Source organism: Cyphomyrmex costatus, unplaced genomic scaffold (assembly GCF_001594065.2).
Source record: "Cyphomyrmex costatus isolate MS0001 unplaced genomic scaffold, Ccosl1.0 scaffold666, whole genome shotgun sequence".
Taxonomy (NCBI): Eukaryota; Metazoa; Arthropoda; class Insecta; order Hymenoptera; family Formicidae; genus Cyphomyrmex; species Cyphomyrmex costatus.
The window spans coordinates 1-119,062 of NW_017280229.1; the positions used below are offsets into that span (position 1 = coordinate 1).

The 119,062-nt window shown below is 29.0% G+C and overlaps 6 protein-coding genes across 7 annotated transcripts in view; 3 read left to right on the plus strand and 3 right to left on the minus strand.

Moving 5' to 3' along the window:
- Positions 1-4,375: 4,375 nt before the first annotated feature.
- On the minus strand, positions 4,376-14,040 carry Reg-5 (Rhythmically expressed gene 5). Its single transcript, XM_018547596.1, has 4 exons — positions 13,918-14,040; positions 8,388-8,559; positions 8,125-8,214; positions 4,376-4,964 (listed from the first exon to the last, which is right to left on the minus strand). The coding sequence occupies exons 1-4, from the start codon at positions 14,038-14,040 to the stop codon at positions 4,552-4,554; spliced, it is 798 nt and encodes a 265-aa protein (XP_018403098.1). The 3' UTR covers positions 4,376-4,551.
- Positions 14,041-28,078: 14,038 nt separating this feature from the next.
- On the minus strand, positions 28,079-31,386 carry LOC108780067 (eukaryotic translation initiation factor 4E type 3). Its single transcript, XM_018547654.1, has 6 exons — positions 31,196-31,386; positions 29,613-29,733; positions 28,958-29,065; positions 28,704-28,826; positions 28,520-28,619; positions 28,079-28,459 (listed from the first exon to the last, which is right to left on the minus strand). Exons 1-6 carry the CDS (start codon positions 31,342-31,344, stop codon positions 28,425-28,427), a joined length of 636 nt encoding a protein of 211 aa, XP_018403156.1. The 5' UTR covers positions 31,345-31,386; the 3' UTR covers positions 28,079-28,424.
- A 2,868-nt stretch (positions 31,387-34,254) lies between these two features.
- On the plus strand, positions 34,255-40,611 carry LOC108780069 (uncharacterized). Its single transcript, XM_018547656.1, has 6 exons — positions 34,255-34,281; positions 35,470-35,821; positions 38,635-38,828; positions 39,346-39,540; positions 39,694-39,936; positions 40,462-40,611. Exons 2-6 carry the CDS (start codon positions 35,617-35,619, stop codon positions 40,606-40,608), a joined length of 984 nt encoding a protein of 327 aa, XP_018403158.1. The 5' UTR covers positions 34,255-34,281; positions 35,470-35,616; the 3' UTR covers positions 40,609-40,611.
- A 3,876-nt stretch (positions 40,612-44,487) lies between these two features.
- ETHR (ecdysis triggering hormone receptor) lies at positions 44,488-82,593 on the minus strand. The gene is made up of 6 exons (XM_018547638.1): positions 82,503-82,593; positions 82,265-82,380; positions 81,270-81,432; positions 56,692-56,800; positions 56,431-56,502; positions 44,488-45,217 (listed from the first exon to the last, which is right to left on the minus strand). Exons 1-6 carry the CDS (start codon positions 82,591-82,593, stop codon positions 44,488-44,490), a joined length of 1,281 nt encoding a protein of 426 aa, XP_018403140.1.
- Positions 82,594-95,829: 13,236 nt separating this feature from the next.
- LOC108780063 (uncharacterized) lies at positions 95,830-103,236 on the plus strand. The gene is made up of 8 exons (XM_018547650.1): positions 95,830-96,049; positions 96,207-96,314; positions 96,504-96,649; positions 97,461-97,623; positions 98,108-98,264; positions 101,180-101,332; positions 102,118-102,547; positions 102,935-103,236. Exons 1-8 carry the CDS (start codon positions 95,830-95,832, stop codon positions 103,181-103,183), a joined length of 1,626 nt encoding a protein of 541 aa, XP_018403152.1. The 3' UTR covers positions 103,184-103,236.
- An 11,799-nt stretch (positions 103,237-115,035) lies between these two features.
- LOC108780040 (tyrocidine synthase 1) overlaps positions 115,036-119,062 on the plus strand; it is a 12,682-nt gene continuing 8,655 nt past the window's right edge. For both annotated transcript variants that reach the window (XM_018547615.1, XM_018547616.1), the window contains exon 1: positions 115,036-115,467. The gene's annotated coding sequence lies outside the window, so the exon portion shown is untranslated. The remainder of the gene's footprint in view (positions 115,468-119,062) is intronic.

Below are 119,062 nucleotides of genomic sequence, written 5' to 3' on the forward strand. Positions count from 1 at the left end.
GTTATAAAATTTGAAATATGATATAGGTATATAGTATACCACACGCTACCAAGTGGTAGCACAAGCCGAAATCTAGCAGCTCTGAATGGAATAACTGTTCGGTTTATCGGTTGGCCAGGTGAGTCGGGTGAGCGGGCGAACTGCGACCCGCGTCCGCCCTCCCACATCAAAACGACCCCCAAGGTTGCTTACACTAACCGTCTAATATTAATACGTTAAAATATTAATTAATGTACGCGATTACAAAATAATAAAAATAATTTATTCGTTACATTTTTAATGTTGTCCGATAAATACAATTTATTACACACAGCTCATGTATACCTTAGATATATATTTCAATTACGTTACAATAAGTGATTATTAGTTTGCAATAACTTTTTATTACACGAAAAAAAACGTTACTATTTTTAATAAAGAATTATAATAAATAACTTCTGACTTATTTCTTAATTAATATTTTAAATAATTTTCCAGCACTTTATTCACGTATTTCTTTTAGTTTTTAGTTTTAGTCAGAAATCGGGGTCGTATATATTTAAACCTATTTTATTTAAAATATGTATTTTAAATGAGAAAATAGATCAGTGTGTTTAGCATTTATGATCCCAAAAAACTTTTTCCGATGTATTTCTTATTTAATATTTAAGTAAGTTTTATTTATAAGTAATATTTAAGTAAGACTTTTGTAAATCTAAAGTACGGGCGAGTTTTTTAATACGTCGATTGTTCAATCGTATTATGCGCAAATGCAACTTTTAAGGTACAAAATGACATCTGCGTATAATGCAATTGATCAATCGATGAATTAAATAACTCGTACTATATATACGACGTTTCGTATTATCTAATATATTTATCGCAAAATACGTTTTAAATCGAAATATGAAGGAGAGCGGCACGAGGAGATACTTGCCTGTACGAGCCTCGGCAGTTGAATGACTGCGAGAAGACAGGGTCACTGCGAGTAAACATGACACGCCGCCCGCGCTGCCCGTCGCGTTGAAAACAAACCCCAAGGCCACTTTCCACTCGTCTAACTGTCGAAATATTAACGCATATTACGAAGTACATAAAATGATATTTAATTGTCATTTTTAATTCTTTCCGATGAATAGGCTTTATTCCACGGTTTTTGTTTTATTTCTTAGATTCGTTACGTGCATTCTTAACTCATGAAAACTAAACTGCTAAGTTCTGAGAAAAAATCCATATAATTTTATTCTTCGTCGAAATATTAGATCGTATTCTTTTAACGTCATATAAATTGTTAAGTTATTAATGTAATAATATACAAAACCAAGTCATATTTTTTAAAAATAAAGTTATTTAAAATATATATTTTTAATATAGAAAATAAAAAAGAGTTATCATTTAGATAAAATATAAAGGACATACGTATTATTCAAAATAAGTCATATTAGTTAGGAGTCGGTCATATTTAAAATAACTTTATTTTAAATATGTATTTTAAGTAAAAAAATGAAACAGTTATTTAATATTTATTATTATAAAAAATTTCCAAACTTACTTCTTATATAATAATTTAAATAAGATTTTAGAATTTAAAGTACAACCTTTCGCGTTATTTAACATTTGTTGTAAATATGTTTTAAAAAAAAATATGATGCAGCGAGCATTTCTGACCTATCTGTACGAGCTTCGGTAAGAGAATGACATCGCGACATTTCGCATCGTCCTCCCTTTAATTTAGTATTATTCACTAATTCAGTTTATTTTTCGTTTCTTTGCGAGTTCAAGCTTGGACATCACGGACCGGATCCGACCCGCGGGCCGCCAGTTACGAATCCCTGCTTTATATGAATAGACAATAAAATTATAATATTGCACTGTACGGTGCAAACATGTAGAAAGATTACATGCTAATCGAAATATATTTAATTCTTTATAATACATACAATTTTGCTTGTCATAAAATAAAAAAAAATTACGTAAACGTAAGTATATAAAATTAGTAATATTTGTAATTTTGTAAAATTAGTAATTTTGTAGTCTTGTGTGCTTTTAGTTATTTTTATGTACTCTTTTTTCTTAAATCAATTTCTTTTAATTGTATACTTTTAATCAATAAATAATTTTATATAAAAAATTAAGATTATTTTTAAAAATATTTGTCGAAAATGTATATGAATTTTCATAGGCCTTTGTAGATTTTAGTACATTATGTACATTGAACTAATCTCCACTACAAATTGGTTGTATAAATCTGTTTATTTTTCAAAGTTATTAGCGTGTTCTAAACGAGGCACTACAAGAAAGTCGGTATACACATAATCTTTATAATGTACTTTATTTAATACATCTTTTATATTATATTATTACTTTTTTGTGTTTCATACAAGAACATTGAACGAATAGATAAATTATAAAACTGTTTTAATGTGTAAATTAATCGTAATATGTATATCTACTAATATTATAATATATTGGTTTCATAATATACGTTTTTATACAATTTTCAAAGTAAAAAGACAATAAAATGAAATGAAACTTCTCTCTATAATCATCTTTCTAGTCATTTCATTTATTCTAATGAATATTTGAGATAACTATCTTTTTTCATGTAATATTTATTACTATATAAAATATATCACCACAAGATCTAAAATAATATTATGTTAAATCTATATCCGCAGTGTTTTCGTATACATATATAGTCTTAATAATTTATTCATTCATACACACATATGCATTCATATGACATGCACACCATACACACATTTGCCATAATATATGTATGTGTAGAATTTGTAGTCTAAATTAATAAAAGGAATTGTGAAAAGTTATGATAATAGATATTTAACCATTTGACTTATTAATTTAAAATATTGTTCTGAAAATATAAAAAATAAAAGCAAGGTTGACCATTTCAATTTTTAGATAAAATGCTGATTTAAATAGACAAACTATTATAATGTTTTAAAATAATGTACACCAAAATGATAATTATAAAATAATAAAATGTTTAAGTTTATAGCAGCAGCATATCAAAAAATAATTGTAGCAACATTTTATCATCTTTGAACAGTTAAGTACAAAGAATTTTTCTATTATATTAAATTTCTTGCAATAAGTGTGTTTCACGTGTGTGGTGTGTATATGCATATGTGAATATTTATACATATATTATGTGCATCGCGTTATTTTTACTTTATCACATTATAGTCTCATTAATCTCGCCTTTCGAATATATGTATATTACATGTCTAGATTTTATCACACTTTAGTTCTATATCTTATTGACATGTACTTAATAGTTAATAGTGGCAAATGTCTCAAATATTTACAAAACGAAAATGAGTACGTATAGATATAATAATCAATAGTAATCGTCACGTAAAAATACATAATGTAGATTTATTTTAAATATGCTATTATTTGCTTACGCAAACGATTTGCGTGAAAATTCAACAGATGTAATTCATTGAGTATTACAGTCTAAATACAAATATATATATTTGTGCAGTTGGTTATAGAAATTTTCGAAAGCAATAAATTTTAGCAAACTGGTTATTATACGTTAAAACGAATGATTTATGTGATATTCAACGATTATTGACGATATTGAGATAATATATACAAAATATAGTATTTTTCAGCGAGGTACATTAGTTCCTTTTTGCGACGTAACAGCGCATATATGTTAAAGACAAATAATACATAATGTATTCAATTTATAAAATATAGGAAAATTATATGATAAATTGCTGTTTTGTGTGTTAAAAGAGAGAAGAATAGCAAAACAAATTTAAATAATACACTTGTGATGTTTTAAATACATTAACAGAAGATTTAAGGTTTTAGTTGCTCCATATTCACAACCTGAGATAATTAACATACTTTTATCAATATTTTTTCCCGACATTGTCCATGTGAGCCATGACAATCACATTGAGTATTAAATAAATACTACATATAATAAATGAATGAAATTAAATAAATGGAACTCAAATGATATTCATGGTCGGATTATATGAGTGTTATTGAGACTGCGTACGAATATATACATGTATTCCTGTCGGCACTTGTATGTTAGGAATCTAATTACCGACCAATCGTCAAGTTTCCAATTTATGCTATTCGAGATAATTGATGAACCATGAATTCTTCCAATTTACGCGGTTTAAATCGTGAACTCTTATCTCATACAAAGTTCCTCAGTCATATTTCGCGCTCAGTCCAACAAAAATATTCAACAGTGCAGAAATTCCGAAAAACAGCGTACGACGATCTCTTTTTCGTACATATCGCACAACGGCAATATCAAATTATTAAATTAGAATGCACAATGAATTAGTAATTATAGCTGATTATCATTACGTTGTCCATAACGCGACCGCAAGTGGTACCGCTTATATTTTTAACTTTCCTCGAGTATTTTTTATGTCTGTGATAGTAGACGTGGCTATTGTCACCTGTCTTTCCGCAGGATCTTGATGGCGATTTATTTTTCGAAAACTCTCATTATCACGAAGCGGTGCATTCGCTCCGCGAGAAGTATCTCGTATTGCATAGAAGAGAGGCATCTTCTCAGTAGTAATGCATTCTGCGTTCGTTCAATGCATCCCTAAACATTGTTCTTTCATAGGGCAGCGGATGGTGAAGACGAGTTGCTTGCGATCGCCGATAGTTCTTATCATCGGCGATGAAGGACATCCTTCTCTTTAGCATCGACGGCTCGATCGTGCGTTTCCCGTAGAACTTGCTGCCGCTCTTAGCTTCGATCTCTTCAATGGATGGCAAACGGGAATATTTAAGCTCGTCTGCGTCCTCGTCCTTCGGCAATGGGCGCTTCTGGTCCTCCGGAACCGGTCGACCGTCCGGGTAGACCCGTATCACCATTGGTCCCGACAGATATGGACTGCTCGACTCTGATGACTGAATGTAATCTCCGCTCGCCACGGTCTCCTCACCGAGGCCGTTCGTCTCACTACCGCTGCTCGCTGCAAGAAAAAAAAAGAAAGAGATAGAATTAAACAAATGCGCCGACGTGACTTCAAAATTGATGTCGGTTTATAGTCGCCGAAGATTAAGTAACAGGCTCATTATACAAGCGCGATAGATACCGGGAAGTACATGTGTCTTCGAAGCGAAATCCTTGTCCGTACTTCATTAAGATTCACTCGTTAAAGCTGTGCGAGCGTACCAAACAAATTTCTTAGTCACGATGATTTATTACGCAGTTGTTAAATTACACTATTAAATTTATAATGTCAAATTATATCAAATGTCAATTTGAGTTTTTAAGTAATTTCTATAAGTCGCTACTGTTCGTACTTAATATGTCATTAATTTAATTAAAACAAAAGGTGTAAACAATTTAACTTAAGAAATGTATTAAATTAAGTTTAGTTTATTATTTACCAAGAGTATACGTTATATGAACGTTGCTTACTTTGAAACCACAGAAGCAAATTGATTTACATTTTGACATAAGTACATATGTATAAGTTGAAAATACACTTTCCATTTAGTCGACACAAGTGTCCCAAGTCTCCCAAGTCGACACAAGTGTCGTTCTATCTTTGTTACTCAATGTCAAGAAATGAATTTGAGAAGCGTACATTGTTATTTAGTTCAAGGAATTGAGTTTTGCTATTGTTCCTTTGATATTTAATAATATCTGTGCGTTAAACTGTAAAAATCGGATTTGTATACTTGAGATCAATTGCAATATCTTTGACAATTGCTACAGAATCAGATTCTTAATTCATTGTCGAGTTTTTAATATTTTGTGAAGTAAAATTTGTATATGTATTAAATTATTATAGTATTAAAACTTTAGCACATCGCATGTGATTATATTATACGTATAATATTTTAGAAAGTTGTCTCCTATTACAACTATAATAACAATTATCGATTTCCGAGAGCAGACTTTCTTGGATCTTATCTTCGCTATCGGTTTTTAGTCGTGGGCGTTTTCATTTTGGTATGGTATGGTAGAAAAAGAGCGGTACTGCGTGTTCCGATCCATGAAAGGAGAACAAGATAGATACATTTGTAATTCTTCGCAGGCGAAGATCATTTTGGATCAACGGCCCCTATTTTATCGTCCCGCACACGTGGTTGTTTCTGGAGGTCTGTACGGCCTCCGCATTATGATAATTTAAAATCCAATATCTGTACGTCAGTTCGTGCTCTCTTCGCTTCCGACAGCTAGTTGAATGCCGTCAATTTGTAGGCTACAAGGACTCCGCGAGGTAGACGTGTAGGAATTTGCCCTCGCGATGGATGAGTGCTATGTGTACATATTTGCGTGTGTATCTTCGGCCAGCGAAAGAAGAGCTGTACAGTTATAAATTTCTCTATCGTGAAATGTACAACATAATTGCCTCTGATTTCATGAAAAACTGATGATGTATAACGGTAAGAACATCGTGTTTTCTTGCTGTTCTCTCCCGTTAAACGGGATCGATGGACAGTGTACAGAAGTCCCTTTTCTATTTCGCTAGATTTCTAACACGATAATTGATCGGTAAACGCCTGAAATCACGGGCGTGCAACGCTTGCGGCTTTCATCGCGTGTCGATGCATCATTAGCGTACGCATGTATATATGGGCCAACAGAGAAAATGTGAAAGCTATCGTAGTGCGCCCCCGCGCTGGGACTCTCATCGTAGACATTGAGAAAAGTGACCTCCTTTCGCGATCTGTCCACTATCTATCAAACGCTCGTTACGTGTGAAGATTGTCACACAGATTGTTGAATGATGAATTAACAAAAATTTTCTAAAAATATTTCTCCAAAATTTATTTTCCTTATACGTGTGAATTAGATTATGTTTATGAGATATTTAATATCGAAATTATTATAATATTACTGTTAACAATGTAAAACTGTAATTTCGGTAACTATTATTTAGATTAAAAAGTTGCAATCAACTTGAACTGTTTTAAACAGATTTATTCTTATCGGTCCTATTTCTTAACATATTATATATTGTTAAACTGTTTTATATTTTTTAAATTAAAGAAGCAGGATGTTTTTAAGAACCTACATCTACTTATTTGTGTGTTAAAATTTAATAAATCCCCAACTATAAACGTTTCATCAATTCAAGTATTTTAACATACGAATAGTACAGGTTTTTAAAAGAATCCTTCTTTATTTATTTATATTTTTTAAAATCATTATTACTGTTACTCTTAACTTTAAATTTAAGAATTATCTGCTTTTTAATTATTTTTATCGAAAAAAGTTTAAATTTGATGAATGAGCCCTCGTGATTTGATTTGTAACCAAATGTAATACGACTCCAATAATGTCAAAAATGGAGAATCAGTTCGGATCGATGCAATGGACTGTATGATTTTTTCCTTTTTTTTTTTCAAAAAAAAGGGAGAAAGTGCACGTGATCAATGACAATCAGTAAAGATTTGTTGTTTATCGGGCGCAATATCGTTAAGGGAGAAAAAAAGACTTTCTAGCAGCACAAGCGCGAACACGAGCGGGATCGAAACCGCGACTAAAACTTTCTCGAGATACATGTTTCCGTCTGCAAGACCGCGATCGCGGAGAGATCCCCGAAACAAGGAAGAGGCAAATTTGCGAAATGTTTTTTCGAATAAGCTAACGTGGAGTGCATTTCCTTTTATCGTATTATCTTATTAGTAGCATGTACACAACTAAACATGCAACTAAAGCTTTGCAATTTTTATAAGATATGCGGTTAAGAAAAAAATATACCTACTGCGCACTAAATGGTGATTTTTTAAAAATTTTATTAAAATTTTATGTTTTCTTTAATTATTAAAAAATCATATAAGATTGAAATATAGACATTAGATGAAGTAATAAATATATATAGATAAACTAATTTTTTTTATTATTTTTAACCAAATGATAAATAAATCGTCCAGCAAGATTTTTATTTTAATATCCTAGCTTATACTCTGTTCCTCAAACTTCATTGACTTTTTTGTTCTATGAATAGCCATTTTATTTTTCATTTCTATACCACACAACATTTTAATCTCCACAGATATCTCTAAAGACTACAGTAGCTAATAATGTTTTATGCTGCATAGTTTCATATTTAAACTGATTATTATCGAAAAATAAAAGAGCAATTATTTCGATAATTTCTCTCGTGCACTTACCTAAGTCAGGTACGGTCGTGAAGTAAGAGTCATCGGCTTCGTGGCTGATTCTTGATGCGAATCTGTTGCTTCCCACCATGGCGTGCCAAACTAAAAACAGGACATTACAGTAGCTTGAGTACGAGGTCGCGTAAAGTGTCAAGGCCGGCATCGCGATTCATTTATATATTTACTCGATCGAATAAACATGAAATCTCTTCTACGATATATAGCCGAATAAACACGAAACCTCTTCTCAACATATTACAAGAACGTTTCCTTACTCATTTCTTTCGCGCCACGTTGATAGGGGTCCAACCTGTCGAGAACGTTGTCGTCCATACTGGCGAGGCTTCGTATGCCGGTTACGAGCAGGTTCTTATTGCAATCCGGCCTCGAGGAATCAACGCAAAACCGTGCCACTTGTTTGCTGAATAGTCCGTACAGGTGACTCATCTAAAACGAGAAAGGAGCAGGTCTATTTAGAGCGCATGCGATGGCCATTGATCCCATACGTTTGCGGAGAGCAAATGCGCGACACGTCGATTCACTTCGTGAGAAGAATGATGTAAAAGAATGAAAGCACGCGGCGCTTCCTCGATAGTTTATCTTTGACAGGACGTCACTTGCGTTCTTTAATGTCAGAGTCCATAATAAGGTGAACCATATCGCACGCGCGGCATTCTGGCCGCGTTCGGTGAAACTCGGCAATATGTAACGCTGGCGACGGAACCAACAGTTAAAATCGACAAATATGTATGCACAATACGACGTCCTGTACATCACGTATCAAGTTGCGCGATACCGTCGTCTTTTCGCCGATACAAATCGCACCAGTCGCGAGAAACGGTCGCCGTTCTTGCGCCGGCGGTGACGATAACGAGAACGATGTCCACACAGCAGAGTCCTTCTGCGGCTCGGTCCGATGACGCTCACATCCGATCTTAGAATTTCTAATGAAACAAATCTTCTGTAACGACGTTCTCATATCCCGCGGCCGTCTTTTTTCGATCCTATCGGCATATTATTCGTAGGTCGCGCGCACGCATTTCGACACTTCTTGGCGAGCCCACGTTTCTTGTAGTCTTTACAAATTAAATGACTCAATTCATCTATGGTATTTATACTTTTGACACATTTATGGTTAAAAAGAATTTATAAGATACGTTAAGAAAAAATATACCAAATTTTAATACAGATTTGTTTTCAATAGCACTAACTAAACATTTACTTATAGTAAATAAATATTTACTCAATACAAAAATAATAGTTAAATCAAATTGATGATTCTCATTTCAAATAAATATATCTTCATATTTAGTAAATATTTTTTATTAGTGTTATTCAAATATTTATTATATGATATGTTTTAACAACTTTTTCAATTTTTTAATATGTTTTATGCCGATATTCACAGTCGATTCTAAGACCATCTTAAGTACCGTTAAAATATGAATTAATCACAGACCGGTATTTATAGTTGACTCTTATATTTAAGATCATTTCAAGTACTGTTTTAAAATATTATGCATCAATTAGAGAGAACTTTATTAGAATCTTAAGACATTAATTGAGACAGTCTCAAAATAAGAATAGCTTATGAATAAAAAGTTTCTTAAATAATTTTATAGTAATTAATTATAAATGTGATTATATTTAATTCCTCTATTATGTACACATAAATTGGTATATATTAAATATTTAAGAAAGTAAACTAAAAGTAAAAAAACGGAGAAAAGAACAATAATGTAGCGTCCTTTATCTCGTCTTTCTTGTAATGCAATTACTGTTACAGATTAATATACCTTAGGTATGTGGTCAGTGATAAATTATTGTCCCGTTTCCGCTGCGATTTCCGGAAACTAAGAGAAAGCGGAGATGAGCGGGATTCTAGCTATACGCGAATTAGCGCGGAAAGACAATGACTACATATGTTGTTACGCTAGAGATACGCTCTTACATTTGGAAACAGCAATATTTGTATTTCACGTCCATCAAATCATCAAGCTAATTATAGAAAAGCATACATGTATAATTAAATCACATATTATTTTTAAAAACTGTTTAAAATTTAAACATTTAAAGTCTTAATAATTGAAAAGAAAAAGAAAAAAAATTACTTCAACTTTGAATAAGTCTCAACAAATGTTCTTGATATACTTACACTACTATTTGATGAAATTTGAAAATGTAAATTTAAAATACATGAGAAAAAAATACATATTTTAATTACAAACATTTGTTTTAAGTCACTCGAAATTTACATATTTGCAAATAATTTCAGTTAGTTTAATTTTAAATAGATTTCATCAATTTTAAATAGATATTTATTGTCAGCACAATTTGATTAAAAATATTACACTACATCTTTTTTATTTATGGTGCGACATGTTTTTACTCTGTTATTTTATGCTGAAATCGAATTTTAATCCGTACATTGACCCGAGCTCCATCGAGAAACTGATCCTAGATACGCTGCACTGTTCTTGAACTTCAACTCGGCACTTACTCGTACGATCGCTTTTACTTGCTTCAGGAGTATTACATGCACACATTTAATCCGGTATATACAGCCGCGAAATACCGTGTGCATAGCCTTGGCCAAGAGTACGAAGCACTTTCAATGACTGACGGTAATTCAACCTTAGACGGCGTTCGCTAATTAAGGTTCTACACACACTGCATTCTATTTTTAACTTTAGAGCATGCAATTTGCGATAAATATCACTGAATAAAAATAAATTCAAAGAAATTAAAATTGTACGTATTCTTTATATTAATTTATAATTAAAAGATCGTATATATATATATTTTTTTTTTTTCCAATTCGATAGTTCAGTAAACATTAGAAATAAATATCAATCATAAATATTAAGTTCTGATATATATAGAATTTTAATTGATATATGACCTCCTATACATTCATTGCATTGTGAGATGAGAATCCATGCCATTATCGTGTCATGGTGACGATTAACAGTCAGTGTAATTATTTTCCCGGTAGCAGATCGTCATAATCGCGATAATCTTTAGATTTTTACAATTGTCCGTCGTTAGTTAATGCTGCACTAAAGACATTTCGTGGGAAACAGGGCTTTGAGATAAAGAATACGATCCGAGTGTAAAATCGCAACCATCCGGCTATTGATTGATAACATCGAGTAGTTCGAGATTAAAACGAAGCTCCTGATTTCCACAACTCCACCGAACGTGTTATTCGCACGAGACTACTCGCATTGTCGGATGATAGTTACAAACAAATATTAGATTGTTGTAGTGGTTCGGTATTTGTCGAAGAAAGTTAAAACAAATTACATAATTTTAAAATAACTATCTCTCTCTCTCTCTCTCTCTCTCTCTCTCTCTCTCTCTCTCTCTTTCTCTTTTTTTCTCTTCTTTTATCAATTAAAATAATACATTTCTAATAATAAGGCTTCAGAGAAAGAAAAATAAATAAAAAATGCAAACCAATATAAATCGATACAGTATGTAAAACTTGTGTTAATAATTAACAATTACAGACGTTTTGATGACAATTTTGGTTATCTTCGACAATGAAATGATAACAGATTTAAATATTGAGCATTACATTAAATTTCTATATAAATTGTAAACGAGGCGCTTTTATAGAACCGGAGATATGTCGCGAATATAAAGCCAGAAGTAATCATCCATGGATAAAATCTTCAATCGTTTATTATATTTGGAAAATATATTTCTTTATATTTTGTCGGATATTAAAATTAAAATATATAATATTAAAATACATAATAAAATATCTCAGTTCTATTTATAAACTACTTAAAAAGCTTATTTATTATAATTTTTATTATGATTTATTTATCATTCTTATAATATGAGATTATATAAGATAAAATCAAAATACACGCATAACGCTTATTTCGAGAACTCTGTTAATAAAAAATGTCAAAACAAATGAATGTATTTATCATTTTTAGAATCATAAATAAATGTAAGATAAAGGAGTTACTGCTTAGTAAGAAACTCGGGATATAGCGGAATCACAACATTACGTATCCTTAATTATATATAAGCAACTAAGATCCAGCTAGACTATATAATAGGCTTCGTATTCGTATTAGTTATATCGTTACATTAACGGTCCTTTAATATTTAATATTGTTTCTTAATTCAATTATTTCAATTAAAATAACTTACTCCTGTTAAAAAAAATTTCTCTTTTTCTCTTTGAAAATTAAGAATTACTTTTTGTTTAAAAATCTGAAATCATTAATTTTATTTTATATATATATCATATCTAATAGACTAAACAATATTATAATATTTATTTTTTAAAATGTTTAAAACAATCAAAACTTATAAACTTTTAAATAAAATATCACCATTAAGTGTAAAAAGTGTAAAAATTGTCATTCACAAATTCGTAAATAATTTATAACACATGAGAAAAATGAGAATAGAATAAACTTAAAAAAAGTTAAATAAATTATTCCAATATACCGTTTCGTCAAATTTTGGGATATCAAAAATTTTAAATAATCGAGAGAGAGAGAGAGAGAGAGAGAGAGAGAGAGTACATATATATTTATATTAAAATAAACTCAGACAAATCAATCTTGATTATTCCTTGTGTAAGAGAGTAAGCAATAAAATACAAAAAAGTACAAAGTAATAAAATCAGTCACCTTTTTAAAAAAATCCTAATCAAATTATTATAAATGTTTTCAACGAATACATGAAATTCTAAGATGTTCATCGAACTCATGTTAAATTTATAAATAGATATCCAAGCTTATTAACTCGTCACTGAGAAATTCGTGCAAGTACAATACAATTGCAATCGCAGCAACACCGAATACGCCCAACATGTGATTCAGATGCAACACACTTACACTCGATTGTTTGGTGAAAGTCCACTGAATAGTTGTTATCACGAATGAGAGATGTTTGCAACATCTCTCATTCGTGATTTCATGCGAAACTATAAGTGAAAGAGATTTAGCGGCTACAATTTTGGAGATAAAAGTTGGATGGATGGAAATAAAGTTACGGCGAAAAATAAGTATTTTTACGCTTATCTTTATTTTTTAAATAATTTGCAAAGAAAAGAGACGTCGTAACTGAGTTTTTTTTTTGCTATACTAGTACAAATGAGAATACAATACATAAATCTGACGAGAACAGCGGTAATATCTTTCTTTTTTATGTAAAATTTTATTCTCAAGAAAACAGAATGTATTAGTAATTTTTACACACTATATAATTATAAGTGTTTTCTTTCTTATATCTTTTTTCACGCATCTCTGTGTACTCTTTATATTTCTACATTCACAAAATCTATAAATAATTAATAAATTTGAAATAGTTTGTGTTCACTTATATTATACGAGTATACACTTACTTATTAAACAAATTATATTAAATTAATATAAATTATTTTTCATATTTGTCATATAAAAATAAAAACAAAATTGTACAATTTCGGAGCAATGTTCATCAGTTAAAATCAGTCAGTATCGTCAATGCATTCTAATAAGATTTTCTTGTTTGAAAAGATTTGCGGACTCTTACTTGAAAGTTTTGAATATTTTAAAATAATTAGATATAGTTCTCTATTTAAAGTAATTAAAAAATTAAATAACTTTAACAAAATCAGTGACTTCACTTAAAGCAATGCTTTAAAGTACTCAGTAGCTTCACTTAAAGCATGAGTGCTTTGAAATGCTCAGTAGCTTCACTTAAAGCAGAATTTAAAAACCGATAAATCTCTTATGTCAAACTAATAGTATCAGCATAATTAGCAGAATTGACAAAGAAATAATCCGTACTCACTTTCTCATCTCTCGAAAGAAATTCCCACATCGGTATTGCCGAGCCGGTGACTCGCATCATCACGCAGCATCCTAGTAGAATGCAAATAGCGATCTTCGCGATGGAAATCCCGCTGATCATCATTATGCTTGTTCTCCTCCCTTTTCGCTTTCCGTCCGTTCCTCACGTCGCGACACTCGCTTCACGCCGGCACGTGCGATTACAGGTACAATTGTCGCCGTCACGATAAACAATCAATAACAAGCTCAATCTCGTTCTCGTCACAGGATCGTGCTGCGATCGATCGTCTCGTGTATACTGAGTCTCTATCTCGTTTGCCATTTCGTTTTATGTTGCCTCGCACATCCAGTGGCGACCACGCGCCTCCGAGTGCCCCCACTTTGTCCATCTATCCGGATTTCGTACATACGTCAGTACAAGGAGCAGAGTCCACGGGATCCGGAACGTATTTACGCGCTCTAGGAAATCACGCTGACGCGACGCAAATATGCGAAGAGTGCGAAAAAAAAAAAAAAGAAGGCATTCCTTAATTTCATTCGACGCGCCGAAATTCCTGCGCAAGACAAGCGCACTAAATTGAAGAAAGCTTGAGATTCTCCTTCGCGACGTAGGTTGATGGGATAAGATGGAGATTTATTGGTGCCGTAATTTATCTATTAGATACGCTGCTTTGCAAAATCTAACGATCCGTAGATATGTATTTTTTCTGACATTGCTAGAAGAAAATTCGACGAAATACACAATTAATTTTTTATTGCTGCGCGAAGTTTTTATATGCATAGAGATTAGAATAACATTGAAAAATGTCTGTAAAAAAAAAACTGATACAGCGCAAGCAGTATTACTTAAAAGTTTAAAAGCGTTTGTCAAGTTAAAGATTTCAAATGACATCCTGACTGGTATTTCAATTGAGGAGTTCAAAGTCCTTTTAGAAGTAAAAAAAAATATATATATATATGGCACGAGAAGAAAGAAATATGTATTTTAAAAAGACTAACGTTAGTTTAGACGAATATATTGTATTAATATTTAAATGAGTTTTGCGGAGCTTAATGCGAAATCGCGTAGGTATATATTATTTTACATAGCAATATTTACACTTTAGGAAATCCCTGACACGATCAAGGATGTAAAAGAACGCAAAAAAGCGCTCCTTAATTTTATTCGGCGCCACGCCGAAATTCCTGCGTGTGATCCACAGCGAAGTTAAAGAAAGTTTACGGTTCCCGCGGTGGAGTGAAATGAATGAGATCCAAGGTGAGGATTCGTTAATGTCATAATTATGCTTATTGAGTATACATCATCTTTATATATTATTTTATGTCAGTATTTATGCGATCTACGAACTCACGCCGACGCGACACAGGTATGCAGAAAGTGCAAAAAAGCACCTCGTAATTTTATTCGGCGCCGTGTCGACATTCCTGCGTGAGCCACGCCGCGCCAAAGTAATCGCTTTTCGTAGCGGAAAAATATCCCTCCTGTCCCAAGATTTTAATTAATTAATTGAAAAATATATCGCGGCACAATCTTTGCAGAACAAATTGTATGTAATTTTAAAAAGTGAGATGACTCAGATGTGTTACAAAAATTTATCAAAACTTATCAATTTGCGATTATTCAGAAAATATCGCAGATGATTCTTGAAATTGTTGAAGACTAAGTACTTTAGAATAAAGCTTATATCGCGATTGATCGTTTAATAATTTGCTTTATATCCATTTCTCTATCAATGCAGAATACTTAATCTCTTATGTAACTGTAATCTTAGTTTAATTTGCTTTTATCTTCTAGTTCTAAGAATTAAAAAAAGAGTAAATTAAACTGAGAATTAAAATTAATTTACATTGATATTGGTACAATATAGGTACGGACCTTAGTCAGTACAGAAGTGGCTGCTTCGAGAAGACGCACTTTAAAAGGGGTTCGATCCTGTTTGTCCAGTTCTTCTATCTCAGCATTCAATTACAATAGATCATATTCCTTGGGATATAATCAAGGGCAATTCTTTTTCCTACACTGAGAAAAAAAATAGTTGATTTAAAAAAATATTAGTTGACTCTCAACTAAATACGGCGGTCACGGCATGTTAAGCAAATATTTGTTAATTCAAAGATATGTCATGTCGAAGTAAGTGAATCAAATGTGTATTTGACTCAAATACATTAATATTTCGACTAATAAACAAATCATAACCATAAATAAACGCATTTAGTTCAGTTAACAATTTTTTTTCTCAGTGTATGAATCTGCGCGATTGTCCAGCGAAGCTGATGTTATGATGAATTGATGTACAACCTTCGAACTCTTTTACATCATCGCACACATGATGCAGAAATTTTCAGTAAACCTAATAAAACGTATCGCACGTTTTTGTTAACGATCCGCAGTCTTACATATAATACTTTAGAGAGACAAACCGAGGCTAAGGCTTTATCGTTTCTATTTAACCCTTGATTACCACGCAGTTCTCTGTCCGTGAATTTAAGTAAAACACGTGCTAGAAAGAAGAAATTGTTAATGACAAAATTAACATAAATCACTAAGCAGAGTTAAACTATTTTAAGAACAGTCTCTAATACATTTCGCGAGTTCATAAAATCTAAACGTGAATAAAAAAACAAGAAAAATTTACGACAGCAATAAACAAGTAGATCCCGTTTAATAAACAAGTAGATACTTAACGATCGAGATATTAGTCCATGTATGGAATGTCTACATTCCACGAGTTTTGTGAGAAGTTAATTTTTCTTCAATGAAAGTCTTGTGAGAAATCGTCGTTTTATGATAGATAAAATAAAATTTTTGTTAATTGAAATCCAATTCCAAAATAAAAAATTCAAAAAGTTAAATTAATTTAAATCCTTTGAACTTTTCCAGTCTCTCTCTCTCTCTCTCTCTCTCTCTCTCTCTCTCTCTCTCTCTCTCTCTCTCCTATATCCATAAATTAATTTTTATTCCATCTACAAAGTTTGCACAATTTGAACAATAAATTACATTTACTAAGAATAATTTTTTTTTAATTAGTGAACAAAATTTACTTTAGTAGCAGATCTGCATTTTTTCCTATACTCAACGTTTTTAACGAATAAATTTATTTTGAAAAAAATATCTATTATATTTTACAAAAAAAATATCGTCATACCATTAAGTAAATGATTATGCTTAGTGACGTATAGTCGCTTTCATATCATACATTCAAATAAAGAAAGTATTCTTGTAGAAAGTACTTTTACTGTGAAAACATTCCTTTTTTTTACATATACTCGCGATATTTTGAGGAGTAGATAAGGGCAAGTGAACGACACGAATATTGCGGTGACTGATCGCGAACGAGCATCACATCGAGCATAATCAAATAAATGCGTGAGCGGAGTGTTAATTAAAAGCGACACCGATTGTGTCGCCTGCATGTGATCGTATCGACGTGGGTCTGTCAGGAAGGCTTGCGGTCAGGTAAAACGTAATTCGTAACAGCAGCGCATGGTATACATAACGCCTGTCGCGTTATTTATTCAACGTGCGCCTATGGCATACGAGAATAAAATTTGTACATCATTTCCCAATTTCACTTTCACATTCGTCTCTTTTCGTGCGAATGATCAGTAAGCACACGTAGACGTCGTCCAGATAATCTATGCCAAGTATTTCGAACGATCGCCAAAGGAGTCAGGATGTTTCGTATCTGATTGCACATTGTGAGTAAAAAGCAATTTTCATCGCGCAGTTAAAAGCAAATTTCAATTTATTTCAATGTTGCAATTTTTAAAAATAGGAAGTTGTTTAGGAAACCGCAAGACTTTCCTCTTAGCTTCAGAAGGTATTGCTATCTCATTAAAGAAATCAAATAAGTAGAAAAGCGCTAAATACGGTTGAAGCTGAAGCTTGGTGCTTAATAATATTTCTATGTAATTTTTAAATATATCTTTTAGTTATATAAACTGCACGCCGCGGCCGATTATGTCAGGCTTGAAACGTAATCGCAAACTAAAGCTGAAATATAGTAATATCATAAAGTAAATTGATCGTCAGTTTAATGATGTTATAATAACATCTTAAAACAGTCGGAAAGACTTCAATCAGATTTAAATCATGAAGTGATATTTTTTGCAATAAGTTGTTTGCAATATAAAGATGCTTATTAACATCATTATTAAAACTTAACGATTAATTTGTAATTAATTACAACTTCCATTTTTGTAATTGCATTTTAAATCCAAAAGTAATCGGCGTAATTTATATATTTTGTAATTAAAAAATGTAAAAATTTATAAAAATATTATTAAGCACTAAGATTTAGTCTCGACCGTATTTAGCGCTTCTTTATTTGATTTATTTATGTAGCGGTCTCTTATTATTATTCATTAAAGAAATTATCTTTGAAATTTAAGTACGTAATCTCCAAAATAGAAAAATTAATTTTTGAATCTTTTATCTCGTTATTATAATTGAGCAGAACATCGTTTTCCTCTATGAATTAGAATCTCGCGCTGCGCACGTTTGTGACTTCTACATTCACGGAATGTGCGAGCAGCTCGGGAAAATTCACGCGTAGGAAATCGAACAATGGCATTTACGATGCTTTTCCGTGGCGATGACCAACGTGAGAATGCCAGAATGCAAACGCCGTCACTCGAGCGTGTTCACGTGCGTATTCTGCGTGCAATCTCACAGCACGTTCATGCGAGATAACACATCTCACATTATACGTGCATATTACGTGCAGTTATGCGGTGCGAATATACATCTGCTTTTACCGCAACGAGTGCCGTTCCCAGTAATCTTTCAGATTAGTAATCTCATCGACCCGCCCGTTTAATAGCAAGATTTGCGCTTGCAACTGCGAATGTAGTGAGGACTAAACTCAATGATTACTTCGATAATTTTGCATAATTTTGCTGAAGGAACAATGCAAATTTTTGTTTAATTACCATCGCAATTATTATTTCATCAATATCTTGATTCTTATTAATTGTGATAAATGATTATTGATGAAGCTCTTATATTAAAAAAAAATATATATATATATATACATGGGGTTAACCTTTTTATTTCATAAAACAATAAGTTCTGTAGAATATAAATCATTAATCAATAAATAACCTTTATTTAAAAGATATCATTTTATTAGTAAAATTTTACTTACAATATTTTGGGCTAAAATTAACGTTCACCAAAAAAAGCGAACGATTGGATATGAAACCATTAAAAGAGGAAGATACATCATTTTTATAACTTAATTAACATTTATGTTATAATTAGTCTTTAATGACTTTTAAAAAATTTAACAGGTACAATAAAATATTTTTTAAATTTTAAATTCTATTTAAATTCGCGCGCGCGCGCGTTGTAACATATTTGAAGTCTATTTTTAATAGCTAAAAGATAAGTTTAATGGCTATATTGAAAAATAAACAGAATATAATAAAACAATAAAATGTAAAATATTGTAGTAGATAAGAAAAAAAAATAGAATATACGTGGAAAAGAATTTTATAAAAAATATGCTGCAAAATAAGTCTTCAATATCAAACTTGGAAAACAACAAATATTTGCATGTAACAGAAATATTCAAGGTGGTCAAGTCTCACCCTGCAGAACAATAGTGAGCTTTGTCGCACTTATGACTTCTGCTTTACATATCCTACGTTTTATCTATGCGCGACTAATAAATTTATTGTGTAACAACAGATGGAATTAATTCGCTTCGGCACGTAACGTTGTTCTTTAACTGGTAAGAAGAGTATCATCGCAATGGAATCACATCACGAGATTCAAATCGTCTAGAAACTGACGAAGGTATATCCCGTTACCATCGCATGCATCGTGTAATTTGAATTGAATTGAATTGGCCGTATTTCTAATTACGTTTCTAGGATAAATCCTATCCTTCGCGTAATTAGACAAATACAAAAAGGTAATGATATACATATACCGACGTACGTCGTTCTCAGACAGCCTATCACAACTATCAAGAACCGATTCGATTCTCCTTGAAATATGTTATTAAACATAAAAATCTAAACCGATGTATTTTTTTTATCGACCCAATCTTAGATTTATGTAAGAGGAACCAAAGCAAACACTATTATATTTAATTTCTATGAATTATCAGTGAAACGATGAGATGTACAGAAAAATGTTTTATACAAAACTTTTATGATTTTTTTATACACTTTATAATTACGCATTTAAATTTTTCAAAAACCTAATATTTTGAAAATACCTTTTAAAACATCTCTATAAGATTTGGGGGGTTATTTAAACATTAAATCTCAAATTAAGTCAATATAAAAAAGTTGGTATCTCTGAAATTTTTGCGTTTAATAACATATTTTACGGAGAATCAAATTGGTTCCGGGTAATTGTGACATACTCCTTGTCAGTCTAAGACTCGAGAAATCTTAAAGTTAGAAAAAAAGGAACAAATAAGCGAATAAATCATTAGTCGAAGGCAATGACGAATTTGAAATCGTACAGGATGCTGTCATCGCTCAGCCGTAAAACTTGGTTAATCGAGAATCAGCCAATTAACGCGCCATCACCGGTATCCCTTGACCTCCTGCGGTGTTCTTCGCGCTTTTAACCGGGTAAGGTGCGCATAATTGACGCGTTCTTCGGTCATCCTTCATGACGGATATCCTTCCATGCTGATGATGTCGAAGACTGAAAGGATGACTACACTCGTACGTAGTCACATCGAGGTCGAGCTCGCACACAGTTAATTGAATTGGAAAGCAGAATGACACAATCTAAACGCACGGCTTGGTGTGAAACGCAGTTCACATCCATATTCGTCGTGATGGCAAATAATTCGCGATCAGGAATCACTTTTTTCTTACAAGCAGTGATTATGTAAAAAAAATTATGAATTTATAGCTTTAATGTCCCGACTCTACAAAATATTCTTTCTGCTGCAAATTCTTTGGTCGATTTCGCATCGGTATAAAAATGAGAAGTTTTGATAAACTAAATCTTTAAAACACAAAAATAGGCAATTTGTATTTCGTACAATTAATTTCTCAAAAACTTTTTGCAATTTATATTATGTTAATTCTCTTTGAAAAATACTGTTTCTTATTGAAATTTGATCAAAATAAATTTTGTTGCAACAGGTTGAGATAATATTCTCTTCCTTATTTTTCCATGATCTTATTCGAGATTACGTCTGCGGAATCTTATGCCAAGAAAAAATATTACAAATACAATACATTCCGTTTGTGCGTTAAATGTTATTGTGTCTTATAATAATTTTTTTAAAATGCGCTAAAAAATTTCAATAAGACGATATTTATAATGATTATGACGTAAATGATTCCAATAAAAAAATTCATGAATTTTTTACATTCGTCTCGCATTCTTTTAACGGTATTATCCCCCATAAACAGAAAGAATCTTGGGCAGCTAATATAGTATTAATTAACGACATAACGTCAAAATTGTTTGGAAAATTCCACAGTTTCTTACATAAAAATATTTCACACATATAGATTTGATAAAAATAATAACTTCTACTTTCTATAACACGGATACAATTCGTGGCAACCAGAAGTTGTACGATTCCGTACAAATATATGTTTCGTCATCTTGAACATATGTAACAGTACGTCTACGTTATGCATTGTTCGTCTACGTTATGTGGAAGAATGATAATTATCAAAGATGGAAAGAAAGAGAGAAAGAGAAAGAGGGAATACCGAGAAATTCATAGAAAAAAATATATGAAGATGTGAAAAAGATAGTGAAGACAAGAATGCGAGAAAAGTAAAAATCTACATTAATTTGATTTGCGAAATATAATATTATTTGCTAATTTGTAACAATCTTTGAATATTCTAATAAATTTTGAGAGATACAGCTTTAGTTGTAATAAAACTTTCATAATAATTTTAACTTAAATATTATTTTTTTTATGATAAAGAATTCTTGCAAATCAAGCTTAAAAAATATATGACAATAATTATTTGTGCACCAAATAATAAAGTAACATGTGCACTTTTTCAACGTATTGTGTTTATATATAATAATTATCTCTTGAAAATAATTTTAATTTAATCATTTTGGTACGTAGAAATATAAATGCGGCTATAGTTCTGAATTACTCGACTTGATGACCCTGCTAAATTAATGGCAAATCCGATTGGACGCACTAGTGCGCACAGTGCATATTATGCCGTTGTACCCTGATTTAATTTGAATGTAAAAGTAAAATGCAAATATTTCGAATTATAAAATACATATTTTACCTAACAGCACAATAAAATGTATTGAGTATTTCACAATTTAACCGGTTTTTATGTTTATTTATAAACATATCTTTAAGTTAATTTGTGTACGACGACTTTAATGTGCACCAGTACGCACTGAATGAGTCCAATCGAATTCGCTGTAAGTTAGTGTTAATTTATGCGTGAAGACCTTTTTGCCGGAAATGAATCGACGCCTCATTACTATCTTTCTCGACAGGATATTTTGGATAGTCATGAAATCAATTCGTAAGTTACGGCTTCTTCAACAGCATCGACTATTAATTGAATGTTGTAGTGGAACCAATCTGATTTTGACTAAACATTACATAAAATATCGTTGTCTGCTTCCTGATAAAATCTGGAATTGAAATGGGCGTAACGATTCACACTTCATTTTTCGACGTTGCAAATATATTTAAAAATATCTATTTTATAATGATTCTCCTATCTCGGGAATAAATACGATATGGAAATTTTTTAATTCTCAAAATCAAGAAATATTTTTATAAACATCAAATCTTGAAAGGTCCATTAAAAAAATAATAATATAACTTTAATGAAAATGATATTATATATCAATAGCATTATTTCAATTTAACATAATTTTTTGTTAATTCAATAACACTATAATGATATAAATATCTCTTGCTCTTGTTTTAATAAAAAAAATTTTAGGTTTCATTAATACTGTTATTAATAATATAATTAAAATAATGATGTTGATATAACATTTTTAAATGTAATACTATAGGAGATTTTATTCTCTATGCTTTTGAGTTTTACTTTTTGCGCAGAATTACTTCCTTCCCAATTGCGGAGCATCAGAAATTTTAGCTTAGGTACCATATCATCATACTTCCAGTTTCAACATCAGGCTGACCACGAAAATTACATAACTTAAATTTAACCGAATGCCTGTTCGACACATTTGGGATAATATCACGCGATCACAGCGTTGAACGTTTCGCGCAACAATGATTCCTGTGCCCATCGATCGCAACGGAATGCAGAAGGACGAGAAAGCGGAAGCTGGTCAAAAAGGGGACTGATAATCATTTCCTGTTTTTCAATTTCCTTTTTCATTACGTCGCACAGTATACAATTTAAAACAATAAAAACGTTTTACTTGATTATATATATAAATATAAACAATATAACATTTAATTTTACTTTAACACTATTAATTGTTTAATTAAAATAACATAGATAGATTTGATTTATATAGAAAAAGAAAAAATATTTTTAAATAAAAAATTAATATATAAACTTATGAAATAGTATGTATTATATATTTTTTATGTTTTATTTCATTTATATTATAAAAAATCGAATAAAAATCCTTATTTATAAAATTCACTAACATCTCAGATAAATCTACAATATTTCAACGAAATATAATAATAACAGAACATAATCTATAAAAAAATATGTAGAATATTTCTATGTAAGTACAACTAAATATTTTTCCTCGTCTTTTACGAATACAAAATTTCGTACATCGATATCGTACAGCGATACGTAAACAGCACGTGCGGAAAGCCACGTTCCGGTCGATGTAATCGTTACCGGATACGCAGGGGTTTTCAGTTCAGTAATCGATCGATGACGCCGTGGTCAAAACATGTGAATCTGACTGAAGTCGTTACATTAACACAAATTGTAGAAGTAAAAAGAAAAGAGAGATTCCAGTTTCGACGATCATAATTTCTCACCTTTCTTAGAATGCGGGAATTCGTACAGGACTAGATCACATATTCGTGTAATTCTGTCTTTTTAGGTCATTGTACCATAACGACGACAAGAGTAACGAAGAGTAATGATAATGATGACGATAATGATCCAATACGTCTACGATCGCTCTTTGTAGAAAATATTACGTTATAAATTCGTGAAAATCAGCTGGAAGTTGTTGAGCATTACTGGTTGACCTTCGATGTGTATAATATTAAAAATAACAAAAAAGAAGAGACAAAAATCGAAGCACACAAGTTCCAGATGACCGCCGATGAGGACGATGGGCAATGATCAGTGATTACACGGCCGTAATTTGCAAATATTAAATAATACTGATTGTAGGATGTCAAAAAATTACTTATAGGAATTTTACAAGGTCGTATCGTCGTCATCGTATCGCCATTGTCATCGGCATCGTTATTGTCACACAAAGGAATGTAAAAACCGACGATGAGAACAATATTATGGTTGATTAATAGCTGGTAGAGCCTGATAGGGAATTCCGCGAGATGGGCACGTCAATGTGAATTAATAATTTATTGAGAGAAGCAATTCGAGCGCGCCGCGCGGGGCAATGAATAAATAAGAATCCCATGTGACGAACGTATTTATTTTATTCTGAAAAATATATAAAATCACTCGGCCTCTGAAGGCCGTATCTGAATATTGTCAAATAAATCACAAAGCGTGAAATTACCGATATTACTTCTACGAAATGGAGATAAAGTATTTACCGGCGATCAACAAGAAGTTGAATTCCACGAGATTCATTTACGATATCTCAACGTGATAAAGCACGATTTCACTGTCGGATTTGTTTTTTAATCATCGCATTGCATTGTCGAGCCACGCGCGACGGCGCATGACAACATGACACTTGTGAAAATTGCACGAATAAAAAAAGTATCAAATATAAAAAAGATTGGTGGAACAATAGTAGAGATAATAATAGAACCTTTTCGTGAAAAATTCCACGAATGCGAAGAAAGCAAACGAACGTAGAAAAATTGCGGAGCATATCTTCAAGACATGTTTTTTTACACTGAGAAAAAATTTTAGTTGAAAATCGATAAACCAGAAAATTCTGATTTGTTTATTTTCTCAATCCGAATTCCAATTAATGCAACCAAACTCTTTTTCCAGTATAATGCTGGAAGTACAATGAAAAGCAGGCAATAGGAACAAGAAATAAAAAATTTTAATCTATCAAAAATCATGTATACTATTAGAGAATTGACGCTTTTTATTGTGTCTCTGATTTAATATATAAACTGATTCATGTGTTTGTCGATGATACAATCATCATCAAACGATCTTGTGTAACGCTAGAAATTTTTATATACATTAATCATTAATAGGTATAATGGAAAATATATGCAAATAAACAGAAAAATAACATCTAATTAGGGAAGATCCTTTTTTTATACTTCGCAGTGAAGATCTCTTAAAATTTCCTGTAAGGCCTTTGACTTCTCTGATGACGCACATAGATCCGAAAAATTCCGATTCAATTTTTGAACACAAAGGCATGTAACAGTATGTCTGCCGATATCGTGTGCGTTATACATATACGAACGTAGCCTACGTGGCATGACGTTCACAACACGGCGCCATTCCACACCACGGCGCAATCAGGAAATCCCGTATCGAGGCATTCTGCTCGAGAAGATCCTGGACCGGCGGTCCTGGTCAGACAGTTAGTTGAATTATAATGAGCGGCGCGTGCTAGATTGGTCTGATGCCGAGGCAGCGATTGGAATTAATCTGCCCAACGATTTAAAATGTCTAATTCCGTCTTCTCGCAGCATAGACATAAAACCGGTAGATCGTTCGCGAATAAACAGAAGCATTTATAATACAAATAAATAAAAGCGCTACATATAGTCGAGACTGCACCATGGTATCTAATAACATTTTTATATGAATGATTAAATACATTTTCCAGTTCTTCAAATTGTACAGCTGATCTTAAAATGCAATTCTGAAGCTCCAGAATAGTAACATTAGTATTTATATTCTTTTTTAGGAGACTGTTTGGGAATTTTGAAATTTCTCATGAAGTTATTTTTGCACATATCAAATTTTATTCTATAAAAAATGACGCATAAGAAGCTTTTATGTTACAAATTCCTCCAAGAGGAAAAATCGGTCGCATGATAAAAAGAGAACACTGATTTATGCGTAATTTAGTCATATTATACTTAATATATATGTATCGCAATATACTTTTAAAATTACTCTGTATGATTACCAGAAGTCAGAAGTTTTAGATAAGAATTAAATTATGCAATTCAATTACGATTACATAATGTTTGAATTCATGAGAAAAATTCTCAAAGCTAATTATAGTTCATAGCAGAAGGAAGTGGTTTAGTGATGAATTGATTATAAGTGCTGAGACTCTTACGAGAATAACTAGTCGCTATTTAAAGATAATTATTGACGATGAGTCAGATGCGGGAGAAACTTTTATGCACGGGAGTAATGAGACTCCGAATCGGTGTCATCTCTTTCTTGCAAACCGGGCATTCGCGATATCGCTAATGTTCACATTTACGTTAACGCAGTCGTGCACACGTGCCTCTTATACGGCAAGGTCGTGTGCAAGGCCGCGATGCGCCGTGATTTAGTCGTGTATCTCAAAATCGAAAAAGAAGACTCGCAGGCTAACCGTGTTCGACGAATACCTGTTTCTTTTTTTTTCATTACGGAATAGTTCCGGTTCTGTCTTCTGTACATAAGATGGTCCAAATGTATAGTCCAACTGGACATAATCTCGCGCGAAGCACTAAGTTAATATTTTTTAATTAGAAGTAACTCTTTTTTACCTCCGGTCGAATTTCCTACACTAATATCGCTTGAAAATAAAAGTGTGTCTTGATAGATAAAATAAAATTTTTGTTGTACTTTTATTCGTAGATACCGCACTTGCCATTATAAACACGTTGGTCTTATTAATAATTAAATTTTAACTTCAATATATAACTTCAATAAATTTAAAAAAAAAAAATATGTAATATGCGCTGCATTTAATTATCGTAAGAGTCATTCGTGTAAACAGTGTGAACGATCGAATTTTAATGTTTTTTTGTGACACTCTGTTGATATGTGACATAAAAGTCAAAAAATGCAAATTAGAGACATCATTTAAATCTGATTTAAAACTAGTCTAATAGACATAGGTTGCAACAAACTTATGTTTTATCTTCGAGAGATATCCTCTTGTTGACGTCAACGTGAATAATATTAGGGAGCCATAAAATGTTAACTCGGCGCCAAGTAGTCGTGTAATGTTATTGGTTTTCTAGAAAGACTAATTCTAAACATTCAAATCTCTCTGTTTTTCAAGATGCTTCAAGGAATTCAATAGAACGCTAAAGAAACTCTAGTATCTGTCATTCAAAGGTTCATGATACTTAATCCAGACAAGAAATTCTCTATTTTCTCTACGGAGAAAATAAAGATTCTTTCTCGCTGTTATATGAGACAGAACCACATTCCTACACCTAATTTCAACTCCAAGCTAATTCTTATATTTTCGATTCACACATTCTTTACATTAAAATGTTCTGATAAGTAATGTCATCCAAGAGAAGGATTCATATTTTACATTAGTTGTTATTCTTCTTAAAATAAAATATTATAAGCAGAGAGTATTAAGATAAGATAATTTGCAGTAGAAGATAAACTATACGGTACTGTTCTGCGCGTAAACACTTTCTTCAGATCTTCATCAAATTCAGGGTCAACACCGGATTTCTATGCATGTTAACAGACATGCGTAATCACCTTGTCATGTGATTTCATTATTATTTTCTCGAGAATTTTAAACATTTTTAATGTATCGTTGATAAATTTTGGAAGGTAGCTGTAATGAGTTGTAATCAATAACGCAACAGGAGGTAGGCGCCAGACATCTTCTTTCTTCCTACGCAATTACATTTTAGTATAAGTGCGTAGTTTACCGCACATATAACATGCACAAATTAAGAAAACACGGCTTGCAAATTCCGTAAACATTTCAACTGACTTAATCAATAATCAATCATCCCCTATGTTTCGTATAGACCATATATGATTATAAGAGTATGAAAATTCGTATCAAGGTAATATTTCGAAATGTTATGGCGCTCTTATCTAAAATTACGTTGCTTTAAGTAAATATAAACACAAACACATAGTAAATATAAAAATATATTTCATGTTTGTATAACGGTTACAACAGCAATTCGATTTGACAAAATATCGAATTCAGTGCGTAACGCATCGGATAATGCGCATTTAAACAAAATTCACAAGTAACAAACTTTTAAAACACGTATACATGTATATAATGATAACTCTCTTTCTCTCTTCAACATTTTCTGTGTTCTGAGTTTTACAGAAGGGCTTTTGTTCATATTATTCAATAATACGAACATTATTTATAGAACACGTAAATATATGTTCATTATTGTCATAATCTTATATAATATAATATATTTAACAATTCAATATAATCTTCATCACAATGTTGCTGTATATTTAATGTCTCCCGTACGCATGGTGGGATTTATGAGCTAAAAAAATTATTTTTTAATTATAAATTTTCTTATAATAAAATAATATTAGGCACTTACGTTTATAAAACTCTCCCAAGAAGTTTACGTTAGGCACTAGAGAGTGAACTTTAGGTAAAACCGTAGCTTTTGATACTAGATCAGCGTTTACGTTCCAAATCTAAAAGAATAACACATTTTTAATTCTATTTGATAACGTTTTTTTTAAATACTGCTGTATATACTTGATTCACGACGTACGTACTTGAATGAGATCCTCCCTATCACGGATAGATACAGTCATGCCACAAATTTCATCCTCCTGTGCTACATCTAAAGCAAACTGTTCCCCGATAGCTGCAAGTACAACTTCTTTCCATACACATTCCTAAAAAAAAACCAAATATTTGTTAGACAAAGACTTTAAATATTTATAAAGTCTTGTGCAGGAAAATAAGAAAACAATTATTTGAACAAAAATTTGTGCTCGTAAAAATATTATCATATTAGAATATTTACGGTATCATATTTATGGCACTTCAATCTCCAGGTACCACCCTTTTGATTCACTTTGTCTTCCCATAAAGGATATCTGTCATCTCTCATTAAATGGTAACTGTATTTAACCTGACGGTAAAAATAAATAATTTATTGTAAAATATAAATAATAATTTAAATGATAAATAATAAGATAACGTATCATAATATTGTAAAATAGTATAATCAGATATTAAATAGTATAACATAATTTAAACAATAATATAATTAATATCAATTTTAAATATAGTTGATCTATAACAATTTGTACTTTACGATCAATAAAAAACACTCTACAACACAAAATTAAAGTTTTTCTACTAAAATAAAATTCCTTATGTAATATAAATATACTTGCATATATGAGGATGATAAAATTTTTTGTCACTATCAATTTTTCATATTGTACAAAGACTTGTTATGTTAATAAAATATAAAAATACAAAGTTTTTTTCTTTCGTAGAAATATATACATTTTTTTTTGTTAAAACAATTCAAATAAAAACTGTTTTTATCACATAAAATTAGTATTCTTAATAAGTTTTTCATTTAAACACTATAATTTAGCGAAATTAATTACAACAAATATAAAACATAAAAGAAAAACATTTTTTCTGTATATAGATTTTCATCATACCTGCATATCTCCAGCATTTGGTATGTTATTGAAGACTGCCCAGAAAGTTTGAACGGTGTTTACAGTGTAGATTTTCTGCAAGTTGTTTTTGTATTCCTCGGCAGTTGTACCAGGGATGGCTCTGTTAATTTAGTAATTGTTTCGAATTAGCACCGTGTTTAAATTTGTGATAGAAATAATTTGATTCTTTTGCATCCGCGTGTATATAAATCTCTCCAAAAATTCAGTAAATAATAATAAAAAATCTCAATTAAAACAGAAAAGGTAAATTAGACTATAAAATAATAATGTTTACTCTTTGTTTAGTTATATATTATATGTATACGTACATGATCTGATAATAATTCTTAGAGTGCAGCAATAGAAAAACATATATCAGATAACAAAGTGTCATATTGTATCTTTCGAAATAACCTTCCAAATACATTTCACATATTTTATTTGATACAAAGCTTAAAAATATTTTTTAAATTGTTGAAGTTGCTAAAATTACCCATTCATAGTCGAGTATGGCTTTTTCGGATTTCATCCTGTTCCCAAACCTTAAACATTGAAAGGTAACAATTTTCAACACATTTAAGATATACAGAGAAATGTGACGAGTAATTGGAATAGCATTCAAATTACAAACTTTAAAAGTTTCAAGGTTTAGCCTTAAAACTTCACTTATCAAAGATATGTGAAGCGTATTGATGTTATGAAGAAGATTACTTTGAAAGATAAAATATAATAATTTGTTATCTGAGATGTTTGTGTTATTTTATTGTTGCAATCCGAGAACTTTATTATATTAATTAAAGTATTAGATGTGTGTCAAAAATAAATGTTGATATGATGATGAAAAGCATTATTTGAAACAAAATATATAATTAAATTATAAAATATATAATATTATATCATAAATATAATTATTTATGATTATCTGAATCCATCAGTGCTGTCACATACACAAATGCAATAGTTTTTTTTAAATTTCACAAATAAAAATCAAAAAAGAAGGTTATTCTATTTTGTGTCTAAACATACTGTGTTAGTATTATTTATCTATGCAACAACAATTAAGTATTTGTTCAATAATAATATAACATGTATAAAAAATATATTATAAAAAACGTACATATATTATTTACCTATTATCTATTAATTTTACTTTGAGAACACTCTGTATAATCGTATAATTAAGTCCATAAAATTCCCTCGAATTGCACACAATGATAACGATAAATGCAAGTATCGTTATTTATTAATAGAACACGTAAATATGAATGTATACGAATGAATTTTTTCTCTGTGACGCAATGGCGGTTGCGAGAACAGAAGAGTGACGTGCATTTATGAAGATACCGTAAAGAATAAATTAATTTTGCGCTTATCTACATTGCACTTTGGACTATTTAAATAAAGGGAAATAGCAATCTCATCGACGTCGGATTGATGATTTTTCGACAGCGCTTCTCGTAAGCGTCGTTTGCAGTGTCAACGTTTGACAAGAGCGACGACAATAAGATCGAGATGCACCATCGCGTCGGAGTGCACTGCATTTCGGAGCGGGAAAAAGAAAAAATCACCGCGTTTCCTCTCACTTGTCGAGCCAAAAGGTCCAAGGCGTCTGCAACGGAATGCCGGAGTCCTCATCTTTCTGGATTACATTGACGGCCTCGTCCGACAACACCGGTGTTTTCAACAGGTCCGCTGAGGTGCCCTCCTTCGCTTCACATTCCGCCGCGGCCATGTTCGAAACGAACGATGCAGCAGCGCTACAACGTCTAAAATCATGTGATGATCACCGTTGCCGTCGCTGTCGATGACTGCGGCGAGAACCGATGACGTTTGTCGACCGAGAAAAAAAAGAAAATGTAGCGGTGGACGCGACGGAGCGCGGAATGTCTCCGAGACCAGCGCACTTCGATGTTGCGTTTGAAGTTGCGGATGAAATTCCATCGAATTTCGCGAACGTTTAAATCAATTCTTGGTCGATATTCATAATTAGTTCTTATATTCAAGATCGTCTTAAGTTCAGTCTTAAGATGTCATGAACCAATCAGAAAGCCGCATTAACATCTTAAGACATTATACTTAAGACAATCTTGAGATAAAGAACCGACGTAAATACCGGCCTTAGTCTCTATTTCAAATATATTCTTCGCTTACATAAAGCTGAATAGAAATTTTCTTGAATGTTATCACTAATAAACGTTAAATCTGGAAGTTTTTTGGATTAATACATAATTTATGTATCATCATCTTCAGTTGCTAATCATCTTCAATTACATGAGAAACGTGTAACAGTTATTAGAAAAATCAATATATGTCGCATCTCTTACATATAAAAAAATGTTTAACGGTCTTTTTTAATTTATAGAGGTTTTTTAAAATGTTTCTGATTTAGTGCATTCAAACTAGGAGATCAAAGAAATATTATTTAAAAAATATTTGAAATTTGAATTTCCACATATATATAATTCAAGATAATTGAAGAGCATTGACATTATCGACTGTTTCTAATTTATAGAAAAATGAAATTTTATAAAAATATAATTTAACGTATATAATAATATATATACACACTTACGAAAGACGAAATAACTACAAATTGAAAAATTAATTACAGAATTATTTCCTGAATATTTCATGTTGGATATTTAAAAACGGTCGATAATGTCAATGCTCTTCTGCATGTCGTGTTAAAAAAAACTTAATACAAATTGTGTTGATATTGTTTTGCAAGCTTCGACACAACGATGATTTGAATAATAAATCTATCTGTGATACATATTCCAATATTAATAAATTTATCTATGACATTTTACTTCAATTATAAAATAATACTTAAAAATATTTAATATAATGTTGAAGATGTATTCCAATAAATATAATTGCAAAGAATTATTTTTATTTCCATTCTTCTTTCTCCGCATATATCGATTTAAATTACAAATTTCACTAGCAACAAAAGAAAAATGTACACATGATCTGCTAAAATATTGTTAGCTATTCATTCCCTGATAAAAATAAAAATCGAAGCATATAAAGTCGTATGTAATAGAAGCGTAAACGAAACTTCTAGGAAGCAAAAATTATTATAGAACGATAAAACGTAAAAAAGAAGCGTTTACGCTCCTCCTTTTGAGTTTCAATTTCCGCCTCCTAGAAGTTTCATTTATGCTTCTATTATTTGCTCATTACATTCGACTTAGGTTTCGATTTTTATTTTCATTTTAGGATTATAATTTTTAGATCACTTTGTCTTCAATTGACTTTAACTAGCAACAAATTTTTCGAGCTGTCGTGTCTACATGCATGACTTATGTAGATGAACGCCGGACAATATCTTATAATATTATGCAAATTGAAAAAAAATGTGTACACTCTCCAAGTCATGTGTCATCACGGCGCATGCGAAGACATGCGATGCTTTTCTTATGTAAAAGAGTCCTAGTTCTTCACGCATTGTATTTTTGCTCTTAGCAGAAACTACATGTTGGTACCTAATATTAGTAATAACGTTCGTTAATAATAGATAAGTCAATCCACCTTGGGAAGAAGTTAATTTTTATAATCCACATACACGTTGTGCTCGGCATGTGTATAGTATGATTGTACATATTGTTTCATAATTACTAATAATGTAACAGATACATTTTTTCATATATGTGCCATTTAGCGACTTCACTTTATATAGGTCAGCAAATAAACAAGCATTTTTTTATCTACTTGTTTTTTTTCTAAATGTTTTACTCCATACGAATTTATTTAGAAAGATTAAACGTTAATATTAAAAAAAATTTTTTTTAATTATTTTTTTTTATATTTTTTTTTAAGAAAAATTTAATTTAAAAAAATTTTTTAAGTTTGTCATTAATATTTAACTGACGGATATCAAATTCACCCTTGTTTAAAAAAAAGTAGTTAAAATAATTATTAAATTAATTATCGAAGCATTATTTATTTTGCCTTCGCCAACAACGTGACTAAAATTTATAATTACACATTGTTAATTAAAAAAATTATAAATGTGCGTATAGAAAAAAAATACAGTTCATTTTCATTTCGTCAATATATTTTCTTTCATCTTCTCTTATATTCAATAACAATTGTTATATCCAATAAGGAAGAAAAAGGGATTTATAAACATCAAATTTTAATTAAAAAATTTAATCTATAGTGTACGTAAAAATTCCATTATTAGATAGATTATCCGTCGTAATGAACTATCAGGCGAATCGCCTCTCAAGAATTTAAGTTAAATTCGTTTTCTGTGGAACATCCTGTATAAGCACATCGACACAATATATAGACAGACATATACCTACACAGATAGACTTGTTTCATAGAGTATCTTCAGGCTCACAGTGCCGATGGCACTCGTTGATATTCGTGGTCGGGATACGGCACGGAGCGGCGACCCTCGCTCCTTTCGCGTCTTTCATTTCGGAGATGTCCGAAGGCATCATCATTTGTGAATGGGAACGATGTTTTGTTCACCGTTGCTTCGCGAACCGTGACACGACACGCTCACGTAAACGCCCATGCTAAATTTATCTCGCGTATCGAAGCCGCATGATGCATTCTTCTAGTTTATTGTAGCATCGGGCTTGTCACACGCGCGCGTACGAATTGTGCTACGAAACGAAAAGTTCCTTGTGTATGTTTAGGCGCCATCCTGTCGGTAGGTTTAGGACGTTGACCCTTTAAGGGACTTGCCTGCTAAATTGGTTGGCGCGTGTAAAAGATTCAACAGAAACACGTCCAGTCGAATAATGACAATCTAATGGTAATCTTCGCAGGACGTACAAAACGGAAGTTTTGAAAGATGCAGCGGGAAAATGTTGCATTAATCACTTTTCAATAGAATACACAAACGATGTCGCTTAAAACATTTTAGTCTACTTAGTCTAAATTGAAAATTGTACATTACAGTTTTGAGAATAATAGAGAAAATAAAAAATGAAAATAATGTGAAACGCATGCTGTTTTTTATTATAATATGTATAAATAGAAATTATCGTGTAACTTATTTATTCGTAACTATACATAATATATATTAATGCACACTTTATATATTTAATGTCTAAAAAAAGAAATATATATATGAAAAATTTTCGTGGTTTAGATTTGTCTTTTGAATTCAATATTGAATTATTTTAATTAATCGATTTTCGTTTTTTATTTTGTAACCTTGATGATTAGCGTTTTTATCTTTGCTTCTTGCTTTTTATCTCTAAATATATTGATTTTCAATCATCATTAGTTATCAAATTATAATCCTGACGTGTTGAATTTCTACAGTAGAATTTATACTTTCGTTGGAGAGCTAAAGAACTGTAATTTGCAATTTACGGTACTGTATGCGTATATTATTTCATCACTTGTGTGTGTATAACTATCATGGACATTTCACGGGTATTGAGTTAAGGATCTACCGGTCGTTTATCAACTCAGAGTTTATATTTTTATACCTCATTTTTCTGTTTCATTCGATTTTCGTGAAGGTCAATGTTAATGTAAAACAATTTTAAATACTAATTTAAACTTTAGACGGAACTGTATACTGCACATATACATGCCTGATAATTGTCTTATTATCGTATGCTCAGTAATAGATTATCTCATGCGTAATAGATTTTAAGTCGTTATTAATTTAATGAATTCGTAATCTATTTTTCAATTTCGTGTAATTCCCACGAAGACTAAAACGTAAGGAACAAGATAACTTAAAATTTCATCAAACAAACCGAAAAATTGTGGAAATCTTTTGCTATATTTATATATTTTATAATAGTTCGTAAAAAAATTGTTGGACTGCCGAATAGCTGTAAACGAATATAACACTGTTAATTATTTCTGCCGAAAAAAGGTTCAACGCAGTAAATGATGTTTAAACGTTGATGATAAGCCACGCGTAAGTAAGAGTTTGCGACATCCTGTCGAGTCACATTTCGCTCGCTCGTGGTTACGTGGAAGAAACGACTCGGCATTGCTCTTCACATTGACACCCAATGAGATGCAAGCAAACGCATATAACTACCAAAACGTGCATAGGCAAATGTCAAACTACTGTTCGCGCCGAAAGTGGATTTTACTGATCGCGCTTATTTCGTGCATTGTTGTCGCTGTTTTGATTACGAAATATCCGCGGTTTATTAACAATGATACAACAGTACGCGATACGTACCTGGATAATGTATCCACAGATCTCTATCAAACAGGTGAGAATCTTTTAAAGAATGTTCTTTTCAAATATACTTTTATCTTTAAGATCAGATGGTACAATTTCGAACAGTTCTAAATGAAATAAAATTTGAATCCAATTTTGAAGATGTACATTTAATTTTTTTTCCTATTGAGCTGTATCTTCCCTCTACACAAGAGATCAGAATTATCTTGAAATTGGATTCAAATTTTATTTTAGAATTATATCATGTTCAAAATTGTACTTACAATAAAGAAATAATTCTTTACTTGAAAGGTAATAGCAATATATATTCTTCTTATCATTGTTACAGTGCTTCATACATGGTACAATTTTTCCAGTGGTAAGTAATTCTAATCACTTGTAAGTTATTTTGAACGATACTTAATAAGTGTCAATGTATTGTAATCTCTATAGTTTCAGAATACGTTTTGTATAATAAACAGCTAATTGTGTAATTGCTTATTACAAATTAAAAAGAACTAATATGTGAAAAAAAGACGGAAATATAGATTAATATTCATGTTTTTACAGAAATCTTCATTTCGAGAAAATCATACTTAAACTTATGGAAAATTACATCACTCTCATATGTTATTGTTATTCTCTTACTAGACCGTGATACTTGTAAATTTAATTAACGAAATGCGATCCAGGCATCTAGCATATATAATTTTCATATCACGTGAAGGTACAGCACGTCATTCTGTACGCGCTTACGCAAATAATAACCTTAATGGTAAAATTACTAACCACGTATTTAAAATATGAAGTAATAAATAAAAGTCATATTTATAATTACAAATGTAATTTTAAACCTTGACATTTAATTGAAGTTTAATAATAATAGAATTTTAAAAATATGAAAATATATAAGTTTTGTTCATGTATTATAATGCAGAAGTATATTTTTCGATTTATTTATATGTAATCTGTTAATTAAATGAAACAAATTATTAAATGAATTTATTAAGTCTTCACAAAGTTATGTGACATTATATTATATTATAAAGATTTAAAATATATATGCTTTATTCATGCATTGTGTTTAATACAAAATATTTCGAAATTCGAGCGTAATAAGATTGTAGCATAAAAGTCCATGAAAAATTAAATAATAAAAATGTATGCCCCATTTTTTAAAGTTTAATTAATATCCTACATGTTAGTTAAAAAATCATTTGTCTGTATATTGAACAATGATATTAGATGTCGAACACTTTAAGAATAACCAACGCTAAACAAAACATTGTCGATGTATTTATTTTATAATACTACCGCACAGTTGTAACATAAATGACACTTTTTAACTAACGTTCAAAATTAGTTAAAATATCTTAAATTTGGTTATCTTCTTTAACCTAGTAAACCTTAAATCTTTATCATCAATTAAAAATGTACAAAAGTACGAACTCTCCAAATTAAAATCAATATAGAAATTAACCGTACGAATAAGAATACAGCGTTGTTAATAGTATGCAATTATATAAAAGCACCCAAGATCTAGCTTGACCGTTACGGCATGTTCTCATCGATATTCGTTAATTATAATCTATAATATTAGATCAAAACCATATAAGTAGATAAAATGAAAAAATGTAAGTGTAAATATATACATATATCTCATTATTTGTGCGGAACAAAATCGATTTAAACATCGCCTAAAAAGGCTAAAAATAGAAATATCGAATCCGTATCGATAAAGCCATATCACAAATTAACCAGCCGATATTTTATTGTATTAATATTTTTGCTCACAATACGTTGCGGTACGATATATCAAGATTTTTTTCTGTATCGCCCATCGCTAATTGGTATAATGTTATTTGATCCAAGATTTTAAGCTGCACTTTCAATCATCTGATTAATTCGTACTATGGGTTTTGAATCTTTATTTTATAAAAAAAATGACATGTACTTTTATTACTTATTTTTACGAACATTCATGTCGTAATCTTATCTTTGAGAATTTCGAGACACTCTGTATGTATTATATACTCACTAAATATATTATATAAAATTGCGTAATCCAATGTGATTGAAGTTTGGAGCGCTCCAGGAGCGAAAATTCAATGTAAGCTTACATTGAAGAAACAGACAATTGACGATCACTCGTATATACATGTGATCGAAAATTTTCAACGTATGTTCAAGAGTTCCAAATGAAAATTAGAAAGTGCGAGCATAGTATCTGAGAACTTAGAACATTTAGTAATCCAACTGTTTTGTTTATCTAATAAATTTATTTTATTTTTTTTTCAAGAAATACGATTAAAAATTTAATTAGAAGTAATGAATAAAGAAATTTGATTAGAGTAAATAATATATTAACGGATATAGTGACGCTCCATTAATAATGAATAATCAATGATCTATGAATCACTATTGATAATGAATCATGTATTTTATCTGTTTACTTTCAGAATAGGTCTTTTTTATAAACTAGTATAGACAAGTTCTTTCTTTTTAAAAATGTCAGGAGACGCGGTAGTGTCTCCGGCCATATTCAAAAACTGAAAGACACTACATATGTATATATTTTAGAAGTGAAAATTAAGTAAATATGCATTTTATTAGTTTTTTAATTAAAAGAAATAGAAATTTTAATATTGTAAAAGAATATTAAACTACTTCTGCTATTCAAACTTAATTTTTAGTTTGCTTAATATAAAAATAATAACATATATTTTTTATGTTGAATAACACGATACACATTTATTTATATTGATACCCAAATATCAGAAAATATAAAAATATTTATATTGCATGTACAGTTTGCAATTTCCATTTCTTCTAAAAATAACTAACAATAATAATTAACTATTTTAGATGAAAAATGGTACAATAAGAAGAATATATCTACCTTGAGCTCAGAATCCTTTTATGATTTATTAGCCGATATTCGTCAAAATTGGATAATATGGGATCATAATCCAAAAAAATCATATGTGCTACAAGAACCATATGTAGAAGATCCGTCAATGGGACAGTCAACTGCAATACGTGAAATTTTCAATGATAAGGTAAAATAATTATTACAATTTCATGAGAAATGTAAGGAAAATGTCTTTTGCAAGAATAAACGATGGAATGCATACACGATAACTCTCTAAATCTCGTGCAGTAAAATCTTACTTGAAAATATAACCACTTTTCCTCAAAAGTGGCAGATTTTCACTCTTTTTAGAGTGAGATTACTCTCTTGGAATGAGATACTCCAAAAGAGTAAAACCTTAATTTCTTTTTTGAAGTAATATCAATAAGGTAGATAGATAGATATGAAATTTTACTCCAAAAAAAGATTGTGAGATTTGAATCCTTTGGAATGAATCTCATTTCAAAAGAATCAATTTTAATTTAAAAAGAATGGAAATCTGCTACTCTTAAACAAGAGTGACAGAATTTTCACTCTTTTTTCAAGACTGTCTCAAATTTTCAGTCTCTTCGAGTGAGATTTTACTCCACGAGATTTAGAGAATATGCTTGACCAATTTATTATGTTATTAATAAATATCGAATTTTATTTATTGCTCTCTACAGAAAAACGGATTTTACGTAGAGTGTGGCGCGTACGACGGGGAAATACGTAGCAACACATTGTTTCTGGAGCGGTTTAGAGGATGGTCAGGTCTCTTGATAGAAGCTGATCCTATCAATTTCACGAAGATGTTGCAAAAGAACAGAAGGGCCTATCTCTCGCCAACGTGTCTCAGCATTACTAAGAGTCCTACGGTGGTAAGAAATAACGATTTGTGTAAGGATTTGTCGTTAACATTGAGAAACATTTGAGAAACAGCGCTGTCGCGAAACTTGAACACCAATTTTTAACTCGGCATATTGGACATTACATGAATTTCGAAAAGTTTGGTGAATCTCACGAAATTACAGGCATCCTTTCTCATGGCCAGAAATATAGGTCGTCTACATGAACCCGAAAACACGACAAAGGATATGCCTGCAAATACGCTCGATGTGGCTTACACGGGTAATCACGTCCGCGTGCAATGCTTTCCATTAACACTTTACATCGCCGCATTAGAAATCAAAACGATCGATTATTTCAGCCTTGACATTGAAGGCAATGAGATCGACGTATTAGAAACAATACCGTTTCACGAGGTGGATATAAAGGTAAGACACTTAACTTTGGTAATGCATTCTGAATCTATGCATTTGTTCAAGTAACTGATGTTCACGGTATGTTTTCTTGAAAGTATAATAATATTTTTGAGGAGTCTACGGTTTCTTCAAAGAAATTACATGGTTTGTGTGGGTTATTTCTATATATAATAAATTAATAATCTAATTGTAATGATACACCATAAGAGAAGTACGTGGTTGTTAAGCAGTGTTTGATTAAAGGGATGAGACTAGAGGGAACTATGAGGCCTTAATTATATCTCACAGTCTCAGTGGACCACCCCCCTCTCCTCCCTTTATCTTTTCTCTCCTTTAACAACGTATATAAAGGAAATTCTCCTGAGATAAGAGAAGCTTAGTATCAGATTGCTTCTCTCATCCTGATGAAGTAAACTGCAATTCACGAAACGTTGACATTTAACGACGTATCAAGACACGGAACCCGCATAGCTTTTTTGTGAAACGTACTTAATATTTTATGCAATACAATTATCATGACAGATATACATGTTTCAGGCTCTATCTGTGGAGTTCATACACAATAAAAAAGGAAAAAAGTATCTGATCGATATGATGGAACGTCAGGGATACTACGTTTACAGTTTGGTCACGCATTCGGACAACTTGGCGAACGATATTATTTTTGTAAAGCGCGACATATGACGAATTAATATGGATAGACAAAAATTATATATAAAAAGTAATAATCTAATTATTTAAATAATGTCTAATCCCATAATATTATTAAAACAATTTAATCTATTTATCATACCAGTCATAATTATAACATACATTGTTTCCGTTAAGAAATTAATATATCATGCAAACAAATATCTGGAATTGTGTGTTAACGAAAACATTTTTTTGTATTAACAAGATGTTTACAAAATTATGTTTTTATAACTCTATTCTTTTAATATTTTTATGACTGTTCTATATTAATAAAATAAACTGCTTTCTTTTCTACTTTTAAGTTTCTGTAGGAAATGTAATAACAAATCACACACAAAGACTTTAATTTATAATAATTTAACAATACTTTAATTAAGAATAAATTATAATTAGGAATAAATAGAAATATAAGCGAAATTGTATAATCGGGAACTGATAATCATACATGATACAGTGTATTTTCTGTACTTGATAAAAATTAATGACATTTCGTTACAATTCTCTCGACATTTTTTGCAAGTAAGTAATATACAATTCTGAAAAACGTATTGCTCTTTAATTATTCTAATAGTATATGAGCAGCTTGAGAACAATGTTTCGGTAAAAATAAAAAATAAGAATTAGTATACGTATATAGCTGTGCATTAACATATACATATTAATATTTTTACACTAAGAAAAAAAATTGAATTTTAATAAATGTTTTTTTGAATAATCCTAGCGGAATATTTACTTGCGGTAAATAAATGCTTAAATAAATAAAAAAATAATATTAAATTAAACTATGATTCTTATATCTGATAAATATGTGTTTACATTTATTAAATATTCCGTTAAAATTATTCATAGAAATATTTATTAAAATTTATTAAATTTTTTCTCAATGTAAAAATTGATTCAGAAAGCTATATTAAAAGTTTATATCATATAATAACACGGAAATCGCTTATTTTAATTAATTGTGTCAATAAAATATATCTGAATATTCTACAGGTTTACTTTATAACAATTTCTATATGTTTTATATTTTAATATTTTATAAACGGTAAATATGTGTGAACGATGCAAACATCTCTCTTTATTTTTGAAACTATTCCAACAAAAGATACGTTAAATTAGAATAATTTTGTAAATTATTAAAATTACAAATTAAAATAAAACATATTTATTGCTCACATCAGTTACTTTATTACAAACAATAAAGTTATTGCGCGCGCACCAGAAACGAATTTCTTTTTCTCAAAAATTTTATAATTGTAACAATAATAATGTAATTCTCAATATTACGATAATAAATTGAATAAATTATATATTTCTGTAATATACAATTAAAAATTAATATTTTAATTATTTAAATTTCGTGTGTCACAATCGTGTTATTTACTTTTACGTTTAAAATTCAGATCAATAATAATCTGAATATTTCTATTTTTAAATAATATTAATTTTGACAAGTTGTGTTAAAATTGCGAGAGAATTGTTAACATGCAAATGTGCAGATTGTTCTTAAAAAATATTAATTTGCATTAATTTAAAAGAACATTTTCGATAATTTAAAATCAGAATTTATGCATTTTCTCTCAATTCTTGATGAAATGAATTTCTTGATAAAATACAGAAGATAGTTTCTTTCACAAAAATATATATTAGAGAATTAATTCCATAATTACCTGACATCGGAAATTAAGCGATTGGAAAACAGATTTTTAGTAAATTTAAAATAAAATTCGTTTTGAAAGAACATTTTATATAGCTTTGATAAATATTTTATATAGTTTTAATTATATATATCGACTGAACGCATTTAACACTTAACAGAAGTAATTTATAATTTGATAAAGATTTAATTTTGGATCTATCAATTTAACGAGAAAAAAATGGAGAATTTCTGAGTTATATTTTTGTACAATATTTTACAAATATATTAGTTCTTATTACGATAACATGTTTGCAGATAAATGAGTCAACAGAGAATAAATAAACACCAATTGAACATGTTCGATTTAGATGATTCTCTTATATTTATTTTTTACTGATAATTATATTTTTATATCTAACTATACTGTAGTTATGTTCGGATATAGTTGAATATTGTCTCTGTTCTAATATGCGCGTTATAGCAAGATCGACTTAACAAATTATATGTCAATATTAATATTTCCTATAATAATAATTGATCTCAACATAATTTAATGCATTTACTATGGATGTGCACAATTATTAGTAGTAATTTTCATATTATTATTAACTATTAGATATCAATTAATTTTATCAGTAATTTATTGTTTTTTATGAGCATATAAAGTACAATATTAGCAAAGTTATCATATAAAATATTAACAAATTTTTATTGGTATTAAATATATTAAAGAACTGATCAATTTACTACAAAATGATGTGATAATAAAATAATATAAATAGTAATAGCTAATATATATAATACAATATACTATATGTAATAATTTTGTAAAAGTTCCATTTATAAATAAGCATTCTTGTAATTATAATAAATAATAATAAATATTTAAGTTTATATAGCAAAAATTGAAGTGTTATTTTTTTAATAAAACATGCTTTTCTAATATAAATGGCACTAAAATACACCTAACGCCCGTGTGATTCTTATGGCGATGTTAAATTATATTATTGTTTTAACTCGATCATGAAATTATTATAATCATGCCATATTATGTCTTACCTTACTAAAAAGCTGATATTAAGAAATAAAAACTTTTATGTAAACATTTCTACAACAATTGCACAGAAGCTTCCTAGTTTTTTAAATATCTCACTAAAGATCCGCTATTTTACATTAGTATGCGATAGCTTTGCAAAAAATCGTACTTCGCATGTAACTACAGCCTCGTTAGAAAGTATTTCTTCTCAGATGCCAGCATCATAGAAAATACCTACCATACATACCAATAACAAGACTTGCCGTTTAAAATTTAATTAATTTCTGACCTATGTACAAAATTTGCGATTTCGCTTTTGTGCCGACTTTTAACAATATCTTGCTTCTGTCGTCGGACTTTATCGCTGATTCCATCGGCGGAATAGCGAATTTCTGATCCCTAAAATACAACAAAAAACAATCTCAATATCAATTAATACAAAAAAACCCAAAGAAATCACTAAAAATAATTCTGTTATTTTGCTTTATACTCGATTCTTTCTCACCTATATATCTACTTGATTGAATCTACATTAAATATCACGATTAAAGTGCTTAGAAACGAAAGATTTGAGAAACTGTCCTATATAATTACTATGCAAGTTTCTTGAAACAACTATTTCTACTTATCATTTAGTCTACATAAATATAGGTATAATAAATATATAATATATCAAGCAGGTATAAAATCGCGAGGAACTAAGGTCGTCTTGACATAGTAATCTTGATGCGTCGTCGATAATACACGAAGTAAGAGTAAGAAATTGACCAATCGATTATTCAATCAATTTACTCTTACTTTTTACTCCGTGTTGTGTAGACGACGCATAATGTAACAAGTATCTACGATAATTATTGTACTCTCTCTCTCTCTCTCTCTCTAATCACGGATGGATTTGTAAATGTCTAAGTTAACATTGACATAGTAACATTTAGTAAACATTCATTAACAATTATTTCTAAACTATTGTTACAAACATTTAATTATTAAATATTAATAAATAATTACTTTTATCTCTATAATTATCTATCGAGGAGATCCTGGGCTAACTTAATAAAATATATCAAAAAAAAAGCTAATATGTACAGAAAAAAGTAAGAGAAAAAAAATGGCTTATTATTGTACAGTTCATTATACAATTCATCTATGACTTCAAACAAACTACGCTATCACTCGATATATAATATTTGTAAAATTAAACGTAACTCTCTTGTTTCTTTTTAACGATATTTCCAGATACAACAGACGTGAATAAAGGCAATTTGATTTGTTTTTCCGCGGACGTGTGGTCGTTGTTGCATGGTACCTTCACGTTGCAGCTTCTATTGCTGCTGTGTCTTCGCCAGAAGTCCGAATGACTGCTACTGCAATTGGTCGACCCGGTCGTGTAAGTACCCGTACGATCCGACGTTTTCTTCTTCTTCCTCTTGGCGGGACCTAGACCGCACAACTTGAGGAAACCCTCCCTGAATTTGGTCGACATCAAATTATAGAGGATCGGATTAATTGCCGAATTCAAATACAGCATGACTCTGCAGAAATACAGAAGACTGTAGTATCCTTCAATTCCAAGCGAGACAACCGTCTTGGGCGGCACGATGATGATCCAGAGGGTAAGAGCCTTGAAGGGTAGCAAACACAAGAAAAAGCATAGCACCACCGTGGCAAGCATCATGACCACCTGTTTGCGATACTTGAGCAGGTTGTTTGCCGGTCCACGACTTATCGCCGGATTCGCCATTAGGTGTCTTGCAATCACCGTATATAGGACTATTAAGATCAGTAGAGGAATCACGAAGAACACGAGGATCGTCGTTAGGATGAAGCCCGTCATCCAGGTTGTCGAAGCCGGTGTCGTACAAGTAGGTATGTACGTACCGTCGACGTTCTCTTCTATCTCGTAGGTAACCATAAGCAGTATGGGACTAGAACGTGTTAAAAGATAGAGACTGATTATTGCGGATACATTTATCATATAACTCCAATAAATTTACCATAATGTAACTGTTACCTGACACGCATAGCGTTTCTAAAATATAATACCTTGCGACAGCTTGCAAAAAATATCTTAGCGTAAATAAATTTCTATTGTGCAAACTACATTAAATAAACATCGCATTAACAACTTAAAAAATTTATAGCCAAAGCAGCGCGGGAGAAGGATAGTAAAATCATTTCACAAAGGATATTTACGATAATTTTTTCATATATCTTTATATCTAAAATACTAAGAAATACTTGTGTAACATTTGGTACAGATTGGGCTTCATATTTATTTAATCGTTCGCAATACTGATAATGAGATCACATCATTTGAAGTTAAAACTTTCCAAGAGCATCCATGCAAATCGTTCACTTGATTCTCGATCGTAGCTTTCACGAAAGTTCTCAAAGTTTAATATCTCATAGAATGTCAAAAGTTTTCTCGTACAAGTTTCAATCAATCTTTAGCGCACAGCACTTTATATTCACTTAATGCACCCATATCCTTTTACAAAAAATATAGTTTTGTGATATTTTCATGTTTCTTTAATTGTTATAAATATAATTATCCATCGCTCCTATATCCCTTATCAGAATAAGTACAATTTTTCATACTTCTAACATTTTCTTATAGCAAGTATAACTAAGAATCATAATTCTTTTATATCTTAATATCTTTTTGCAATGCATATGCATTTTTTCAATATTTCCATATTCTCTTTTAACAAGCATATCAAATTAAGCGTGATTCTCTGATTTTGAAAGAAATACGTTTTTAATGCTGATATTTTTATTTAATATTCTAAAACTAATTCCTCATTAAATATTTATTTCTTTGTATGTAGAAATTGTGAATCACAGTCGCTGCGTTATTGTATCGATCATCATAAAAAGTTGATTCAATCACAGAAAGTTCTCTTCCTGATTTAAGTCCTCCTGCTGATTTGCCGCAATTCTCCTCACGCCAGTGCTCCTGTGTGTGACCCTCTCGCTTTCAAAACCACACAGTTTCAGGAAACCCCGTCTGAACTTGCTACTCATTAGATTATACAGTATTGGATTGCTGGCGCTATTCAAATAGAACATGATCCTGCAGAAGTTGAGCAGACAGAAGAACGTGTCGTAATCTATCGCGGCTATCTGCTCGGCGGGTGCTATCACAATATAGAAGATGAGGAGCCGATAGGGCGACAGGCACACAAAGAAGCTTACGACTACCGTCAGCAGCATGTACACCACCTGTCTCCTGGCCCGACTATGATATGTGTCGTTGATGCCGCCGGACGTCGTCGACGAGTCACGGATCAAGTGACTCACAATAAACGAATACAATACTACGAGAATCACAAATGGCGCGACGAAGAAGAGCAACACCAGCAGCAGGAAGAACGTCACGCTGGCGACAGTATCGGCCTGCGTTAGGCACACCGGCACGCGATTCACCTGATTCGCCACTTGCTGATCTCTTCCGATGTTAGCAACGATATCGTGCACGATGCCGTGACTTGTCATCTTCATTTCGCGATACTGCGATACCCAGATCATCGGACTGCAATCAACCGGAAAAAAAAAAAAACGAAAACGTACTTTACTTCGTCTCATATTCGTTTCTCAGCGATGTAACTGCGATTTTGACGAAATCGACTCGTAGTAGTAAGCAGACAGAAGAAGAAGGCAGAAGCAAACGGAGTTTATACTTGATGATATTTGATTGCTTTGCAGTTCAATAATTCAAGGACAGCTCAAAGTGGAAATGCTCTTTGCGGGGATAAATTGAGGGCATAACGTAGACTGATGAGATAAAGACAGATTGCAGATTTGTATGATATACATAGTGATGATACATCGTATCATCTAAGCCAAGACATGCTTAAATGGCTTTGCTATAAAGTCACCTAATCATGTCGTAACTTAATAAAGATAGATGTATGTATATGACAAAGCTTTGTAAACTACTGTTTGCCTTGTTAATTAAATAATAAATATATACTGCGGAAAATAATATCTTATAATGATTCTATTGTATGTATTCATACAAGTGATATCTATGTTTAGGCATCAATCTAATAAGTCAGAAAGAGAATTTATTTCATATTAAATAAATGTATAAAAAAGAGAAAGTGTAAATTTAATCTTTAAACTCATTTTATTGTTTAATTAGCTTTAAGCTCAAAACGCTTTGAATATTGATATGTTAATGTATCTTTGTTTTTAAAGTAGCTATAAAAATAGTTGTAAATTTTTATCTTATGAATTGGATTTTTTAATCTGAAATGTCTAAAAAATTTTTATCGATGTAGTGTTATTTAAACAACTATCAATATAATAATATTTATCTCTTCAAAAATTTTAAAATTATCACAGTTTATCTTTATTAGTTTTTTATCTCTGTATTTTCTCACTTTTCTTATCACAAATGGCGAACGCTCTTGCATGTAGTAGATACATGTGTCGCGTAAATTGTATAACGTAAATATTCAAAGTAGAAGTGGATTCGCAAAAGCTAAATTCAATACTTGCACATTTGAAAAATTGCTTTCTGTATAGACACTTCTACGTTGTTTTGATAAAGTTACTGCAGCATGAACTGCGTTACAGTACGTACATAAAAAAAGGAATACTCCAACGCTCCGTTTCGCGTCAATATAAATAAAGTATATATATCATCGCATAGAAAACTCTAAACAAATTAAAAGTTATTGTTAAACTTCATATGTTATAATATAAATTTTATTTCTACAAAATTTTATTCTATTGCAAATGATATTTATAGATATAAATATATTTATATTTCTAATTTGTAAATATGTTCTACTTAAAGTTTAAAAATTTTAAGATATATGCGAACAATTTTTTTTAAATTTAATTTTCTTTGTAAAATTATAAAGTAAATACAGAAAAGGGTTATTGTCCTTTATCGCATTTTATAAAAACATGTGAAGAAGAATAACAAGTGTGTCTGTACGACCGTTTTCCCACGATGTGAAACAAAATATAATGCTTTTTTTCTTATTCTGTTACTTTATACGAGCACTTTACACGGGACCGAATTCGATTCGCGCGTGATAGGATACGATTGAGTTTCCTCAAATGCTTGATGAAATGTAATTTCAATAATTACGTGCTGTTACTTATCTCAACGCGGTATTTGTCTAAAAACTAACTATCTTTTTAACCTTTCAAATAGAAAATATAATGATAACGTTATACGAATACTTGGATAAATCTTTTTAACTATTTATCTAATTCTAAACGTACAATTAAGAATATCTTATAATTTTAAATAGATAATAAAATTAAATTTGCATTATAAAATACTAAAAATTATTTTCATTTAAACCAAAATGCTATAATTCTTTAAATAACTCTTTATCATATTTTGAACAAAATATTTGCTAAATAATAATGTAAATAAATTATTATAAAAAATTCAATCAATAAAGCTAAATCATTATGTAATAAATAGAGAAAAACAATGCACAAATATTTTGTATTATATATTTTCTTGTATAATTGTATAAATTACCTACATATGAAAAAAACAATCTAAAATATATTCAACTATATCTAAAATATATCTAAAATATAGTCAACAATGACATATATTAAATTTTTTATTTCTTTATTATTTTTTATTATTTCTTTAATTTAAAAAATATATAATATATGTATATATACAAAATGGTCTAAAATTTGTGCGATCTCAATGACAAGTTTAATAATAAATTTGATAGTAAATTTAATGTTATAATGAATTTTTCCAAAATAAATTCAATCGCCTATACTGCTTCATGAAATTATCTAACAAAAGTCAAAGAGGTTGGCTTGATTAACGAAATATGACATCACTCTAATAAATAATATTATATTATTTAATAAAAAAAAAAAAATACGAGTTTTTACGGGTTTACAATAAGCTCCGACTTTAATTCACATTTGCGATTATATTACTTATATTATTCACTGCAGCGGTGTGCATAAAAAACAAAACTTCGTAAGCTCGTCTATTTTATTTCACGGAAAAATTGCATATGCAAAAATGCTTCAGGCATCTATCGTAAAATAACATTATGCATACACGCAAGAACCCTTCGCAGGCTGAAGTCGAAAATTAGCAAAAGAAAAAATTCATTTGTTCCGATCTCATTTTACACAATAGTCATAATAGTGATAGTATTAGAAATACTATCCTCTCCATTTATTACATATTTCAGCTGATGCACTTTTAATCCCTATGATTTATTCGTTTCCTACAAATTCTTTTTCTTATCGTGTTGCAACGATTCCAAAATTATAATTAAAAAACGTGCTTGTAGTTAAGAAACATCGACTTTTCAATGGCTTAACGTGGTTTACGCGTTTGTCTCTCTTGATTTAATACGGTTATCCAGCTTTCTTTGAGTCATGTCGATTAAATCCTTTTGTAAGCTACGAGACTTTGGCTATACTAGTCCGGATAATACTACTTCAATTTCCTATTCCCAATGTTTACACAGCAGAATTCAGAACCTAAATCTTTGAAATAGAAGATGGAAGAATTTATTTCGCTAATACATCTCTTTATTCGAGAAAAAGAAATATTTTGTTTATAATGTATAAATGTATAACATCTATTCGTTTTTTAAATTAGGAAAAACAAAAGATTTTTAATATCAAATAATAATATAAAGAAAGCAAAGGGCAGTTACAAAAATCTTACATATGAAAAATATAACGTTTAATAAATTATAAATCATAATTATATATAGGTAAATTATATTCATTATATAAGCTAAACTCGATAATATGATATTATTAATATTGACTTTCTTTATAAATTATCATTTGTTCTTAAATTGCTCGCATAAAAAGTCACATGGAATTTTCGAAAATTAAAATAACTTTGAAGTATCTTAAAAGTATACACATTTACAATCTGTATTATACAGTATAATAACTCAATCTTGTCACAGATAGAAACGAGTTCAAACGCAGATTTAACAATTTCTGTTCTTGTGACAAAGTAATTATATTTCATGCTATTTGATATAAAATGTAGAGAGAGATACGATGAGGAAGGTAAATCTTCTTTGAACTTGATACGTTGGTTTCGGTTTCAGTCGTGTAACACAATTTGTAATATAGTTCGATTACTCCTAGCTTTGCTAGCAAAACTCCGAATGTCGAAAGATGTATTCAAAAGGAATACCACGCGTGAATTACTGTTTCACTTTGATGTAATTAGTACTAATTGCACGGTGTACCTGCAAGATTGTGATTAAAATATTTTTAAGATTGATCGAAGTAATCTGAAGAAAACGAAACAATTCCTAGATTTAATTCTTTTATCACACCGTATCAATTATTATTAATTTCCTAGTATATATTAAATTATTAATAAATATATATTTATTTCACATATCATTTCGTAATGTTAGATATAATATATACATTGTATAACACAAAAAAGAATAATTACAAATATAGAATAACTTAATAAATTAACAAACTAATGCATAATGCATTTACACGATAAATTTGGAAATTTAATTACCCCTGATTATATGTATGCGGAATATTATAATATGAAATTATTAAATTAATTTGTTTAAAAAACGACAAAGTCTTACAATTTTTAAGTAATTAATGGAAAAAAACCTCCTGGCCAATTGAATTTTACAAGTGACAAAATTGTTGTTTTAAATTAACTTCAAACCGAAAAAATGTCCGAATTGTCCAAAGTAGCCGTGGCTAAATGTCTGATAGTCCAAAAATAACTTTATAAAGAAGAGAATCGGGAGCAATAAAATCTTAAATAAACAACTCTCAATTCTCTTTCTCTCTCCATTCATGTTAATTCTCTGGAACGTTTAAGATACAATTTCAGTAATATCAAGATGTTTGTTCAGGGCGCAGCCCTCTGTTGTAAGCGGCTATAAACTTGGCTCTTTGTATTTGATGACTGAAAGATGTCGAGCTACATGTAACGCGTACATAACATACACAGACTCTCCTACGAGAACTGGTTTACGGGCGATATCACTTTTATGACGTGTATGCGCGTCCTACCGCAACGTGTAATATCAGGATGAAATGTGAGCGTGAGAGTGGCACACAGACTAGTTGGATTTTATGAAGTAAAAATCAAGTCCGTATATTCTCTTTCGAGCGCTCACATCTATCTCATATGGAGTGAAAATCGAATGCATCTATTCCTTTTTCAGTATCCTTCTGTCACGTTTTTTTAAAAAAAGAAAAAAGAAAAATAAATTCGCAATTATTTCTAAAAATTCATTTGATACTGCAAGTAAATTCATTTGCAAGTCTAATTTGAAACATATCTCTATATTATTTGTCTTAATGAAAAATTTATATTTTCTATTAAAAATTGTATTTTATATATTGTTTTTAATTCCAGCTTTTTAGAAAAAAAAATTTTGAAACATTTTTTAAATAAAAAAATACATATTAAAAGGAATCATAATTAAACTTTTTAAAAATTACAAAAAGATTATAAATTACTTGAATCATTTTTATTTCAAATTTTTTCATAGCTCGTTCTTTATTTTCACAATTTAACACAATAAACTCTACACCGCATATTTTTTATAAAGCAATTGATAAAAAAAATTTTTTAATTTTTAAAATTTTTTTAAATTTTTTATTATCGTGCTTTAAAAAAGCAACATTAGCTATTAATGTTTTATTTAGTATTTAATAATAATATAGTAATTTGTAACAAATATTAAAATTTTCTCTTCTAAATTTAATAATATAGTAATTTGTATAACAAATATTTAAATTTCCTGTTCTAAAAGATAAAAAGAGTCATAGTGTGGTAAGGTTTTCGTTTTAAATATTATCGCGAACATATGCTCAAGAATGCATTATGTACGACACGTGTTCGAATAACAATATATGTTGTTCACACATTTTCATAAGAAACGTTTATACGCGATTCTTTCCTTATGCGTGGTAGTCAACAATCTTACGAAAGTGTGGACATGTATCTGCTTTCATCACAGGTCATTTCGGCATAAAAGAAAAACGTGCTTGTGCCTGGAGTTTTATCGAACAAAAGCCATGCTTGCATGTCCTTCTTTTTTCTCTTGTCTCTTTTAGTGCATTCCGAGAAAAAACACGACTTGTATGCATTGATATCACTAAATCGATGCTCTCAAAAATATTTTTTTAAGAAGAGCAACATGAAATTTTTGGCTAATATATATTGTACATAGATATTTTTATTTATCGAGAATATATTTATCTAACAGTCTCATGTGAGTTTAAAATGGTTACTATTTTGTGCATATCTACATTAAATTAATTTTCTAGTTTAAGATTTATTTAAAATTACACGCGCGCGTTAATTTAAAATAAAAAAATAATTTAAGAAAATAATTAGTAAAATAAGATCTTTTTAACTATCGGCACTTCTGAGTCTTTAAAACGTCGTTAAATATCTTTAATTACCAAATCTTGTTTTTATTAGACATAAGATGACTTTAAGTCGTATGTCTTCCTAGCGTTAAATGCGAATTAAACATTTATAATTATTTATTTATATGTATTAGCTATTTTCATATTCGAGAAAGGAATAATAATCGCATACATTTTACGCAAAGAATATCAAGCAGCACCCTCCTTAAATGAACTTGGAGGGAATCTGTTTTACGAGGGAAATTGCGACAAGGACACAATCGGGCACTCGCGGATATTGGCGAGTTCGTTCATTCATAGCGCTGATTTAAATTCGTTGATTCGAGATAAAAGCCTGCAAGTGAGCAAGGGTCCCGTACGTTTCTCCTCTACTGATTTTTCTTTTTTATGATAGCGATATCGCTCATCCCCTTGATTTTTCCCAATGTGCTGAAGTATTGGCAGCTCGATAAGTCCGGAACTCGATTTTCACAACGCGTCTGGTACATTAGATCTAAATACTCTTTTATCAAAAGTTCAATATTTCAATATCTCAATAGTTTAGAAACGTAAATGTCATGAAAGTCAATACTTTTTTGAACTTATTGTTATCGGTGCATTTTAATGATCCAAGTGATAACACGACTGGAAGTACATTTTCACATAAAGAACACAGCAAAAACACATATAAGAAATGTGAATTTTAATGAAATTCCCGTCGTTATTGCTGAAACCCGTATGAAGCTGGTGTGAAGTTGGCCCCCCAAAACATAATTTTCGTATATCTTTCGAACGAAGGGTGAGCAAACAAAAATTTCAACTGAGCATTCGTGAGCAAACGATGAGCAAACGAATGCATGAAGAAAAAAATCGATTTTTTAATATTGAGGGGCCAGCTTCACACGGGTGTTGCTGAATTATTATACTAAGATACACTTCGTAGTATTCATATAACAATGGTTATAACTATAGATTAAAAAAACGAAATTTTGAAAGAATTTGAGATCCTTGGTGCAATATTTTCGTATATGTACAATGGTTCTTATGCGCAATTCTCTAGCAACTTGCCCTATACTTGAATATGCATGTATCTTGCATCTCGGAGTAAAGGGATTGAATTACGTTGCTCGAGTATCTTTGTACTTGTGCAATCCAGTGAATTCTACGAGAAATTTCTAACATTTATAGAATCACGAAATTTCTGTACATGACATGTACTTATAGTGCAAGCGAAATACGTTGCTTTGTATGACATCGCTCGTTAACCTCCCTATTGAGAATAAGCATGCAATGGCAAATTGCGATCCTTTGATGATATCGAAATGTTTTCTTTAAGCTATTTATAGTTCTTCAACTAAAAGTTATAAATACAGTAAATTGAGACATATTAGAAATCAGTGTTCCCTAGACAAAAGTTTAAACAAAATATAAAAAATAATAAAATAAATTGCTTATAAAAAATTACATCACTTCATTACTTACCAAAAATCCATCAAAAAAAATTTTAACGTAAAAGTGTTGAAACAACGCGTTAACAAGGCATTCCAATATCTCTTGAATGATTAACAGTTCCTATCTCTTAAGAATTTACTTACATGTTCGTACGCAAAATAAAATACTGCCTCGAATACTATGACACATTACAAATACAAATACTTACTATTATTCAATTGTCAGATACTCGTAAATATTTAATGTTAAAAAATTTAATTGACATATCAGAAATATACATTTATTAGGTTTCATAGTTTCGAATTTTTAACTGCACCGCGTGTTGAGAAATAAATATAACTTAGTTCATAAATTTGAAGAATTAATAGACTCGACTCTAAAGCTAATCCTTTTTTCTTGCAAAACAGAGTCAGCTGTTGTATCAACGTCTCTTATCACTAAAGCATACAACTACGTGGAACGAATATAACAAATCTTTGTTGTAATTCATCGTTAAGCTAAATTGACGTAAGCTAAGTTCTGCTTTTCCGTTTCCTGTATATACGCGTTTAATATATATAATACTAAAATTGAAATGAACATTAAATATAATTTTATGAGTTTATTTAAATAGTTCAATGTTTCATTTAAATAATTCGAAATTATTAATTGTTTGTACTAAGTATAAATAATTTAAAACTGAGTTCTAAAATAATAACATAAAATTAACGTATTATAAAAGGGGAATTAAAAATTGCTGATTTCTGTTTGCAATAAGCATTTTAAATTGTCTTTAAGTTGTCTAATTTGTTCTAACTTTTGAATCTTCGAACGATCGATCAAGCAGCTCAATTGTTTATTCTGTACTAAATGTACGAAATGCTCGAATTGAATCGCGAGCTTGAAACGTTCGAGCTATCCGAACAATTTGATCACACAACTCCCTTAAATCGAAATTTCCGTAATTCTTTAGACTTATTTGTTACAAAAATGATTAACAAAGAAAATTGCCAAAAATGTCATAATATATAAAAATATTAAGAGCAACTTAATTTTACGAAGCTATTTTTTTTAACTGAAGATACATTAAATAGATTCAAATGGAACAATGAAGTTAAGGGAATATTTTGTTACACAGTTCGACACAGGCGATATGTGTGTTCTTGCATTCGGATGAATGCAGCTTGTGTCTAACCGTTGCTTCACGCATGCAATATGAATTACATGCATCGCGATGCATCATAATTAGCAGCTTTATAGAAATGAAAGAAAATACGTGTAAGCACCATGTCACGTACTTGTGCTATGAAAATATATCATCGTCAAAAAGTAGTTTTCATACATCTCTAAAACATCTTTGTTTAAATCGTATTACACGTGTATTACTGAATATTCTAGAATTCTCGACTTTTATTTTAGTGACAAATTCTGTAACTAATTTATACCTATACATTATAATTTGTTATTAAAACATTCAATAATAATAAAAGGGAAAGTTTAAAATCTTTGATTAAATATTATAATTTATAAATAATAAATGAAAATCTTGCATAATTTTCTCATAAAAGTAAGATGATGAAATTCCATATAAAAATGCAAAAGTTTTATATCGGATAAATTGGTTCCTAGTTTCAATCAAGGTTAATACGCAAAAATGCAAAATAAAATTCTTAATCTGCAACAGCTTATCCAAGCTCTAGATTATTTTCAGTTCTAAAATGCAAATTTCGGTATGATTTATAGTTTTCAAAGTTTATACTTGATTAATTCAGAAATGTATGATTTTTAATATAGTATGATATTTAATAAGTTTTTAGTGATTTAACTAGTTATATATATTATATGTTATACATGTATAACACCCAAGAGAGATAATGCTCGAGAAAGCAAGAAGAAAAAGATATTATCCTAAACTATTGAACATTTTTCAAGAAATGCAAAGAAAATGATTTAAAAATGTTCAATACAAAAATATAATTTTTAAATAAGTAAGTTTTACCTTTTTCCTCAATACTCAATTTATCGAAATTATTTTTCATCCGTTGAAGCTTGGATTATGTTCAAATAAATTGGATTTTAATTAAGATTAAATGAAACAACTTTTGCGCACGTTTTAAAACAGTCTTTATGGTAGAAGTTAATAAGGTGTAGGTGGTGGCTTCGTATTACGGTCACGTGAAGATGACGTAAAGCGAGACATGAAGAGAGTCAAGTGAAAAAATGCGTCATGCGTTAAGAGAAAAAAATAAGGAAAAGGACAAGTAAAGAAAGACAATAGCAGTACATTATTAAAGTAAATTACAAATTTTTCAGTGTTTTGTATCACCTTGTACACAGCGCCGCTGCCACCCATGCCGAGAAACAAAGAAAAGTTGCCCTTGCCTTTGTGCATACATATCTATATAACATAATATATACACATATATAACGTAACAATTTAATAAGAATAAATTAGATAAGTCTAGTTTTTTATTGTCCACTTTATTTATTTACTCTCTAATTATTATTGCATATTATATAATTAATTATTAGTGGCTTTTTGCGATAATTCTAAATGCAGTATTGTAAAAAACTATGCTGTACTTACCCCGCCCTCAAAGGTTCGCAAATGGCGTAGTAGCGCTCGAAACTGATGGCTAAAATTGTGAGTACCGAAGCATGCGCTACAGTTAATTCCACGAATGGGACAGCTTTACCTGTAACAGTTTTTACATTGATTTGAAACATTAAAAAACTATGTATGTAATGACTTTTGTCACTATTTGTTGAAGAAAAACAAAACTTTTGCACGCATATAATAAACAATATGCACCTATTAAACAATAATAAAATAAAAATAGATATTATTTTTTCAATACCAAAGTGTAATGTACAATAACATAATGGTTAAATAAAAAAATTTATCAAAATTTTATTTAAATTTATTTTTTCCAACTTGTTAAATTGTTTTATTTTCCATTTGTTAACGAAAGTAGAACATGATAAAAGGTAATATACGAAACGACGTGAGAAACTAGCAAGTTCGTGTAGTAAACTCTGGTATTTTATTTCTAAAGTCAGAAATCACGAAATCAAATTTTCCTTAACAACAAAGTTTACGCTTTAAAGTTATAATATTGGTCAAGTTTATTTTTTATACAAATACGTTATAAATAATATAAAAACTAATTGTAAATTACAACATAAAAGTATCTAAAAATAGAAGACTTAATTGTCAAATCACATCATTTGATGATAAATAATTATAAAAAAGTTTTCATGTTATATGTGTTCGTAATTAATTCCAATTAAACAATGAAATAAGAAGCGATTCAATAATTAAGAAATTAATCCATTTTAAAAACAACGTAACGCGTGCATTAATTGAATATTAAATCAAATAATACACTGATATTCTATTACAAAAAAAAATAAAACCTTCGATATCGGTTGAATGCATTGCATCGTTGAGAATATTGGAGAGACAATTTCTCTAAAATCCTTTTATTTACATGCTGGACAAAAGGAACAACGTTTTTGTGGATACGTGATTTATAATTCCCAAAAGGGATCTTGCTTGAGGAAACAAGGTACCGCAATAAACTGCCACTACACGTTGGACACTATCGTTCTTCGACGCGCATCGATTCCTTCATTTATCCAGTAACCACCTGCTTGAGCAATAGAATCATTCGTCATGTTGACATTTTTTCTCAAGATAAAATGGCAAATCCATCGATTTTTCCAGCCGAGAAAGAAAGAGAGAGAGAGAGAGAGAGAGAGAGAGAGAGAGAGAGAATTTATACAATATTTGTCATTCCTGATTAAAACGAGAATACTTCATGCCATCTTTTTGAAAATGTGCTTCACTTTTGAGACATTTCTAATATTAGATTTGAAAAGTTTAGACTATTTCGAGGTAAGAGTAATGCGATTCAGAAACTCGTCAACAAATTTATTCACAGAGATAATTAATTTTGTGAATCTCTCTATTACTCTGCCTAAAATAAAGTTAGGTGAGTTGGTTGAAAAACGATTAGTCAGGAGAGAAACTGTTCTATTACCTCAGTATTTCAGGATGCATATACTTTAGAACAAATTTCTATCTTTGATATTATAAATAATACATATTTTACTAAATTTTCAGAGAGAATTATCTGATTATATAATACCTTAATGCATGCGGTTTTTTGTTCGAATTTGGGATTTAATTCGCAAATTAATGAACCGCGTACTAATTTTAACTTTTGACATTTGTAAACTAAACCGACTGTGTACAGACCATCATGAATATTAAGCGGATAATTCATAAACATGTGGCGACATATTGGTGTTACAGTTAACATAATAAATATTACATATAAAATTTATTATAAGCCTTCACTTTATTATTAAAATATTTACAAAATTATCGCGAATAAATATGTCTAATAGGAAAAAGAACAAGCAGATACATTCTGTGTTAAAAAAGAAAACACGAAACTCTCTCTCAAGAAAAATATTAAGAAAATTGTTACAGTCTATGGTCGGTATTCAATCGATTCTCATATTTAAGACCGTCTTATAGTGATGTCATAAACTACTCATGGAGTATTACCACCTAAGATAGTCTTAAAATAAGTTCTTGTTAAAGCCAAATTAGAAGCAAAAGAAAAAATTAATATATTAAGTTATGTATCAGAAACCATATTAATTTTATCTATTTATTTTCATGATAATAAGAGAGTTCAAAAAAAAAATTTTATATATAGCTTTCAAAATCCAGAAATACAAAATACATAGATTAAAATAATTACGAACTAAAATGTAGCGTTAAACTTAAAAAATTCTTATTCGTTTATAAAAACAATTCGTTTATTGAATGAATTATATTTTTAACTTGCGTTCATTATTTTAATGCAATGTTGAATAAATTATGAAACTCAAAGAGAGCGCAAAGAGAGAGAGAGAGAGAGAGAGAGAGAGAGAGAGAGAGAGAAAGCTTCAGTATTTATAAACTCCTTAATTTCACATAAAAATTAATAAACTTTATTCGAAGATCATCTTTTATTACTTATTTTTTAAAATTATTTTTTATTTCAAACAAAATATGTTTGAAATAAATATATGTTTAAATAATTTATTATTTATTACTTTCTTGAAAATTTGCTCAATTTTAACACGCATTGATACTGAGTCGTTGAAATTAAAACATAATTAAATGCGTAATTAAAGAAACATACTCATTTTTTTTATTGTGTCTTTTTTCAATGCTTCATGGCTTACAAGGGGACATTCTAGACAAATTGCTCTAACTCCTCTGCCTTCGCGGGAGGGCAATTGAACAGAAGGGCGGTTAGATTTTCCTTCGGAAAGCTTCGAGGAACGGCCGATCCATCTTACGGTAATTCAGACTAGCTCTATAATAAAGATAATACGGCAGGCATTTCCTTTTCAAAACAAAAAATGGACCCTTCATATTTCTTGTCTCAAGTTAGTCATGTGTGGCTATATGATCTAACAATTAAGTCCTTTTTCTTTCTCTTTTATAAAATATGATAAAGTGCGCAGTTAATATTTTATTTATTCAATATGTCTTACAATAATAAATTTAATTCTGTTATATATTATAACACGTATTATAATTAATATTTATTTAATATAGTATATATTTCTTCATCATAAGGTCAAATAATATTAAAATATAGGAAAATATAGAAAAATACGGGAAATAATTTTAAATGTCTTATTAAACATTAAAAATAGTAAGATATTATAAAAATGTTATGAGATGTTGATTGAGAGATGATGTATCCATTATCTGTTATCCGATAGTTTTCTTTCAGAAACAACGTGTAGACGTTGCCTTCATCCCTTATCTCCATTATTCACTTAAGCTTCATATAGCTCCTTTCCATTTTCCCGACTGTAAACCAGTATATAAGTTAGAAAAGCTATAAAAAAGTTATGACAATTTTTCAACTAAATATCTATAAACATATCCATATTTCAATTCTGATGTCATAAAAAACGGACGGAGCGTTCTATTATACTCTAATTGTTTTATTTGTTACGTTATATTTGTTTAATAAATTGTATTTCACACACTTATATCCTGTGTTGGCTTTTATAGGCACTACATATTACATTTAGCGTTTTATTTATCTTGTTATAATTTATTATAGAAAATCTAAAGTTACTTATAGAAAGTGAGGTAAGATTACATGACCGGAAAAGGTTCGCCTTTTTAGGTATCCATCTACGCGGAAGGTTATTTCCACAATCGATTATCTGTGGCGCCAGCTTTCATAATTCAACACATATGTTCTCCGTGATCGGTTCTTATCACCGTTGCAAGGATCTTGAGCTATCCAGGGTGTCTTCCCGAGTGGAAAGCTATTCTAATACATCTTCAATCTTACACCACAAACGCAAGCCATTAGGTGGAATCCTTTTTTATCTATATAAGATCTTTCTATAATCCTTCTTTTAAATCCTAAGATATATGCTTACTGTATACATGTAAAATAAATGATTACGAACAAACATATACATTAATAAAATAAAAATAATAGTTATATATTATACATTTAAACAGAACCGATTCATTAACTTTCTTAATTATTTCTAAGTTACTGATTTTTAATAGAAATCTTTCTTATATACGTACATATGCATATCTCTTGAGAAGGAGAAATCAATTCTACTCGCAACATCTCATCGTAGGATGAGATAGCAGTGACGTAGTTAGACATGACAAGATGATGCCTCCCTGTAGACCTTAAGCAGTTCATATCTGATATGAAGGTGTAGGGTAATATAAGGAGATGTTCAGTGTTCATTAATACAAACTATAACAGAATTCACTTTGACTCATAATTTCCCGATGCTCAATTGAATTTCAAAATCTTAATAGCGTGTTATATGTATGATTTATAACTACAATCGATTTATAACTCCAATAATTAAAAGTAACTAAGACCGTTTTTTATTTAATTTTAAAAAATACTATAAAATTACGTACATTAAGAAATCTGGTTAGAATATTCAAGAATTATAGCAAATCACATTTTGTATTAAAAAAATTTATTTCTGATCTATTAAATGGTTATCATCAATTATATAAATTTAAGATATCAGATTGCAGATAAAAAATAATATAAAAAGTGTTCATCGTATATAAAGGATAAATATAAAAGAGGATCCGTTTATTTTTAGTATAGAAAATATAAATCTATTGCATTTCATGAAATAATTAATATTGAAATATATTTATAGTTATGTCCCGTTCGTTTGCTGGAACTTTTTTTGTTCCCTCGTCTCATTCGTAAGATGTTATTTGCGAAATTAGAATGATATACTTTCGCACCATCGATTACATCAAGAAAAAAGTTGTTACTATCATTCTGTGCAGGAAGACTTGTCTTTATTCCGCAAATGGATTTTGTCACAGATCAATTAAAAGAATGAATTAAATGAATCAGCACATTTATCATCAGTCTTATCATATACAGAATGGACCATTTGAGCTTTTATACTACTTTTATATCGCCTTTTGTGTCATAAAGAAAAAAATCGCAGTCCCAAAATATACTTTATGATCAAGAATTCTATGATTCTCATAAGAAGAACAAAAGAAAATCGTTTTCTCGGACACCTAAGTAACTAATAATATTTTATTATTTAATAACTCGTTACATATTATACATATATATACTTATATATATATATAATATGTAACGTTATCTAAAAATCGTATAAAAACAAAATTTTGCATATATGTATATATAATATTAGAAAACTATTAAACCAAAAACATAATTATTTAATATTAGTTTATTTTAAGAAAAAACTATGTACTAGTCCATCGATTTTAAAGAAATTATTTCCAAACTGATTAAAATTCACAGATTGTAGATTTAGAATATTGTACAAATAAGAAAAATTTATTTGCAAATATTATTGTGTTTTTATTATATGAAGAAAAAACAAATTTTATATGGGACGTATAATTAAAACTTAAATCCTGCTGCGGACAAATAATAATAATAATAACACTTTCTTATTATACAATTAAAAACATTTTATGCAATAAAACAAATTACAGAAAAAGAAAAAAGCAACAGAGAAAAATTATTTTGATCAAGGAGGAGACGTAGATCGAAGGAATGCGAATAAACGCGAAAAGCAATGAAAGACCGAGGGCTCGCTTTCGTCTGGCGAATCTGTCTACGTCTCTCAGACCGAAAGAATCCCATAGAGTCTACCTCCTAGTCACCGGCGCCTTTCTATCGTATTTCCTGCCACGAAGGTTAAAGAGAGAATTGGATGGAGTACCGGTAGGACGAGAAGAGGTGTTATACGGAACGTAGCATTAAATGCTTCGACGCGGTACAGGCTAAGAGCAACGGTAATTCGTAGCGGGGGGTAGAAGTTCACCTACTCATTTCAGCTCCGTAGGTTATCGTCGAGCCTGTCCAGCATTGCGACATTGTCGCGCACAATGTGCGTATTACTCTCTTCCACCTTGCCCTAGCCTTGCCCCAGCGATACAGCGTTTTCTTCAAGGACTTCGCAAACTAAGGGGACCATGTTTGACCGTTCATTAAATTACATGCAATTAATAAATGTCACAATTTTTCTCGAATCAAAGTGCTAATATGAATATTTTTAACTAATAGACGCAGTCATATTGTGAATTAAATTTTGTACAAGAAACGATCTATTGCAAGCCAGTAAATATTGTATATCTGTTAATTGTAATTTTTCACTTAATAATATAACTGTAATATAATGACTGCATTTTACTTAACACTCGCAACGCTCACGAGCATCGTTTTTCCTTGTTTGACATTTGACAAATAACAAGGATGAAATGGTTTCACGAGCGTGTGGGCGTTAAGTGAAACGCACCTAATATGTCATATTACAGTTATATTGTTGTGTGGGAAATTATAATTAACGAGTATGACACATGTAAAAAAGAAATGATTAATGTTTCCTGGACATATTCAGTACCTCCATTTTTTTTAAGTATTTTCAAATAACATCATTCGAAAAATGCATATTTCAAAGTAATTAAGATCCTGAGAGTGGAATAATATTTGGAATACAATGCAAAATGCAACTTCAAACATTGAAATCTAACTTCTATAGCATCTTGTAAGTAGTTGGATAAAAACAAATGAGAAGCATTATTTTACAAAAGAATAAAAAACTTGAATTAACGCGTTCACAATTATCCAGGCATACCTATCCAAATATCGTTTTATTCTTGTTGTTACCGCAAATGTTAAGGATAAAATAATATCTAGATGTGCACCCAGATGGTGATTCTGAACGCATCCCTGAATTATCTCTTCTAAATACAGTAATTTCACATGTTTATATGTCTTAACAAAAAAATATCTCAAATACTTGCGAAAATCACCATTACACAATCAATGCTCACGCTTCATACAGTAACTTTTCTCGTTAACTTCATATCGATTTTACTAGAAAAGTTAAAATTAAGAAACTTCATAACATGAAGTTATGAACACTCTGTATCTTGCATATTGAGTTTAAATTCACGTAAAATCATTTTCCATAAATTTACATAAAGTGTATGGTTTACTATCTAAACTAGTGTGATGAATAAAAATGACTTTGTCTCAAATTTGTCTATTTTATGGGATAAACTGCTTGTGTTTTACCTGTAAACTTTAGGAACATACTTTAAATTAATATATTTTTATGAACTTTTTTTGCTATATGTATATTAAATAATTTAAATGTACAAATTGAGATAAATGTTTCGTGATAATTTATTGCGACGTAAAGGAATAATCAAATTACATTATTTCTAATTTCTTTGAAGTTTTAATACGTTTGCAATAACAAACTATTCAAAAGAGAAGTAAGTCTTTTAGGAAATATACCTTTCTCTCAAAAGTATCAAATTACCGAGTTTCATTCTCAAGACGCTCGTTGTCCTGTCGCAAGATGTAATCGTTCATAAATACAATAGAAAAGCCAAATCCTCCCTGATTGTTTTATATTCTTTCTACAAAAATTTTTCTCTGAAACGTTCATTAGAAACTCGTCGAAACTTTCCATTTACAGATATAGTTTCCTGAATTGTCTACTGAAGTAAGATATTATTTCGTCTATATTTAATTATCGATAAAACTTGATGAAATTTCACGCACGTGTTAAGTGTATATCTTTTTATTGAGTCTATCTAATAACGTAGTGTTAATCAATTTTTATTGTTACAGAATTAAGTTTGAATTACTTTTATGATCGACAAACATTTGTGGATTACAATGTACTTTACAGGATGTGTCTTAAACGATAACATTAATTCCGGTTTCTATTTTTTTGAATATTTCTTGCTAATTATTTTATGTTTAAATTAGTTATTTAAACACACATTACTTTAAAATTTCTGTGTATCTTTATACCAGAGAACGTATTTAAAAAGTTTACTTTTAAATTCTCATATATAAAAAGTAAATAATAATATATGGTGAAAATAAATGATTAAATTTATTCAAGATTTATTCTCTGGAGGGGGACATTAATAACATTTTTGCACATAGTAATAAAATCTTAGTGTGCATTGAGATAGAATTATCAGCATTCTGTGTACGAGAAGATTTACTTTCATGATCAAATTACAATTATATTCATTAGACACGTTATATCTATGCGGAAAAAAAAACATCAATTTCTTCGTCCAGTTGGATCAAAATTTTAGCTCTTGTGCGCTTTTTGCTGCATAAAACTATCCCGTTTTGTTTAATACGCAAAATCTCGAGATAACGGCAAGTATTAAAAAAAATTTGAATTTCTTTTTCATCCGATTGTTGATCATTAAAAATAATTATTAAAAATAAAACCATTGAAACAGTTTTCTATACGCTTTACTTTCTTATACAAAAGCTCAAATAATTTTATATATAAATATAATTTATAGAAGAATACGGATGATTTAATTTACAATCTCATGTAACATTTGGACATTATTTTAATGTATAATAATAAATAAAACAATTTCCATAACATTTACGTACATTAGTTATTCTCAATGTAATATACATATTTGCATTTCGCACGCTACTTGAACAATTAAAAATAATTTATTCTTACACATTTACATATATATTACAGTCTATTACGTATTTATCTTCTGATAATATTAAAAATTACATTCTTTACATCTGTTTAGATCTTCTAATCTATAAAAATAATTCAGGTATTCTACTATGATCAGCTTATATGCATTTTTCCCGTGATAACAGCCTCATTTATCATAATAAATATGTTACAAAATCATTAAAATGCCCTAATGTGCACAATATAATGTATAATACAATTAATATAATGAAATAAGGGCAATGAGCCAATTTTCATTAAAATCTTTAAATCAATCTAATATAATACAATATTTGAACATTTTTAACCATATAACAAATCCTAATTTATGCTGAATTGATGATAACTATTAAAAATGGTTCCATATAAGTTTTGTATGTGATTATAATTATTTTATATATGAGAGAGAGAGACTTAATTTCGTGCAAAGTGTATTAAAACCTACTATACATAGATATAATATTTCATGTGATAAATACTTTGATGGGTGTGTAATACTCTGATGTTCAACGTAATCGGACTTAAAATATATGGAAAGGATTATTCATCAAGAATTTCGTTAAATCTGTATTATGGTCTTGACAAATTAGAATTTTTGTATAACTAATAATATACTGTTATGTATAATATACCATTTGTAACATGGAATTATCTAACTCTCTCTGTGCAATTTAATACAATTGTATTATAGAACTTCTGCCGCATGATTTGCTCCACAAATAGTCCGCAAAGTGACCTACATGCATATACGTATAGTTAACAATGAGAGTTTCATTATTCACTGAAATATTGTCATAGCCAAATGTCGCATATCAAATAACACAATATACTATACTATTCTTAAAAAAAATTCGATAATTTATCCACAAAATGACAATAATCCTTCGTAAAACAAAATTTTAGTTTTATTCTATTCTCTTATTTTATATGCATTTCATATACATTTCTTAACCGAATTGATAAAAATCATGTTTTAAACATGATTTAAACTGTTTAAAACATGTTTTAAACATGCATTTTATAATACTGTTTAAAGCACGTATAAAGCATTAAAAACATGTTTGAAAAGAAAAACACAATGTTTTATTCTTTAAAAAAAAATGTTATCTCTTATCAATTCTAAAAACAATAATGTAACAAATAATTTTACAATTGTATATTTGTAAAACATGGGCACAATTAAGATATTTAAACTTCTAGCATTATAGCTACAATGTAAACTACATTTGTAGCATGAAATTCAAGTCGATCAACATTTTTTTGGTCACAAACGAGAGAACCTTCAACAAATGATATAGCATAATATTGCCAAGAAAACATCATGTTTGGGAATGTAAACGGTCTTAGCTTACAGAATAGATGTCATCTCGTTTATCACTCATGGTTCTCCGTATAAGATAACTTCGGACAAATTATATGTTCACCACGCGCAATTTTCTCTGGAATGCCATTCGCATATAACTTGCTTTCTTTCATTCAGTACCGTAACACAATTACGGTACTTGATATTATAAACATCTTATTTTTCAATTTGCAATTGCTCCAGTTAAGACACAATATTTCTTCTATTGACGAGATAATATTGTTTGCTACCTTTGACTAACAAATACATTTTACATAATGGACAACCTTAATTTTTACCTAACGATTTTGATTGACTTCTATTGTTCAAGCATTTGAATTTATAATATAACATATAAGCTTTTGTAAAAAATTTCGTTATTAAAATCTAAATTTTGTAACATTGAGAATGACCCGATCGGTGTCGAAACGTTTGTTTTACTTGTTTATTGTTCATTTAATATATTGTCTTTGTTTCTTTTGAATTTTATTATTTTATTTTGGCTCGTTGCCCGTTATATTATTTTAATTTTTAACATTTACGTTATGTAAAGTATTAAAAAACTACAAAACTATTTATTATTGTGTGTATATATAGGTATAAAATAATTTGTTACATATAACGTTTTTAAATTTAATAAATTACAATAAATTTTCTTATTTAATAAATTTAAAAACGTTACACATATTTAAAGAATTATTTTCAATATTAATAAAGATATAAATAATTAAATAACATTAATAAAGAGATGTTAATTCATATTTCCCTTTTGCACAAATTAATTATCTTGCTTTAAAATACTACATACATATAGTAATTTATAATTTCTCAGAAATATATAAAATATCAAAACTGTTTGAGTAACTTGTTAATCACAGCAAATTCGAGATTGCTGAAAGTAACACGTCATCGGAAATCGGAACTAATCCATAGTTAAATAGTCATTATGGTTTCGTAATAAATGGTCAACTTTAACGTGGAGTAATTTACGAAGAATTTGAACATCATATTTCTCAAGTAAGGAATTTATAATTCCTCATCTATTGAAATTTCCATTCTAAAGAGAATTACAAAAGCGAAGAAGATTGAAATAAGCGATGAAGAATAGAAGAGATGAAATCTAACATACGAAAGGAATTCAGTTACCACTTTTTAAAGCCGATAGTTTCTTTACCGCCACGAAAACGGAAAAAAATGCTTTGCGGAAAATGGTCAATAAACGATGATTAATATCTATTATAGTTATATATAATAAAATATTAAACAATAAATGCTAGATTCAAGATATATAATACTATTGAATTTCTGATGCATTTTCAATATGAGCTGATATTTATTTAATATCACTTAAATATTTATTCAAAGACGTGAATAGGTGTCAAAATATGAACTATTTGGTCATATTTACCAATTAATAATAAGTATCAAATCAAGATTTATAAATGTTAATGTTCTAAAATGACAATCTTGCATCACATAATAATTAATTAACGATATTGATAGGCGCATTCGCAAATAATTCTCGAATTACATATATAATTACATACGTAGTACAAGCGTTTTCTTCTTACGCTGTCTAATTACGTCACTTTCATTAAATTCAATCGCTATCTTCACCGCTGTTTATATTAACATAGGAGGGTAAAGATGCGATAGGACCCGCTTAATTTGTTCATTATCTATTTGGGTTAGTACACTATACGTCGTAACTCACCGATTTCTGTAATCGTTTCTTCAAACACGCCGATATTATGCAAGAGAGTCCACTAAATATCCCGTTTTAAATACGCATTGAAAAACACCATATATACATTCGCAATTGCTGTATTCAATTATCATTTCTTGATCACGTAATGAGGTTTTTATCAATTCTTGCAAAATATAAAACTATTAATGAACTTTACCATTTTTCAATTTTTATCAATTATATTTTATTCATTAACAAATATCAAAGATAAAATATTAGAGGCGATACTAAAAGAGAATGATATACATCAGCATAAAATTGCGTTAAATTTATGCATCAACAAGACCAGTCATATATTTTAATTAACGCTCGCGTATCATAATTTGTGTTCTATTATTTATAGAACATGTTAAATCTGTACTTTAATAACATAACATCGGAACATTATCCTGAAGATTTATAGTACGAAAAAATGAGAAATTAATGATGATTTATTAAACGGAGAAAGTAGTAAATAAATTTCACATACGAATTAGAAGATAATATATCCTTACCCCTCAGAAAATTTTAGATTAATGTGAGCGAGCAAGCAAGAAAGAGAGAGAGATCCAAAATAAAACATGAAATTATTGTGAAATTATTAGTTATGGAATTTAAGAATTACCATATCAATGTAAGATTTTCTTCGCTCAATCATAGATCACTAAGCATCATTAATAAAATGACTAACGTAGAATAATTATTATTCGTACATTTTAGTTAGAGTTGCGATCAGAAGCGTGAATAAAAATTACATTTTTGCGCACAACAAAAAGACAGCACAGGATAGACGTGGAAAAAAGAAAAGAACGAGAAATCCCTGCATGTGCAAATTACATTATATGCAGCGGAAATGAATGTGGTGATAATGGGCTTTGGCGGTTGTCCAAAACTACGAAGCAGCAGACGGAAGACAAGTTGCGTGCTTTCCATTTGGTACAGCTTGAGCAGATATTCGACGATAATTTGTCACATAGCTTTCATTCTTGCTAACAAATATACATATATGATATACTAAATATTTTAACTGTGTTGAAAATTTTTTAGATTAAATTAAAATTTCGAATTTTTGTATAATATTATAAGCTTTAACAACAAAGTATGTGTTGTCCATAATTTTGATAATTTTTTTTCGATAAAATAATGAATATAATAATTTATATAATAAATAAATTCGATAATTAAAAACTTAAAATTTACATTTAATACTTTTTAATGATAACAATTAAATAAAATAATATTGTTCCATTTTCTGACGCTTTCATTTGCGAAAGCGTTCCATTACGCACCTACCAGCTGTTACTCGCTACTCGGATTTATGGGTATAATTGAATAGAAAAGAAGAAATCAATTACCTCCAGAAACATAAACTTCTTAAGAGAAGAAAAACACATTTTATTATTTAACCCTAAAAGGACCTTCGTTAGATTTTCTATTGACCTCACATTTCTAAATTATTTCTAGATTACATACACTTTACTTTTCTTAATTGATTTTCAAACTTATAAATTGTTATATAAAAATTTGAAAATGTAAAATTTATAAAGTATATATTGTACACTTCTTATGACCAACAAAATAAATATTATATTCAATGTATCAAAAAACTAATTAACAACATATAATTAATTTATAATTAATTTTTAATTTAATTTTTATCGTTTTACATTAGTTTTAATAAACAATTTCCCATATATCATAAAATAATTTTAAATTAATAAAAGTTAATATAATTTAATGGAATATCATAATATTAATATAACTATCAAAACACAAAGAAACACTTTATAAAATTACTTTGTATTACATTTTATTCGGTTTCCTTTTTTGTTTCTATTTCTGAATCAAATAATTTCAAAAGCTAAATTCAGTAAAATTTCTTTTTAAGAGAAAGATGATATATTGATATTTTCTAACGCAAATTATTTAATTTTGAGAAGTAAAATTTTAAACATTAAAAAATAATCAGGATTTTAAATATAAATGTTTTAATCGCAAGTGTCTTTATTTGAGAATATTCCGTTGAGAAATTACTTATTCCCAATTCGTTAAAACCCTCGCGCGATATATACGTATTCTTCTTTTTATATAAAACTTAATAAAGTATACTTCTTGAGCATTTGTCATCTACAAATAAAGTCAAACTTAATTAAATAATATAAGGCTATAGCAGCATCCTTTACAGAAATGTTCGTCTTTTGAGCTACTGTGCAAAACTCTGTAATTTAACTTTTTGTATGGTATTGCAAGACAGTTGTAATAAAAATTCTTTGTGAAGAGCATTTGTAGTTAAGAGAGAAGTACGTATTTAGAAGTACGTAAGTAGAAAATAACATTGAGAATAAAATTAATTCTTCTGTTATATGTATAACATAATTAATAAATAATTAATAATAAACAATAATAAATTCAATAAATGTATTTTAAAGATGGTTTGTAAAGATGGTTTGTGAAATACAGTTCGTAGCAACTCTTTAATGCAGTAAATAAAAATAAAAAAATCTGATATCGTGAATGAGAATATTTCAATGTATTCACTGTACTGTATAGTACTTGCATAAATATTGATGTCTCTCAACTTATGAATTTTATTTCTGGAAAACAACTGACAACAAAAAGATAATTATAACGTAAAAAATAGAAATATGAGATATTATAAAATAACAGTTATGCATTATTTCAAATATAATAGGTATCATAAATCATACTGAGTTACAATGACGTTTACAATGAAACATTATTTGCTTTTTTCCACAATTCATGCACAAATGTTATTTTCAATCGGTAATGTTCAATATCGCTCATCAGTGCCATTATAATCGTTTCAATCAAGACACTTTTATTCGAAACGTAGTAATTAACTGTATGATTTTACTGCTGCTGAATTGTAAATTCATTTGCGTCTTGCTCTTGAAAACTAGAAGAGATTAATTGCAAATCAAAAAATTTTATTAAGAGAGGCAGAGAGATGCAAAATTCAAACATACATCTATCAACAAAAATGTGCAAATAGCTAGCTAAATATTAATCCTGGCATATGTCAAGATATAATTGTTCGAGATGTAAAAGTGATTGTAAAGGATTATTCTTTAATGAGCGTTTTATTAACTTTTATATCGTTGTGAATGAAAAAGAGACAGTGGTAAAAATACATGCTATCGCATAACATCGCGTGACGTAGCATTATTTGTCATCTTCAACCTACTTTGCCTATCAGATGCGGCCCAGATGTGCAAATCGAATTCCTATTCAGATGGTTTCGGCTAATGTAACTTTTATGTCGCATTTCTTCGGACAAGTAATTTTTTTATTCCCTTTCTTTTTTTACTGTCCAAAATTTTCTTAAAAAAAAAAAATCTGTAATTGCAACACATTCAGATCAGATTAGTAAAATAGCAATGTGTGTGTATGTTAAGTAATGTATTACAAAAATAAAAACTGTTTATAATGAATATTTTTAATTACATTTTTTTCTTTTAACGATTAAATTTTTTAAATTTTTGAACAGATTAATTAATTTGTAAAAAAGTTCCAATTTAAAAAAATTTATAATAAGTACTAATTTTCTGTTTTGACATATTTATGAGAAAACTTTAATTCTAAATTGAGTAAAAAACAGATCACAAATGATTTATTAGATCTAGAAAACGTATTATAATTCAGAAACTACAAACTATCTATGTTCATGTTCCACAACAGTATATTCTCCAAATCCGAAGTTATAAAATAAAACATTTCTAAAGCAGAATATCGCCCCAATAAACTTTTTGTGATATTTGAGTCAATATGCACGAAATAGTGAAATATTCATTTAATAAATAAATATCACTAATTATATAAGTATTCTATTTTATTATTAGCCTATGGTTTAATGTAAAAATAAAATCATTTCTGTATATGTATAATAATACATTTTTTTACATTTGCCTATATAATATAATAATTTCGATCAAAACTATAATCATAAAATATAAATGCATTGGCAATAATAATAATATTGTATCGTAAATATATTTGTTACGATATTTGAAAACGTTATTTCTATCGATTATATAATAATAGCTCTTCTCATTGCTCTAATCTTTATTTTAAAAAGTTAATATACACATAATTACTTAATATTAATCTGTAGATTGTGTGAAAATAATTGAATTGATGATGTTTTCCTTGGGATTTACTTAGTAAGTGCAGTTAATTTCAAATTACACGCAATTATATAATTTAATAGCTCGAAGCTCTATTAACATAGTATATCTTGTATATATTACGTTTAACCATGTATAATTACTTTATAAAAGCTAAAGCTTCAAATATATCATCTCACTGTGATGTTTTCCTCTATTTGTTTCATAAGATACCAGGTAATAAATAAAATTCGAGTATAGGAAAATCTACGTAGATTTTGAGATAGAAGTTAAATTTTTCTTTTAAATTTAAAGTAGAAGTTAAACTTAAGTAAATTCTCTTAGAGTTAAAATAATGAATGAAGATCGTATCACATAACTTATTCAAGCTTTCGACCTTTCAATTAGTGAGCATTCTAGCAAAGAAGCTAGCGAAAACTAGCATCTTAAACATTTAGTAATGAGGCACTGTCATTGCTGCTAGTATGTTTTACGTTAATGACTATGAAAAAAAATCAATTGCCATCAAAGTCAGTGTGCTTTATTAAGAATATTCATTGTTTGTTTAACTTAGGAAATGTTCCTAATAATGGCTAACAAGAATTGACGTCGCATTTATTGCGTTAATATAATGCATATCGATCTTACCTTCGTTGATTGCATGTTGTACAATGTAACGAGAAGAATATTTTTTAATTTCATACCAACGTCAATGTAATTTATTGCACATTGCACAATAATAATATCTTGGTAAATAAAGGTACAGTAGCATTGATTCTCACGAGAATCGTGTAATTGGATGCTTTGTCAATGGTGCGTCAAAAAGAACTCGAGAAACTATTATGCAGTATTTAAACCGAACGTTGAAAAATACTAATATAATTGCTGTTAGTTCAATTGCCAAATACGATTACTCAGAATTTTTTAATTTTCAAACAATTAGAATAATTTGACAATTTGGAATTAAAACTTCAAATTGTCCAGATTTGTCAGACTTAAAGATATACGTGAGCAGTCAAATATGAATTCAAGTAAAACGACAAACATTTAATTTTCAAACTCGTTTTCTTTAGATGCAGCGAACCCATTATATTTACGTACGGATTTATTTTTGTAGCTGAATGTCATGCTTGTTAGAACTATCATTTGTCTTTCCCTGCATGTCATTTGGTTCTATCTAACGACAACCGCCGACATAACGCGTTGCATTCGCGGAATGACAACACTAAAACCTGTTCTATAGCAAATTCCAGACAGATTGAACTTCTCATCGTAGACAACTGTAATCGCTAACATCTGCGGTTTGTTTTTGTTCAACTCTAATGATGAAAATCAAAACACTTTAACTGAGCAATATTTATAGACTGAAATATATATCATTTTCACAATATCTGACAAACATAATTACGATTTTATATCTTTAAATCATTATTTCTGTTTTTTATTGGATCACTTTTTGTTATTGCACTGTTTTCTTATTGCACGATATTACATAAATTTGCATACATTAATAATCGGATTTTATTTTATCGATTAATAATGAAACTGTTAAACTTCAGTTTCTAATTAAGCAATAAAAATTAATAAAAATTAATAGATATTTAATCTAAAATGTTTCCGTGATAACTATATCTGTTTGTTATAAAAAAAAACAATTGGTATAATTAACAAATAAATCTAGTTTGCCGTTTTAGAAGAACTTTACGAGAATAAAATTATAGACAAACTGTATCTCACAATTGTCAGTATTGTAGTTTACGTTGAGCAATTTAAAGGTGGATATCGACTTTTGCAATATTGACATTAAATCTTTCTTTCTTTTAGAAAGAGAAAAATTCATATTCATAGATATAACATCTGGCTCGTGAGATAAAGCTCCTAACGTCATACCGAACATCAAAGAACAGAAAAGGACAATTTGCATTAGTAACGAAACAAATATGTTTCGTTATTATTGCGTGTGTTCTTCTGCTGCACATGATACATTGAAATCATGTTAAGATTCAAATGTCGAATAAAATCAAATGTTGAATAAATCTTTCTGTTCAGTGTCTTAAAAAGAATCATTATAACGGAACAATTATGTGAAGAAAATAGAAATAGGCTGCATTGATGAAATATATACTTCATGATGAAATAGAGTAAAAGTTTTATATTTGCGAAATTTATTTCTGCAAAATTATGAAAATTGCAAATACGGAAATAAATAAAAGTTAAATGAAAGAAACGTATAATTAGAAATTAAAAATTAGGTTTTATTGTTTCCTATCGAAAAAAAATTAGCCATGAGAACCTATGTCAAATTTATTTAAACGATCTTATTTGTTATATTCTGTTCTTTTATCTATGAATTACCAACTAAAAAGTTTCATAATCGTGCTAAGTAGACATCTCTTTTGTGAAAATCGTACATTCAACATCATTATAATTTCTTACGAAGAATTATGAAAGCCTATATACCGCTGGTCATTGTTCAGTGATATATAGTAATAGATACGTAGTATAAAATTGTATAGAACGCGAATACTTAGTTAATCCAAACAAAGAAAAAAAGAAGCAGAAAGGAAGAAAGTTATTTCCCACATAATACCCATATCTAACTTCATAATACCCATATCTAACTCCATGCAAACTCGAAACTCAATTTAATTAAGAAATGTTTTGTGTATGAAGATAAAGATAACTTTATTATCAATACCTTTCATATTATATTTTGATTCTATTTTTCTTTATCCTGAAGAAAAGAATACTACAATATATATTTATAACAAATTTTTATAATTCAATCACGATTATCTATAAATGTATAATTATATTAAAAATTTTTATTTTTATTAACTTCTATTACCTTTTATATATATATATATTAAAAGACAACATTTACCTATGATTTTTCAATTCTCTTTTTATAAAAAGATATAGATTCAGAACAATTCCATCAAAAGCTCTTAATCGAATTCAAAACTTTTTTTAAAATATTGCAGATGTACGAGGTTTAGCTTTCAAACTTTTTTTTCCCTATTGTAGCGATAACATGTCAATGTTTCGTGTTACACAAAAATTTTGCACCGACAGGCAAAATCCAATAGATTCATCGACATTTTGTTTACGAAAAAAAAAATTTTTTATGTTATACTTTTACGAGTATTTCCGTTTGAGAATTTTAACGCAAGTAAAAATTTTTGTATCGACTATATGTATAAATACTTAAATTAATATTTACAATTAGATAGTAGATTATATATAAAATATTCTTTCTGTGTAATAAGCAGAATAATTAAAAATCGCTATATTAAACTGCAATTACAACTACAAGTATTTTCTTGTGCTCATTAGAAAGTCTATTTAAAAAATAAAAAAAGTATCTCACGTCTTTGTTAATTAAATACTTTACGACAAGCAGTGTTGTGACAATTAGCATCAGCCTTTTCTACTACTTCTTTATTTAATTAATATTACATAAATCAATCATAAGATAAATTTTAACAATCAAAATTTAATAAAATCAAAATCGATAAGCAAAAATATTTTTAGATCATATCATATACATAGCGTATTAAAATTTTATTATTATTTTATTTGTGATAGAAATATTTTTGTTTGATTTATGCTGCCTATCTGCCGTTATATTGTATGTGCAAACCAAACATAAGGTTGATACGGATGCAGTGAATAAACATTTGGTTTGACCATCAAAAATGTAGGTAAATAAAAATAATAGATACAATTGAATTAATATTTTTCTATAATTGATTTCTTTATAACGTTAAAATGTCCGTATAAAATATATTTTATACAATAAACACTTATTGTTAGTTTACGTAATAAATTGCAAGTGGATGTAAAATTTATACTATACGTACAGCGCAATATATTTAAGTACATTAATTTACTAAAAGAAACGTGACTATCATCGTCAATAAAATTACTATTCTAGTAAAAGTCATAACTAAAATAGCAATGCTATACGGATTTTATAAAAAGGTTACAATGCGCACTGAGAATTAATGATTCCGAATAGAATTACTAGGCTTAGGAAAGAGAGTCGAAGAATAATTAAAATTCCATGAACGTAATCACGACGTGCACGAGCTAGACTGATTTATCATCGCGAGAGTGTAAGGAAACTTTTCACTTTCTAAGTGAAATACCTGTGATCATGAGCAGTTTTACATCGTCGCAATAAACGTTAACGCGGCCTCGACCGTGAGAGCGGGGCAGTGTTTCGAAGGAATGCCGGTCGAGAGGCATGCCGGTGTCAAGGAAAAGAGGAGGAGGACATCGACTTAAGACGCGCGTCGCCGTATGCGCCTCATAAAACCCAGACGCGCCTAAATGCTACCCCCTCTTTACAGCACACCCCATCTGGACCACCCTCGCGCGACCCTCCACGATAAACGCATCTCATATAGCCCGTAGAGACCCCTCACGATGTTCTCGCCGGCTGATTCAACCTCGATCCTCCCGTTACCTCCGCATTTCGCCATCTCTTGCATTCTTCCGAGCAAAAGAGATCAGGGAGTCGGAATATATAGGCGGTTGCTCGTAAGGAATTGTAAGCCGGAAGAATCTCTCGCCCTTGCAACGCCATATGGTACTAACAGTTTACGAGCATCTCGATTCGTCCGTTAGTAGCGCTGATCGAATGGGAGTTATTTGACGTGTAAATAAAACGTGTCGTTCACATACAAACAACTAGCGGCAATGCTATTGATTGAATATTATTGTCAATTTTGAAAACAATTGATAATTGATAAATTTAATAATACTTTTATATTATGAGAGTATTATATTGGAAGTATCTGATCGTCGAATAATTTAAAAAACTGTGTAATAATTAAAATATTATATTTTTATAAAAGTAGTATACATTTTCTCTTCTCTTTCCATTTCATTTTCAATGATTGACTAATTTATGGAACGTAATAAAACAAAAGAAATAATTGCTTCTTAAAATACCTTTAATAACTGCGCTATAAAATGGAGCGATATTAAAGAAGAAGTATAAAACTGAGTCATATTATCTTGAAGTCATTATTACGAATAAACCAAAAGAATTGGTAAGTTTCAATAATAATGGAATTATAATGAACAATAATTATAGTAAAATGAGTGACTATTTAAAAATGCATTTATTAATCCATCGATTTAGTAAATTGTTCTATAATTTATTGAAGTTTCTAGAAAAAATACAATATCGCTAAAAATATTCTTTTTTACTTTGACTATATAAAATACTTAATATCTTTTAAATTTCATTTCTATTGATTTATATATTAAATGTATAATACTACATCGCGAGTTCCATTATCCTTCTAAGAAAGTACGACTTCTCTTGACAATGTAACAAATGCAAATACGATTTAGTTGTACACCACTCTATTTGCTTTTATGCGCTCATTCGTAAATTTGCAAGAATATTGTATACTCATAAAGTAAAAACTGATATAATTTTTAATTTCTTTACTGTTATTTCAGATTATTTTCAAATTCATAGTTAAATAAAAAAATACATACATAACTATCATAAATAGTTTAATTAACATAAAATAAATAATCGAGTTTAACTAGTAATTAAAAAAATTATTGTTTATTTATAAAAGTAATATAAATTATACATAAAAATAAGCAAATTAAACTAAATAATTAAATTTAATTAAAATAATATAATAAAAAATAGTATTCTGCTGTGAAAAAATACTAACTGTAAGTTTTTAAATTAGGTACAGCTTCTTTTTAAAAAAATTATTTAAAGAGATCTTTGTGTTAGAATATAATATTTTAAGTACGTATATAATTATATATAAAATTACAATAATTAGAAACAGTTTTTTTCCAATGTTTTTCTATTATCTACAGTAAAATTTGCTTTGACCATTATGGTTGAAAGTTAAAAAAAGAATGTTGATTAAAAATGCATTTCCCGTGAAAACAGTACATAAGAAAGAAATTCTCGCGAGATAAACCAAATTCTCTTTAGATTTAATTACTTCGCAATTTAACTCTTATTAAATTTCGTGAATCCTTTGTCAGTGTATCACAGATAATTCAAAATTCACAGTAAACAATGCTGTAGTCCAGCAATTAGTAAGTTCCCGCAGGGAGTTACCCTTAGTAAAAGTTAGTCCTTTGTGGTTCAAATATTACTACCTAAAAAGCTAGTTGATTAACTTTACATATATTTTACGCGTGATAAACGTTTTTATATGCGTTTAAAATATGATAAACGTTTTTATATGTATTTAAAATATGATAAAGCTATGTAAAAGGTTTTGGAAAGATTTTATTTGATGTTTTATTGTTACATTTTGATCAGTTTATCGTATCGATAACTTTACTATAATTTTACATCAACAATTTCAAAAGAAAAAGGTATATAGAAAAATTCATCAATGTTTTCTACGAATAAAAAGGCGTCTTCCTACACTATAATTTTTTTCGCCCAATTGTCAAAAATTTAAAAGTAAAATTATGATATTAAAAATATAGCTTTAAATCAAAATTTAACATTTTAAACATTAATAATTATTTTTTTCATTTATTAATAGGATTTCCTGAATACAGAAATTATAACAATAGTTAATACTACACACAGTAATTTCAAAATAATAAATCGCGAAATGTACAACTTTATATTTTTATTTTTACAAATTTACACCGTAGCATAAAAAATCCATTTCGCAAAAATTGAAATTTATTTTAAAAAGTACTAAACTGTATCATAATATACAATGCTTAAATAATCAAATGTTTAATTTATGAGAATATTTTGAAAAGCTAATTTGTTAAAGTATGGCGTTTCGATACAAAAGTATGTGCAGATATCAATATTCCCCAACAATCGTTTTAATCACTGAAAAAAATTATCATTTTAATTAACGTAACAAAAAGAGGTATCAGCTTGAAATGTGATTTATTCATTTCATAAAGAAGTATTTTAATTAGCAGTAGCCACGTGGTGGGTTTTACAATAAAAAGGTGTAATAATATATTATAACTTTTTTCAATATTACACGTGCATGATACGCCACATTTGTTCGCGATCAACTCCGCATGGTGAGGAAGACTAAAACTATTTTTGTGTCGATGGCGTTTTTCTCTCAGATATTTTCGCATCTTTGTACTAAGCTTGTGAAAGTTTGAACAGTTGTAGTACAATCCCTCATGTAATGTTTCAGAAAGATTTCTGAACCTCCCTCTTTTTTGTCTCCTTCTTCTTCCTTGTATGTTCTTGCAATATAGATTACCAAGAAACTAGCGCTATAAAAGTAGAGCAATATCGTTTCGTATATGTATAGACAACATTGATTTTTCGAAAATAATTTAATCGCCAATATTAACTGGCAAAATTGACTATTTTCTCTAAAGTTCCATGTAAACGATTAATAATTTCAAAAAAGATTACTTTGTAAAGATTACTTTTGAAAAGTAATTTATTGTACGTATAAAAATTAATAACGGAAAACCGCAAATTGTATCACAATTCAGACGAATACAGAAAATCAAATTATTGGATACTGATATAGAATAAAGAAAAAAAAATTGATTTATATGTCAATACGAAAAATAAGTTTGAGTAAATATTAATCAAAGTTTTAAGCAACAAAACCAGCCACAATTACTGCAACGACAATCGGTAGAACATTTCGTATGCGAAAACAATTCCTTTCGTCAAAAATCAGGTAACATTATCTCAAACAAATGATATGATCAGCTGAGAGAAATGGAATAAAATTAAGTTAGATTTAATATCGATCCACTGAGTTTGCAATTTAATCGCATATGTGACCGCGATTGATAGACCTGCAACTTGTGATATGCAGGAAAAAAAGAAGATATTTGTTTTCTCTTTCGACAGTCCAATATAAATGAAATCAGATACTTTCTGTCAATTTTAAAATTTCAGCGATGCAATGACATTTCCGTTTACTCCAGATAGAAGTTTAAATCCATCATTCCGTCGCAATGTGAAACAAACTAAAGCAAACCAACTGTAAACTATCCTTAGCGTCCAACAATATTGATGAACGAACTTAAATTGTTGCAAAGAAAAGTACGTTTTTCCTACTTTCTAAAACGTGTACATGTGCAATTAGTCATAACGTCACTGAGTTTAAATAAAATTCTGTCCCTACAATGTCATGAAACGTTGATGTCGAATTTCAACGTATCTTTAACTAGAAGTTAATTAAAATTTTAATTGTCGCAATATAGAAATTAATTTTAATCATTCTAGTAATTAATACGTATGGTATGTTATCAATTTGTCGTGTTAAATATATGTATATATATAATTTGTCACGTTATGTGGATAGTTATATATGCATATTTATATGTGCACATTATACATGCATGTTATTCATATATTGCATTTATCATGGCCAGTATGTGATAAAAGTAGATAAAATTTATATAAACTTATTTCGTGGAATAATAGCTCAAAGAATAAAAGTAATTCAAAAATACTTCCTGATAAGATCACTGCATCAATATATAAGCTTTACCATAATTTGCTTTTTGCGCATACTATAATATTTTAGAGAAAGAATAATGTTATACTAATGTAGTGCGACCGTGAACTGAAATTCCGGCAAATTCGAGGCGAAAATTGGTTCGAATATTCGAGTCTCCGTGACGCAACAGAGAAATGTGTGTGTTAGTTAATGAACCACGCGTTAAATTCGTGAATAAAAAGAGGGTTGACGTGGGTTTATCAATGTCCGTTGAAGAAATATGTGACGTTTGGTATTTTTGGATTTAACCGGCTTAACAAATCATTGTGCCATGTCAAGTGGCTGTGTACGCGGTTGATGACAGGAATAGATATCTACACCAAAAATACGTCATGCTTTTTCACGCAATCGGTTTGAACTTACACATATGCTCGCCGAGCGGCCAGATTTGCGGCCCTGAGTTGACTTCGATTAACACGGTAGGCGTACAGATCACTAGCACGCAGAGGTCGGCGACGCTCAGATTCACTAGGAAGATGTTTGTGCTGTTCCTCATGTCTTTTCCCCGCAACACAACTAACGGCACCTGAAGATATCATACGCGAAAGCTACAACAGCTGACTCTAAAGATTGATACATCGATAGCGATAATACGGATTGCAAATAAAAAAAAAACGGTGATTGATTTATACTCTTGAGATATTTCATTGATTGTAAGTGCAATTACAACTAATTAATAAATTAAAATAAAATAATATTAGTAAACTCCAAAAATATATCTAATACAAGTAAAATGCCTATGTAAGCCTTCGATCCTTACAGAAATCTAATACTGACCAATACTGAAAGACAGTAATTATTCTAAGTATCAAAAGCACTGTTGTTCAGTACATTTGCATCTCAAAATAAGTAATCAAATTACTATCATTCGATAATAAATTTGTCAGTATTAAATTTTTGTAAGTAGAGGATGTTAAAAATATTCACATTGTGATAAATGTAACTTGCAATCAATTTTTTTGAGATGTATTTACCAAATAAATAAGTTAAAGTAAACGCAAACGTTTCGTTTCGAGTCACTCACAGGTATTTTACTTATATTAGATTTATTCCACTAATATTATGATACTATTTTATTTTATTTTAGTTTATTAATATCAAGTTTAAATACTAATTATATGTAGTTTGTACTTGACTTTTACACTGGAAAGAACTCAAATTCAGAGTTGCTTGCTGAATTTACTTTAATTTTATTAAATACACACACGTGTCCCAATTGGTTGCGAATTATATCTATCGCAATATGAATATTTAATCAGGAGACACGGTAGTGTTTACTCTACACCATATCCGCGGATTCTCAATAACATACCTATAGATATGTAATTTGAATTTGACATTAATAAAATGTAAATTACCATTAGATTGCCTACTATGCCCAGAATCATCACAATAATACAAGCGACCATCGAAGTCGTTCGAATGTAGGCAGGCAGCATGTACAGCGCGGAAGTAGCATTCTCCGACTCGATCACTGGAATGCAGTTACAAGATACTTAAGATACATTTCTTCTAGATACATTTCACGATAAGCGTCCCGAGAGTTTTTAATTAATGTATCGTTTTACAACTAATACGTTACAGTTTTGAGAGTACCTGAGAATCCGTCGAGCGCGCTGTTGCCGATCGCTGTCGTGTAATAAGACGAATTCAATTCGAACGCGACGGTAGACATTGTTGTCAGCATCTTTTCAAGTGCGGGATTAAAATGCACCTTCCTTTTGTTCTTCCGTTGTTTTTCCACTGTTTCTTTTTTTTCGTTTTTAGACTATTTCATATTCTTTCACGATTACGTATCCTCGTGACATGATACGTTCACGCTATCACGTATTTTCACTTAGGTGGAGGGAGGTATCAGGTAGCTTGTCGCTTAAGTTATATATTTACAAGTTTTACGTACAAGCACCGTTACGTCGGTTTCTCTTGCATTTTTCGAAGGAGGAATTTTTACTTTATGTCGGCAGCACTTTCCGTCGTGCCGCTACGATTTTCAACGTCGGAGTTTCTTGCGTTTTGATGATGGATTGTTGTGTGTCGGGTTGCAGTCCGAGAAAATCCATTAGGAATCGCAGGTGCGCAATGGCACCACGGTGTTTCGCGACGCGAATTCGGCTTACCGTGTTTGCCTGCTTTAAGATAGCCACCACTTTCGCTGATTCGAAAACGTTAAGTGACATCATCAGGTCTCTGATCGCGATACACCATTAATTAACTCGATTTGGCGTGGGAAGCTCTCAACAAGATCGCGAGAATTTGATCATTACTCAAAATATACTAATTAACTTCTTCACTTAAACAGAGACTCCCTTTAATGCTTCGATCGGATAAGTCAGACGGTGAAAATGTTAATTTGCAGAAAGCTTCGGACGAATGTTTATCTTCTATAACTTTGACGAGAATTCGCTACTCGAGGAAGCGTATTCCACGTCTGATTAACATTATTAACTTTCTTACACTTTAGATGTCGCTTTAGATGATACTTAGTTTTAATTTTTAGTGACTTTAACAGAATTTGTATTTTGCTAAATGTATAGTCTTATTTATCAAATAAAACGACGCACAGTGCGGCCGCATTGGACAAAATTCGAAAAAATCATGATCGGTATTGGTCATATTAATGAAGCTATATAATTTAACGACCATTAACTATATTTTGATTAAAACTAATTGATTTTTGTTCGTAGCATCTCATAATGACTTAAACTCCCATAAAATGTTGTATATAAATAAATTCGAAATTTTTAATTTAAATATATATTATAGAGAACACAACACAACACAACACATTCATAAAAGTATATATGTTTTATTTCGAGTTAATGGTTTGTTAATATGTACTCATACTTATATTTATTTCGTTTTTTAAAATGACAGTGAAAAATTAGCAGTGTTATTTACTTTTATCAACTTTTAATGCACTTTTAATTAGGTTAGACACAAAATATCCTGTACTTTTGATTTTCTGAGATGCTCTGGTTATAATATTTTTAGAATCTGAAAAGTTTACCTGCTACAAACTGCTACACTAATTTCTAAGATTTTTTCTTTAGCGTGTGACTACAAATAGGGACCTCATTACAACGCTTTTACTTTCCTCAAATCCTCTAATTTCAAGCCATAGAAAAAGCACTTCAAAGATATATAGTAGAGATATTTCTGATATTCAGGATTATTTGTTGAATATAGATTAACCAAGAGGCATATCAAGCGAAATAGACATACTACATAACTTGCAATTAAGCGATACGGAAACAGAAGACTGTGAATAAAATATTTTCATCAGTGAAATTAAAATTTTTTTCTAAAAAAAAATACACTATAAGAAACACACTTAAATACATTTATTTTGCTATTTAGGTATGAATTTCTATTTTTGTCCCTAAAAAGCGCATTTGGCCGCGCTATGCGACGTGTATTAAATATATTTTTACTCTAGAACTGTTTTACCGAACGTAATTTAATAAAACAATATATTAAACTATTTAATATGGTAAACTAATATGAAATTTACTTCTTCTTTTCTCATTATCTTGATACGTGATTGATCTATCTTGACGTGATTCTATTTCCGCGCAATTTCTCATGATAAATTACCTATCAATTGACGAGTTGGGAATAAGAATGCGTCTACAGCAATATCTGTAGCGTCTCTCGAGTTCGCCAGAAGAATCATCAAGAATTTAAAGTGCTCGAAATATTTACCATCCGATCTCAAATAGAATGCTTCACGTGTTTCAATATCAGTACTACAATCGCGCAAGCATTTCGTGTATCCCATATTCGAAACCTATGATTGATCAACACACGCGATTAAATTTCTGCATTTCACGAGCAATTGCTCTCATTGATAAAATACGTTCCATGTCATTTAGCAAAAATTCTGACAGATACAGCAATTCCAATATCAAAGAACAGGTTGCGCAAGTCGACATTGTTTGTAATTAGTGAGAAAACCAGTTCAACAATCTCTCAAAAGAGACCAGCTTAATAAACTATCGACGAACTACAGTAGGACTTTAATCAATCATTTCCTTAATTGCTTTTCTATCAAAAATAAAACTTTCTAGTCATGATTAACTCAATTCTAATTAGTTGCCGATTCAATATGTTTGGAGTCACCGATAATATATTATCGATTTATTAATTTTTAGTAATTCAGTCAGTCACGCGTACTTGCTATCACATTTCCTAAAGTTAAATACAACTTTATAGGCTTTAACTCTTACTTGTTGTGTATTAAATACGGTTTATTTCGTTTTAATTAGCCGCGTGGACAATTTGTATATTACGCATCGAAATATCACTCACAATTTTGCCGCAAATAAATCTACGAGGATGCACTCAGATTAGTATATCCGCGTTATCGAATTTCACGCGACGCAACGTTTCGATTATAATTCTCGTCGGGTTGCCTTCACAGGTGGTTCGAAGCATGTTCCTTGCTTATGCACAAACCCGTGACTTCCGTTTTAACGCGCATCGACAACTGACTGAAATTTCGACGGTATTGCAGCCACGTGATGCGTTTCCTGTCATCATCGGTCCGTCAGGCTACACGTGCCAGAAGGAACCCGAACCGTGCAAATAGTGCCGGTAAACTGAATGGAACACGGAACTCAACCAGCCACAAACTCTCGAATGCGCCTCCCTTTCGTCGAGAGCATGCGCGCTCTTTCCTTCTTTATAGTATTATTTTACATCATAATTATATACACGTGCGAGTCTACGATAATTAATAAATTAACATCATCTCTTCTTCTAAATATCATAAAATACATAACTAGGTAGAACTTAATTTAATCGTATTTAATAACATTCATATTAATGTTCTAACAATTTTCCTACATAAATTTTCAAATTAAAATAATTGCGTGCCATTTTATTATGAAGCTTATCTTGCACTTTATTATAATACAATTTTAACAGAAATAATTTCAGTCTAAAAATTGATTTTCAATGTAATCTATCTAAAATTTAAAAAGTAATAATTAATTAAATAAATCTATTTAAATTAATTACCTAATAGATTACATTTATTAATTCTAATTTTTAATATAGATTTTTTTAACAAATTTAACGAATTAATTCAACTTCATTCAATTTTTAGACATCAATAAATCAAAACAACTGTTTTAAGTGTTGATATTTTAAATATATTATTTTATTATTTATTTATTGTAATTGTTCATTATAAATTTGTTTAATTTCGTACTTCGTAATCTTCGTATTTTTACACGAGGAAAGAGGACTTAAAAATTAAAAATTTTGTAATTTTTCTTCAAGAGTGACAGAATTTTCACTTTTTAAAGTAAGACTCCATTCTAAAAAATTTAACGAGATAGTCACTATTATTTCTGTTCCTTTTTTCGTGCCGATTTCTCATATTATACCTTTTACGATATAGGTTAATAACGGTTATACTAAAGTATGAAAGAAGCGGCAATAAACACGATTCCGTATTAGGAGACCAAGCGCATTCCATTAAATCTCTCGCTGTCAATCCTCTCTGTGCGCATTGTAGTCGATTTGGGACATTCTCATGCGCCTCGCTTTGAAGCAAAGCGCGATGAAGCGACGGAACACATTAATGAAGGCGATTTATTTTATGCCGAATAAATTGTCGGTACACACATTGCAACTGTTATATTTTTTAATTTCTTTTCAGAAATGATACAGTCAAACAATTGCAATCTACGATACGACAACACATTAATGTTATTAGATTTATATTTATTATATAAAGTATATAAAAGCTAAAACACATTTTCAAAAATAAATTTATATATACAGCTTTTAATTAATAAAAAATGGACTTTACATTACTAAAATTAAAAAATACGACATAAGATAAGAAATCATGAAAAAAATTAAAACATTTTATAATTGATTAAAAGAAATTGTAATAACTCTTTGGAATATTTCCTATGTGCGCAATTTAACAGAAATACTAAATATATATTATAAAATATGAAATAATAATAATAATAATTAATAAAACAATTTTAATTTTTGAAATTCCAATACATTTCTATTATAATAATAGAATTATTATTTTTGCAATAAAAAATTAAATATTATTAAAAGCCAACTATACTTTCTTGTTCATATATTTTGAAACGTTTTAAATTAAAAGCGTCATCAAATTGTAATCTTTATTGCTTTGGTAATTAAGTATCTTCGTCACAAAGTAAGTGTATAAAAATAGATCTTTGATCTTTGTAATATCAATTAATGAAGCTTACACTATTAATGTATATATATATATTATGTATAGGTATACTATATACTATATATCCTTGTTAGGAAACTTTGAGCTAAAAATAACTTTCAGTTGCAATGCGGATCATAATAATTGCACAAATTGGCTCGATACTAACTATGCACAGTAAGTTTATCTGAGTAAATTGATTAAATCAGATATCTTGTTAACAGTTTGTATTTACGTACATCAACGCCACACGAAATGTGCTTGTACAAATAGAAATCTAGCTTTTTTGAATAGACGTACGTATGAATTAATATCGTCAAAACTCATGCAGATAACTAACGACAACATTTCAGTGATGCATACGGATTTAAATCGATCGTTGGAAGAGCATTCTACATTGTTAATGTAGCAGTAACATACTACAATGTTGCTGTTGCAATATTAATGTAAAACGGATGTTTCCTCTCATTCCAGAATTTTTGATACACATATCAACTGATCTATTTTCTCGTGTCTTTAAAAATTTTTAATCGATATCTGTATCAAAAATTCTCGAATGATAGAAATATCCGTTACGCATCAATATTGCAACACCAACATTGTAGCGTGTTACTGCTGCATTAACCTTCTATTGGTAATGTGAAATTTTCATTCTTCGTCCTAGATTTTTGAATTTCAGTGCAGATTTTTATATTCTTTCGGATTGTACAAAAATTTGAAATAATTCTTATACGTACTTGTAAAAGCTTAAACAATGATTTTTTATTGTCATAAAAATTAGATTGCACTTTATTTTATCTTTACAGATTAAAATTTTTTTACTAAAATTCGCAATTAAAAATTCGACTGTAATTTTAAATCCAATATTGTCCAACATTTTTGTGCGTATATAGATTTTATTAATAATCTTGATTTTTTGTTTGTCATTGTAAATAACGAAACTAGAAAATTTATACATATATATAGTCTAAATTTCACACTTAGGAAAGATTTGTATTTATTATAACTGAACATAGCCCCTGTTTAAAAATAAATAAAACTGCTTTCATAAAAGAGATGTCATTTATGTATTAGTAAATATATTCTATATGATGATACATATATAAAAGCATGGCGGTCTTTATTTTTATTATAAGTCAAAATAGATCAACTTTTTTTAAAAAAACAAAAATAAATATAAAATTTAAATTCAATACAAAATTTAAATATATTTCTGATTTTTAACTCTTTCTGTCTGTAAGTTTCTCATATTTATGATGTGTATAAGTTTACAAAATTATTTTCTCTTAAAAAATGCGAGAAACATTTTCACAATTACATACATTTGATTTTATATATCAAAAAAATATCTAAATAGTAGATATTATTATGAACACTTTATACGCAACATTATGCTTAATAATTGCTTGAATATCTGACTCAAAACCTCACTATCCACCACAAGGGGATACTGGGGACGTTCTGAGAACAAACTATTTCAGTCTTTAGGACCCGCAAGGTCCTAAAGACGTTCTGTGAAGGATCTCGGGGCGTTCTTTGAAAATACCGAGGATGTCTTCAGGACTATGAATAATGGTTGTAACCGCGATGAGAAATCTAATCAGCATCGTAGGCATCGTGTATCATCATAAGCTCTCACGTCAACATTAGCAGATTTTATTTATCAATACGTCAATATAGGAAGACGTCGATGACGTTCACGCAGCTAAACCAGGTCACGTAGGTAATCAACGGCGCCAAATTCATACGAGAAATTCCCCCAGTATTTCACCAGCAATTTACAAATTCCCATGAGTCTGCCGCATATATAATACACGTAGGTTTCATCATTCGATAAGCCACTGCGTTTACAAATCGCTCTGTACGATTGTTTCAAGTGTCACAGATGTCTGAAAAATGGCTTTCGCGATAAAGGTTGGCACGATTCGGCAATGTGTTCATAATAAATTAGACTCGTTATTCATGCATTCATTTTCGAATGTTTATTCATTTATGCAATCATTCATCCTGACTAAAAAAAAAATCGAAAAAAATGTTCTTATCCCAGTTGTTAATAATTAATATCAATTCTTCACTAATTTTTTTCATAAAACTGTTATAAATGTACATATAAAATATACATTAAGAATAATTCTACAAAATAGAACAATTAAAGAGCTAAGAGTCAGTTATGTAATAATTTTAGTTTTTTTCTAATTTTCTGTCTTTGTTTATAAATAATCCTTTCTCATTTCTTGTAGTATTTCTTTTAATCACAAAAATTTTATAGAAAAAAATAACTTTGAATAGAGTAATTGTACTCTATTCTGCGAAAAGAACGCTAAATCTATGTAAGTGACACATTAACACATTCTATTTTTTAAAATAATTTTCTTATTCTATCTCAAAATTATATTCTTTTGTTAGATAGATCCTTACAGAAACTAAATACATACTGGTCAATTTAATACTTAAAGACGGTAATTAATTACTTATCTTAAATATTAAAAGCACTAGTCAGTATTACAAATAAATAATTAATTAAATAGTCATTTTAAAACAGTAATAATATTACTGTTTTTCAATAATAAATTAATTTGTATGAAAGAAATGAAACAATAACTAAAACAAACACTATTATTCTCAATAATAAACTGCCAATTTCCAGTTTTACTTGTTACTAAATAGTGGATGAAAACATATGTTTAATCTATATATGCGCTTGTATATTGTTGATGTACCTATAATAATCAGTGAATATTTCTGCTTAATTAAAAACATGGTTATATATGACAACAATTCAATCAAGCTGTCATTAAATTTTGCGATTATTTAACATTTTAATTGCGACAAGCAATAAAGCTCTTCTCAAACAGTCTACAAATAAAACAGAATTGCACTACAATTATGATGCAAGCACTATCCCGATTTATTATTTATCTTGTATTGATTTACACAAAATAATGACGCAAATTAAAAGTGAAAAGCTCTCGTCAATAATCCATTATAAAGTTCCATTAATTTTATTACGTTTATCTACATATAATCTATACATAATAATATATTATCTGGATTATCTCTGAGTAAACGGATGTAAAACATATGTTGTTCTTTCAATATTTTGCATCCGCGGATAACGATGTGCGATTGAAGAGACGATCAACGATTGTGCGTTTATTCACGAAGAATGCAGTATTCTACTTATGCCGATCGTCTAGTCAATCAATCTTAGCATTGCCACTTGAGCGGTTGATGAATAATACGTAGGTGTATAAGGGGGAGAGAGAGACTCAATTTCTCCATATTGGGTCACGCGCATGCAACACTCCGATCTCTCCAGCCAGCCGTGGCGCTTCCACGGCTGAAGATCCGTTGCATGTCATTCTTGCTAAACGGCGCGAAAATTTTTTTATCCGCATGCTAGCCGAGTGCGCCGACGGCTAGAGAAGCAACAACAAAGCTCGCAAAGCGACCCGATTATGCCGAGCAAAGGAAAATGACGACGCGACAATTATAATGAATGACAGCAAACGTAATTCCATGGTTTATCCATTAACCTCGTTTAATATTGGAACGCGTAATCATAAAACGTATTATACGAGAAGTTCAGGGCAGAAATAAATGTGTACGATCTACTTTAAATCTAAAATTTATAAATATAATATTTAAAGTTGCGTGCAAATTTTGAACTGACTTCATTCCTATTCAATAAAAACAGACAATTAATTAATTGTACGCTTAATTGTCTTATGGCACCTTATAATAAGGCTATCAACAGTGAAAGCATTCACTTGCAAAATTACGTTGTTTTTTTGTTGGAAAGTTTATGCCACGAAATCTAGGCCAGTCTTCACGTTTCCGGTCGATTACGGATAAACTTTCGCGAGCATTTGTCAACGTTAACGTTGCGGAGGCACCGCAATGTCGCAGCCGAAATCAGAAGTCTCGGAAAAGAATTACGACATGAAGATACTGACACTGATTTTTATACGTGTGATCATTCAACGATGCGTGTGAGAAGAGCGTTAGTTAAACGAGAATACACAGACCGGAATGGATGACTTCGCGTGTCTGTCTGCCCGTCATAACTCTTGTCCTAGAATCTCAGGGTGATCTAAAACTAGTAACCATATCTTTTATTACTTCCACTAAATATTTTGAAATCAACTTTATTTGTTTTATTTTTAAAGCTAAAACATTTCATATCTTTCTCTTCACTTTTCTTTTTTCGTATCAAAATTTCGTTTTTAATAGCACTAACATGTGTCTATTTTTCGGTAATCTTCGTGATTGTAATGCACTTGTTCCGAATCTATCCTCTTTACGAGCCAACGTCATATTTCAAATGTATCGTGGAACATGTGATGGCATAAAGAAGTTATAAAGTAAATATTGAACGGATCGGAGCCAAAACTAGTAACTATAATTTATCGACATTAGTGATTTCTCGCGATCAAATTAAATTACTTGCAATGACAAACGAAATAAAGAAAGAGAATGAAAGAAAAAAACTAAAAAATTATTATATTAATCTAATATGCAAAAAATGTATTCTACATATAACATTTTTTACTTATTTGTATCTTCTGTTACAAAACTTTATCCCACATTAACTCTGTTTCAAATATCGTCACTTTTGAAAGTGAACCACTTTAACTCCATTAGCGATATCGCAAAATCGCAATAAATTGAGAATACGTCGGCGGCAAGTTCGAAATACGCGTAAGATGAAATAAGATAATTGATATCGTTATAGATAAATAGGACAATATAATGACTCCTCCACGACAAGTCATTTTTAAAGATTACGAAATCAAATAAGTTGTCATCAGAAAATTATTAGAAATAGCAATTATTAATCTTATCATTAAAAATCATTGCACTGACCTAATTTACATTGCCCAAGAGTCTAAATTGTGTCATTCAACTCTGCTGCAGTGATTCTGACGTAATATTGATACCGTTAAAATAAACCCTCCTAAATCCAAATGTAATATGAGAGTAAAGTGGAGTTTGTAGGAAACACGAGAAGGATAAGTAAATTTTCCATCGTTCTCTCTCTCTCTCTCGTCCCTTTTTCTCCCTAAAGCATATCGTATACTTTACGAAGTTCAGCGTGAAACTGTTCGTCGAGGATTCGTCAGAGGATTTATCGAACATCCGACGGACGTGTGGATAGAGATGGATAAAGATTGCAGGCTGTGTCTGCATCGACCTACAACTGGACAGTATGAGGATGTTTGAGATACGAGGAAGTCTCGCGTCTCTAGCTTTTAAAAGTCCGCCACTGTTATTGTTGGTTCAGTGCCAACGTAAGTAATGGTTAGCGCGGACGCAAATATATCCTTCCGCGCTTTTTCTTATTTGCCTTTGAAGTGCAGAGATCGGTTTGTGAACCGTCTGCATGCCTGATTAAAAGAATTATGACTTGATAGCGTAGTGTGTCTATTTCACACGGGTCGCATAGATACGATTTGTCTGTTCAATCATCTAACATCAAAGAGTCGTCTAAATCACTTCCTTGTAAGCAAAACAAAACGTTGATTGAGCATGACGTTTTCTAATTGCCGTTCGGCACTTAGCCAAATTACATCCCATTTATCAATGCGAGTTCTTGTATGAAGCCATCAGATATGTATAATATATAGAGAAGATAATATATCATACATATATATAATATAATATAATATAATATTATACAATATATTACCTTTAATTGACAAATAAATAAGATATTAAAATTCAAAGAGGAAAGAAGATGAGTTTTTTTATTTAATCAAAATATGAAGCATTACTATGAACTTGTTATTTAAAATTAAAAAAAAAAAAATATATTTACAATATCTTCAATCATATTCTGATATCCATAATAATCGCCAATAATCATTATATATTCAATAGTCAATTATTTATTGATTATAAGATAATGTTATCTTTTTGAACTTATATTAAAATTATTTAACTCGTCAGAGATTATTTACATTGTGGAATTACCCGACAAATCACTAAATAAAATGCATTTGTTACACTCTCTTACAATAAAATTATTAATATAATATTATAATATTATATTAAATATAATTTATTGTAATTTTTTGAACGATAATTGACATAAATTTATCTTTTAGTTCATAAGACTTATTTTTTAAAATTTCTGTTATAAATTATCTTGTTGTGTGCTATCATTTTTCCTCTGAAATATTAAAACCATTATAAAAATATGTGTATATGTATGTGTAATGTATAAATAAGAATATGTATACGTATATCAATATGTAAGCTTGATTTGGACCCCATAAGTTCGCTGAACCTAAATATACAATCATCCTTGCAGGAAAATAATTTATCATTATTGTTGTTAGATAGTGGTGCCATCTCGTGCTGTTCAGGATTGATATAATTCACACATAGTCATACAATACATGTAGTCTACTTGATTTCTACCGCCATCTATATTATCAATATTATCATATGGAAAAACCTAAGATAATATTTATCATTTTTTAAAACAAACGAAACTAACAACTGATGTCATTTGTCATCATTTTGACAAAAAATAACACTGCTTCTATCACATTCCAATTTCATATACAATAAATTTAAATAATCTTGCAATCTAAATAATTTCTCTTCAACAATAATGCAATAATTGTTAATAACTAATATTTTTAATTTATATTATAGTACATTTGCAACAAAAGATAAAATTTTATAAATTGTAAAAGAACAAGCATTTCATAACATTATATATCAAAGAAAAGATAAAAGACTCTTTATATAAAAATAAATATAACAACAATGAAAAGAAGGCAATGTAAGAGTCAAATACGAATTAGTATAAAGTCAGTTATAAAACAAAAAATATATACATATAATTGATTAAACTTCTTTAACAAAAAATACCTAACATTCTTTTAAAAATATGCTTGGAAATAATGACAAGTTTCGGCTCTTGAATTAAGCCATCTTCAGACATCGAATGATCGCAAACATCGTAAAACTACTTTATACAAATTCGTATTGACTCTCACATTGTTCCCTTTTCATTGTTGTTATTTTTAACATTTTATATGTAATAGATAAAAAATATAGATAATAGATAATGTTAATATCAATAAATACCTACTATATTAAATTAACCCAATATTTTTAAAATATGTGCATAACAGTTTACACAATCATATAACGATTACGCAAAAAAAGAATATACAAAGAAAAGACAAGTGATATAAGAAGGATTAAATATAGGATTCTTTGCAACCACCTTGTTATATTAAGAAGATTATATGTAAATTAAAAAAGATTCTCAAATCAAACTAATAAAAAATATTATTATATAACATTTTTAAGTAATTAACGCAATTAATAAAGTAAATATAAAAAAATTTAAAAACAAATAAATTTTTTAAATAAATTTTTATTTATTATTTATTTATTTTTTTTATTTTTTTTTAGTTAAAAGGTTTATCGTAATTTATCTATTTATAAATTTATTAACAAAAAAGTATCCTTTCCACAAAAATAAATTAGGTTTTTATAATCCGACCTTGCTTTTTCTTTATTAATATTCAAAAAATCATTAATTTATTATTATAACTTGATTTATCAAACAGTACGATTACATGATACAAAAAATAAAAATGTAAAGTAATGTAAAGGAAAAATCGTAAGAAAGATAAAAAAAGAAAATTTGATAAATTATTGTATTTTAAAATTTGCTCATTTTATAATGTTCTGAAAAAGCAAGTAAGTTAATTAAAAGAAAGGAATTATTTGGGAAACATTTCGTTAGTGCAAAGTTTTATCGACAATTTAATAAATGTAATAATTTAATGAAAAAAAATTATCGATAATTTCTTAATTTCTAACACTAAATATATATAAGAACCGCATAAAAAAAAGAAGCGCATAAGAAAAAGAAGCACAACAAAATTTTGATTTGTATTAAATAATATAGCAATAATACAATAATATAAATGCAGTAAAAAATAAAGATAACAAAGTATTATTTTAAAATATAATAATTTATCAAATTTCCTTTTTTAATTAATTTTGTTATTTTTTATAAAGTTGCTACTAAGAATTGATAACGTTTATAACGTTTTCTCGTTTCCCCAGGGCAACTTCAAATGTTGCATATTGAGAGCTTCTGTTATACAAGGACACGTTCAAAACCTTACAATTTCGCATAATGCATATCGCATCAGTTACCTTATAAAGCTTCCAGAATTCAATATCAGGGTCTGCAATTGAAGCGAATAGTGCAGTAAGATCTGTCACAGGAGACGTTACACCGCGATAAGTTTCAAACAGAATTACATATGGTGGATTACATAATTTATTTCTCATACATGAACTTCAACCTTTCTTTCTCCGAATCCCCATGTGTAAAATAACCGTATTACGAACCTACGAGGAAATAATTATATCGCAAATATTCATTTAAAAGTAAAAAAAATTACTACATTCTAAACGGCGATTGTTTGTTAACTTTAATTATAGTGGCTGTGATTAATTCCATGAAACAAATTTGTAATCACTTTACTTTTACACAACGCTAGTAAGTGGTGCAACGTGTGATAGAAATCTGTATTTATATATTTATTTAATATTATCATTATAACGACCTATACATTCTACTTAATAAACAAATTTTACAGAATAGCGTTCACGTTTCACAAATTTGAATACCTCAAAACAATCGCGTCTGTATTGATCTATTTACTTGGAACACACATGGGAGTTTCACGAACTTGGTACGTAATCCTCGTGGTGATCGCCGCGTGCACCTGCGGTGCACGTACAGAATGTGGCGAAACAGTGCAAATTTCATTTCTAACAAGCGTGCACGATGATCCATCGTGTACAAAGCTATCGCCAAAGGGCGTTACGCTTTATGAGGCCGCCAAGCTTCTCGCAGAGATTCACAACAATAAAACGGACGGATTCGAAATTGGTAAATCAAGTATATAAAGTAGAATGATTCATTTCGATTAAACATTGTGGCATTGAATGTCAAATAATTTCTCGAATATACATAATTAAACGGACAATAATTCCAATACAAAGTAAAATGCAGTAATTAATTTAACTGTGAAATAATATTTGTACAGAAATTACCATTGTGGATACATGCGGAAGTATAACAGGTGCTTTGAAAGCGGTGATGAAGGCTTTGGTATGGGCAGATGTCAACTGTTTGCATCCACCTTATCATTTAGGTAGGAGCAATGACTTAACGCTTTATGCGAATATTCGACTACTAACTTTTCGAAAAACAATACATCGATTGACAAAATTGTTCTTTCATAGACTAGATAAAGCCAATGAATATATACCTTTACAAATATAGAATTTATAATTCCTAAGTACTTTTAGGTAATTGATTTATGTATCTCATAATTATATAGGAATTATCGGACCGGATACCATGACCAACATCGAAGTAGTACACAAAGTGACTTCGATATTGAAAGTGCCGCACATTATCAAGAAACCATCAATTTCTCCTTATTTGCACTTTTTAACGGATGAGTCGAACTCCTATTTAGTAGAGGTGTTTGTTATTAATTAATTACTGAATAAACTTGTGAATAAATACATTCTCAAGTTTATTGAGAACTCCTTGAAGTTTTATTCTATAAACAGTATAAACCAAAGTTGGGGATCGTTAGTTCGATTAAAGTAACTGCTAACTGTAGTGCTGAGCTCATCGTAATATTTGCATAATGCAGTTTATTATCCTTACGCAAGTGTTTGAAAGTGTTAGAACAATACTGAAATACACTTGACGGTATTTTTCTCAATGTAATAGCAAAAGTTGTTTATATAACATATAAAATGTTTAAGTTTATCCAAAGTTTTTATATTATATTCTTTATATCATAAGTTATGTTATTAAGTATAAAATATTATTTAGCGTATATAAAATCATGATATATACAACAATTGAATCATGTTAGCTCGGTTGGATATTAATAGCATATGTAAATTACAGAAAACAATCTCGGCATTTAAATATCTAGTGTTTTCCTTACCAACGCAGAATGCAAGCGCATGTTCCTATTTTAGATGCATACGCAAGTGAATAACTGCGCGCGCATATTTATTTATACTATTGTATTTAAAATATTTAAATACTTATATTTTTATATAATCCGTAGTTTTTTGTTAATATTATTTTGTTAATAATATTTTTATAATAATATTACTTTTATCATTATTGTATAATATTGTCCTTAGATATATGCTAGCCATAATGATAATAGACTTTGAAATTTATCTAAATTCCACGCGCTATTTTATATTAACAAATGGTTAATTAAGATACGTTATACATTATTATTACTATAATATTTCTTTTGTAGGCAATCTTGAAAATAACAGAAATTTTAAAGTGGAAATCCTTCACATTAGTTACTAAAGTTGATGATAAAAATGACGATCACGTACAAAATATTACGAAGAAGCTAACGGTAAATGCCATAGCGAACAATTTGTGTGTTATAGTCCACGATAATAATAAAAAAGGTATGAAATTATAATTTTATTTTCTTTATATAAAAAGTTTCATTTTTAGCACAATATTTTTTAAATAACGTAAATTAAAAAAGTTTTAATAATGAAATATCAACTTTGTAATAAATTTTAAATTTTTTAAAATGTTACGGAATTAAAATATATTTATACATGTCTATGTATGACAGAATATTGACTTAATATTTTTGATATTTCGTATAATAATTATTATTAAACTTCAACAAGTATGTATGATAAATTACAGTAAATTTAGCACACCATATAGTCTGTATAGAATTTTCTTTTAATCATTAACTAACGTAAAAAAACTTTTAATGTTAACTATATGTACATCAGCAAGCAAACTTTAAATCAAAGTTTTATTATAGTAAAATCCATTTAAATCCATTAATTTCTTTTAACATAAAAATGTAAAATAATTTAAATACAATTTTCGAATTAATATATCTATATTTTATTAATTTTGGTGATGTAGATTATACGTCACATATTGTACATATTGGAAAACCCAAAGAGAAGTTTTTTAACGAACTTAAAAATGCAACCATACTAATTGTCAGCGAGGGAAATTTAAAAGATTACTTGAATCAAATAAATTCTACTAATACTATATTGCTCTTAGAAGATTCTAGGTAACTATATAAACATTCTTTTACAAAACTTATTTACAAATTTCGTAAGACTTTTTTGCACTTAATTTTAAATAAAAAATATATCTTTTTTCGATAGAAACTTCTTGTCATAACTTTCTTGTTAAAATGATTTTTAATTAAATATATTAGTTTATTTTATGTGCATTTTAATATTTTTAACAGTTTTATTGTAATTATATATTTAAAGAAATAATTAAATGCGTTAAAATAAACATACATTTTTTCATAATGAGTAAAAAAAGAATAACTTTTTTAATTTATTTAAACTCTAAATTAAATTGCACAATATTATATTGTATAATATATAATTTCGTATTTTTTATATATATATCTTTTATAACTTTTATTATAAACTGCTCAAAATGGACATAAATTACGTACTGGCAATGCATTTCTCAGAGTTACCGTTTTAATATTAATCATAAATCATTTGATGAAGTTACGTACACTATGCTACTTGTTAGCGATGCATTATTAGAGCGAGGCAAAACGAGAAAACATCTCGACCGAGATTTATTCTTGATAGAAATTAATGAGTCATAAAGTTTTCTCGTCTCAATGGACCAATATTTCAGCTCGCTTCTTAAGATTCTCGAATTTTATTTTCGTTCAAAATTATATATGGATTTTTCGTTTTATTTATTTATAAATATTTAAAATATTCATTTATATAATAAAACAGTACATTAATATTAAAATTGGCATAAGTTTTTCTGATTTTTTTCGAGACAGAACGAGACGAGACAAGAAAAAACAAATGACGCATAATGATCGGAAATTATTTTAAACGAGACAAGAAGTTCTCAGACGATATTCCGAGATTCTCGTATCGAAATGCGTCACTAAATTGCTAATGAATTATTGATCGCGATTACGCATAGAAACGGAGTAATCGAATGTAAAAGGTTAGCCTTCGTAAATTACAACGGATTTTAACGCGACTAAAGCACCTCGTTACATGTAATTAATGAAATTGAATTTTTGTGTCATTGACATTGTTAAATTCGTTGGCATTGTAATGTTTCACTGTTAACAGACGCGCTGGGGAATTTACTCATTGAAAATGCACATACGTTTCTCATTATTATTACCGGTTTCACTTTAATCATTAGTAATATCTAACTACATTTACGTGATAAAATAATTTTACATCAATCACATATGCTGTGCCAATTACGCGACTAAACTGCCACGTATAAATACACGCCTGAAATCACGATTTCTACTTCCGTCGAATGTATTGGACTCAATCGAGGTTAAGGATCCTAGATAAATCACGGTGAATTGCTGGTACCCTTGCTTTTTTCCCCAGTACTTTAACGTTTCACTCTCTGGAACAGCAGCCGCGTCGAGGCCATCCTTAAATCAACGCAGAAAAATCCCTCTGTAAACTGCATATGTTCTATTTTACAAAGAAAGAATATTGTAAATACGAAGGTGCAAGTCTAGCTTTGTAACTAAACTTGTTTTCATTCAAACAAAGTTCATTTATAGTTATTTAAATTAATTTTATCATTCTACGTCTACTTGCAGCAATGTTTTTATTGTTAAGTGCACCTTTGGAATTTTTCATAGAAACATCGGAATGTCGATTAAAATATTTTTCAATTCAACAGGCATTTATCGTTTTGAAGCAATAGCACGATCTTTTGTTTCTTTTATGTAAATTTTTCAATATTTTCCTTTATCATTCTTTTTCCATTTCTTTCTAAATGTGAAAATTCAAAAAATTAAATTTTTATAGAAAACTCGTATTTCTGAAATTTCTAAATTAAAGAAAGAAAAAATATATTTACAAATTTATTCGTAGCCCTACCGTAAATTTGGTATAAGAATCGTATATGAAGGGTTCAAATTCGTATATGAAAGACATACGAATCATATCTGATCGTATGCGATAACATGTTAATTGCATGATCGTATACGATTTGTATACGATTCGTACACGATTCGTACACGATTCGTATACGACTCGTGTAAGATTCGCATATACTTCATAAACGATCGGATATGAATCGTATGTCTTTCATATCCTGTTCACATACGATCTTATCCCATTTACGTATACCATGACATACCTATGATTTTGTCTTATGCGACTTTCACGGTAGGGAGACCACGTGTGTATTCGTGCAGTACACATTTGTGTACTACGCATAAAAGAAGCACACAGAAAAACATTTACATTAGTATATGATATACCTAATAGCTCAGTTTTTCTTTATTGTTTTTGCTTTATTTTTATAATAAGTTAATGCATTTATGTATATGTATATTATTGCATTCGCAATTAATTCTCTTACATAACGTGTATGTGTATGTGTGTGATGACGTTTAATATTAAAGATTAAATAAAACAAGTTATCTTATAGGTCTATTCTATAACGTAACAGTACCACACACACAATTATTATAACAACTAGCTTGGACTCAATGTGTAAACGTTGTACTTAAATTAAAACCAGTTAAAAAATATAACGGCATATGAAATATAACTTGTGTTTGGAACGACTAGACGTGTATATACTATATACATGTGTGTGTGCGCGCGCGCGTGTGTACATTACACGTATATATTTAAAGCAACTGCAGACGGATGTTATAATTTTAGAAATATTAAGCCCGATCTACAATTGCGTAAACGTAGTTGTAGTTGTAAGAATTGACCAATTACAGATGAATACGAAAAGAATATCCAACTGTGATTGGAGGATTCTTACAACTATGATCACTTACAATTATGTTTACGCAATTGTAGATCAGGCTTTATTTATCTAAAGTAGTCTGAGAAAATTAAATTTATCTCAACAACATTTCTATCTTACGAAAATAGCCTTTTTAATTTTCAAATATATAACAGAGATATTTCATTAAAAATTAATTCTTTTTTATAGGAATGTAATTAACGGTCTTGAGTGGAGAACGGAGAATTCGCAATGGTGGGCACCTGATAACGGTTTGGGAAAGTATGATGCCGAGGAATTGAAACGAGTCAGATGGTTAGAAAATGCTATAAAAATTTACGTGAAAGCTTTAAATGCATTATGGTGAGCATTGCAAAATTTCTGTTACTAGCCTTTTTCTGCGCGCGCTACGCGCGCGATTCAGAATTATTGGAGATACACAAACAAATCTGGAAAAGACCAAACTGGTTTGTTAATCCCCCTAAAATTACAACGTAGCTTCTTTCTTTACTTAATTTTTTAAAAAATTTAAGCATTTATACATCCTTAAAATTTTTTTCCGGATTTGTCTAATTTATGAGATTATTATTTGTTTTTTCCTTTTTTTCCGTTAGTTTTAATTAACTGTCTTCATTTTAAATTATTAATTTTCGTATTCTTTTTATTTTTTAATTTTTCCCTGCTTCTTGAAATAGTCATGAAGATGATGATTTTCGTCTTCTTTTAATCTTATTCAATTGTTCTTCGTTTTTTTTTTATATATTTCATTCGTATTTTTTCGAAAAAATCATTAATTTAGTAAAATGAATTCTCAAGCAATCGATACGAACTCGAAAAATAATCACTTGGGGGATGTTACAATCTTTTTTTGTGCATAACTTTTTTTTGGAGGGTGGACAAAGAAAATAACGGGCGGACAAACGTGGACAAACAGTGGACAAACGAATGTAATAATGATATTACCAATATTCGCATTTACAGATTCCAACTTTACAGAGTTGCTTTGTGAAGTTGGCACCTCTAAATGCGAATATTGGTAATATCATTATTACATTGCTGCACTTAATAAATTTTTAACATTTTCACAAATGCAATTTATTACTGTTATGACTCATTGCGTAAACTTAAATCCAAATTACACTTTACAGCAAAAACAAAAAATGCAACAATGAAATAAATCCTTTAGATTGGAATCATATGGTATCGAACATGTTAATGATACACAACAAGGAATTGGAAGAGACATCGAAGTTTCTTAATCTGTCTATGAAAAAGAAAACAAGTAATCTAGAGCGTCTGGGTGACATAGTTTTTCATCAAAATAAAACAAAAATTTATTGGGATAAAAACAAAATAAACGGTAAAGAAAAGGACATTATGCAGAAAAGCGGGAAAAATCACGGAGCGTCAAGAAGCAACGACAACATGTCGTATATGTTTAGAGAACTTATAAAAGAAGAAAATGAATCGATATCGGGATGCGTCACAGGCGTCAAAGAGATTAAGATGCAGGAAAAAAATAATAACGCGACACAAGTGTTAGTTTCGGGAATGAACCATAACGAGTGGTGGACAATGGTATAACATCTTTTGATATTATTTTATGTAAATAAAAAAACCATTTCTTCATACATTATATGATACATATACCATGTACTCGTATATCAGAATTATAAATTACAAATTAATCGAAATTATTGTTTTCGTAACAGATCATTTATTCAAAAAATAGTCTTAAAAATGTAAAAAAATTTTCACTATTATAAATAAAATAAAAAATTATATTTTTCACAGAATATATATCTAATAATAATTAATATTTATCTTCACACATTATATGTATATAAAAAAAGTTATTCCCATTAAGAAATAAGAAATTTTTTAGAATTTTAAACTTTTACGAAAAGTCAGAATTTCAAAAATATAAATGTAAGTTTATATTCATGTTTCACGTTACGTACACAGGTATGCACGGTAAGCGGCGTAGGAATCGCGATGTTTCTGGTGGGAATTTTCGCTGTTTATGTTATCTATACAAACATACGAGGACCAAAATGTGCTAAGAATAAAAATCATTTGGGTAGAGATACCAGCTTAAGAAGAATGAGCAACGATAAAGAATTACCGACGACCATAACCACCCATAACCAGCGAATGTTGCGTACTTCACAAAGAAGAGATAGCAACAGCACTATATCTGAGAAAAGCATTTAACGCGATGCGAGTTGCATTTATAATGAATAAAGTGAGCACTTCTATAGTGGAAGAGAAAAAAAATTACTTTAAAATAATAAAACTATCTTCTAAAACTATTTGTTATCTTATTTTACCATGAACATGTTTTTTAGTCACTATCATGACATTCATGACGTATATTGATAATTCAGTTGATCATAATAAAATATTCTTTATAATATATATAAATTTTAATTAAGTATTTAAATTTGTTGTAATTTATTTATTGTACCCGGTGCAGTGCACACGAGTTCCTCGTAATTATTCTATGTAACAATAAATATTATTATATAATATGTTTGGAAGCGTATCTATATTTCATTTTGATAATGTAATTGTACTAACAAATCAAACGATCTATCCATTAATACATGCTAGCATTATTTTTTAAAGATTTATTTTCTAAAAATTTATAAATTTTAAAAAATGGCGTTTTCAGTTTATGTTTATGTAATAACAAATCTAATTTGAATGGCTCTTCCGATTTAAAAAGCCCTTCCGAATGGCATATCGGTTATTCGAAAAAGAGAAGAATGATCTTCAAAAGGTAGGAAGCAAATTCAGTGTATTTTTTTTCTACGTTAGATTCTGTGAAATCAATCCTCAAAAATATGTTAAACGATCCATGGAACATCAGAAATTCTATTACAAAAGAAAACAAATCCTTCGATTTCCAAACTATTATATTATTGGTACTTCTCGATGATAATGACAGCGTATCATATTGACAGTGACAATGATATGTACTACCGTTTTCTTTTTCAAGCATTTATCGAATATTAAATAATTTAATGAACTTCATATATCGAGTTTTTATTTCATTGATTTATCGATTACGCGTAATTTATAAAAATAATTTAAAGATAATGTAACATATATTGCGAAGCTAACTGACTCTTATACATCCTTTGTTTATCGTGTTTTTATATTGAAGCTACATAGATATTATTATAAGAAAATAAATATTCCACATATACAAGTATTTTATGGAAAAATTCGAAAATAAAATCGCAAATCGTTATCATTTTAATTCAAAGCAATTAAAATAAATTAGAAACAATATCACAACAAATAATTCATGATTGCATTTGCAATTTTTAATGTTACTTTTAATACTTTTAGATTATACCTATAGTTTTATTATGTATACATACATATCTCCACAGCGTTTATCTAGACATATATATATATGATAATACACTATGGTATATAGTGCACCAGACGCACTAAACGCGCCAACAAATGCATCACATGTTTTAAGCGCCATGTTTTTATGAATGCATCTTGTAATCATAATAAATTGATAAATAATATGATGCTTCAGGATGAATTATTCTACATAATCTGATCTGTCTATTTCAAAGCAACGAATCTGTGTAATCACATTTACTTGTTATATTCTTATGATTAATCAATTTTTGTATGCATATTTGATATTTTCACAGATCTATTACCTCAACAAAAAATCAATATATTACTCACCGACCTGATGCGCAACAGCGAATTTATCAGTCATGTTGATTCTGTAATATATAAAATTTAAAATAAAAAAACGCTCAAAATAATGAATATTTATAATACGTATAAAATAATTCTTGCACACGAGCTTTTTATTTATTTAGATGTTCATAAAAATAATTTGTTTTCTAAAAAAGATCTTTTATAAATATCTTAACAACATAAAGATTTTTTACAAACTTTTATAAAAGTTAATATTATTTTTTTATTATTTTAAAATTCTTGTGATTTTAACATTTTTAAAACAATGTAAATAAATAGGAAATAATGAATAATTTTACACAAATGAATAAAAAGAGTCATATTGGATCTTAATGCTTCACAATATTTTTGTGTAAATTTTTAGTTCAAAAACAAACAAAAAATATATTTATTTCAGTCGAAAATCAAATCTGAATCTGCCAAATTCCGTGCGAGCATTTTACCAATTTGACTGGTAACTCGATTGGGATAATATTTTTTGCGATAATTTTTTTACAATTAAAGATTCTTATTAGTAATAATATTAAATTACTTATTAATTTAATTTATAATATTTTTTTTTTATCAGTTTTAGTTTAAAGATTTTGCATTTTAAGACCAACAAATAATCGGAGTGCAGTTTGCTTAAACTGGAAAATGTAAAAATTCATACAAAAATATTATTAGATTATATCCTAAGACTTGTCCAAATATCACCTAATATAACTCTCTCGTTACTTATTTATGTTGAATAAATTCTCCATTTTCACTTAATATATTCATAAATTATAAAAAATAACTCACCACAAGGTTTATCCGCCGATGCCTGATGTCTCTCCTAGACCTCCTCCTCATCTTAAGTTGTGCGGATTGTTAATTTCATCCTTTAGACACGCCATTCGAGAACATTCGGGTAAATACGATTGCACGATACTTTATATGTCACTTATAAAGTTCACACGCGAATTAACGTGTAATTTTATCCATAAAAAAATTTCAAGCGATAACCGCATTATACCAAAGCATTTAGTGCCGAATAGCCCAATTTAGTCGATTAAAGATCTAATTCCTAGTAATACATAGGTAGTATCCAACACAGAGAAAAATCTTTTCTGTGAAAAAGTTGAGAGCTAGATCCATAATAAAGATTATTTCCATTCTTCATATCGCATCGAGTTGATCACTACAACTAGTGATCAACTAGTGCACTAATAGCAAGATCAATGATTAAACCGGATCATGATTATCGCCTAGGGCAGTAATCTAGCTTAAAACAACTATCACGCCTGAGAATATAGAAAAAAGTGGTAATATGCTAATTCACGCGGCACTTTGCACGACACTCCCGAACGTATGATGTAGTAAATTGGCTGCGGTTCATTCGTTCATTTAAATAGGCGACGATAGGAATATTAACTTCTCCGTTGTTAGAGATGAGCTCCTCAAGATACTGAGTCCCTCCTTTAAACTCGTACCTGCAAATAAATAAATAGCGCAATTTTTTAAATATATTTGATTAAACAAATATTCACGGTTTCGCTATATGTGCAAATTATTTGTTAATCATAATTCAATTAATTAATAATTGCTTATTTGTAAAAAATGAACCGTGTTTTGAAATGCTATGGCGAAACAGTTATATTATTTATACTAATTCGACTCTATTATGAGCTGTAACTTTGTATACAATAACACGCGGCATACTAATCAGTACTATAAAGAAACATTGAAATAAATTTGGTAGAAAAATTTATTTAAAAAGATGGATCTACAAAAAATACTATTTGCCTTTTTATATTTATTATACAAAATACTTATTTCAAATAATATTTTTATTGATCCTTTAAATAAATATTTCTGTCGATTCTTTCATTTCTTCACCGCATTAAAAATATTTATTTACTATGTTCGATTTTAATTATTTTTCCTAACACAGATAGGAATTCACACACAGATAGATATTCAAGGCCAAGAGCGTACACCGACTAGATTGTTATCGTTTTGAAATATCTATTTCGCATATATTTTTATTAAGTTAATGTATGAATACTTTTCCTGTCTCAAATTAATTATTAATAAACAGTCATCAAAACCTTTCATTATCTTCATTACTAATGACTCAATCTTACAATTTATTACTCTACTTTGCAATACTCAAAATGACAGATGATTAAATTCATATCGGTAAGACATTCAAACTACGATGCAAGATCAAATTGAAGCATTATGTAAGAAATTATTACCGATTAAATATAATAAAAAAATATTTATACCGTTTATTATTATCCTAATTTTTATTTCATATAGTGAATCTCGTAATGTATTAGCTTCTGTAAATAATCGTTAATGCAATACACTTAATATTCGTTAATCGCAAAAATTATTTGTAAGAATTATTTGATAATCATTAAATGTAACGTCCATAGACATTACATAGAGAATAATGATCTATAGAGATAATGATAGTGATATTATTCAATGCTTTTCGCTATCTCCTATTCGAAAGATGTGCAAAAACATGGAGTGACTCGTCTTACTAGTGCTTCTTTAAATTTTACCATAGGAATGCAATAACCCAGTGCGGCAACGACAACCTTGTTTACTCAACAAGTAGATGTCCAAAACACGCGTCGCACGTCGATTAAATCATATTGACATTATACAGGATTTAATACATTAATAATGCAGTTGAATAATGTGGAGATAATCTTGTTACCTAATAATATTGAATTTTAAATTCATTTTCCCGGTTATGTAAACTGCGTAGCAAGTACTATCGGACTTGAACTTGAAGTTAAAATAATAATATCACAAATTAAACTAATCGTCAATTTCATAATATTGTTAATAAGCATATTATATCACTGTAAAAAAAACTTATTTTTTTGTAATATATTCTTTGCAGTGTTATTAGCATCATATTGAATGCCAACTTAATAGTGATGCTAATAAGCATCTTAAAAATATTGTAAAAACTTATATATATGCGTAATTTTTAAAATAAGTCCTTTGAAATGTTTTAAGATGCTAATTAGTATCATTATTAAATTGCGATCAACTTATAATAATTTATGATATATTGTTATTTCAACTTTAGTTTATAATTATATTTTAAATCTAATAATATAATTAGCGCAGTCGTTATAACTAAAAAATTTAAAAATTACATAGAAATATTATTAGACACCAAGTCTTGATAGTGTTTGGCACTTCTTACTTATTTGTGTTCTTGTAGTCTATTAATAGAAGAAAGAAGGTAGTATGGAATAGATGGGGAGGAGTGTTGTAAAATATCACGATAACTTGTACAATTAAAAATTAATATTATTTGAACTAAAATCGATAAAAAATAAATTTATAAACACATAAATTTAGGGTAAGACTGCCTGAGAGAGTGCATTTAGTTTAACGACGCAATTATTAGATCGCAGCAAACGTAATTCACACAAAACGTGCAGTCTTTTTGGTTAGCCAATCTGTGCGTAACAGACAGTTGTGATCGTTGCAGCAATAAAGGAGGTACGTTATTATTGTCAAGAATAAATTAATCGATTTTTACATTAAATTGCTACTTTTTAAATCTGTATAATTTATATTGTGTGCATAATGTCTGTGTTTCATATTAAGTGATACATTTACTTTAACAAGTAAATGTTAAAAGTAAAACGTGACACGGATGGTTACTAAAAGTACACGCTTAAAAACTTGATTCAACTTGTAAAAAGATGGTAATGCTGTAGATGATGATAACGTTGATATAGGTTGTATATTTTGTAATGTATTTAAATTCTAAATTCTTTTGGTGAAAATTGGATCTAGTGCCAAAGCTGTTGGCTCTAAGCCCATCTCTATTGCGTTAGGATCAATCGTTGGTCATAAAGTTAGGTAAACTCTGCATGTAAAAAATACTTCAAATATTTATAAAGATTTATTCTATAAGATTTAGTTAATACAAAATAAGTCCTTTTTTACTATTATTCTTGATTTTTACTAATTTTCTTAATATTTTTATTAATGTTCCTTTTTTTGCCTTAATCAGTATTGTTTTCACAGTAAGTAATATTTTTTTAATAGTGCGTACTTTTGAGAAATTACTTGATTAAAAATAAATGTTAGTATTAAATTGATACTTAATAAACTTTTAGTCCAAATTTTAAGGAACTTTAAAAATAAAAAACACAGCATTTTACCGATCGAGAAATGTGCGTATTCTTGGACGGTCATACTCTAATTAACAGACTTACAAATTTTATGCAAACAAATTGGCAAGCTCTTCAAGTGCTACAATTAGAAGCTATTGTATCGTTTTATTGTCTAATTAATATGTAACATTTATGCGCGCGCGCACGCATACACACGTAAAATATGCTATTAAAGTACAACACCCTCCATGTATAAAATTTCCAGCACGTGATAGCGCACGCCATACAATAGACAGTAAGATTACCGCGGATGTAACAAATTAAGATGGTAAAATGCCTGGGGGTTATGCCTGCGAATAGATGGACAGATACGGACTATTGTTCTCGCCACTTGAAGCAATCAAACAGCCAATCAAGGTTGCGTAACATGTAAAATATCTAATACATATTGTTGTAACCATTAACAGAAATAGCTCCCCTAGACCGAACGCGCGAATCATCATATGAAAAATGTAGACTTTCTTCAATCAGAGAAACAGAGATAGAGAGCAAAGTTAATCATAAAGGCTTGTAAGTATGCGACTTGTTAGTACACATGCAATCTAATGCTATATGAATATCTTATACATAGACCGAATATTTTGCTTGTTCAATATTTAATATATAATAATGACAAAATGTTCATTACTTCTATATGTAAATGCAAAGTAATATAAATTTAAAATAACACAACAACACAATATAAATATTAATACTATTTAAAATTTAAATCAATTAAATTTTAACATATATTTAAGTATCTAATGTTATAAATATATAAATAATAATAAAGTTTTGTTTGTAGTAGTGCACTCTTCTAATTCTAGAGCAATCAAATAATTAGGTTTGATCAATTGACCTTTATCCATTGTCAACAATATGCACAGCTGTAGCGATTAAAACAATATCTTCTTGTTGCACGAGATATAATAAGACACTAAAGAAATATTTCTCTTTGATAATTTTCAATTACTGCCTTAATGAAAGTACACAACTGTTTGGTCGATGCACCCATACATGTTGTTAGTGTAATAGTTAAGCAATGAATAGCGCGAGATGACTTGATGTAGTATTTAATAGCAACAGATTGACTCCGAGCGATAACACAACTAAAAGTACCTCAGAAAAGTTATTTATAAAAACAGTATGTGAAGTGTAAAACAGTATATCAAGATAAGATCACGAGGCTAACTTTCTGTAGATATTGCTAATAAAATGTTAGTGTTCACGCGATTTCCTTAGTTTTAGAACAATTTTAATACATGTAAATGATTTATCAAGTGTTTTAATTAAAATTGATATTTTCCATATGATTTATAAATCTTGCGAGAACCAGTTATATACATACATAAAACATACATTTTGAAAATAAAATAATAATTTTCTAATTCAAATACATACATTGCATATTTATTTAAAATTAGTCGAATACAATTTTATAATTTAACATTTTTTAAAATTTCCAAATTTATAAAACCTTTTGTTTAAATCAATAAAATAAAAACTACATAAATTAAATTATTATTATGTAACATTAACTTTCATATGCATTTTTGGGACTAATTTTTAGACTAATTTAGTAATATCAAGATTGAATAACTCACGGATAAGATAATGTCACGGTAATTCACACAAGCATTCACAGTAATATACTATTTTCGTTTCATTGTATGAATCGTACATAACTAATGTATAGTGCAAGCATACATGTATTTCTTTCAGACGTTCTCATCATTCATAAATGTATATAATGGTTTCTAAGAACCAGTACATGTAACATTGGGAAAGACTAACTGAAAAGTGTTTGACGGCTATTGCATTAAGATCTTCTTACTTTGAAAGTGTAACGCAGTTTGCAAATATTGTGCAATAAAAAATTATAATATAAGAAAATTTTTAGTTTTGTATTTTGTAATATATATATATATGTATATATACATATCTAACATATTTTGATAAAAATATATTATATATAATATTTGTTAAAAACTAAAATATTGTATTTATAACTCTTGAAAAAATTTAAATGAAAATCTTACACATATACATATATGTATGATATAAACAAATTATAATGATAGTAATATTCTAAAAACACTAGACGTATACAAATTACACTAATAGAAATATCAAATTAAAATAATAATTATAGGCAAGACAAATTTTACGTACTATTATTGCAAACCCATCGCATTAAAAAATTGAGGACGAGGTTTTATGAAATATGAAAGTAAGCGTATATAAACCTTGAGTTCTATTACTTTCCTCTCAGATGCAATAAATTTTTTAAATGCAAATAATGATTCTATCATAAAAATTATTAATTATTAACACATTGTAAAATTCACGAGTTTACTTTGATACGTCTCTTGAAAAAAAATAAGCTATTTTGTTTTCAAAACTTTTATATAAGCAGTAAAGAGGAAAAAAAAAATAAAAAGTTTTAATATATTACAACATAAACATCTTGAGATAAAATAACAAAAAAACATTAAAACATGCAGATTTATATAAATTTGTAAATTAAGATTTAATTCTTTAATGAATACATATATACGTAATTATCGTTGAATATGGTATACCTATAAATAAAATAGTGTTGACTTAAAATAATATTTACTAAATAAGTTAAAAATAAAATAATTGTAGACGCATAAAGAAACAAGAATACAAAGTTACCAAGCTTTCGTTCTTAACCACAGCCAATTCTGATTTAAATTTTAAATACACGCTATTAAACTGGTTGCTGTTGCGTATTTCTTTGATTAATGTTTTTGATATACGAAATTCTAGTTTAATATTTATTTTTCCCTTACTTCGTTATATTATACATTTTGATCATACATTGCTTATTTGCCTCCTCATTTTCCATACTTATGTATATTTATAATTATTATATATACACAATATATTTATTATTCATTTTAATAATGTATTTTATATAATTATAAGTAATTATTGAGTAGAACAAATAAAAATAAATTCATTCTCACAATATATCGATCAATATTCATAGTAGAGAAAAGCTGTATTTATCATCTTAAGAGATATTATTTAAAATGGTCTTAAAATAAAAATTATGAACAGTAAAGATTTATTTATGCAAATGACGTAAAGAATTTTTAAATACAATAAAAAATATCATCTAAATTTTAAAATCTCTATATTATAAAGTTGCACATATATTGTTATTGATATAAGAAATAATATTAAGTTTCATTTTCTCCGGCATTATGAAAATTCGTATTGATTGCATCTATTGTAGCAATAGGAAGATTGTGTGATACAATAGGAAAATGTTATCTCGTTATCTCGGATTCTCCCCTTTTCATCACATTAGCACGAGTTTACGAACTTGATGACTAATAACGCTGCAGTGACATGCAAAAACTGACGTAATACTTTGATTACCGTTTGCGATATAACCCACAAGCTTTTCCTCTCTTACTTCCTAAGGAAGATTACATTTGCAGTTATAAATCTTGGGAAAACCAACCTCAGCAAACAATTCAATACTGTTATATTATTACATAGCAGACCACACAAGCTTAATATATTGATAATGCGACTTTTATTATAATCTAAGTATGTTGCAACACAGAACGACTTCCAGAGAAAGAGAGAGAGGGACAGAGAAAGAGAGAGAAAGTGAGTTTTAAGTAATTTCTTCTGATAGAATGCAAAAGTAAATAAAGGAAAACATAAAGAGCGTTATAGCTGCAAGTGGTTTATAACTAATCGTTTATGATAGTTTTAATGTTAGCGCGTTCACAAATAATAATGATAAACAATAAATAATATAATTTATTTATATAAATACATTGTAGCAGTAAATAATTTAAGAAAAAAATATCTGTTATTACGCAAATATAAAAATATTAAAAGTTTATGTTTAAATGTTTATTTTGTTCCTTTTATTAAACAGTAAATAACAGAAAAAAAAGGAAACTCTTAATACTTTTATATATGCATAACAGATCTTTAAATTAGTTACTGCTATAATATATTTATATAAATAAAAGACAAAAAATGTCTTAAATAATATACTTTTTATTTTTAAATACTAGTAGTTTTTTCACATAAAAAAAAATGTAATTAATCACTTTATTATTACAATATCCAATTGTTGAATCTCTCTCTCTCATTTCCGTATATTTTATATATTCCAGAAATTCTTCGATGTCTAGAAGAACTTTACAGGAAAGAGTATTTCGGCGAAAGAGATCACCTACGCAAATGGGAACTTCCCGTTATACCTTTCAACTTGGAAGTTCCACGCATTCTTCTATGCATTCTTAAACAACGAACTAGAAACGTCATGCGTATTACCTTTCAATCTGGAAGTTCCATGCATTCTTCTATGTACTCTTATTAACCGAGAAACTAGATTCGTCATGCGCGTTACTCATAATTAATTAAATGTTTCATATAAATGTTATTGCGTTTATTGATATACACCTAGATTTATACCTATTTCTTACTTATTTCTCAATCGTATTTTTCCACTGGCATCACAATGTTGATATCACGTACACGTATGTACATTAATTATTTCATAATTATCTTAAAAAACGTGGTTAGATTGTATTAGCGCATGATTTATGATGGAGTTTTTATTAGACAGATTCAAATTATATACGGATTTAAATTACATAGTTACTATGACTTCAGATTTTTGTAAATAAATCGTAAGTTTGCTGTGAAGTCATCGCGTAGTTCTGAAAAGAACAGAAAACTAAAAAGGAATAAAGTTTATATTAAAAGCTACTAGCTGTGCAATATAATGCAAAAATGCTTTCTTAATATCTTCTCCTCTCTCTCTCGTATATATATATATATATAAAATCGAGCCGGGTATAATACAATCACATTCAAGATAATTGAAATATAATCGGTATATGATTAATGTGCTTATCTAATTTCGCAAGTTTATATATATAATTTATAATAATTATATGATTCCTAATTCATAATATATTCTTATATATTACTTAGTTATGCAATACAAAATAAATATAAAATTGGGAAAAACAACTTTGTAAGATATCGAAGAAAAAGTAAGTTACAAAACAGTAATTATTTTCAAGGTGCTTCTTTTATTCGCGCGCGCGCGCTCTGTAAAATTATAACATTGTACCAATCAAATCCTAATTCGTAATTCTATGTGCGATTAGTTGAAGTTATTTTTAATGTGTTTTTTTTTACTTTGGCCCTTAATTGTTCAATTAGTTCTGAACAACTTATCCTCATAACACATACAAATGATTTAAAATAATTTCATGGAAATCACATAGAGAGAACAAAATTAATATAATTAAAACTAAAATTATCTCTCATAATGTAAAAATAATTAATTTTTCATATTTGTTTTTTAATATTCGCTTTTTAATATTAATAATTTAATAAAACTTTTTAAAATAATTTTAAAACTTACTCAAAATTTATTCGAAAATTACTTTTAAAAAATTTAAAAATTGTGTATAAATAAATATTAACAACTTTAAAGCTTTTCTTACAAATAATTAAAATTAAAAATTTATTTAAATTTTAATGCAATTTTTCTTTATTTATAAAGAAGCTCGCCATCAAAAAATTATTTCATATAAAACACGAATCTCATAATACTGTGCGTTTTATTCTTTTCTGTATAGATCTTATTTATAAAAACTGCAGGAATGCCATACTTAAATTATTTCAAAAATATATATTTTTATGTAACTTATAATTTTAAAAATCTCAACTTCATTTAAAAGAAATGTTCTCAAGAGGGGAATAATTTAAAATTATTATTAAAATTGTATAATTAAAATTGTATAGTTAAATGTTGCAATTTAACAATAAATAATTAATACAAAGTTTCATGTAGCAATATAATAAAGACTATATATATAATTTTTACATTGAAAAGAAAAAGTTTAATCGTATAATATGAACTAAAAATGAATAATCTTAAAACTAAAGATTTTAGCAAAATATGAGTAAACTTTTCTGGTCATTCCCGAAAGTTACGCGTAAAATGTGGGAAAAATTTTTAAATCATCCTCGCACGGATATCCCAGACGATGTTGACGGGGGGGCAGACAACGAACAGAGTGGCGCAGAATAGCAATAATAACAATGGTGGTGGCGGTATGAGGGACAATTCAGACTCCGTAGTCGGTTCTATATAAGAGTACTAGCCATATCAACCAGAGGAGACATTCTCTCTTAGTAACCAGCCCACCGATGACCAAACATTAAGGTCGCGTTAGGTACAAGAACCGCGTCGCCAAGTTGTCTGATTATTGCGCCAAGAAGAAGAGTCAGAAAATAACCGGAATAACCGGAAAGAAAGCATCTAGTGAGAAAAAAGAAAACCAAGAGAGACAATCGAAAGAAGAACAGAAAAAATTAACGAGAAGTGTGTGCCTTCAGAAAGAAACCACCGAGTAAAGTCAAGTGTTCAGTCAAAAGACAAGAAAAACAAAGTATACATACGAGTGAAAGGGAACCAGAATTGTTGTATTTCGACAGTCGTTGGCAGTGCAAGTAACATAAAAGTGCTAGCTCTTCCTGAAATTGAATTGTCGGAAACAAATAGAAAATCAAGAACAGAGTGATAAGGTGAGTGTCGACACAATAAATAAAGTGTAAATCATAGAAATTGTTTTTAGTACTAACAAATTACACGGTGAACTAACTAGCTTATTTAGAAACTGAATATTATTTTACGAAAAACTTGGAATACTTGATTCTAATATCTAGAGCATTTTAAAATGAATATAACTATAATGTGTATAATGAAATGTTATAAAAATGTGATTTATTGCACGGTTTTATTTTTACGCAACTAATATTTTTAAAATATATTTAAAAACAATTTCATTTATGACACATATATTTTTGGAATGTATAATAACAATAAAAATAATTAGAAATTTATTTTAGCTAGCATATGTTCCTTCAATAATTTGTCAATGTTACGCAAACACATTATTTAGATTGTAACGATTATTAGAGCGAGAAACGCGCTTAAGCAATCCGCGCTCATGTTTAACAAATTTCGACATTATTACGCACTATGTTAAGCACTTGCGTTATTATCGATTCCGGTTGTTATAATTGTGTTGTATATGTGTGTAATCTACTCCATTATAAAAAATATTTAAAAATCCAGAGTTTGCGTGCGACAGATAGCATTCATTAAAAAATTAAAAAGTGAATGTAAGTCGAAAAATTAATTTTGTTATTAATTAAACAAATATTAAGGAAATTATGTTCGGTTTACCAATACTATTGTAAATTGTTAAAACATCACAAACTACAAAAATTAATGCCAACGGTTATTATCATTAGAATTAGAATACTCACAAGATAATAATGAATTTAATATCATCACAACTTAATTATCAAGTATAAATTAAAATATAAATTTTGTTAAAATATCATATTTCAATAATGGCACCTCGGTGTATGAGGATTGAAGCCCGTTATTTTTTTCTTCGCTTTATATCCAATAATGTTTGCATATTAATAGTATATTGAATAAGTTATAAGTGCGACGTGAATATTGTACACGCTTTGACATGTGCGTGTGCAACCTTCCTCTACATGTGAATTTCTTTTTCCTTTTATCAATTCAAGGCAAGTATTCCGATGATGTCTTTTTTCCTTCCGCTGACACTATCGTGATATATTTCCATGTGTAAAGAAACGTGTATTTCCACGTGTAAATAAACATCTCGTTTCGTACCTATTTTCTATAGCGCGTCTTATTGCACTTATATGCTGTCATATATTTCAAGAATGTATCTTTTTGTCATAGGTATGTTAATAATACTTGTCTTGTAAATGCCTTGCCACTATTGTAATCATTTTCATGGAACTATCAACTATTCAATTATCCTATATAGAATCGATAATTAATTATGCGTAATGCAAATGTATTAATAATTAGAAAGAACGGACATTGTTAATATTTCTCACAATAATAACTGAAAGGAAAATTACCATGATAACTCTTGCATATTATTACTATGAAGAATTATTATGATAATTATTAAGTTATTCATTCAGTAAAATTAGATTAGTTGGCAATTTAAACGAATTATTAGCAATTGTTTAAATCTACGAAATTATTTTGATCAATTATACCAAAGATATAGAAGCAGAAAATTTTGTTTCATTCTTATTAATACAATCTTACACATATAATATGTTTATAGCAACTTACAAACACACACACACACACAATTAATATGTTAATTATTATCTTCAGACAGAAATTTAATACAATTTATATTTAGCACTTCAATAAAAAATAACTCATTCTTAAAATAACTTAATCTAGAAGTACATGTTTTATCATATATTTCTTTTATCACAAAATAAAACTACTTTTTTAATAAAAATTTCTTATTTACAAGATGTTCTAAAATTTGTGACTTAAAATACTGTAGCAAGATGGTTTTCAAGAAATAAAAAAAATAAGTAAAAAAGTTATTTGTAAATTTTAATTTTAAACATACACAGTAAGATTTTAGATAAATAAGAATTTAAATATGGCCAATTACAAACAAACTATGTTTTAAGTAGTCATATATCCATGAATCGCGCATGCAGTAGTATTAGTGACCACTAATGAGCACGCAGTTCAGTGCGTTCACTAATACTCATAGGTAACCATCCAAACAAGTCTAAATTATAATTATAATTAGTCATGTTTAAACCATCAGAAACTATTGCTTAAAATAAAAATTTATAAATAACTTTTTCTACTTAATCTTTCGAATCGTATAAAATGTGATTAATTAAACTTTATGAAACTATCAACTTCAAAAAATAATGTAAAAAATTTCGAACACTATAGAATTAATATATAGGTTGTTGCGAGGATTTCGCAAATTAAATTATAACAGCGACAAAGTTTTCGAAAAAATAAGTTACAAAAGACTTTCCAAGTAGTAGTTTTTAAACACTGTTTAAAATAGGCTAATCACAAATTACGATTGAAACACGGTCGTCTGTCCGTGAGTCGCGTGGTTAATGATCCGCTCACTTCATTCTTTTACAGACATTTAGACGAAGGATTGTGTACGTAACTGTGCGTAATACCGTGTGTTGAATATTATATTTGTTGCAAATTAGTTGATGCGGTTAATGAACAAATATAATGAATAAGACAAATCTATATCGTTTATCGGTTTATACAGCTACTACTATATATTACTAATGACTAATTTATACACGATAATATCAATAGAAAATATGAATAAGATTTTAATAATTATAATCAAGTGATATATGTAAGTGAAAATGTATTAATTTTATTTATCTTTTATCATTTATTCATTTAGTCTCTCAAATATGTATCAATATTTCTTTGTACGTGCATCCTGATTTATAACTATGCAAATTTTAAGATAAAATAATTCCACCTATCTTTATTTTATAGTAATATATTTGTGTATATTTCTGTAAATTTCAAGTGTGAGAGATTATTTTGACGAGTTAGTACGGTTATTCAATCCGTAAGGTTTGCTCATGGACATATTCTATGGGTTTGTTCGACCTGTAATGTAAAACACAAAGTTAGTCGTATGAAGACTGTGAAGTAGTGCGTATCACATACACGAATACGATATTTACGTAATTTTCTCACCAGTATAAGTAATAATATATTTTTTCTACATATTTTATTACATAAATGAAGATGTTTAATTTTATTGAAAATATTTATAAAAATAAGTAGAGATTAAAAATAAAACCAAAATGTGTGCTTCTGAAAAAATAAAAATTGATATATAAACAATTGTTTTATTAAACTAATTAAATACGGAATGTAATTTAAGTATTATTAAAGTTATCATTATATTCATTATTAGCTATATAAAATATTCTTATTAATTGACAATTTAAATTATTGAAAACAAAAAATAATATAGAAAGTATAAAAACCAATATGTAATACGAGATATCGTACAATTTTTTAGGGTTAAAATGAAAATGTAATCATAAAGAACATTTAATTATTTAAATAAAAAAACTGTTTACGCAATTGGCGTTTTAACATAAAATATATTTTCTGATATTTATAAATGTTTTTAGTCAAACACTAAGGAGAGTCAAACAAAAAAGACAAAAAATTAAAAAGAGAATTATTTTGACGAAATAATGGTTCGTATGTATGTTACTCGATATACATATATATATATATATA

Excerpts from the sequence above, each read along its gene's own strand:
- Reg-5 (XM_018547596.1), bottom strand. The coding sequence starts at position 14,040 with ATGATGATCAGCGGGATTTCCATCGCGAAGATCGCTATTTGCATTCTA. Across the intron at positions 8,215-8,387 it reads ACGTGGCGCGAAAGAAATGA|TTTGGCACGCCATGGTGGGA; the intron begins GTAAGGAAACGT and ends TCCTGTTTTTAG. Across the intron at positions 4,965-8,124 it reads CACGACCGTACCTGACTTAG|CGAGCAGCGGTAGTGAGACG; the intron begins GTAAGTGCACGA and ends TTTTTCTTGCAG.
- LOC108780067 (XM_018547654.1), bottom strand. The coding sequence starts at position 31,344 with ATGGCCGCGGCGGAATGTGAAGCGAAGGAGGGCACCTCAGCGGACCTG. Across the intron at positions 29,734-31,195 it reads TGGACCTTTTGGCTCGACAA|AGCCATCCCTGGTACAACTG; the intron begins GTGAGAGGAAAC and ends CTAAATTAACAG. Across the intron at positions 28,620-28,703 it reads ATAGGGAGGATCTCATTCAA|ATTTGGAACGTAAACGCTGA; the intron begins GTACGTACGTCG and ends TTATTCTTTTAG.
- LOC108780069 (XM_018547656.1), top strand. The coding sequence starts at position 35,617 with ATGCAAGCAAACGCATATAACTACCAAAACGTGCATAGGCAAATGTCA. Across the intron at positions 38,829-39,345 it reads GTGAAATTTTCAATGATAAG|AAAAACGGATTTTACGTAGA; the intron begins GTAAAATAATTA and ends TGCTCTCTACAG. Across the intron at positions 39,541-39,693 it reads TTACTAAGAGTCCTACGGTG|GCATCCTTTCTCATGGCCAG; the intron begins GTAAGAAATAAC and ends ACGAAATTACAG.
- ETHR (XM_018547638.1), bottom strand. The coding sequence starts at position 82,593 with ATGCTGACAACAATGTCTACCGTCGCGTTCGAATTGAATTCGTCTTAT. Across the intron at positions 82,381-82,502 it reads CGCGCTCGACGGATTCTCAG|TGATCGAGTCGGAGAATGCT; the intron begins GTACTCTCAAAA and ends ACTGCATTCCAG. Across the intron at positions 45,218-56,430 it reads GCAGCGGCGCTGTGTACAAG|TCCCATACTGCTTATGGTTA; the intron begins GTGATACAAAAC and ends AACACGTTCTAG.
- LOC108780063 (XM_018547650.1), top strand. The coding sequence starts at position 95,830 with ATGGGAGTTTCACGAACTTGGTACGTAATCCTCGTGGTGATCGCCGCG. Across the intron at positions 96,050-96,206 it reads AACGGACGGATTCGAAATTG|AAATTACCATTGTGGATACA; the intron begins GTAAATCAAGTA and ends ATATTTGTACAG. Across the intron at positions 101,333-102,117 it reads AAAGCTTTAAATGCATTATG|CAAAAACAAAAAATGCAACA; the intron begins GTGAGCATTGCA and ends TACACTTTACAG.